General features: G+C 38.3%; 11 protein-coding genes and 7 pseudogenes across 13 annotated transcripts; 5 read left to right on the plus strand and 13 right to left on the minus strand.

Annotated features, from left to right (window-relative positions):
- Positions 1-1813: 1813 nt before the first annotated feature.
- On the minus strand, positions 1814-3936 carry LOC104732934 (phenolic glucoside malonyltransferase 1). Its single transcript, XM_010452538.3, has one exon. It carries the CDS (start codon positions 3538-3540, stop codon positions 2140-2142), a length of 1401 nt encoding a protein of 466 aa, XP_010450840.1. The 5' UTR covers positions 3541-3936; the 3' UTR covers positions 1814-2139.
- A 2273-nt stretch (positions 3937-6209) lies between these two features.
- LOC147933434 (uncharacterized) lies at positions 6210-10199 on the minus strand. The gene is made up of 5 exons (XM_087477453.1): positions 8997-10199; positions 8852-8943; positions 7139-7809; positions 6870-7039; positions 6210-6770 (listed from the first exon to the last, which is right to left on the minus strand). Exons 1-5 carry the CDS (start codon positions 10197-10199, stop codon positions 6210-6212), a joined length of 2697 nt encoding a protein of 898 aa, XP_087333579.1.
- A 5076-nt stretch (positions 10200-15275) lies between these two features.
- On the plus strand, positions 15276-18978 carry LOC147933435 (uncharacterized; annotated as a pseudogene).
- A 404-nt stretch (positions 18979-19382) lies between these two features.
- LOC147933436 (uncharacterized) lies at positions 19383-20962 on the plus strand. Its single transcript, XM_087477454.1, has one exon. The coding sequence runs from the start codon at positions 20012-20014 to the stop codon at positions 20960-20962; it is 951 nt and encodes a 316-aa protein (XP_087333580.1). The 5' UTR covers positions 19383-20011.
- A 14699-nt stretch (positions 20963-35661) lies between these two features.
- LOC104732935 (ABC transporter B family member 27) lies at positions 35662-40374 on the minus strand. Its single transcript, XM_010452539.3, has 17 exons — positions 40052-40374; positions 39577-39639; positions 39465-39500; positions 39306-39380; positions 39074-39198; positions 38870-38969; positions 38579-38750; positions 38369-38487; positions 38163-38273; positions 37928-38072; positions 37716-37848; positions 37554-37629; positions 37239-37304; positions 36871-36978; positions 36679-36786; positions 36366-36563; positions 35662-36273 (listed from the first exon to the last, which is right to left on the minus strand). Exons 1-17 carry the CDS (start codon positions 40124-40126, stop codon positions 36064-36066), a joined length of 1920 nt encoding a protein of 639 aa, XP_010450841.1. The 5' UTR covers positions 40127-40374; the 3' UTR covers positions 35662-36063.
- An 844-nt stretch (positions 40375-41218) lies between these two features.
- Positions 41219-43914, minus strand: LOC104734026 (putative receptor-like protein kinase At5g39030). Its single transcript, XM_019233703.2, has one exon. It carries the CDS (start codon positions 43631-43633, stop codon positions 41348-41350), a length of 2286 nt encoding a protein of 761 aa, XP_019089248.2. The 5' UTR covers positions 43634-43914; the 3' UTR covers positions 41219-41347.
- Positions 43915-45226: 1312 nt separating this feature from the next.
- On the minus strand, positions 45227-51397 carry LOC104734027 (putative receptor-like protein kinase At5g39030; annotated as a pseudogene).
- A 3917-nt stretch (positions 51398-55314) lies between these two features.
- On the plus strand, positions 55315-56943 carry LOC147933437 (uncharacterized; annotated as a pseudogene).
- An 84-nt stretch (positions 56944-57027) lies between these two features.
- On the plus strand, positions 57028-57574 carry LOC147933438 (uncharacterized). Its single transcript, XM_087477456.1, has 2 exons — positions 57028-57396; positions 57491-57574. Exons 1-2 carry the CDS (start codon positions 57028-57030, stop codon positions 57572-57574), a joined length of 453 nt encoding a protein of 150 aa, XP_087333582.1.
- A 4157-nt stretch (positions 57575-61731) lies between these two features.
- Positions 61732-62879, minus strand: LOC147933439 (uncharacterized; annotated as a pseudogene).
- A 7335-nt stretch (positions 62880-70214) lies between these two features.
- On the minus strand, positions 70215-71278 carry LOC147933440 (secreted RxLR effector protein 161-like). The gene is made up of 2 exons (XM_087478370.1): positions 70712-71278; positions 70215-70652 (listed from the first exon to the last, which is right to left on the minus strand). Exons 1-2 carry the CDS (start codon positions 71045-71047, stop codon positions 70215-70217), a joined length of 774 nt encoding a protein of 257 aa, XP_087334496.1. The 5' UTR covers positions 71048-71278.
- Positions 71279-87491: 16213 nt separating this feature from the next.
- On the minus strand, positions 87492-88472 carry LOC104732936 (uncharacterized). Its single transcript, XM_010452540.3, has one exon. The coding sequence runs from the start codon at positions 88201-88203 to the stop codon at positions 87709-87711; it is 495 nt and encodes a 164-aa protein (XP_010450842.1). The 5' UTR covers positions 88204-88472; the 3' UTR covers positions 87492-87708.
- Positions 88473-92353: 3881 nt separating this feature from the next.
- Positions 92354-95160, minus strand: LOC104732937 (putative receptor-like protein kinase At5g39000 pseudogene; annotated as a pseudogene). The gene has a single exon (XR_015574155.1). The product of XR_015574155.1 is annotated as a putative receptor-like protein kinase At5g39000 pseudogene (transcript).
- A 1146-nt stretch (positions 95161-96306) lies between these two features.
- LOC104732938 (putative receptor-like protein kinase At5g39000 pseudogene) lies at positions 96307-99259 on the minus strand (annotated as a pseudogene). Its single transcript, XR_015575116.1, has one exon. The product of XR_015575116.1 is annotated as a putative receptor-like protein kinase At5g39000 pseudogene (transcript).
- A 9593-nt stretch (positions 99260-108852) lies between these two features.
- On the plus strand, positions 108853-108953 carry LOC147933441 (small nucleolar RNA R71; annotated as a pseudogene).
- Positions 108954-118212: 9259 nt separating this feature from the next.
- Positions 118213-118830, minus strand: LOC147933442 (uncharacterized). The gene has a single exon (XM_087477457.1). The coding sequence runs from the start codon at positions 118828-118830 to the stop codon at positions 118213-118215; it is 618 nt and encodes a 205-aa protein (XP_087333583.1).
- A 2216-nt stretch (positions 118831-121046) lies between these two features.
- Positions 121047-122565, minus strand: LOC147933443 (uncharacterized). The gene is made up of 2 exons (XM_087477458.1): positions 122005-122565; positions 121047-121697 (listed from the first exon to the last, which is right to left on the minus strand). The coding sequence occupies exons 1-2, from the start codon at positions 122563-122565 to the stop codon at positions 121047-121049; spliced, it is 1212 nt and encodes a 403-aa protein (XP_087333584.1).
- Positions 122566-136142: 13577 nt separating this feature from the next.
- On the minus strand, positions 136143-136604 carry LOC147933444 (uncharacterized). Its single transcript, XM_087477460.1, has one exon. The coding sequence runs from the start codon at positions 136602-136604 to the stop codon at positions 136143-136145; it is 462 nt and encodes a 153-aa protein (XP_087333586.1).
- Between the last annotated feature and the right edge of the window lie 7575 nt (positions 136605-144179).

Genomic DNA, 144179 nt, shown 5'->3' on the forward strand with positions numbered 1-144179 from the left:
GGAGTATCTCTTTCGTTTTTAAGAGGTAAAATAATCATTTGGTAAGTTTTTTTTTCAAATTTACAGAGCCTTACTAATTAAACATATGTAACATATTCTACATGATTTGTTCAAATATTTTTAAATAATATGGAAATTATTAGTTCAAATCAATGCAAGAATTGTTAACTTCACATATATTCATTCAATATTATCAAATTGCAATTTTTAACTCTCGAGGAGACTCTTAGGGGATGCAAAGTAGTCGCTTTGGGGATGCAAAGTAGTCACAAGAGAGTAGCAACGTATTCATAACATTTTTCAGTTGCATTTTTGTCACAAATGGTGACTCTTTTGTGATCCACCAGTATGAGTCACAAATCAATATTCTAGATTTATTAACTTTGAGATGTAATAAGCATTTAGGAGCACTTATACTCTAACTATGGAGTATCTCTTTCGTTTTTAAGAGGTAAAATAATCATTTGGTAAGTTTTTTTTTTCAAATTTACAGAGCCTTACTAATTAAACATATGTAACATATTCTACATGATTTGTTTTTTTTCAAAGAGTTTAACTAAAACATGTAAAATTAAAATATTTATAAAGAATATATAAATATTTTAGTTCAAATAAATACAAAAATGGTTAAGTCAACATATTAGTAATTCTATATTTTCAAATTGCAATTTTAAATCTGGAGGAGTTGGTAAAATGAGCCAAAGTAGTCGCAAAATTAAGACTCTTCTGTGAAGATATATAAAATTCAGTAAAAATAATTAGTATTTCTCTTACGTTGCAAAATATTCGAAAAAGAGCCACTTATTTATGGCTATTTGCCGACTAAGTATATCCATCGTAAATGTGTGACTCTTTTGCATCTGTTGTTATGGTAGTCGTTAAGTAGTAACAAATGGCGTTACAAATATTTGCGACCACAAAAAGTCACAAATGTAATCCTAAAATGCATGTTTTTTTGTAGTATTGGAGATGATAACTGAGTCGAATAAAATCAATGATGCTTAATTTTGGAGTGAAAATATTTAGTAAACACGTATGAAACTACATCTTGCCTTTAGTTAATGATGCTTAATTTTTTTTAATATTCTTTTTAACATTTTTTTAAAAAATGGTATTAACAACTTATGGTATTTATTTTGTTTTTATTCTGAAGTGTGAAGTTGGAATTAATCTTTTTAAGTTTGTAAATTTTAAGCTTTCTATTAAGATTGCCTAGACACTAAATAGAAGATCATTGCCTACACTTAGCTCCTAACAATTTCTTGAACACTTTTGAATATTGAATAATCAACTTCACTCTTTACAATGTTTAATACTCCCTCTGTTTCACAAAGAGTGTCATTTTGACACATCTTCTTTGTTACAAAAAGAGTGTCATTTTATGTTTTCAATGTAGTTTTAAAGATTAAATTCTCTTTTTTATCCTATAATTTGAGCTAATTAATTAGAAAGAGAAAATCTTTAGTGTATTTATAAAGGGTAAAATAAAAATTTAGAAAATTTTCTTAATTTGTGTGCATTATGTCAAAATGACACTCTTTGTGAAACAGAGGGAGTATTATTTTAGGACTAAGATTAATATCAGGTATTCAATCCAAAAAATGAATAACTGGCTAAAAGGATGCGAATAATAAAATGACGGATATGACGATCATAAATCTATTTTTTTTACAACTGAATTTTTGGTATTTTAGACTGGAAATCCAATATTTAGGTACGAATATCTGGTATTTAGGTATGGATATCTGGTATTTTACCTGGTATTTTTGTTTCTTTTTATGTGCAAGTCTTCGAATATTCACGGACAATCAGATTTTTAATGGATATCCAAAATTTTTGGATACGGATATTAAAATCATAGATATTACTGATATGAATACATATATGGATATCCTGAAATCCCCAAATATCCGCTCGCCTAATACATATACCAAACTAATGACCTCCATGAATTTTTTCAGTATAATCAACGGATATTTTGGGTACTACTGGCTTTGTGAGCAATATAAAGGTGGTTCCGAAGCCGTTGGGCACAACCCGCCTTCTCGACTATATAAACACGGACCATTGGAAATAAAAACAACGATTGAAAAAGACATGTGATTGGATTACTTATTCTTGTAGAGGAAGAAAAATGATTTAATCTTTGAGGCCGTTATGAAGCAAATCAATGAGAACATCCATTTCATGTTTCTTGAGAGAGAAGCCAACCTCCACACCGCCATTTCCATCTCTACTCTCCGCCAAGGAAATCGCTTCGCCTTGATCAATCGATACAACCACCACTTTCTCCGGTCTTCCCCACCCGAAATCCAACCCGTATACTCCGAACCGGGTCGAACCCGCAACAGACAGAAGCTGTGCTCCTGGTGGAAGAGTCATAAATGCTCCCAAAATCTCTGGGATCTTCCATGCTGTACTCTCATCCAATGCCTCAACCAAATCACTAACCATACTCGCAGCAGCTAAAAACCCTTCTTTACTCATAAAAGTCTCTGCCTTAAACGGCATTTTAAAAGAAGCAGAGACACAATTGCCGAAATAACTCGATGGAACCGGTGGAACCATGAGACTTCGACAATCCACCGCGAACCCGAACCCGACTGGTCTATTCGGATCACCGCCTCTAGCTTTGATCATACACGTCAAAACGTACGAGTAAACAATCACAAACGTGGATAAGCGAAGCTCCTTTGGTGAAGATGAAACAGAGGATTCTCTCTTGAGTTGTTCTCTAAGATTTTGAATGTCTTCTTTGGTGAGATTGAGAGTGTACCGGACGACGTGGGGACCTATCTCCGGCGACCACAAGAGCTTTAAACTCTTGGGGTTTTCTGGTTCTTTACCGCCGGTGAACATTTTGGCTACTGAGTGCCAAGCGTTCAGGATCTCTGTATCCAAATCCGTCGGGCTTTTTATGACCGTGCGGTCGTAACTTGGGGTTAAATCCTCCGGTAGAGAAGAATCTTGATTTATACATGCGTGCGCCCAAGATTTGAGAAACATGGTTGTTGTTTTTCCATCTAAAACGGCATGGTGTGCGTTTATGCCGATGCAGAACCCTTGGTTTGGAAATAACGTGACTTGCAACGACACGGCAGAGGCGGAGTCGTCGGTGACACGTAACTCGGGGACGAACGGGTATAGCTCGGCGGTGGGGTATGGTTTGTTTCCGGTTAAACGTGAGAAGTCGGCGTTTGACTCGGCGACGGTGAATGAAACGGCATCGTTTGGGGAGTAGACGATGCTTGGTTTGGTGTCAAGTTGTTCCCAAACGAGTTTGCCGGCGAGTGGGAGATAGTGAGAGAGGGATGAGGACAGAGAGGTTTTGAGATTGGGGACGATGACTGAGTCGAAGAAAGGGCGAGTTGCGTCGGTGAGTCTGTAGAAGATGACTCGTTCGACGGGGTGGAGTTTGTACCAGAATAAGTCGAAGAAGGTGAGTGGGAGAGTTACTGACTCGGACGAGTCGGGGTTTGTAGGGGTGACTCGTGCCACCTCAATGATATTACGTGATGAAACCATTTCTTTGGTCACCATTATGTGTTGTGAGATTGATTACTCATCCGATGATGATAATATATATATACGGTGGATAGGAATTTGTTATCACAAAAACAAAAAAATGATAGGAGGAATTCAATTTTGTCTCAAACAAGAAGATAATAACAATTAATAAATATATTAACAAAACAATAAACAGAAAGGATAACAAAAAAGATCTAGAAGTACGTATTGAAGTATGAATTCAAGCTGGTCAAATGGTGCACAAAAAAGGAGAGACTTATATTAACCTGGTCAATGGTAAATGATTTTCAAAAAGAATATTAGATGTATTTCCTTTTATTTTTTGGTCAAAAATATCTTTAACTCTTTCTATAATACTCTATACATATCTTTAGTTCTCAAAAAGATTTAGTTTTTATAATATTTTTTATTTATGAATATAAAATTACATACATGAAAAAAACATTTGTAAATAAAATAGTTCATTTTTAAGTTATTTCATTATCATTTTCAAAATCATGTTATGGGAGTATAATATATTTTCTATTAATTTGTTATTATTTATGCTTCAAAGTTTTAATAAGTTTTACTGGTAATGTATATTTTTGGATATCTGAAATAAGTTTCAGATAACCTACAATAGCGCGACACAAAGAGCTCAAATAAGTTGAAAGATCATCCAAAACTGGTAAACATGATGTCTAAAGAAGCTTCCAGCGGACCAGCATTATCGGTCTATCAGGAGAAGTACACGACTAATTAATTTAGTTCATAGTTCATACCGAACTTACACACAAGTTTTATTAATTAGTTACGAGCGCCAAACTTATCCCGTAGATAGTTATTGCATAAAGCCAACATATGGACAATTTCAAATACCACACATTTCTTAACCACTCAAAGCGACGATACGATATACATTAGAGTCCTCTTATTTTGTTTTAAAGCTATATATGCCTAACATACATGACACTTTTCATTGAAGATAGCTTTGTTTTGTCGAATAGTTAAAGAATATATGCTCAATAAGCAACTATTTTGTCAAAAAAATATTTTGGCTTTGGTTGTACGGTATGGTGTAAACCAGACAATGCATACTAATATTTCGGTATACGAAACATTGGACTGTGGTATGGAACAGATTAGTATGGAGTTTGTTAAAGAGCGCAAAAATTGAATTGAGAAAATATGCGAATTATATTTAAAATAACGAAATCAGAAACGAATTACAACAGCATAATATAAAGCAGAAAATAAATCACGGAGGCAAGATATGATATCTCTTTCCTTAATTTAATAAATCGGACATAAGTGCTTTCCGACAATCACAATTAATGAATCCCAGTATACAACCGATCACAAACTATTACAGTAGCACACCAGTAATAGAACTCAAGCGAACAGATCTACGTTATACTCTCGATACTACTAAACTAAGAACTTACTTAGACTAAGCAAGGGAGAGGGAGAGAGAGAGATCTTGAGAGGAAGGAGGCTTTATGTTTTTTTAGTGTGAGAAATAATGAGAGGCTATGTCTCTATATATAGTGGAAGGAGGGAGGTCTCAAGAAAATATTCACTGAATATTCTCGGAGTACTGCCCAAGTTTGCTTGGAGTTCACACCAAGTCTTTCCAAAAAATTAAATGAGACTACAGCAGTCTCAAGAGCCCAAAAGCCCAAAAGTCCAAGAGGCCACGGCTCGTTTCTGATGTGAGACTTTTTCCCAAATATCCCAAGTAGCTCACTTCACACTCTTATTTCGCATTCAAATCAACTCTGTTTTGGACGTATGAGTAGACCACCTTGTAGTACTCGGTACCAGCTTTCCGTTGCACTATCGACCCGACAATTCCGAGCCGCCATTTTGCCGGAATTTGGCCGGAAAGTCGCCGGAAAGTCACTGTCTCAAAACCTGCAATTTTCCAGAAAATTGTAGTTCCAACAATCCCCCACATGAATAGAAATAAGTCTAAACATATGACGACAGAACTAACCCTATAGACTGACACTACTATCTAGACTAGACAGACTTTCGAGAGTATATGCATAAATTAACTGTATCTGAGTTGGTGGCGTTTTTCAACCTTGAACCGACTCATTGTTATACTTGTCGAGTTTACTCGGCCAGATGGTGAACTTGATGTCTTGAACCATCCGGATTTGTATGTAAACTTAGACAACAGGCAAAACACAGCTTCGTTTTCTCGTAGAACGAGGTTCTCTATTGTGTTCATTGTGGCTTTGAACATGCCTGGTTAATCATGAGTGAACTTGGAGAGTATAGCCTCATATAATCTCCTAGAAACGGCCCCATTTCACACTCACAAGGTGATTTTAATAGCTGCTTGTATTTAAAGAAATATCCTCTAATTATTTCAAATATTTTACAAAGCTACATTTCAAATCTTGAAAAGCATATGCTTAACCTCTAACATACATGATGCACCTTACATCATTTTAAGAAATGGGAAAAGACAAAAGTCTCTTAGTGCTTGTAGCAGATTTAGCTTGATTTAGTTGTTCCTTTGAACCTAGGTCATTGGGTTTCCAATCTGAGTAGGTGGGGTTACCATCAAACCTCCTCTTAAGTCGTAGGCTTTAAACCCATTCCTCTTGATGACTTTATAACTTGATCTCTCGCTAAACCTTTTGTAAATGGATCTGCTAGGTTTTCTTTTGTATGGATGTAATCAATCGTAACTACACCAGTTGAGATAAGTTGTCTAACAGTTTTATGTCTCCGTCTGATGTGACGAGATTTTTGACATTGTAATGGGTATTCCTTGCCATGCCCAATGCCGATTCGCAATCACAATGTACACGTATTGCAGGCACAGGATTCCCCCACATTGGGATGTCTTCCAAGAAATTACGAAGTGATTCTGCTTCCGACATAGCTATCTCCAAAGCTATGAATTCAGATTTCATAGTTGATTTAGCTACCAGAGTTTGTTTGGAAGACTTCCAGGACACTGCTGCACCTACAAGTGTAAAAACGTATCCACTCGTGGATTTTGAATTTCTCGAGTCTGCGATCCAGTTGGCATCACTGTAACCTTCCAAAACTTCGGGTTCTCTACCATAGTACAAGCCATGATCTTTGGTATAATGTAGATAGTCTAAAACTCTAGTTATAGCCATCCAATGCTTATGTCCTGGATTACTAGTGTAGTGACTAAGTACATTTACAGAGTGCACTAAATCTGGTCTTGTACAGTTTGTCAAGTACATTAGATTGGCAATTACCCTTGCATACTCCACCTATTGCACAGGTTCACCAGAATTTTTAGTCAAGTGAATTTGAGGATCCTCTGAAATTTTTGCAGTCTCATTTGAGTAATGCTTGAATTGATCAAACACCTTTTCAGCATAGTGGGGTTGAGACAAGATAATGCCCTCATCAGTTCTGATGATTTTTATCCCCAAAATTACATCTGCTAAACCCAAGTCCTTCATGTCAAAATTTCTTTTGAGCATGTTTTTCGTTTGAGTGATGATGTCTTTGTTGCTTCTAATGATGAACATATCATCTACATATAAGCATAACAAAATATATCTTGATGGAGTAGTTTTGTAGTATATGCATTTATCACATTCATTAATACGAAAACCATTAGACATCATCATACTGTCAAACTTCTCATGCCACTGCTTAGGAGCCTGTTTGAGTCCATATAAAGACTTCACAAGTTTACACACTTTGTGTTCTTGTCCTGGAATAACAAATCCCTCAGGTTGTTTCATGTAGATTTCCTCCTCTAAATCTCCATGGAGAAAAGCAGTTTTTACATCCATTTGATGGATTTCAAGATTTCTCAAGACTGCAATGCCTATGAGCATCATGATCGAAGATACTGTTGTTACCGGTGAATAGGTATCAAAAAAATCTAAGCCTTCTTTTTGCCGAAATCCTTGCACTACAAGCCTAGCCTTGTACTGCTCAATATCGCCATTGGGTTTTCGTTTTATCTTAAAAATCCATTTACACCCCAAAGGCTTAATTCTTTGTGGTAGATCTGTCATCTCGTAAGTATGATGTTGCATGATAGAGTCTATTTCAGTTTTGACTGCTTCCTTCCAATAAGGTGCATCAAGTGTGGACATAGCTTCTGCATATGTTCTTGGTAGATTTTCTACTAGAAATGACATCATCATAAAATCAGCACCAAACGATTTACTTTTGCGAGTTTGTTTGCTCCGTCTAGGTTCAAGTTCTGTTTCTACAGAAATAGTACTCAAAGTATTGCCAACTTCCAAAGTCGCTGCATCTCGTTGTTCACGAGTCCATTTTTGAGTTTTCCTACAGGGCAAAATGTCTTCAAAAAATGAAGCATTTCTTTATTCCATAACAGTATTCATATGAATATCTGGAATATCTGATTTATGAACCAGAAATCGATATGCACTAATGTTATGTGCATATCTGATGAAGATACAGTCTACGGTTTTAGGCCCAATTGTGACCTTTTTCGAAGGTGGTACAGCCACTTTTGCTAGGCACCCCCACACTTTGAGGTATTTGTACGAAGGTACTGTACCTTTCCAAAGCTCATATGGTGACTTGCCAGTCACCTTATGTGGTATCCTATTGAGGATGTAATTAGTGGTAAGCAAAGCTTCCCCCCCTCCCCCACATGTTCTGGGCTAGCCTAGATTCCTGCAACAACGCATTCATCATCTCTTTCAGAGTTTGATTCTTTCGTTCCGCTACTCTGTTAGATTCTAGCGAGTAGGGAGCGGTTGTCTGATGTATAATACCTTTTTCTCTACAAAATGCATTGAACGGCTCATTATATTCTCCTCCTCTATCACTTCGAACTACTTTTATAGTTTTCGGAAGCTGATTTTCAGCTTCGAGGGTGAACTCTTTGAATTTTTCCAGTGCTTCATCTTTGCTATGCAAGAGATATACATAGCAATATTTTGTGCAATCATCAATGAAGGTAACAAAGTATTTCTTACCGCCTCTAGATTGCACATACTTTAAATAACATAAGTATGTGTGAATTAAACCGAGAGGTTCGGTTGTTCTTTCAACGCGTGGTGTGGGAGTTTTAGTGAGTTTGGCCTGTACGCACACTTCACATTTTTCTTGGTTAGTTTTGAATTTCGGAGTCAAATTCAAGTTTTCCATTTTTTGCATTGTTTTGTAATTGACATGTCCTAAACGTTCATGCCAAGTAGTAAACGACTCAACCAAGTAAGCAATAGGGTTTTCTTTCATTTCAGCAACAGAAGCAAAAGCTACAATTTTCGGATGGAATGTCGTTACAGACATCTTGATCAGTCTACCCTTAACAAAACCTTTTCCCAAATACATCCCATTTTTCTTAAGAACTCACTTATCAGCCTCAAAATTAATGGAAAAACCATGCTTGCTTAGCACTGTTCCAGAGATGAGATTCTTCCGCATATCAGGTACATGCTTCACGTTCTGCAAGGTGAGCTCACAATCATAAGTTAGCTTCAGAACTACTTTGCCCTTACCTTCAATCTTGGACACCGCCTGTTGCCCATGAAAAGATGCTCATTTGACTTGTTGTGCACATAGGTGGTGAACATGGTCCTATAAGAGCATATGTGTGTGGTAGCACCTGTGTCGTAGTACCACTCCACTAGATTGTCTTCCACCATGTTACATTCAGTAACCACCGAAACCATGTCTTCTTCAGTTAGGTTTGCCTGCAACTTGAGATCTTTTACTTTGCTTTTGCAAACATCAGCCTTGTGTCCAATCTTACCACAATGATGACACTTTCCTTTGAACTTCCTCTCAAGGTTGCTCTTCTTGAAGTTTGGTCCAGATGACACCTTCAATGGTTTATAAGGAATAGAGATCCCTTTACCCTTGCCTTTATACATGGCCTTATGCTCAGCTACATGAACATCATGTCCCTGGTTTTGAGCATCCGAATGAGCTCCACGATTGTTGTCCTCAACTCTCAACCGACATATGAGATCATCAAGAGACATTGCCTTGCGTCTGAAGTTAAGGTAATGCTTGAAATTCGACCAGCCTTGTGGTAGCTTCTCGATCAAGCAATTCGTTTTGAAGACATTGTAGATCGACATCCCTTCCAAATCGATCTCCTGAAAGATGCGTTGAAGAGCCTCCACTTGTTCCATAATTGGTTTGGAATCCACCATCTTGAAGTTCAGGAACTTCGTAGTTGAAAATTTCTGCACCCCAGACTCATCAGTCTTGTACTTGGTCTCCAAAGCCAGCCACAATGCTTTTGAAGTCTTGTACATACTGTAGAGGTCATACAAATCATTGACCAAACGGTTCAGAATCTGACATTTGCAACAATAGTCTCCTTGAGCCCAGCTATCCATACTTCCAACCACATACACATCTGTGTCACCTTGTGGAAGCGTTGGTGGATCCTCTGTGAGATACCTTTCCATGTTCATGCTGGCCAAGTAGTAGCTCATCTTGTTTTGCCACGTTTTGAACCCAGCTTTGCCATCGAACTTATCTGGCATCATCCCTTGGGAAGCTGAAGGTGGTATCCCCATGTGAGTTGATCCATTACCGAACAGATTACGGCGCACGTTTTCCATACCCGAATCGGTAAGCTTCGTGTTTTCAAGTTCTTTAGCAAGGCGTAAAGCCAACTCCGCAGGAGTTTCAACAGGGGTTGCAGGAACCCTAGCACCGTCAACGTTGTTGGTGTTGCCTCCAGACATTTTTTTTCTGTTTCACAATAAACAGATCTGATTAATATATTAATCAATCAATTTAAGTAATTAAATTACACTGAATTAGTTTTGCAAACTTGCTTAACAAGCGTTCGCAGAAACTTGTTTCACAAACACACTCAATTAAGAGCGTTCGTGGAAACCAGAGAGAGTAGAGAAGAAAGAATTAAATTAAAAGCGTTCTTCAAAAATTTTCCCCGTAAGCACCGAAAGATGAAAGCAAAAACAGTTTTTCAGAAGATTTTGAAATCGTTTTAAAAATAAAAATTCGAAAAAATCTCAATCCGTTTAAAGCTATAAGCAGAAAGCGGATTTATTGAATTAAGCTGTAAGGAGAGCAAAAATCGAATTGAGAAAGTATGCGAATTATATTTAAAATAACGAAATCAGAAACGAATTACAACAGCATAATATAAAGCAGAAAATAAATCACAGAGGCAAGATATGATATCTCTTTCCTTAATTCAATAAATCGGCCGTAAGTACTTTCGGACAATCACGATTTATGAATCCTAGGATACAACCGATCACGAACTATTACAGTAGCACACCAGTAATAGAACTCAAGCAAACAGATCTACGTTATACTCTCGAGACTACTAAACTAAGAACTTACTTGGACTAAGCAAGGGAGAGGGAGAGAAAGATCTTCAGAGGAAAGAGGCTTTATGTTTTTTGAATGTGAGAAATAATGAGAGGCTATGTCTCTATATATAGTGGAAGGAGGGAGGTCTCAAGAAAATATTCACTGAATATTCTCGGAGTACTTAAAAAGTTTGCTTGGAGTTCACACTAAGTCTTTCCAAAAAATTAAATGAGACTACAACAGTCTCAAGAGCCCAAAAGCCTAAAAACCCAAGAGTCCAAGAGGCCATGGCCCGTTTCCGATGTGAGACTTTTTCCCAAACATCCCAATTAGCTCTCTTCACACTCTTATTTTGTATTCAAATCAACTCCGTTTTGGACGTATGAGTATACCATCTTGTAGTACTTGTTACCAACTTTCCGTTGCACTATCGACCCGACAATTTTGAGCAACCATTTGGCCGGAAAGTCGCCGGAAAGTCACTGTCTCAAAACCAGAAAATTGCAGTTCCAACAATCCCCCACATGAATAGAAATAAGTCTAAACATATGACAAGAAGAATGAAAAATGCAGACTAATAGTAAATTTACAATGCAGACCAATAGTGAATTTATAATGGTATGGAGTTATACGCTCAAATGCATACTAGTATGGATATTTTTAGTATGCAGCAATGCATACTGGTATGCAATGGTAAATAGTAAATTAAATGTAGACTAATCTAATTTTAATCTGCTCTCGAACGTACCGTACTACCATGCAATTTTGTTTTGTCAGGATCATATTGAGTTTTTTGTCTATTACTTGAAAAGTTTAGTAGTGGTACGTATCTCCAATTTGAGGCTTTTATTCTATCAATGTGGGATATCAAGAGGCGACTAATTAATAATATGATAAAATGATTTTGTTACTTTTCCTACCACATTAATGGATATTGAGTTTTGACTAAGAAAATAGTGATTTGTAGGCCTACTTAAAGCAGCTGCCCAACTTTTTGTCCTATGAAAAGAAGATTATCACATGCCGACTTATCAAAGTTTTTTGATATTGACTTATCAATGTTTCAGTAAATTTTAAACTATGAAAAGATAGATGTTAAACCACGTGAACTGACAAATCAATGTTCGTTATCATCATGGCTATAAATTTTAGTTAAGATCTATCTGCATTTGTGAATTTGTTTTTATCAGTTGTGTGGACGTTGGAAGAATTTGATATAGCTGTCACATTTGAAAATAAGGACATAAGAATTTGAAAATCAAAAATATAATTTAAAATCAAAAAGAGTATCTTAACAACAAAATGTTAATATGGTTTAAATAAATAATTAAACTTTAATTTCAAATACAAAATTAAACCGATTCTTATTCACTCTCTTTATTTTTAAATCTTTAATTTTTTTATTGGTTAAAATACTCTCTAAAAGCTTTACGATGGGGATGGTATAAATTAAGTTTCAACCAAATACATTTTTAATTTCGAATTACCAATAAGCCATGATGTGCATTTCTCTCTTACTAGTATGGGTGGTATAGTAAGTAACTAATATGGCACGGGGATGAGGAGATTCGTTATTTATAAATTAATACTGTCAACTCTTTGCTTTCATTTTCTTTCTGTATTTCTAAGAAATCAACATATACCAAACAAATTATAAAAAATTTCTTCTTATTTTAGAACTAGATAATAGACACCATTCCAGCTAATAAATCTAGGGATGTATGCTTTGGTAATTACCAAAAAGGTACATAAGTTTTGTGCCGAGTGCCCGAGTCGGCGAGTTTTGTACCCGCCTGCCAGTGGGCCACTAGGGATCGTTGTAGTTGTAGATCTGTCTCTCGCTCTCTATAATATATTTTTATATAATATATAGAATCTTAATATAATGTGTTAGAAAAGTAACAAATAAAAAAGGATCACATATATTTCGGACGTAAGATATGACGCAACTGACGAAATGGTAAGGGCATTTTTAAAGAGGTAACTATTTTTGGTGTTCTTAAAGTAAATATATTAGGAAAATAATGTAAGATCAGTAATTAAAATCTTTTATTAAAAAGTTAGTTATTGGGAGAACATGTTTAAGATCATAAGATTTAATAATATAATATTCTTAAATATATTATAATTATAAAATCTTATAAATTTGATATATAATATTACAATTAAACTTATTACAATTATATAATATTCTTAAACATATTCTTAAACTTATAAACTTATAAATTATAAAAATTATAAAAGAACATTTAAATTTCAAACTTATAAAACTTTTACAAAATTCAAAATACAATACCAAATTTTTATGAAACAACAAAATATTGTAAATAAAATTTAAAAAAACAAACAAACAAACATATTACTTAATTAATTAAAACACACAAATATTATATTTAATTAAACATAGTTTAAGGTCCAAATTTATTTCATATATTCTCAATCAAATCCTCCAATCACAATAGGCCATATCACACAAGAACAAACCCAACAATAGTTCTACAATAAGATCTGTTAAACTGATCTAAGATCACTTTTTCATTTTTTCCAATTTAAATAAGTTCAAGAACACCCTAAATGTTATACCAATAAAGATGACCTAAGAGGTGTCATCCACACGAAAGTACGTAGAGTTCATAACAAATTTGAATTTTATGACTGTCTTTTGCTATTATTGTCGGACACCTGACTGTGGAGCCGTTTCGAATCTGACGATATTTGCCATCATTGTCAGATACTGAAATTTTCTATTCCCGAGAAGATATACTAAAAACAAAAGAAGTGGGACGAAAGAAAAAACAAAAGACCAATTACGATTCTAAAAAACAGAGAAAAAGCATATACAAAATCAATAAATTTTTTGGTATCATGACCAAAAAATTACTTTCAACACATTCTTTCAATTTTATGATGTGAATATTTTTCCCACCACAAAGTTAATTATTAGTATAAGAATGTTTCATCTTCCACGAACTAAATCTTCTAGATTTATACTCATATTTTTGTTTTCTGAAAGAGTCACAAGCTGAACTAATAATCACTAGTAATTAAGAATACTGAGTGGCGGAGACAGAAAAATAATTTATAATAAGGATCAGAAAAATCATAATGTGCAATGTTTCTGTATAATGATTAATGAATATGAGGAAAGTTCAATGTTTCTGCTTTCGTTAAATCAAACGCATATTCTGTATAATGAAACATTCGTTGGACTTTGATAATTTTTCTCAATATAAAACAAATCCATTCCAATTCAAAAAATATAAGGTAACTTTTAAAAGTATTAAATTCTTTCATTACTCAATAATCTCTAAAATTATAACTTTTTCAGGAATTCATATTTTTCATTAAGTTTTTTTTTTCGTGTTGTAATTAACAAGAAATTCTTAACAAAGTTTCAAAACAAATAATTCTTAAACACGTAACAAAAAATAAAAGTAGTAAAAGAAAAAGAGAAGAGCAAATGGTGATACAAAGAAAAATGTAGAAACTGAGTTTCACACAATGAATTTGTTTGAAGGAGGAAACAAATTCAATAAAGGTATCTCTCTAAGAAATCGGATCAAAGTTAACAGGAAAAAGGAAATTTGAAATATCTTTGAAAACAAGTTAGGGTTTGCTCAAGAACAATGATGAATTTAGAGTTTTTGTATTAATTGCTCGATGATTACAATGAGGGGATTCCCTCTTTATTTATAGGCTTTTCTTATATTACAGAATATAGTTACTTTCCTAATTGATTTGGCCGATATTAGGAAAATTTCTTCTTCTTTGTTAGGTCAGCCGCCGGGCGACCTGAGAAGTCGGCTCCTTGCACCCGAACTGGGCTTCTGACTCCATTCACTAGTAGAATTTAGTCACATAGCCACGACTTTCCCACAGCACATCCGTGGCTAAAAAAAATAGTCACGGATTAACTACGAAATAGCTACGAAATGGTGGTCGTGGAAGGTTTGTGGCAACTTCGTGGCTAAAAGCTACAGAAAAGCCACGAAACATCTTGTGGTAATTTAGCTACGGGTTTGCCATGCAATATCTGTGGGTAATAGCTATGAAAAGCCACAAAATTAGGGATCATGCGTGGCTAATTCGTGACTATAGTTACCACGGAACATCTCCGTTGCAAATCTGTGGCAAAGTTTGAATTATTTGTGATTTGAAACTTGACATAAAGAAATGTCAATCGATGTTTTTTTTGGTTTATTGTGTTTTGACATAAAGTTTAGAGAATATATTTGTTTCGACACAAAATATGAATGATTGATTTTACTTTGTCTACAAGCCACGAGTTTGCCCTGAATTATTTGTGATATTTTGTATAGCCACGGAAACTGTTGTGGCTAAGCCGTGGGTTATTTGTATTATAAATAGACCGTGTCTTCTTCTTATCATTTCATACACAACAACGAAAAACAAAAGGTCTTATTTTTCGAAAACACTTACTTTTTTTAAGCGATTGTTCTCACTTATACAATCCAAACATGTCTAATTATTTTGCTTCGAGAGAGTGGATGGATCAACATATAGATCCAGAGAAGAATCGTGTAACAGAAGAGTTTATTGAAGGGGTTGACACATTTCTTCGATTTGCGTGTAATCAACATTCTTATATGGAGAGAGGAACTTTACCTTGTCCTTGTTCACGGTGTAGGAACATAAAACAGCGGGAGGTCCAAACTGTTCCAAGCATCTACGTCGGAATGGATTCAAAGGGAATTATTATGTCTGGACGAGCCATGGCGAAAATTGTTATGATGCGGGTGAAACATCGTCGAGGGCAAATTATTTTCCGGTTGAAGAAGAAACTTGGGATAATCATTCTACACATGATCAGCTGCCGGTCGAAAATTACGGTAACATTCCATACGAAGATGTTAACATGGGACAAGAAGCTGCGCCCAATTTTCAAGCGTATATGCCTGAAACGGTCAATGAAGAGCCATACCATGATAATTTTTTTCAAGCGTTTGAGGAAGCTAATCAACCTCTTTATGATGGGTGCATTGAAGGGATTTCTCAAATGTATGTGACATCACGTGTATTGAACATAAAGTCAAAGTGGAATTTGGTTGAGGCATGCGGCGATGAAATATCGCAAACAATTAAAGATGTTTGTCCCAAGCCAAATAAAGTTCCTGGTTCTTATTATGAAATGAAGAAATTGACTCGGGCGCTGGGATTGCCATTACAAAAGATTGATGTTTGTGAAGATAACTGCATGCTTTTTTGGAAAGGGGAAGACCGAGAGCTTATGCAGTGTTGGTTTTGTAAGAAAAGGAAAAAACATACCTAAGCAAATAATGTGTTACCTACCAATCACAGAACGGTTGAAGAGGTTATACAAATTGGAGGTGACAGCGTCTCATATGCGATGGCATGCTGAACATATCTCTCCAGAAGGAGAAATGATACACCCATCAGATGGAGCAGCGTGGAAGCATTTTCAAGAGGTATATCCTACATTTGCTAATGAGAGTCGTAATATTTATTTAGGCTTATCATCAGATGGATTTAATCCAATTGGTATGAATGGTGAGACACATTCGATTTGGCCTGTGATCGTGACTCCTTATAATCTTCCTCCTGGTATGTGTATGAAAAAAGAATATTTTTACTTAGCAATACTTGTACCAGGGCCAAAACATACAAAGAAAAGTCTGGATGTTTATTTGCAACCGCTGATTGAAGAACTAAAGAGTTTATGAAACGACGGAGTGGAAGCATTTGATGTATCACAAAATCAAAATTTCAAGATGCGAGCTGCATTAATGTGGACAATCAGCGATTTCCCGGCATACGGAATGCTTTCTGGGTGGATGACGCATGGTCGATTAGCGTGTCCATACTGTCTGGATGAGACGAAGTCGTATTGGTTGCCTCATGGAAGAAAACATAGTTGGTTCGATTGCCACAGAAGGTTTTTGCCGTCAGATCATCCTTACAGGCGGAATGTGAAATCATTTAGACGAGGAGCTATAGAGAAGGATCATCCTCCATCATGGCTTACCGGAGAAGAAATTTTACAGGAAAGAATCAATACCATTGAAGGATTGTACGAAACCGTTGACTGCGGAGGGAATGGCCACGACAATCCTGCTCGAACAATTGATGGGTATGGTGTGTATCACAACTGGGTGAAAAAGAGTATTTTTTTGGGAGTTACCGTTTTGGGAAGATTTACTTCTTAGACACAATCTTGATTTTATGCACATAGAAAAAAATTTCTTCGATAATCTCATCAAGACGGTGTTGAATGTTCCGGGAAAAACAAAAGATAACATTAGATCGAGGATGGATCTCCCAGCATTATGCAGAAGAAAGGATTTAGAGCTTACTCCAGACGGAAAAGCGCCAGTGCCAATCTTTAGATTAACGGTTGAAGGTAAAAAAAATTTCTAACGTGGCTAAAAAGAGATATCAAATTTCCAGATGGTTATGCTTCAAAATTTAGCCGTTGCGTTGATGTAAACTCTTGGACGCTGTCGGGACTAAAAAATCATGATTGTCATGTCATTATGCAATGACTTCTTCCATTTGCTTTCTTAGAACTTCTACCTAAAAATGTCCACACTGCAATTTCAGGTAATAATGCTTTTATTTTTTTAAATTATACTTAAAGTTGATATATATATATATAAATATAATCTGTCTAAGTTTTTTTGTTTTGTTTTTTTATAGATATTGCATTGTTTTTTCGGGATGTATCTTCGAAGACATTAAAAACAGAAGATATTGCGGTTTTGAAAGAAAATATTGCAGTGAAAATTTGCAATTTAGAGAAGATATTCCCTCCATCGTTCTTTGATGTTATGGAACATCTTCCTGTCCACCTGCCAGATGAAGCTGCTTTAGGTGGCCCCGTGCAGTATAGGTGGATGTATCCATTTGAAAGATATATGTACCATCTAAAAAAGAAGGCTAAAAACAAGGCCAAAATTGGAGGATCGATTGTTGCACAATCTTTGATTGAAGAGATTTCATATATCTCAAGAAATCATTTTGAATATGCAGATGTTTCACAATCTCCTGAAGCTCTTGAAGACGTCCAATTTAGTTACGCTTATCCAGATGTTCCGACTATATTCAAACCTGAAGGACATAATGGTGGAAAAATGACAAATGGGTGGTTAAATGATATCGACTACAACGTGCTCCAAACATATTTAATGCTCAATTGCGCTGAATTTCTCCGTATGAGAGGTATAATTATTGTTATTTTATCAGTGTATAAAATAATTATATAATCTCAAATATATATTTTTACATCAATTTAAAAATTTAAACAGAATGTTTGAAGAATATATGACGCGAAGCAATCCTGATATTACCTCGAACGCATTGGAGATTGCTAAAGAAAACCACTATGCCCAATGGGTTAAAGATTATGTAAGTTTATTTTCTTAATAATGTTATTCATTTATATATGTTAGATTAAATAATTTAATCTAGAAAATTGTCAAATAATATATTAATTAATTAATTATACATATTTTTTGTAGATCGATGATGCAAGTGGATCATATATTTTTCCATTGTGGATGTTGGAATTTGTACAAGGTCCGAGACACAATTTCACATCTTGGCCTATGTACTACACACGAGGATACCACTTCCACACTCATAGACATGGACAAGATAAAAGAACTCAAAATTATGGTGATATTGTACGTGGAACCACCGACAAAGATTATTATGGCCTTATTGAAGAGATTATCATGATCGATTACCATGGTGCTGTTGGTTTGAAGACAATGGTTTTCAAATGCACGTGGTTCGATACGACAGAAGGTTGTGGGATGCGCAGACATCCTTCTGGTATTGTTGATGTCGCACCACGTAAGATACCAGAAATATGATCCTTTTGTGTTACCAGAACAATGTGATCAAGTTTGTTTCATTCCTTATCCACGTTTGGGTGGAAGTACAACGGTAAATGATTGGTGGGCTTGTACTAAAGTCTTACCTCGAGGTATTCGCGAAACATTGGAAGTAGATGAAATAGCTTTACAAGATGATAGATACAACCAAGTGGTTGTACCAAGTGAATTGCTAAGGGTCCAAGTACATGCTGTGCAAGACATTTATAATTATGAAGATTTACCGTTGGATGATCCTGATGACAAGTATGTGTCAGACGATAATATAGAAGATATGTGTGATGATTCTGATTCGAACTCTGATTAAGTGTTAAATTTATCTAACTATGTATGCATCATGAGTTGTGTTAGATATCTTTCATATTATGAATAATAAACCTGTTACTTCAACAACTAATAATTACACTAAATAATTTATATGATATGTCATATTTTGTGAATAATAAAGTACTCATACAAAACTAATAATTTACATTAAATATTTTATAAGAGACATATGTCATATTTTATGAATAATAAATCTACTATTACAAAAAACTAATAATTACATAAAATAATATGCTGTATAAACCTAGATTAAATATATAATTTATTACAATTTGGAGGAAGTACAATTTGGGGGAAGGTGGGAAAATTTGGGACTTACCGCCTAAATAATTTTGGGTTTGTGGAGGGAGAATAAAATATTAAGCAGTGATTTATTTTTTTGCCTAAGTGTTTATGTTCGTCTTCCTCTTCTATTTTATTTCCTCAAGTGTAATTCTCTCCTCTTCAAGTAAGGCAGTAACCTAATTAAGCTCTCTCGTCTAAATCCAACACCACCACTACTTCTTCTATCCTCTTCCTCCGGTCTCGTCGGCTAAAACCCACACCACCGCTGCCTCTTCCTCCGGTCTCGTCCTCTGTTCTCCCGCCTCGGTCGACCCACACCACCGCTGCTTCTCGTCTCGTATAATCCGGCCACGTCCTCTGTCAACCATACCACCGCTGCTTCTATTTCTTGTCTCCTCCTGCTTTTTCAACTTCTCACGCTCCCAAAATTTCAGTTCTAGAAGACTATAACCATCAATGTCTAAGGTTGTTAGATAGGATATATGAGAATCTTATGTTTATGTATATCTCCTCATATTCGGCAAAGATATGATCTTATCACTTGTAACACTATAAATACATAATGAATATACAACTCTCCTCTCACGGAGATTCATACAATTTCATGGTATCAGAGCTAAAGCTATTCTCAACGCTTTAATCGATCCTCCTCCGCTCTCTTCTCTCTCCGTCTATCTCTTTTATTTTCCTTTCTTTCTTTCTTTTGTGTTATTTTCTCGTGATTGGTGATGATGACCGGCTCTTCCCAAACCGCTGTCACTCCCAACACTGATAAGCCCTTTGGAATCGCACAGATTCGAGGCTACATCCCCATCCAGCTTGATCTTAACAAGCTGAATTATGACGTATGGCGGGAGCTCTTCGAGACCCATTGCAGCAGCTTCGGTGTTTTAGGACATCTTGATGGCTCCTCTGTACCTACCACTGATGATGAGAAACAGTGGAAAGAACGTGATGGGCTTGTAAAAATGTGGATTTATGGCACGGTGTCGGAACAGCTCCTTGACACAATCCTCAAAGCCAAATCCAAAACACGTGACATTTGGCTCACGCTTGAAGGGTTATTTCGTGATAACAAGGAGGCTCGTTCACTCCAGTATGACAACGACCTCCGCACCCTTGAGATCGGTGATATGAGCATCACCGACTATAGTCACAAATTGAAGTCTCTCTCTGATTTGTTGGCTAACCTCGACTCCCCTGTTTCTGATCGGGCTCTAGTAATGCACATGTTGAACGGCCTGTCTGACAAGTTTGATAACATCATCAATGTTATCCAGCATCAGACTCCCTTTCCCTCGTTCAGCAAGGCTCGCTCGATGCTTTTGATGGAGGAGAAGCGCCTTGACAAACAAGTCAAACCTGTGGCTCAACACACCACCAACCCTTCGTCGTCAACGGTCCTTTTCACTGATCACAATCAACAACAACACTCTTCGCAGCAACACAACAATAACAACAACAACAACTCCGGCCGCGGATACAATCCTAACCATCGCAACAGAGGCAGAGGACGCAACAACCGTGGACGAGGTCGTAACAATTGGACCAACAACCAGATTGGGTTTCCTCCTCCAATCTCGCCAAGATCTGTCATAGCAAAAGCAGAGTGTAGTGCCGCAATCACGTCATTAAGGAGTTTGGTGGAGGAGGCGGTGAGAGCAATGTCGTCGACGTAAAGTAGCAAATACGCTATGTCTTTGCCACGAGGTAAGACAAACAGCGACGAGTCCATGGTGCTCTGTTCAAAACCAAACTGCTTGGCAAACGTAGAGAACCGAGTGTACCAGGCACGGGGAGCCTGTTTGAGCCCGTAAAGAGAACGTCGCAAGAGGCAGACATGATCCGGCTTGTTGGGGTCCTTGAAGCCCGGCGGTTGATGCATATAAACGGTTTCTTTGAGATCACCGTGGAGAAAAGCATTCTTAACGTCAAGCTGTCGGAGCGGCCAACCCTTCACCGTTGCCTCATGAAGAAATGCGCGAATAGTGGCCGGCTTAACAACCGGACTAAATGTCTCATCACAATCAATTCCCGGTTGTTGAGACTTCCCATTAGCGACCAGCCTAGCCTTGTAGCGTGCGAGCTTGCCCGAAGCATCATACTTATGCCTGTATAACCACATAGAGCGAATAATGTTAGCAACAGAGGCACCGCTTTAATCGATCCTCCTCCAGAGGCCCGTGGTATCACCTTCCTTCAGTGTGACAATGGCCGGGAATATGACAATCGCCTGTTTCGAGATCATTTTGCTGCCACTGGTACGAGTTTTCGGTTCTCTTGCCCTTATACCTCTCAGCAGAATGGCAAAGCAGAACGCATGTTGCGGACTCTCAACAATCTCCTTCGCACACTCCTTATCCAGGCTCACATGCCTCACACATATTGGGTGGAAGCTCTTCACACAGCCGCACACATCATCAATCTGTTGCCTTCGACTTCTATCAATAATGAGGTTCCCTTCACCCGTCTTTACAACAAACAACCACGATATGATCATCTTCGGGTCTTTGGCTCTCTCTGCTATCCGAATCTACTGCCTATGACACCTCACAAACTTGCTCCCCGGTCCACGGCATGTGTGTTTTTGGGTTATCCCTCTGACCATCGCGGGTTTCGCTGTCTCGACATTAACACACGCAAGATTATTTTTTCACGTCATGTGATCTTTGATGAGAATGTTTTCCCCTTTGCGGCTGTACCAGCTCCATCACCGCCTGAGGAGGTTATCGTACCGGTTCCACCTATACCTCGTCTTCCTCCTCTGTCTACTCAGCCCGTAGCTCCTCCGCCTATTGCTCATCCTGCACCTCCACCCGTTGCTGTTCCTTCGACAACAGTTTCCCATGCTACGTCCTCGCACCCTATGCAAACACGCAGCAAGGCGGGTATTATTAAACCAGTCAATCGCCTTTGCCTCCACACCACCGCTGTCTCTCCCTTACCCTCAAACCACATACAGGCGGCAAAGGATCCTAATTGGAATCCGGCCATGGGAACAGAATACAATGCTCTTATTAAAACGGGGACGTGGTTTCTTGTCCCACGGCCCAAGAATGCTAACATTATTCGCTCTATGTGGTTATACAGGCATAAGTATGATGCTTCGGGCAAGCTCGCACGCTACAAGGCTAGGCTGGTCGCTAATGGGAAGTCTCAACAACCGGGAATTGATTGTGATGAGACATTTAGTCCGGTTGTTAAGCCGGCCACTATTCGCGCATTTCTTCATGAGGCAACGGTGAAGGGTTGGCCGCTCCGACAGCTTGACGTTAAGAATGCTTTTCTCCACGGTGATCTCAAAGAAACCGTTTATATGCATCAACCGCTGGGCTTCAAGGACCCCAACAAGCCGGATCATGTCTGCCTCTTGCGACGTTCTCTTTACGGGCTCAAACAGGCTCCCCGTGCCTGGTACACTCGGTTCTCTACGTTTGCCAAGCAGTTTGGTTTTGAACAGAGCACCATGGACTCGTCGCTGTTTGTCTTACCTCGTGGCAAAGACATAGCGTATTTGCTACTTTACGTCGACGACATTGCTCTCACCGCCTCCTCCACCAAACTCCTTAATGACGTGATTGCGGCACTACACTCTGCTTTTGCTATGACAGATCTTGGCGAGCTTCATCATTTCCTTGGGATCTCCATCATTCGTAACAAACAGGGTACGTTTCTTCATCAACAGAACTATGCGGCTGACATTCTCCAGCGGGCCAACATGACCGGGTGCAATCCGTGCCTCACACCGGTTGACACGAATCCGAAGCTTGCTGAAGTCACTCTCGCGAGTCCACCGGTCAAGGATCTGACGCTGTATCGCAGTCTCGCTGGTGCTCTTCAGTATCTTACCTTTACTCGCCCAGACATTGCGTATGCCGTGCAGCAGGTGTGTTTGTTCATGCATGATCCTCGTGAAAACCACTTCAACACTCTCAAACGTATTCTGCGCTATGTCAAGGGAACTATTACACACGGTCTTCAGCTCTATCGGTCTTCTCCTACGGCTATGATTGCCTACTCTGACGCTGATTGGGCTGGCTGTCCGACCACACGCCGTTCGACGTCCGGCTATTGTGTCTTTCTTGGCAACAACCTTATCTCCTGGTCCGCTAAGAGGCAGCAGACGGTGTCTCGGTCAAGTGCGGAAGCTGAATATAGAGGTGTGGCCAACGCTGTGGCTGAGCTTACTTGGTTACGTAACCTTTTTGTCGAAATGCGAATCCCGGTCCCTCGCACCTCTCTTGTGTTCTGTGATAACGTTAGTGCCGTTTACTTGTCTACCAATCCTGTCCAGCATCAGCGTACAAAGCATATTGAAATTGATATTCACTTTGTGCGTGAGAAGGTTGCGTTAGGCTACATCAAGGTTCTCCATGTTCCTTCTCCCTACCAATACGCCGACATCTTCACTAAGGGTCTACCGACTACTCTCTTTCTTGCTTTTCGGTCCAGTCTGAGTGTTCGGCTGCCTCCCGCTCCGACTGCGGGGGGGTGTTAGATAGGATATATGAGAATCTTATGTTTATGTATATCTCCTCATATTCGGCAAAGATATGATCTTATCACTTGTAACACTATAAATACATAATGAATATACAACTCTCCTCTCACGGAGATTCATACAATTTCAAAGGTAAATCTCCCCTGCATCACCAATCTTCCAGTTCTAGAACCATCGCTGGTCCTAATTTTTCTTGGGTTCAAAATCATTCATGGCCTTTGTCTATCTTGGGATAATTAATCATTTGCTGATTCGTTTGGGGCTTTCAATTATGAAAGTTTAGAATACTTTGTCTATATATATTTGGCTCGTTCATATATACACTGAACTCAATACGGTTATTTTAATCACACAGCCAAATACGTTGTTCAACACTTGTGATGGAGAAGATATATATTAATGGACAGATCCTAGTATTACGTCTGTTGTTGATTTATTTGGAGTTTGCATTTGCTTCAACTAGTTATATTTTATCTTGATTTGAATAAGATCATATTAACTGCTACAGATGACATCAAAAACAAAGCGACAACGGGCAACCCAGTTTCAGGCCAACTACCATGCGACACAAGATTCATCTCACGAACAGCCCAACTACTATGCCGTCGAGAGCTACTGGTGTATCTTCTAATGGTGCTACTACCATGCCACCATGAGCTACTGGCTTTTCTTCTAATGGTGCTACCATGCCACCGAGACCTAACATGCCACCAGGAGCTACTGGTTTATCTTCTAATGGTGCTAGCAGTTCTAATAATGTTACCCTTGAGGCACTAATTAATGCACCAGCAAGGCAAGACCAGCCACACCTCCATCCTCAGAAGGTCAACGGAGCTTTATGGTATGATTTTGTACTTGTTAAAAGTTGACAGTTACATGTACACACATAGAAATCACTATTGTTACAATTCTTGGTACTTTCAAAATGTGGTTTTGTAAACATTTCAGGTTTAAAATTGACAAATCTGTCAATAAAGCCATCTGAACAACGTGGCAGAGCAATTTCATGGGACCTTGGTGGAATTGGTCCACAGTTCCTCAGAACAAAAAGGATGAGTGGTGGCAGGATTTTGTGGTCAGTGTTTGTTTTTATTACCGTTTTGTGACTGTTTAAATTATCTTTACATACATCCTCATCTAACTAACATATTTGTTTCTATTGTAGCAAAATTATTACTGGGATAAGGTGCACCACAATTTAGTATATAGCAAATGGAAGACTGAGGTTCTCGATTCAGTTTGTGATTGGATTAGCTCAAAAAAGAGAGACAACATAAAACCCAAATACATTAGCCAAGTAGATTGGGACTGGATGGTGGTGAATTGGGCAACGGAAGAGATGGTTGAAAAGTCCAAGACCAACACGAAAAATCGCCTTTCTAATCCTGATGGCAAAGGGATACATAAGCATTGTGCTGGCCCTGTTGCATTTGCCAACATTGAGTACAATTTGGTAAGAATGAAAAACTTTTGACTTTTTGTTTGATTTAGTGTTACATTATGAATGTTCCTTGCGTTTCTTTGATTACTTACTGTATTGTTGTTTTGATTATAATTAGCGTATGTTGGTTAAGTTTCCAGAAAACATGAATAACTGATTCTTTGATTTACTTTGATGTTTTTTTTTGGGTGAATTGTTGCATTTTCTTGTTTATAGAAGCTTAAGTCTGGGAAAGATGAACCGGTACCATACACAGACCTTCTACGTCAGACACACATGCGCAAAGATAGAACATATGTTGACTATCGTGCAAAGTCCATTGTAGAAGAAGTCGAGCTAACTGTATCCCAACTTGAAGCTGCTGATGGATCTCCACTTCCTTCTCACACTCATCTCATCAACCAAACATTTCTGGAGGTTAGTTCAATTGCTTTAATCTTTTGGAATTTGGCTTTCTTTGCAACTCAATAGTTCATATCATATATTTTTCAAACACTGAAACTTAATTATTTTGTCCAGATAAATAAACCAAAAAAAGGTTGTAATTATGGACTGGGCAGCGCTCAAGATAAAGATGTCAGCCCAAACGAGACTTCACATCTTACCCGCAATCTTGACGTGGATATGCGGTTATCTAGCTTGGAGACTAATGTAGAAGCAGTTAAAGCAGATTTGGCAATGCTGAAAGAAAATGTGATGATGCTGAAGGATGACATGAAGGTGGTAAAGGAATGTGCAGCATCAATGAAAGCTTCAACACATGTCATTCTAAGGGGTATTGGAATTGATCCCATAACTCACAAATGGATCACACCCTCAAGTTCTCGTCCCATGGTTAGTGAATCAGTCCCTGCCTCCACTTCTCTACAACCTCAGAACAATAATAATGAGGAATGATATGATTATGTGACACATGACTTGACTTATCTTTTGGTATTTTGGATTAAAATAATGTCTCTATGTTTTTTGTAAACCAAAAATATTTGGATTAAAATCATGTCTCTATGTTTTTTGTAAACCAAAAATATTTGGATTATATATATGTTCAGTCCTTATTATCGGTTAAGCTTTATAATTTTTATGTTGTTTTCATACAAAGCTATAATTTTTGACAATTTTGATTTGCTCATTATGAACAAAAAAAAAAAAATCTGCTCATTTAACAAATTTTCTACAGAAAACCCACAACACCAATTGTGGCTTACGTACCAGTACCCACGAAAAAGCTACGATTAAATCCATGGCTCCTTATCAAATTACCACGGACCAACCACGAAATACGTTGTGGCTAAGTCAACCACGGTAACCCACGATTATTATTGTGGCTACAGGAACCACGGAAAACCATGCCAACGTCCGTCACAAAGTTAACCACGGAAACCCATGATTCTTGTTGTGGCTACATCAACCAAAGAAAACCACGAAAATAATCGTCACTACTTACCCACGAACAACATTGTGACTTGTCTGTGGTTAAATAGCCACGAATGAGATCGTCGTAGATCGCCACTAATGTAGCCACGAAAAGCCACGGATTCTCACAGCCACGACGCTATAGCCACAAACTTTATCTGTCGCAATTTATGGCTAATAACTCTTATAGCTACGGATTATAGGTTCCAGCCACAAAATTTTCCGTGGCTATATGACTTTTTTTTAGTAGTGATTGGGCCTTCATTCGAAGGCTTTATCTAACAGTGAATCGAACTTCCGGTTTAGATAATTGGTTTGACTTATTGGTTTAGACCGGTATGATGGGGTACAAATTCCCGCACCAACAATTAGTTCCCCCAGTTCGGTATATTCGGAAATTAATTTGAATGTTCGGACTATAGGAAGGGAATATCTGATCTAAACTATAAGGAAAACAAATCTAATTTACTCGGATTCTCGCACCGCTTTGCCATCCTCTGGTCACGTGACACGTGTCGTATACGTCGCTTCTGTCAGATCGGAAGCTGAAACGTCGCGTATGTCATAATGACTCTGCGTAGGGTTGCCGCCCAGTCGTTCCTATAAATACTTGACCTACGCCTTCATTTCTCCACTTTCCGCCAAACGTCTCAAGGTATCTGCTCTGTTCTCTCTCTTCTTTATTTATTTGTTTGCAGTCGCATATTCTTTTTTTCCGACATCCTTCCACACTCTCCGACGACCCTGTTATGGCCAGTACATCGATCCGCGTTTATTCCTCTCATACCGAAAGTTATCAATTAGTTCGTCGCAATTTGAAGCGCAAGTCGCCCAAATTGGCGAATACAAACCAAAACAGAGGATCCATCATATCAGACAGTGAGGCGCAACTTCGTCAACCCTTCAGTTTGGACCAGATTGTTGCTGCTCACCTTCGCTTACCACAGACGAATCGAATCGAGATGGAGGTTCTGCAATTGTACCCAAATTGTTTTCTGGCGATCTGAATGTTGGCGAGTTCCGATCTCCGAATCCAGAAATTTTGTTTGAGGATATCCCTCTGAAGCTTGATCACCGGGGTCAAGTAGGAGGCAACAAAACTCAAAGTGACGTCAAATCTGTGCACGATATGTTGAACAACTGCAGTCTCAATAATCGCGACGTTTCCAATATAATCCCTGGAGATCACCATCGACCGTGGAATCCGCCAAAAGGATATATTTTTCTTTATGAAGATTTCTTCTATCAAAGTCGCCTCTGGTTTTCCCTTCCGTCTTTACTTACTTTGTACGCCCATCGACGAAAAGTGGCATATCAATTGATAACAAGATTTTCACCCAGGGTATCAATTCCCTATGCAGTTGCAGTACAAAGGGTTATCAATCCAAATGGTTGTTTATGCTAGCAGGAAGGATGCAATCAGAACAATGCAAGTCAAGCCAAGCAATAAAGGGTTTTGTCTAACAATCATAAAATAAAGAAAGAAAAGAATATAAACAGGGAACCACACAACCTAAGCACTTGATGCACATGATTGGGTGGGGTGATCGAGTTAACAAATGAAATATGAACAACTCGAGGGGTTACTCGAAGCAGGTGATCGTGTACCTGTTCGGGTAAGGGATCGAGTGATGAAATAAAATTCAAGCAATTAAAATACAAAAGCTTCTAAGGATGGGGTAATCGAATCCTAAGTGTTCCTGACCAATACAGACACTACAGGAAATAAGGGTATTTATAGCAATATTGTATAGCGGTTTTGAAGGTTCTGCTATAATTGAGTTTCTGAAAAAATATTATAGCGTTTCCGAAAAGGAAAACGCTATGATAGAATGACCGCAAAATTTTTTGATAGTGGTGCTTAATTTTTTATTCTACAATAGCATAGATGAAATGAAAATGTTATCTTAGGGATAACCGGGAAAATGTAAATTTCATTGCCTCCAAAAAATTCCTGAAATAATATTAACAAAATAAAATAAAAAATAGAGGAAAAGAAAGAACTAAAAGAGAAATAGATCGATTAGGTTGAATTTCTCGTTAAACAGCCACCTCTCCTCTCTTCTTTCGCTCTCCTTTCTTCTTCTTCTCCGACTTGAGTTGCTCGGCGATAGGAAACGAGAAGCCGGCGACTGTGATGGCCAATCGTGGAACAGATCGAGAGCTTTTGATTCTCGTTGTTGATACCGGTGACAAAGAGACTATGGTTCTCCTATCGAAGCCTTCTTCTTCTCTCTTCTGTCTCGCTGAAACTTGATCTGAAACCCATTTTGAAACTCGATTCGAAACTTGATCCCAATTTGTTTGTCACATCTTTCACTCTCGATCCCTCTCAGTTTACAGTCTCTTCTGAACTCGACAATGGCGGGTCCCCTTCTTCTCAATCACATTTTGCAAAGTAGTAGCTCGAACTCTCTCCGTCGGGTCGTCGCACGGTTTCAGGTCCAATTTGCTTTTGATTTTCAGACTTGATTATTTGCTTATCACTTATCAGACTTGCTATTGTAAGAACTCTTGTTGATTAGAAGTGATGACATGCCTTTTAGATTCTGTGTGGAGTTGTAAGATGATATATTTCATGAGTACAATATCTATAATCTGTTGAAAGTGACTTGTATCTTGTTGCTCATTGATTCTCTGATTTTGGTTTCTCATTGTGAAACAGGGTGATACATTCAACAATTCTCATTTCACAGACTCAAGGAACAAATCTCGGTGACTCTTCTTCTTTTCCAGTTGAGAAAATTAATCGACAAATTATATGAAGCTTTGTTATATTCTTGATGGTGAAAAACTGATAATGTAAGGCATGGCTTAAACCGTGAGTCTAGCTTTGCTGATTGGGAATTTTCTGGATTTTGTGGTTTCTCTATTCATTTTGTTTTCAATTTTAGTCAATCATTCCGAGTTACTATCCAAATTTGGCAACATAAATTTATTGAGGCAATGGATGGTAGTGGCTATGATATCTGTTTTAGTTTCTAAAATTTGTGAAAGTTGCTGTCTGCTGACTCTTGGATTTGAGAGTTCCAGTTCTAGATTAGATTGAGGTCTTGTGATTGTTAACTGCAGGACAAGAAGTCGAGTATATACTTGGGATCATTGCTACAGGTTATACGTTCCGATCTCTAGTTTTTCTAACAATTTATGTCTTTGTTTATGCCTTGTTGATTTAAGCTCTTTGTATAATATTTTGACTGGATGCTTTTCTTATTATATTGTCATTGGCACTCACTAGCCTTGTTCTCATCCGATGGATCTGTGATAGCATGGATTGAAATCTTGAAGCTTTGTTATGGTCTAGGACTAGGTTTTGAAACAAGAAAAAGGCTTCGGCATGGTGATAGCTCTATGCAACATCATTTGTCAACCTTCGTGAGTGTCTCTTAGAGTTTACGGAATTTCCAACTTAGCACATTTACTTTTGGATTTTAACGGCTTTTATCTACTGATTTTGAAACAGGAACACCAGAAAGAGAGTGAGTTCCTTTAGCAAAGAACAACTAAGTCTATTAGAGACTACTGTTAGGAGCTGGAAACGCTTATGATCAGGGTTGATCTAAGAGAAAGTGAAGACATGGTTATGTCTAGATTTCTTGGAGGTTTGAACAGAGAGATTCAAGACAAGATAGAGCTGCAGAACTATGAAGATGTGCAAGAAATGGTACATAAGGCAGAGCTAATTGAATCACAGATCAAGAGAAAGGGAGTGAGGTCAACGTTTACGTCTAAAATTCCCAAGCCAAGAGAGTTCAGCAAACCCGCCTTCACCAAGGACAGCAAACCCACGACAGCCACAGTCAAAGAGGAAGTTAAGATCGATTTCAAGCCCAAGAGTGGCATCTCTACAAGTCATATCAGGTGTTTCAAATGCCAAGGAATGTGGCATTATTCCAGAGACTGTCCTAACAAGAAGATGTTTCTTCTTCAAGAAGGAGGAGAGATTGTGTCTGTAGACAGTTCCGAGAGTGAACCAGAGTCTGATTTAGGTGAAGAAGGTGAACCAGCAGTCATGGGAGAGATGTTAGTAGCACGCAGAGCTTTAAGTGTTCAGACTCATCCAGATGATAGAGGGCAGCGTGAGAACCTCTTTCACACCAGGTGTATGGTTCAAGACAAGGTCTGCACCTTCATCGTTGATCGTGGCAGCTGTACTAATGCAGCTAGTGAAGAGATGGTACAGAAGCTTAATCTCAAGACCACTTCACATCCAAGACCTTATCAGCTACAGTGGTTGAAGAAAAAAGGAGATTTAACAGTTTCGCAGCAAGTGGTATGAAACTCACAATTGGGAAGTACAAAGATGAGCTGCTTTGTGATGTGATCCCGATGAAGTCAAGTCATATTCTTTTGGGAATACCATGGCAGTTCGACAGAAGAGTGTTTCATGATGGCTACACCAACAAGCAGTCATTTGAGTTCAAAGGACGCAAGGTCACTCTTCTACCACTTACACCCAGCAAGATCTACAAGGATCAGCTTCACATGAACCGCAAGGATACAGAGAAAGTGTCTCACAGCCTGTACATCAATCACAGCGAGTTCAATAAGCTATTTGATCCAGATATGACCACGTTCATGTTTGTCTACAAAGAGACACTCGCTAGTACCAAGCCAGCAGAAGAGCTTCCACGGGAGATGATAGAGATTATAGAGGAGTACAAGGATGCATTTCCAGAAGAGATACCTCCAGGCTTGCCTCCAATACGTGGGATAGAGCATCAGATCGATTTGGTACCAGGTTCAGCTCTACTGAACAGACCAGCTTACAGGACCAATCCTGTAGAGACTAAAGAGCTTCAGAAGCAAGTAGAAGAGTTGATGAACAAGGGACACATCAGAGAGAGTCTCAGTCCATGCGCAGTACCAATATTGCTCGTACCAAAGAAAGATGGTTCATGGAGGATGTGTGTTGACTTCAGAGCTATTAAGGAGTGGTACAAGGTACTGTGTGTGTGTTGACTGCAGAACATTTTTCTAAATGTTCATTCTGTACTACTGAGGTTGTCTTTCTAGGCTTTGTTGTCAGTGCAGAAGGAGTTAGAGTGGACGATGAGAAGGTCAAGGCTATTAAGGAGTGGCCAACACCCAAAAACGTGGCAGAAGTCAGGAGCTTTCATGGATTAGCAGGATTCTATAGGCGATTTGTCCAAGACTTCAGTACCATTGCAGTACCACTTACAGAAATTATCAAGAAGGATGTAGGATTCAGATGGGAGGAAGCACAAGAGAAGGCGTTTTCAACCTTAAAAGAGAAGCTTATCACTGCCCCTATTCTCTTACTTCCTGATTTTATGAAATTTTTTGAGATTGAATGTGATGCCTCCGGAGTGGGTATAGGTGCTGTTTTGATGCAGGAAAGAAAGCCAGTAGCTTACTTCAATGAGAAGCTAGGAGGATCGACGCTAAACTATCCTACATATGACAAGGAGCTGTACGCCTTGGTTCGGGCTCTTCAAACGTGGCAGCATTACCTGTGGCCCAAGGAGTTCGTTATTCATACTGATCACGAGTCCTTGAAGCATCTCAAAGGACAACAGAAGCTCAACAAGAGACATGCCAGATGGATGGAGTTCATAGAGACTTTCCCCTACACGGTTAAGTACAAGAAAGGTAAGGATAATGTAGTCGCAGATGCATTATCCAGGAGGTACACTCTCGTTTCTACCTTGTCTTCTAAGCTTGAAGGTTTTGATAAAATAGTAGAACTTTATGAGACTGACATCGATTTTGCTGAGAGCTATGGCAAATGCCATAAGTTTGCTTTTGAAAACTATTATAGGCAGGATGGATATCTATTTTGTAAGGATCGATTGTGTATACCAAGAGGATCCATAAGAGAACTGCTGATTAGAGAAGCTCGCGGAGGTGGACTAGCTGGACATTTCGGAGTGTCAAAGACTCTACTTGGACTGCAAGAACACTTCTATTGGCCTCAAATGAAGAAAGACGTTGAGAAAGTCTGTTCTAGGTGCCATATCTGCAAAATGGCAAAGGGTAAAGTATAGCCCAACGACTTGTATACTCCTCTACCTATCCCTTCTCAACCTTGGACTCATATTTCTATGGATTTTGTTCTTGGCTTACCTCGAACCAGAAATGGTAGAGATTCGATTTTCGTTGTGGTTGACAGGTTTAGCAAGATGGCCCACTTCATTGCCAGTCACAAGATGGACGATACTGTTATTGTAGCTAACTTGTTTTTCAGGGAAGTAGTACGTTTGCATGGAATGCCTCAAGTAATCGTTTCAGACCGAGATACAAAGTTTCTAGGACACTTCTGGAGAACGCTATGGGCTAAACTCGGGACCAAGCTATCATTCTCAACCACATGTCATCCGCAAACAGATGGGCAAACCGAAGTGGTGAACAGGACGCTATCTACACTCCTCAGGACCTTAGTGAAAAGCAATCTCAAGTCATGGGAAAAATGTATACCACACGTTGAGTTCGCATATAATCACGCTAAGCATTCTGCTACTCTATTCTCTCCTTTTGAAATTGTTTATGGTTTTAATCCACAATCACCTCTAGACTTGATTCCTTTACCTTTAAGTGTGAAGTGTAGCTTTGATGGCAAAGAAAAGGCTGAACAGGTCAGGAGGATACATGCTAAAGCTAAGGAGAACATAGAGAAAAGAACCAAGCAGTACGAGAAGCATGCAAACAAGGGCAGAAAGGAGCTCGTTTTCGAAGAAGGAGACTTAGTGTGGATTCATCTACGCAAGGATAGGTTCCCAGAAGAGAGGAAAAGCAAGCTTCTACCACGAGCTGATGGCCCATTTGAAGTCATCAAGAAGATCAACGACAACGCCTACCAGATTGATCTTCAGGGTAAGTACATTATATCTCCAGCATTCAATGTTTCTGACTTGCTCCCTTATTATACAGATTCCGATTTGAGGACAAATCCTTTTGAAGAGGGGGAGGATGATATGATCGTGGCCAGCAAGGAGTCAGAAGCTGCAGAGAAACCGGAGATTGTGGGAAGGATCACTCGTTCAAGAGCTAAGGAGATGGCCAAGGAAGCTCATTCACTCATAGCTGACGGGTCATTCAATCTACCGAGGATCCAAGTATTCAACATATCTACCTTGAAGACTTCACCCGGTAATGATAACTAGATAACTTAGGTGTGAAGTTTGCACTCTTTTTCTCATAGCCGAGTTTTGTCCCAATGGGTTTTCTCGGTATGGTTTTTAATGAGGCAAATGGATCACTACGTCGAGTTATCTAGAAGTCATTACCAATGGGGAATAATGTACAAGTCACCATGACTTCTGTACTAATACAAGTCACCATGACTTCTGTACTTAGTATCTTAGAGGCGCACCAATTAGGATCCTGTGGGATGGGACGTCTCGTTGTTTTCTTATTTCCTTTAAACTCTTGGTTGTTTTATTTTGAAGTTCCTGTTGTTTGGAGTGTCGAGCCTTAGGGTTGATTATAAAACCCAAAAGCGATGCCTCCTTGTTTGGTAGCGAAGAAGTTTTATGTAACAAGTATTGTTGATCCTTTCTTCTCTCAATCCGAACTCGTGAATGCGTTCATGATTCCGAGTTTCTAAACACTTTGTGATTAAGAAACTCTTCACTCTGTTTCGAATTCCATATAGCCATCTAAACACTTCTCACCGTTGAATCATTGCTTTCATTGTTCGATCATCGCACATAGCCACTCACAAATCACTCATGCATCATCACCACCAAATCACATCGCCTATCTCCTGTCATCAGCCTCCATCAGAGTTTCATCCTAGGGAGATCGTATTATGCTTCCTCTTCTTTTCTCATCAACATATCTGACCAAAGTTCTCCAGGCCTAGCCATGTTCCTTCCCATTAATCTTGAAATGTCCCGACATACTCGTGGTGTAAATACTACTCTCTATCTCTCATACCCTCCCTCTGAGAAATACTATCTTTCTGATACAAGCTAGTCTTCTATTCCTAACATCTACATACCTCAATTTTAGCTCTTCTGAAGTCGGACCATTACTTCTTCTGCAGGTAATTTAAGTGCCAATCAACCTTGTTGTCATGTTTTAAAGCATCAAACTCAGCCAAGTCATCTACACTCATCTCTGATCCATATCGCTTTGAAATCAAAGCAAACAACAACAAATGTTGCAGCTCCAAAATCGAAGTTCAATAAGGTTTCAGTTTAAAATTAAAACGCACAATACTTAGATAACTAAAGAAGCTAATCAGTCCCACCATTGGTTCCTGTAAAATGTTTACCTTCCTTCCCTTGGCCTTTGGGTATCAGTGTGACTTGCATTGGTGATTCATATATCCCAACGAGACTTCCTTCTTTGACATTTATAGGATCGGACTCTGTTTTCACGTCTCCTCCATCTGACATCCAAACAATCTCAGCCACCTCTCCACCTAATTGATCATTGAAGCTCACTCTCACTTTCTTTATCCTCTTGCTGCACCTGCTTTTGATCTAGTATTCCCTAAGCTAGCAACGATGTACATGATCAAACATTGCATTGGTAAATCTACGTCGATCAGTCACACCTCTGGTTCCTGTAAAAGATGTATCTCCCTTCGGGAAAATAGCCAAAATCAACCCCAACTATTTGCCAAACGTTTTTTTATACCTAAACTTCAATACCCTGCAAATAACAACCTGAACTGTATAAAATTCTAATTTGCTATCTAAACTATATAAAATGTTGTAAATTTAACCTTTGTTCGAACAGTGTTAAATCAGAGTTTAATGATATTGAGTCAGACGATCTGTGACATCCACATGGCACTGGAAATGACCAAAACTAAGTTGTTTTGGTCATTTTTAGGTGTGTTGTGGCAAGAAACAAAGTGTTTGACAAAAAATGGAGTATTGGAATCTATTTTCGGGTGCGTTGTGAGACTTCTTTTTTGATAATTTCTTGGTACAAAATATCCAAAAATGACGAAAACGACGTAGTTTTGGTAAGTCCCAGTGCTACGTTGAAGTCACGAACCGTCTGACTTAACATGATCAAACTCTAATTTAACACTGTTCAAACAGAGATTGGAATTAACAACATTTTATATAGTTTAGATAGCAAATTTGAATTTTAATACAGTTCAAATTGTTATTTGCAAGGTGTTAGAGTTTAGGTATAAAAAAACGTTTGGCAAATAGTTGGAGTTGATTTTAACTGTTTTTCTGGACGAAGATACATATCAATTTTTTTTGTCTTTTTCCTTAATAGGAAAATAGAGTTTTTTTGCAAGATAACTCCGGGAACGGTTGTGGAGTAGTTTTTACAATTTTATGTCAGAGAACCCTCTACCTCAAACTGAAGGTGTCAGTTTTCATAGAAAAGAACTCTGGAGCTGTAATAAGAGATCAAATTATACAAATGGCCTCTTAGAATTGAATCTATGGGTTCTTTCTTTTTGTTTCTGTTGTCAGATGACTGAACTTATCTCACAAGTTGGTGACAGAGGATGAACTTTGGAGCTGCCTCTTGACAAGATTGGTGTAAATTCCATTAAGGCTGAGAAGCTCATCATGAGTGCCTTTCTCAGCCACTTCACCATCTGATATAACCGCCACACAGTCTGCAGTCTTAACTGTTGATAACCTATGAGCTATCACCAACACTGTTCTTCCTGCCATCAACGAATCCATCGCATCCTGCAAACAGATACAGAACATTGGGATATGAGTAGGTTGTTTTTGTTTTTTTAGTCTTTTTGAGTTTTGATTTCAGTGTTCTGTTTGGTTACCTGAACAAGATATTCACTCTCTGCGTCGAGTGCACTTGTTGCTTCATCAAGAAGCAAAACACTTGGGTTTGTAAGAAGCGCCCTTGCGATTGCAATCCTTTGCTTCTGTCCACCTGAGAGCCGTAATCCACGTTCTCCAACAACGGTTTTATACTTATCCGGGAACGCTTCAATGAAATCGTGTGCATTCGCCATTTTCTGTCACAACATTTCATTTTGATCCCAATCAGAATGCATGCTCAGTTCGTAATTGGCTTATGTGCCAATGAGCACAACTAAAATGGAGAAAGAAAGAGACTTGTGATGAGCTTACCGCTGCATTTTCTACATCCGAAAGACTAGCTTCACCGTCAAATCCATATGCAATGTTCTCTTCCACTGAACAGTTGAAAAGAATTGGTTCCTGGCTAACAATGCTGATCTGAAATAAATACAATCCGGGATAAGAAAAGGTCTAAATTTGGGTTCTAACAAATATCCATAAACATGAAAAAGAATTGTTTACCTGTTTGTGAAGGTACTGATGAGATATTTCCATTAAAGAAACTCCATTAAGCAAGATCTTTCCCTTGAGAGGATCATAGAATCTCTCAATCAAGTTGGCTATTGTCGTCTGCACATATCAAATGAAAGAAATGAAAAACATTCAATGGGAACTGAGGGTGCCTAATCCGGCTCATCCGATCCAAACCAAATTGTAAATATATTGATAAAATAGATGCCATAACCGAAGTAAAGAGAAAATAGACTGATACAGTTCTGATTCCATAACCATACCTAAAACTGCAGTTTCATTCAAAATTCTAAGAAAACCGAACACAAATACTTCGTTTATATACTTCATATACCGAAAACTGTATGATCTGTACTTACTTTTCCTCCACCGCTTGGTCCTACAAGTGCAACTTTTGAACCTGGTGTCAACCTCAATGATATTCCCTGCAAAAGTTTAGGTGTTTTAAGCGATGGTAAAAATTGTAACAGTTCCACAAATCCAATTATCATCTTCAAAAATTGTAACGGTTCAGTAATCTGTTATATTGCAACTCTGGGGTCAAAAACTTAGGAAAACCAAACTTTCAGACATACTAATTGTTTATGAGTTGAGGGATACAAGTTTTGTTCTGAAAATATTATGATCTAACCCGTGATATATAAACAAAAGTACACACAACGATTTAGTGTTACCTTGAGTATCATGTGACTAGGCCGAGAAGGATAAGCAAACCAGACATCATTTAATTCCACATCACCATCAGGATTACTGCAACCATAATATCTCTCCGTATTATAAACCGTTCTTATGATATATATAAAATTTAATTAAGGAGCATGAGAGCAAAATCTTACCCGACCGGACACTTATCCCCTGAACTAGGCATGCTAGAAACACGGTCTAAGATCTGAAAAACACGTCTACTAGCACCTGCAGCTTTCATTGCAGTTGTGTACAAACTCGACAAAGAAGATACGGATGAACCAACTGCAGAAACAGCATCTTAGTTGAGTACAAACAATTCTTATAAAAATTCCAGATCAAGAAACACAAACGCAAATGAAACCTGTGAGGCTATAAAGAATGAAGGAAGTGAGTGCTCCAACGGTCATGGAACCATATATTGTCAAGTATGCTCCATAACTAACAACCGTAATAACAGATAATGTGAAAGCTGCGTTTAGTCCACCGAAGAACAACCCGACAAGTACCTAAATCACCCAAAATATATCTTCTCAAAAGACACATCAAACATCAAATAGTTAAATTTAATGAGATGGTTTAGTCCACAAAAAACTTACAGCTTGTTTGAGTCCTAGCTTCAGAGTCTCATCGACTTTCTCGGAATATTGTGATACCATATAGCTTTCTTTCGCAAAAGATCTAACAGTTCGGATTGCACCAAAAGATTCCTAAATAGTAAATATTGATCCAATCAATCTAAAATAATGAACTGAGAAAATAAACATTGATAAGCACTGAACGAAAATGGCAGAGTTAAAAAAACCTCAGCAATTGATGCAGCAACAGCAGCTGCAGCTTGAGTTGTGTGTGAAAGTTCACGGAGATAGCGGCCGAACTGTTTCACAGCAATTGAAATTACCGGAACTACTACTAGTGCCAACACTAAAAGCATGATTGATGAACAAGAAGATATGTCAGTATACTCCATCTCTTAGTACAAAATCTGAAAAAAAAGATATGAGAAGCTTCTTACATGTTAATTTCCAAGATGATGTAAACATGAAACCAACTCCAATAAGCGCAGTTGTTACATTACGAAGAGCTTCAGAAAGATTTGTAGTAGCAGCGTTTTTTATGATTTGTGTGTCTTCGGATAGTCTACTTAAGAGTTCTCCAGTTTTTGTGACATCATAAAACGCTATTTCCTGTTAAGAAGATGACAACAAAACATTTTCTCCAATCAAGTTCTTGCATGAACGACTAACTAAAAGAATAATGACAAAGGATAAAGCAAATCATTAAAAAAAACTTGAAAAATGTTTACCTGATGCATTAGGTGTTTAAACAAATCTTTTCTCAGTCGAGCCACAACTCTTTCGCTGGCAGAGTTAAACAGCCATGATCGCAAAGCCGTGCATAACGATCTAAAGAAACACAGTTATATAAAAAAGAAGTATGAGTTAGACAAAACCAAAACTCCAAAGATCAAGAGAGGACTAATTTGAAATGTTTTGAAGATGCAAATTACCCGATTACAACGATAAGCAAAATGATTACTACGGAGTTTCTAACAGCGATCAAGGATTCAGTTTGCTTCTCAGGCGTCTTGACATCTCTTGATACAATGTCTATAATCATCCCACCAAACTTTGGCTACATAACAGAAAAAAATTCAGCTTTCGTTGTTCAGACTATTCCAGTTCAGAGAGCAACCAAGATAAAATAGATATGAAGTTGGAGATCAAAGAGATGAGACATACAACAAGGAGATTAGTAGTTGAACCTATCAACAAAGCAATGGTACCAATCACTAGCTTTCCCGCATCAGGCTTTGCCTGCAACCAAAATATTTGAGTATTGATGTATCTTAACATAATAATGTTATACTATACACCTTTTTATAACAATGAATCACTCACCAAGGCAAAGACTCTACCAAATCCAACATTTGCTGCCTGAAAAAACCCAAAAATAAGATGTTATCACTTCTATAAATGAAAAGTTTCTGCAAAAAACAGCAAAAACAAATACCTCAACTGCACCATGCTCAAGATCATTTGTACCATTTTCGCTTCCATTCGCTTTCGTTTTATCCTGCATACGAGTGCCATGTAAACAAACTAACAATTAGAAAACTTTGTAAACCAGATTTTCACTGAAACATGAGAACTTTTTTGTTTGGCAAAATCTAAATCAAGAATCAAACTTTAAGAATATTTCTTCCGTTGTAACAATCCAATGATTGAAATCAAATGATCACTTGGTCAAGTGAGAACCATATACTTCAAATACTAACCACCCTCTCTTGGATTTCAACTTGTAATTTCAATTCACACGACACTAGAAACAGAACCCGTCACCACAATTTAGAACTTTCTAATAAATTGCCCAAAAACTTGGTGATGAAAGGTCCAAACTTTACATCGATCATGAAACTTTACCAAAGCAAGAATCATCAGACATGAGAGTATGAGAGTGAGAAACAAGAAAGGTTAATGGAACGAACCTGATTCAGCAACAGAGGATCTCTGTAGCTACTACCTTTACTTGACCCACCAGTCAAGAGTCTCTTGTTGCCCATCTCAAACGATAGAGAAAAAGGCTCAACCTTTTTGTTTTGGGTTTCGATAGAGAGAACTTATTAAAAGGATTCTTATATTTTTCTAAGCCATGAAAAAAATCGAATTGGTGTTTTTGTTCTCTCCACAATTTGGTTTCTTCTTCCTGGTAATTTTGGGAATACAGAATATTTATTGATATAATTTTTTTTATTAAATGAAATCTGTTTTAAAGTTATTGTCAAGAGTCAAGACTTTAGTTGGTACGCGCAAACATAATCCATTACTTTTTCAATATTTATATATATTTTTTTTTTCAGTGTAGGTGATTGTTTACAGGAAAATGACGTATTTCATAACGAAAAATGTTAAAAAAAAAATATTACGAAATTTTTAAATTAAAGTTATTTAAAACATAAATTTTATAGAACGTCACTTTTATCATCAACTATTGTTGATATATTTATGGATCAAGTTTCGTTGATTTGGCCAAACCAAACATATCGTTTAATCTTGCTAACAGAGTCACTAACAAACATTAATTTGGTGTTATGATTTTTTGTTAATGACATAAAAGTTGTTTTTTGGCCAAACTTTCAATTTTCAATTTATATAAATTCCTAAACCGAAACTCCGATCCTTAACTCGAATTATAAACTAAAAATTGATTATTTTGGTAATGAAAATGGCAATGATCAAAGAGAGTAAGAAACGGACCAAAACCATAACGGCTTGTCCCAATTTATTATCGTTGACCAAAAAACATACAATTGATAAAGTTTCGACTCGTTGGCAAAGGCGATACAACAAGAGAGCAAAGAGACGAAAGAGAGACAACAAGAGTTTTATTTCCCATTCATGGGCTTTACTTCTTCCACCTCGTGCTAATGAGCTAAATAGGCCTCATGCCATTCTTTCTTGGTTTTATTAACACCAAACATTTGTCTAAGAATCAAAAGTTGACTTGAATTTTGTGTCATCGAATGAACTCTTGCAATCAGGTATACTATGTTAGTTAAATCTAGGTTTTAGAGTCTTTAAAACTTACTATAAATGTTTTGTTTAGAAATTTGATTTTATGCACCTCTCTAGTTTATGAGAAATTAAGTACAATATTGTGTAAACTTTTTTTTTTCTTTTTTTTTTTCAATATTGTGTAAACTTTTTTTTTTTTTTACAATTTCTTTTATACGAACAAGAAAAACAAGTAAAATAAGGTTTTCATGCTTAATCAACAATATTTTTTATACAGTTTCCTCGCCATCAGAAAGTGAAGAAGATTCAGGAATAACCTCAGCGGACATATGCATGGAAGGCTTAGGGGGGATTTCAAGAGCATCTAAGCTTCCTTCCATCATTTCGACGACTTTGTTCATCGGTGGACGATCTGATGGGCATGGTTGGATACACCAGAGTCCTACCACAATCATCTTCTTTGCAGTGTCTTTTTCCTCTTTGGTTATTTCATCACCAAATACCCATGTTTGCTCTCCATCTTCAAGATCCTTATAGATCCAATCAGGAAAGTAAGTCGAACTAGCATCAGGGTCAATAGTTTCTACTATTTCTTTGTTCCTTGCTCCAATCATGTCCAGGACCAACATCCCATAGCTATATACATCTGACTTATGTGAGACTCTGCCATACATTCTTGAGAACACCTCCGGTGCAATGTAACCAATAGTTCCTCTTGCGTTTATAAGTGACACAATGCTTTCTCTTTTTTCACAAAGCTTAGCAAGGCCAAAGTCTGAGACTTTAGGACAGAGATTGCCATCTATCAGAATATTCTGAGGTTTAATGTCGAAATGTACAATTCTTGTTTTGCAGCCATAATGTAAGTATTCCAGACCTCGAGCAATGCCCAACGCAATTCGATATAATGTTCTAACATCTCGAGCCAGTGACTTATTTCTAATGATGAACTGATCGAGAGACCCATTCTCCAAAAACTCATACACAATCGCTCTTTTAGACCCTTCATAGCAGAAACCAAGAAGAGAAACGATGTTTACATGAGACGTTTGGCTCATGCTTGCGACTTCATTGATGAAATCCTCACCATTTCCCTTCAAATCTTTCAAGACCTTTACTGCAACCTTACGACCATTACAAAGGTTTCCTCCATAAACAGTTCCAAATCCCCCTTTCCCAAGTATGTAAGAAAATGACTTTGTAATCTTCTTTAATTCTGCATAAGTGTACATATTCAGTAGTTTCTTGAACATTACAACACTTTTTTCCTTTCTATTCTTCCTCTTCCTCTGACGCATTGACAACATGAGAACAACAGTGAAAGTCACCAGCCCAACTGCAGAACCAACGGCTATGAAGATTACCACCAGAACATGTGACGTACCTTTCATATGCTGCGGCTTTAGACGGTTTGGTGTTAAGTTTGATGATAATGGAGGATTTGGATTAGGTCCGGCTAGATTACCATCTGAGTTGTTAAGCTTGAGAATCTCTACACCATTCAGAATAACATCATAATACGATGCACCATAGTCCTTAAAAGGATACAAGTCAAGTCGTACATCAGGTCTGGGCCCACTTTCAGAACCAACATATACGCTGAAATCTAGATACATTGGAATCCGAGAACCACCGCTCAACTGAATCACGTCAATCTCGTGCTTAGCAATCTGATGTTCGATGAAGATGGAGAAGACGAGCTGGTTCCGTTGGGTTATTTCCGGTAAAGTCTCACAGAAATGAAGCCTCACGAGGTAATTAAACCCGGCATCGACCGTGAATAGCCATGTCATGTTGAAGTTCAGGTTTAGCTCAGGAGACCTGGCGTTACCCATTATGCGACTCGTGGCGTACACGTACGCTGGGGCAACATACGCTGGAGTTTTTACCGTGTAGTTGATCACTACATCTGCTATGTACGTAACGATGATTCCACCGCCTATGAAGGCATCATCATCAGAAAGCCAGCGCCTGAACATTCCCGAATCGCCGACCTCGCCCACCATTTGTCCACCTACGTTTAAACGATAAACGGTCTCCAAAGCCGTCGAGTTTTCTATCTCAAAGCCAACGTTACTACCGACTTCTGATACCATGTTGTCAAATCCTCCCTTTGAGTAAAACCGGTCAGGCATGGACACGATCTCGATACCGTTAACAAAAGCTAACGATTTCTTAGCCGGCCTGAACGTGAGATTCAACCCCTGGTGTACAGGAACGATAAACTCTTTGATTAGAGTTGGCTCTCCTTCGGAAGCTTTCACCGTTAAATCAGCGCTGAAGTTGGTCAAGAGAGTGAAACTGTTTACGCTGACGGAGAAGAAAGAACTGACCGCGTCGAAATCGGGCCCGTACCCGTATTGGCCCGGATAAAAATGTAACCGGATGAATTTCCAACCAGGAGAGAGTGGAAAACTGTACGTAAAATCTGATTGGAAAATCCTAGCGTTCATGTAGGGAACTTGAGGAATTCTTGATTCTTTGTCTGATGCGTCTGAAGTGAATGACGTGTTGTCCGAATTCAACGGCAGAATTTTCTTCTGCTCCTCCGGCATCCAAGTTCGGCCGCCGGTGTCGATGGTGACAGAGGGTTCACCGCAGTTGATGAGAATAACATCGTCTGGCTTGTATGGCGCCGTTGCTTCTTCTCCTCGCCCGGAGACGGCAGCTAATATATAAAAGCAAACAAAGCGTAACAAATCATCGGAATTGTTTTTGAAGGTGATGGAGGGAGAGGAAGATAAGAGATATGATATGAGAGTGTATAATTGAGGTTTAAGTTATAGATAGTGAGTGAGTCTATATGGGTCAACCGTTCACTAAACAAAGCAAAATTAAGAACACGTTTCGAAGAAGTTTCTAACAAATAAATTATTAACCAAAAACAAAAAAAATGTTTCTATCAAAGAAACAAAGATCAAAGTAAGCACAATGGAACCATAGATTTGGTATCTTGACGAGTTATTCATTCTTGTCTTTATGCATTCATTGCTGATTTTTAATAATATAGCCGTCACGTATACGTGATTGAAATTTCTATACAAAATTTTAGCTTATGTGATTGAACACCATATATCTTCCAGTGCCAACCAAACATCCTGTTTTTTTTTTTTTTTTTTAGTCAGTTATTATAGTTTTAAAGATGAGAAATACCCTAAAATAGCACTAAAACAAGTTTTATTGACAATTATAGCACACATTCCATAAATTTTAAAAAATAGCATTATTTAACACATTATAATATTTAAAATTAATTTAAATTTTTTTTTTTTTTTAGGTTTGGGTTCTCAATTTCACATTTACAATATAGTTTTGAGAGGTATGGTGTAATATTTTAAGTTTAAGATTTAATTTTGAGATGTTGTGATAAGTTTGGAAAAAAAACTTATTTTGGTGCTTAAGATTATATAATCAAAAATTATAAAATAATATATTTTCAAAACGTTCTTTGTAGTTTGGCACCTTTTTATCTAACCAGCAAAACACTTAAACACATGAAAAGGTTTTGCGCTAATATACAGAAAATCAACCGTCCATGATTTCTATCAAGTGTCTGCTTCATCATTTTGCTATAAGAGCCATGAAAATTCTTCTTATATCACATGTCACTCGAACTTATATCATATGGAAAATTTATGTTTTTTTATGTTGAAGACTTTTACAGAGAGCACAAGAAATATGTCGGTCTGGTTTTTTATTTGAATGATCATAATAGATTAATAGGCCTCTACTGCTGTGGAACTGTTAACAAAGAATTGAAATATATACAAATACAACGATTTGTGTCAAAGCATGTTTTTTTTTATTTCTCTGTGATATTATGGAACATATATTATCGAGTTGTCTTTCATATAAAATCTCAATGTACAAATATATATAGTGGTAGAATTAACTAACATATAATGTAAAACTATTCTAGTATAACTCTTTACATATAAAAGAAACAATGACACAATTAAGAAAATCTATAAATGATACACACATAAACAAATGTGAATTTCTTAGGCGCCCAGGAATTATTCATTTTTAGTTTTTGACAGCTTATTTTCAATACCTTGCTTGACAAGTCTCGTGTCTGCTGAAGTATGCTACACTAAAGTATTCCACAATACCAAAATTCCGTTCCACAAGCTCAACGGTTTCAGATTTTATTCAGCTTCTCCGCAATCAGAAAGCGAAGAAGATTCAGCAATAAGTCCACTAGAAATATGCATAGAAGGCTTAGGAGGGACTTCAAGAGCATCGACACTTCCTTCAATCATCTCGACGACTCTGTTCATCGGTGGACGATCTGTTGGGCATGGCTGAATACACCAGAGACCTACCAAAATCATCTTCCTTGCAATCTCTTTTTCCTCTATGGTTATTTCATCACCAAATACCCATGTTTGCTCTCCATCTTCGAGATCCTTATAGATCCAATCTGGAAAGTAAGTCGAACTGCAGAATCAATTGTTTCTACTACTTTTTTGTTCCTTGCTCCAATCATCTCGAGGACCAGCATTCCATAGCTATACACATCAGACTTATGCGAGACTCTGCCGTACATTCTTGAAAACACCTCAGGTGCAATGTAGCCGATAGTTCCTCTAGCGTTTATCAGTGACAAAATGCTTTCTCTCTTCTCACAAAGCTTAGCAAGGCCAAAGTCTGAGACTTTAGGACAAAGATTTTCATCTAAGAGGATATTCTGAGGTTTAATGTCGAAATGCACAATTCTTGTTTTGCAGCCATAGTGCAAGTATTCCAATCCCTGAGCTACGCCTAATGCGATTCCATATAGTGTTGTAACATCTAGAGTAAGTGACTCTTTTCTAGACATAAACTGATCGAGAGACCCATTCTCCAAAAACTCATACACAATCGCTCTTTTAGACCCTTCATAGTGTTGGAAATTGATCCTTTGCCTAACATGGTACTAATGATATCAGAGAAAGAAAGTTATGAAGTTGTGGAAGAGTTTGTAACAAAGAAGGAAGAAGAAATCAGAGAAAGATGAAGCGGCATAAGTGAAGAAGAAGAAGAAGTATTGTGGCAAATGTTTAACGAGACAAAGAAGGCCATGGGCCCATTTCACGTGTAAGGCCCAATGTTAAATGGGCAGCTTTTGTATTAGGTTAATCGTACAATTAGGAATCTAAGCTGGTAGTATAAATATGTAATGTGTGGTGTAAAACAAGATAAGGAGAATGAGGTTTAGCGTAGAGGCTGAGCAATTTCCTTCATGGTATCAGAGCTCCAAGGTCTTGGTGGCCTAGAAGTTTGAAGAATCTGCACAAAAGAAAACAAAAGTACAAGCTGAGTCAGTTGGGCACAGCAAGTGAAAAAGAAAAAAAAAAAATCAAGTGATTAAGGTAAATCCGAAACTCAGATCTGAAGTTAGAGATGTATAACCAACAAGTGATTTCAGTGTTTGATGGGAACAAATACAACCTATGGGTAATAAAGACTAGAGTGTTACTTAAATCTAGAGGGTTGTGGAATATAGTCATGGAAGGAATCCAAGATGAGAAGAGAGGAAATACAAATTGGAAGGAGTTGAAAGTGAAAGATCAGGCAGCCTTACAATTGTTGTTTAGTGCTGTCTCTCAAGAGATTTTTAGTAGCTATTTGTGTCTCAGTGAAACTTCAAAGGATGCGTGGGATGTATTGCAGCAGAGGTTCAGCAACGTTTGTAAGGCAACTGTTAACACAGAAGCAACATTCGTGTCAAAACCATCACAACAAAAGTGGTGTAATGTGTGCAAGACAGACTGTCATAGTGAGAAGGATTGTTATTTCAAGTACAAAGCTGAAGCACAAGTAGATGAACACGATCAAGAATTGGAAATTCCAAAGGAAGGGTTATTCACACTTACACATGATCAAGATGTAAGAGATGAAGATATCTGGGTGATAGATAGTGGAGCGGATAGGCACATGGTCAGAAAAAAGGGTTGGTTCACTCAACTAGACACTAGAACAAGGACTTGGTTAAGGCTGGGAAGTGGTGAGTTTGTTCAGGCACACGGCAAAGGCACTGTTTCCGTAATAACTGAATCAGGGAAGAGGAACATGAGAGATGTTCTTCTGGTACCGAGTCTAACACATAATTACCTAAGTGTACCACACATATGTCAAGTTATGTTCCAAGGGCTGAGTTGCATAATTATCAATCAAGAGGGAAAAAGATTAGTGGAAGCACCTATGACTGAGGAAGGTTATTGTATTAAGTTTGAGAAAGCAAGAGAAGAAGGTCACAGAGAAAAGAAGAAGGAAACAAAACCTGAAAGAGATGGTAAAGGGTGTCGAAATGATGAATCTGAGAACCTGCAAGAAGAGGAGGAAAAATCACAATCAAGTTATGAGAATGAGGGAGCAAGAGACCTCATTGTGAATGCTAGTGAGACAAAGAGTCAGGAAGACAAGAAACACTTACAAGAGTGTGAACTGAAGAAAGAGTCGAGCAATGAACAAAAGGAGAAATACAAGTTGCTGATAGTTGATTGTTATACTCTAAAGTCCAAAGTTAAGGCTGTTGAAAAAAGAGAAGAAAAGAAGGTCAGTGAACAGATGATTAAGAAGGTCAGTGAACAGATGATTGGTATCATGCTACATGAAAAGGAGAACGGTGTAACTCAAGAAGTCAAGGATGAGAGTGAACAAGTGAGTGATAAGTCTATGACAAAAGGAGAGATCCACGATGAAGCCAAAATGGAAAAGGAGAAAAGCTCAATCACTGCCAAGAGAAAAACTAAACTCACTGATCAGAAATTTGATGAGTTAAGTCGAAAACCTGAGAAGATCAAATATGATAGTGAAGTTGAGGACCAAAGAAGCACTACAAGTAAAGACAGAGAAATAAAGGTCAAAGAGACAGAGGCTATGGTTCAGAAAACTGAGAAGCACATGTCTGTCAAGTTCAACAAAGATACCAATCAGAGAGAGATAAGCTTACCTAAGAGAGAACAAGGTCTGGTTGGAGATACAACCGACATGGACGTGGAGAAAGTTCATGGGAAACTAGAAGCAGAAGGGAGAAATCACAGAACTGTTGGAACAAAGCAAGAGAACAATAATGGTTCTCAAAATTTAGCAAAACCAGTGAGCAGAAGGTTCTTAGAGAAGCAACAACAGACTGAGAATAGAGAGGTGGAGTTACCTTCGAAACTAGAGAGAAAGAGAGATTACAGCAAGAGGGAGTCTCAAGCATTTGATTCCAGAAAAAGCTCATTTCATATGCCAGTTCAAGGAGAAGAGATTCAAAGCCTTGTTGAAGGCAAGGAAGAGAGTACAATCTCAGAAGAAGAGAATAAAGAAAATCAAATCCTGAACTGGAAGACAATATACAAGGGAGTACCTACAACAAAACTGAAGCAGATGCATCAAAATCAAAGAGAAGAAGAAGAGAGGAAGTTACCATGGTGGTATGATCCGCACCTCACCAAGAATGAGATTAGAGACATGGGCTCCACGCAAAAGCACTTGCAGAAAACAAAATTCCATGAATCAATTGTGTTAGGAGAAAACCAGAGGAAACCCAAGAAAAAACTCACTCCAGAGAAAGTTAGAATGATAAACAAAGAGAGTACTCGATTGATGAAGATTAAGTGCAAGAGGAAAATTGAGATGAAGAAACTACCATGGTGGGATGAGCTGAAAATTGCAGAGAATGACAATGAAGACATGAACCTCACACAAAAGCACCTGCACAAAAGGGAGCAGGAAGTCTTAGTTGATATTGATATGAACCACAGAAAAGTGGTGGCGAGTATCAGACCGGAAAGAATCATGGAATCAATAGATATGCAAAAAGGAGAAATGGATCAGGGAAAAGCAAAATGTATGAGATTAGAGGAGAAATTTACCCAAAGAAGTGTGAGGGAGAAAGACAAAGAAGAAGCCCAACCCCTGAAGAACAAGTACGTAAGTGAGCCTAGGAGGTTGAGTTCACATGCATGGAATGAGCAGAGATTTGCCAAGGAGGAGATGGATGACCTGAATCACTCGCAAGAGTACCTACAGAACAAGGAAAATAATCAGTGTTCATTTAAGATTGTTGAGAATCAAAGAGAAATCAAGTCAAGAACCAGACCACAGAAAGAGAAGACTCAGATCAAATCTGAAGAGATTGTGAAGAATAAGATGATGAGGGAGAAAGAGAACCCACCTGCGAGCTACATTGATGCTCTGAAAGAAACACGGCCATGGCACAAAGGAGAAGTTCAAGGAGCAAAGGAGATCCAATCCCTAAACTGGAACTTGAAAATTTGGGGGTTAGGCAAAAGGATCAAGAGGAAGTGTTGGAAATTGATCCTTTGCCTAACATGGTACTAATGATATCAGAGAAAGAAAGTTATGAAGTTGTGGAAGAGTTTGTAACAAAGAAGGAAGAAGAAATCAGAGAAAGATGAAGCGGCATAAGTGAAGAAGAAGAAGAAGAAGAAGTATTGTGGCAAATGTTTAACGAGACAAAGAAGGCCATGGGCCCATTTCACGTGTAAGGCCCAATGTTAAATGGGCAGCTTTTGTATTAGGTTAATCGTACAATTAGGAATCTAAGCTGGTAGTATAAATATGTAATGTGTGGTGTAAAACAAGATAAGGAGAATGAGGTTTAGCGTAGAGGCTGAGCAATTTCCTTCACATAGCATAAACCAAGAAGAGAAACGATGTTTACATGAGATGTTTGGCTCATGCTTGCGACTTCGTTGATGAAATCTTCACCATCCCCATTAGAATCTTTCAAAACCTTAATTGCAACCTTACGACCGTTAAAAAGGTTTCCTCCGTAAACAATTCCAAATCCTCCTTTCCCAACTGTGTGTGAAAAAGACTTTGTAATTTTCTTCAATTCTGCATAACTGTAATGTTTCAGCAGTACCTTTATTGATCCTCTTCATCATCTGACACATGAGCACAACAATGAAAGTCGCAAACCCTATTGTGGAACCAACAACCATTATGATTATCACCAGAACGTGTGACGACGACTTCCCTTTTCTAATCGGGTTTGGGTTTAGATTAGGTATGGAAAAAACACCGCCAGAGTTATGCAGCTGAAGAATCTCCACACCATTGAGAATAGCGTCGTAATACTGTGGCCTATCATGTGTAAAAGGATGCAAGTCAAGTCGTAGATCAGGTCTTGGTCCTCTTTCGGAACCCACATACACAATGAAATCAAGATACATGGGAATCCCATAACCACCGCTCAACTGAATCACGTCCATCTCTAGCATGGCCATCTGATGTTCAAGGAAGATGGAGAAGACGAGTTGGTTCACTTTGTTGATTTCGGGTAAGGTCTCACAGAAATGAAGCCTGACGATATAGTTAAACCCGGCGTCGACTGTGAATAACCACGTCAGGTTCAGCTTCAGGTTTAGGTCAGCGTTGTTCCCCATTGATCGAAATGTTGTGTACACATCTTCGGGCGCAACATACGCCGGAGTTTTCTCCGTGTAGTTGATCTTTACACCTGGAATGTTCCGAGTGATTCCAGAAAAATCACCGAGTAGGAATTCACCGTCGGAAAGCCACTGCCGGAACATTCCCGCATCGCCGACGTCGTCCACCATTGCTCCGCCTACGTTTAACCTGTAAACTGTCTCGAAAACAATCAAGTTCTCTAATTGTGAGTCAACGTTGCTACCGACGTTTGTTATCATGTCGTTAAATCCTCCTTTTGAGTAAAACCGTTCAGGCAAGGAGACAATCTCGACACCGTTAACAAAAGCTAATGAATTTGGAGACGGCGTGAACGTGAGATTCACGGTAAGGTAAACCGGAACGATGAACTCTTTGATTAGATACGCTGACACCGGTTTGGAAGTCTTAACCGTTAAATCGGCGCTGAAGTTTTGTAAGAGAGTGAAACCGTTGACGTCAACGGAGAAGAAGGAATTAACAGCGTCGAAACCGGATGAATTTGTACCGGGTCGGGTAAAAGTATAACCGGATGAATTTCCAGCCGGGAGAGACTGGAAAACTGTACGTGAAATCAGATTTGATAATCCGAGCGGTCATGTACGGAACTTTAGGAATCCCAGCTGATTCTTGGTGCAACGCGTCTGAAGAGAACGACACATTGACAGTATTGGACGGAAAAAATTTCTCCTGTTCGGGCATCCAAGTTCGGCCGCCGTTGTCGATGGTGGAAAACGTTTCACCGCAGTTGATGAGAAAGACATCGTTTGGCTTGTATGACGCAGTAGTTGCTCCTTCTCCGCCGGAGACGGAAAGGAGGATAGAGTATAGAAACAAAACGTAACTAATCATCGTTTTTTTTTTTAAAATTTTTTTTTTTTTTTTTAAAGATAAGAGATGAGTGTAGAATTTTAAGTTTAAGACATGTGGTGTGAGTCTACGGTTCAATCGTTGACTGACAAATCTAAATACTATATTGGTTCGAAGAAATTTCGGACAAAGAGACAGAGATATTTCGAAGAAATCGTTCACTTACTAACGAAAAGTCTGTTAAGTCTTTACATTTGTGGCCTTCAAACCATATAGATATTTGCAATTGTCTATATTATAAAAATTTATGTAAACCATTGAGATAATCAACCCACCAAATTGATAAAATAATTCATGGGCGAATTTGCCTGCTGACCAATATGGGATAAGTTGTGAAGAATATAGCACACAAGGTTACAAGGTTACCATTTTAGGGCCAATTTGCTTCCACGCGCTAATTAGGTGGCAGAGCGAGAGATTAACGTGGCATGCTAGTAGGCTACAAGGTTTAGTGACCATGCGTAAATGGTAATATGTCAAATCAGTAACATAACACTGTTAAAAAATTACAGTTCAATTTTAATTCCCAAATTAAGGGCATCTCCAACCCATTTTCAAGGGCGGATCTATGTAGTGATGGGGTGGGGCACGTGCTCCATGCTACTTGTTAAAAATTATCCAATACATTTAGTTTGTTTAGTTACACAGCTTAATTGTTACCTAGGTGCCCCATGCATCTTCTTTGGTAAGGAGTTTGATTCCTGACTTTCATTTTGTTGTCTTTTTTTCCTACAACCAATGTTCTTTTTGTAATGTCTACTTACATGTTAATATTTTTTTCTACTCTAAATTATACTTACAATTAAATTTAAAAAGTATTGTAAAATTAGTTAATTAGTATAATATATATATATATATATGTATTTTTAATTTATCTTATATATATATATAGAGTTGAAATCTATTTAAATAAAGGATTTTGTACAAAAATTAATCACATGAAATCAAAAATAATACATAATATGACTCTTGTATGTAGCCCTGGGCAAATAATCCGAAACCGAACAAACCGATCCGAATAAACCGGTTTGGATCGGTTTCGGTTTATCTCTTAAAACCGATCGGTTTCTGTATTAATTGGAAATCGGATTTCGGTTTTAAACCGATCCAAACCGAAATCCGATCGGTTATCCGCTAAACCGAATACATATTTAATTTCAATACATTTGGGTTATGAATTGTTATTATTTTCGGGCTTTGATAGAAGCCCATTAACCATTAATGGATCTTTTATAAAAATATAAGCTTAAATCACCACCATGAGGATTCGAACCTCACACCTTGAAGGTAAAGGGACACGCTTTGGCCAACTGAGCTGTCCGAACTTTTTGATTTAACTCTCCAAATTATATATATAACGGATTCGCTTTAAGTTCGGATTTTTGAAAAAAATTAAAAACCGATCCGAATCCGAACGAATCCGAACCGATCCGAAAAACAGCCGGATTCTAAACGGATTCTATATACCTCAATCCGAAAAATCCGAAATCCGAAAAAACCGATCCGATCCGAACCGAAAATCCGAATGCCCAGGGCTACTTGTATGTAACTTCTAAACATTTCTATAATTCTATATATTAGTTTTAAATTTTTTCAATGTAGATTTGGATCTTCGATTTGATATACTATTTACCAATATTTTACAAATTTTACCATGATTAAGAAAGGTTATATTGTGTATTATTTCTGATTTCTCAATTTTTTTTTTACGTTTTTTAGAATTAGAGAATAAAGTTACAAATAAATGATGATTTAAAAGGTTAATATACTGCACAAAATCCTTATATAATAAATGTTTAGATATAAATTTCATTTAAATATATGTAATGTGCAACTGAATATGTTTTTAAACTAAATAAAATAATTTTAAATATACAAAAATATAGAAAGTTAAATTTATTTAACATTTTATAATATAAATTTAATATTAATTATTAAATAATTTGTGCCCCACGTCAAATTTCTTTCTGGATCCGCCCTTGCCCATTTCTCTATTTTTAACTCTATTTTGGAGTAACTCCATTTTGGAGATGGTTTTACTCCAACCTATTTCTCCATATTTGACTCCAAAAGAGAATATTCTTAAAATATTCTTCTTATATCTTATTACTAATTTATATAATGATTCTTTATTTATTAAAATTACAAATTTGACCTAATTATTATATTTTTAGCAAAAAGGAAAAATTTAAGCATGTTATTTATATTTGAAATTTATTATTGAATAACATTACATTACACAACATTCATCAATTATTAGTATTTGTTGTATTAAGTTGTTCTTAATCTTCAGTTGAAGTCATATTATGGGTTTTAAATTTTATTGGTAGTAATGTTATTTTGTACTTTTGTTTGTATTGTCTATTTTCTATGTTATATATGTTAATTGTTGAATTTTAAAATTATTATTTATAAGTTTAAATAGAAAATAATAATATTTAACTGTATTTATATATAAAATATAAATCTATATAAATTTAAAGGACTGATTTGCAAATAAAAAAGCTCAACTCCAAAATGGAGCAATGAATTAAAAGTCTCCAAATATAGAGACAAATATAGAGATCTCCATTTTGGAGATGGAAATGAAGTGAGGTTGGAGAAGGTTTTTCTCCAAAATGGAGTTTGGAGGTAGAAATGGAGATGGGTTGGAGTTGGTCTAATAGAGAGCACTTTCTCTGCCCATAAATAGTGTAGATAGGTCCTTTTCTATCTCCAGCAAATAATATAGACCTCCAAATGAGATGAGCGGTGATAATAGTAGGTGTGAAGTGGAAGCAGTAAGGCGAGGAATTAAGGTAAAAAGCATCTTTTTAACTGTATATAGTTATTGCATGTCTGTTGTATTTAAAGTAGATTTCTGTTTCTATGTCCAGATCAGACTTTGAGTACCTTTCCATTTAGATCTATCCTATTCTAAAAGCTTAACTATAATTGAAAATAATTTCTTTGACATCTGTCAAGATCTATATAGGAAAAAGTATAATAAAAGAGTTTGTTATAGTTAATAGCGGAATCCAACCGTAGGTGAAGCTTTGATTTGGTAATAGTATGTGTAACTATATTCGCTTGTTTCTTTTATTTCAGATGACCGCGAAAGACGAAAGTTCGTGTTGTTTTGGGGGACTGGATTAAGGTTGATACTGCGGTATGGAACTTTGAACCCGAAACCACCCCTGGTAACAACTTTTTGCGGCTCCGCGATGGCATGACTTACAAGCAATTGGTCGCGAAGGTGAAAGAGAAACTTGTTCTGCGTGCACACAAAGTTGTGATCAAGATGTCTTACCAGTTCCCGGGGTGGTTCGAGCTGGATGAGAACGAGGGTAACAGATCAGCGCCGCAATATATAACAGACGACGAAGAGGTTGGGGTTTTCATACGTATGTGGCATTTCATTGAAGATCTTTGCATCACCGTTGTCAAAAAAATGCAGCCGGAGGCGCCTACACCTCCGAGTCCCGCAAGGCATTGGATGCGATATGTATCTGCAAACGAAGATGATGATTCTGATTCTGACTCTGAAGACATATGTTGGCATGAGTTCGCACTAGACGCTTCACTGCGCCCGAACAAAACGAAGCCTCTCGAACCCGAAATGGTTAACAAGGAGAACATTGTTATGGCATCTGTTCCTGCAACTCGAGGGACATGAATATTCATCAATGAAAGGGGAGACACAATCCTACAAACCGGGCCAACTTGTAGTGCACGTGATAAAGGAAAAGCCGTTGCCGAGGCAAATGGACATGAAACAAGCAGCGATAGTGAGGATAACGACTTTCAAATTGTTCTGTTTACTCAACCAGACGACCCCATGCTAGTGGAATGTAGTCAAGCCAGGCCCCTTGCTAAAGATGTGTGCTCCCAAGAGGCGCAAACGAGATAACACAGTGCACCAACTTCAACTGGGAGCACCAACTGTGGAGGCGATGATGTGGAGGTTAACTCGCTTACAATGTGGGGCCGTGTTGAAGAAGCCCTGCACACAATGCTAACTGATATGAGTGACGACCCAGCTGTGTTTTGTCGAGATGCACCACTGGTATTCAATGATGAAAAAGGTGAAGGTAATTCCGCTCACCTGTACACATTAACACGCGTGTGCCAATGTTAATGTAGTTTTGATCTCAGGTAATCTTTGTATATCTTACAAACTATTTGGTATGTATATATTATAGGTGTTGATTCAGCCTTGGAAGATATCCAGTACGAGGGGGACAAACTATTTGTAGGATAGGTTTTCAAGAACAAAGCCGACTGCAAGATAAAGCTTACAATACATGCTATTAATAGAAAATTCCATTTCAGGACCAGTCGGTCAACACCCAAGTTCATGGTGCTAAAATGCATTTCGAAAACGTGTCCATGGCGTGTTTATGCAGTCAAAGTTGATACGGCTGACCATTTCCAGGTGCGACAGGCAAATCAAAACCATACGTGTACAATTGATGAGAGGAGAAGCTACCATCGCTTGGCAACCACTCAAGTTATTGGGGAGTTTATGCAACGACATTTTGTTGGCATCAAGAGAGGGCCCAATGCTGCTGCGATTCGAAAAATCCTACTTGATGAGTACCATATCATTATCTCCTACTGGAAAGCTTGGTGTGCACGGGAAGTGGCAATGGAGCTCTCTTTAGGTTCCATCGCGGGTAGCTATGCCCTACTTCAAGCATACATAGGCCTCCTCCAGCAAACAAACCCCGACTCTCTATGCTTCACGGATCATGTTGATGATCCCGATGGTGCGATGCGTTTTAAATATCAGTTCATAGCATATGGAGCTTCCGTCAAGGGTTACAAACATATGAGGAAAGTCATAGTTGTCGATGGTACTTCTATGAAGGCTCGCTATGGTGGGTGCATCCTAACAGCCAGTTGCCAAGATGGAAATTTCCAAATATTTCCACTTGCCTTTGCTATTGTCGACAGCGAAAATGATGATGCGTGGGAGTGGTTCTTTAGACACCTCTCTGCTTTTGTCCATGATACAACCGAGCTGGTCTTCATATCCGATCGGCATGCAAGCATTTATACGGGGTTGCGAATGGGAAAACTAGTTTCATTACATTTCCAAACCGGTTGAACATGCTCATATATGGACGGTTGCATATGTCTTCTACTTGCAGGTTTACACGGAAGCCCATCATGCAGCTTGCACTATGCTTTTGTGGCGCAATATACGACACTTGTACAACCACAAACATTAGCCGGGTTGATGTCTTCTGCAGCAAGGGCGTACCATGGAGATGAATTTAATAAAAAGTTCTTAGAAATCCAGCGGGTCAACCCTGGGTGTGCTGCATATCTTGTGGATATTGGCAAGACACAAAATGTTCACTGTGGTATAATAAGTTGCTTACCCGCCATTACTACGTGTTCCCGATTTAATTTCCTTTTTTATGATATTGCATCAGGTTTCTCGCACTGGACAAGAGTCCATTCACAGGGTAAGAGATACAATATCATGGACAGCAACATTGCCGAATCTTGGAACCAAGTTATAAAAGAAGCAAGGGAGTATCCACTCATCTGCATGCTAGAATACATTAGGACAACGGTGATGGAATGGTTTGCAGTCTGAAGGTCAAGAGCTGCCCGGTCTGTTTCAATTATTGCTCCAAAATGTCGTGCTATTGTATAAGAGAACTTTGAGAGTGCTATGTCCATGGCGGTGAGGCCGATAAGTGACTTTGAGTTTCAGGTGCAGATCAGTTCGGGTGAATGTTTCACCATCAACCTGGTTGAGGGTTATTGTTCGTGTAACAAGTTCCAGTTTTTAAACATCCCTTGTGCTCATGCAATCGCAGCAGCTACACGACTTGGGGTTTCCATTGATACGTTCATAGATGTTGCCTACTATGAGGAGACAATAAGGCATTCATATGCAGAGAGGGTTTATCCTATTCCTTCAGTTGGTGGCAACTCATCTGTAGGATCAACTTCTGGCACAAGGGGTGACCTCAATCCACCATTTGCCCGGCGACCACCTGGGAGACCCAAAAAAATTAGGATTTTGTCACGTGGGGAGTTCAAGGTAAGATACTAGTATAGTTCTATATTCTTACACGCATGAGTCCATTAGTTCCTTGTAACCATCTAATATGCGCCTTTTTTAAAAAATGTGTCAGTGGCCTCGGCGTAAATCGACAAGGAAATGCTATCGTTGCTGCCGTACATGGCACAACAAGGCATCTTGCAAAAACGCCATCTGAAGAAGCAAATATAGCCATGGGGTGTGGAGTATGTGTTCACCGGAAAGTTTTTTGGAGCGGGCTAAATAATGGAATGGTCCAGAGTCAGAAAACGCATTGTTGTACATATGAAATGCGTCTGGGAGAGTATTTTGGCACAAAATACAAACATATATAGCGAGACAGTTATATACATTTGTATTTTGGTGTATAGGTTCCCCAAGTAATGTTTATATTAGTACCTGGTATGAAGGAGGTGTATGTATTGATGTATCGCCCATGAACACCAAAGTTTGTTTTTTGTGAAATAGAAATGGAAACCCCATGGTCGTTTAATGTACTAACCATCGTTGAATCTTGTTCTTATCTACTTACATTACCTAAAACCCATTGTGAGTGTGACCAGCTTAATGGGTTCAACAATTGTACATGACTGTACCTCCAAAAAACCGCTTTTGGTGTTTGTAATAACATAATCGATCCTTAGTGGGTGGCACTAAACCCTAAAGGATTCTACTTTGTGAACCCATACAGCAAAGACATCAACCGATTCAGAATAGAACAAAACTCTACATCTTGGAATTTGTAAACAAATTGGTAGTCTTGTTAAAATTCGGTGACTGCTACGACCTTGTTTTGCTGTCTTCTCTGTATGGGTTGACAAAGTAGAATCCTGAAGGGTATAGTGCCTCACAGTAGGCAGCAGTTGGGATATCATTATTAACCAACGCATTTAAGCGTCTGTGTGTACCTGAGTGTACCTGAATGTACCTCCTAAACCGCATCAGTTTTTGTGACAGGTGAAGATCCTTATTGGGAGGCACTAAACCCTACAGGATTCTACTTTGTCAACCCATACAGAGAAGACACTACACATTTGTACGTGAATGTACCTCCTAAACCGCATCAGTTTTTGTGACAGGTAAAGATCCTTATTGGGACGCACTAAACCCTACAGGATTCTACTTTGTCAACCCATACAGAGAAGACACCAACCGATTATGACTAAACTCTACATCTTGGAATTTGTAAACCCAATGATAATTATTGTATATTCATAGTCGGTGTCGGTATAATGCCTCACAGTAGGCATCAGTTCTGGTATCATTATTAACCCACGCAGTTAACTGCGAGTGACAAACCTTAGGGAGTGGGAATATCCCAACGGGTTAAAAATCTGGACCTCACAGTACCAACATCCAGCTTCATGGTTATGTAATACCATAACTGATGCCTACATTGAGGCACTAAACCCTACACGATTCTACTATGCCAACCCACGCAGAGAAGACAACAAGACACTAGGTAAACACGATTGTGAACGGGAGAAGTATAGAAGCCGGGCAAAGATGCTCAGGCTAACGATATACATCGTTGTATAGTATATCATTTTAACTTTATAAATGGAATAGTAAATTGGCATATATAAATAGAATGGAAGTTGCTGTTTCAGTGTATTCTCATAAAAACAATCGTTGGTCAAACCCTACAAAGGCAAACACACCGTTTTCATCGCGAGAAGAAACCGTGAAATTGGCAACGTACTCTTATTCCACAATACATTGACTTAAATTTGTAAAATCGCTATGGTGGTGCAGCGAAGGTTTCATAAGCCCCGATAGCATACTGTTTCGCGGCCGTCTGAACCTGTTCCTCATCAAGAATCCTATAGTATGTCGCAAGACAAGAGACCGCATGTAGTTCAAGCATAATTAGTGATGCGATCCCAGCTAGAGCTGCAATTAAAGGACAACAATTCTGTCATATACCAAAAATTGCAGACTATGGGAGCAAATGAAACAAATAAATCAAACAGAAACTTACCAAGTGAAGAACAACTGAATGGTATGGTCGGCCTTAATATAGCCATCTGAACTAGTCCCACACTATTATCTGCGGCGGTCTCGACGTACTGGCGGATTATATAGGGGAGCATTACCGCAATGTGTTCCAGATATTTAGAGATCTGCTGGTCAGTCAAGCAAGATCGGTTGCAATCCAGTACCATGACTTGCCAAGATTTCAAGTCTATAACTAAACCAATCAAGTGCTTCCTTTCTATCTGCATTGGGCTGTAAAGGGTGTCCACTTTACTGAGCCATTTAGGGTGTGAGGTGAAAGGTATCGCCATTGCATTTGAGAAGACAAAACTCACTTTATCTGGTGCTCTAATGAATCGGTTATACTGGCGATACAACTCAGCCAAGAATGAGGCAGGTACAAAATCATAACGAACTGGCGGATCTTCATCACGACGTGCTTGGATGAACTTAACCAATAAATCTGCTACCTAATGAAATGTGAAACAAAGTTTGTTGTTAGATCCCATACATTGGTAGTTACAACTTAAATACACAACGTAGGGCGTATTTTATACCGACTCATCGAGAAACGCCGAGGATTCAAAAATTGCAAGGAAATCCACATTGTCCGCGACCATCCCACAAGACAGATCATATGATCTGCCGAGAAATAGAGTTGTAACATCAGTGTTGCCGTTTATTTCCTATTTCAGAATGGCACATCTATCATATATTGGTTACTACCATACCTTGCCCTTTCCATCTTCTGCAGAAAATTGGCTACCACCTTAGCATCTGGCATAGAAAACGCAGCAAAACCACCAACTAGCAGCGTCAGAGTAGGGTGCGTGGCTTCAGATGACGGCACGGCACTAAGTGCCGGTGGTGTATGGATTCTACGCTTCTTACGGCTCTTGTAAACGATATTAGGTTTGCCAGGGGATATAATTGAAGGAGCATCTGGCCTTTCGAGTTCAGTTAGGGATATTTCAGGAGTATTGCGGATGCGCAAGCTCTTGTGAGTAGGTGTTTGTTTTACTTGAAATGAAGCTTTAACCCTTCTTGCTGACCTCCTGCGAGAAACTCCAAATCCAGCTACACTTTCCTGCGTTAGATCAACAATCACCGATGGCTTTTGTATTTCAACTTCGGGCCTTGTTTGAACTTCATTTCTCACCTATCAAACGGTTCTATTAGTATATGCAACGAGAGGACATGGGAGAAAATCTTCTTTCATAACTGAACCAAACTTACTTGATATCTCTCGTGCGTACTTACTGCAGTTTCTAATTGGGTCAAGCCAATGGAAAACGTTGTCACTTGTTGGTTTGGACTGGTCAGATTTCGCTTTGACCTGCTACCGAGAGTAATGGGAACGTGAATGAAGCAAATGTATAAGTAATCATCAATGACGAGTACACTAGGTGTAATTTATCAACAACAGACAGACCTTGGTTAAGTGAACCGTTGGAGACGGCGATTTTAAGTCAACGTGTGAACATGGTTGAGCTGAGCTTGTTCCCTATAAGGAGTGGGAAAGCATGTTACCACTGGTCATGTAACAGGCAATGTGGTACATTGTGGAATAAAAGAAACGAATACTTACACTCCCAACATTCCAAGTTGGCGCATTCTCTTCTTGCGTCAAGCCAATAGAAAATGTTGGTGGTTCCACGTCGAATATATTTGGGAGATTGTCAATGGATTGTTTGGGGAGCCCTGACTGCTCTTGTAGTGGTTGTTTAGGGAGACCGGAAGTCTCTTTCAGTGGCTAGCATTTTCAAACAGATAGAATATGTGGTTAGATGGAGACAAGGGTTAGAGGATAATAATGTAACGGTATTTTTAGCATCACACATACCTCCACAAGTGCATCTTGACCTCCATTAGGCGGACTATCTCCGTAACCCCCATTAACAGTCCCCTACACTCAGAACGGTAGATAGAATAGGTGGTCAATATATAACTACGCAAAAGGGTTACCATATTAGTTGATGGGTAGTCCAATTTTGCAAAGTTAAGAAAAGTTGGAATCCTTACCGTCTCACTGACCTCCTCGGTGTTGGCAACGTTAGGTGGACTTTCACCAGCTCTTGCAGACATTGTTGTTGGCACCAGGGTCGCTATACTCTTCACCAAACTAGCAATGGCATTGTCAAAGTAAGCTTTCAGTTCCAAATTACTTTCACGCTGAAGACGCATAACTCGCTCCTCCATCGTGTCTGCTGCATCTTTTACTAGTTTGAGAACATCAATGTTTTTACATTGACTTAACCCATCGCCAACGTTCGTTGTTTGCTCTACTGCGAGGTTTGGAACATCATCAGTGACGCCATTATCCCCGTCTTTAACCTCTTCCGTCTGTTCTCCATTTTTCTATACTTCATGTATCGCATCAACATCTATCCCCCCACACCAGCTATTGTGTTCGAATGGATGACCATCGGACACCAGCATCAATAAGATTGTGATATCTTCATCATCTTCCTCGTCAGAGAAAGACATGTCGACATCAGAGTCACTAGTCCCCGTGTTCAGTATAGATCGAACCTGCGTCTAAAAGTAAAGGGCATTAATCAAAACCCTGAATGTTAATAACAAACATTTTAGATGCAGTGGAAAATAAAATATGATGTTACCTGTCCTGTTTGATCAACCACTCTTTCTGCTTGAACGTTGATAGCAAGGCTCCGCTCAATGACATTTTGCACTACATCTTCGACTGGGAGAGAAGGGTCATTCATGTCAATACCAATATAGGTCCCTGGATAATTTATGGATAACTTGCCGCGGTTACAAGAACCAACGCATGCGAAAACCCTTGAATGGCACATGTATCTTGCGCAAACTGCTTCACAGTTCTTGCTTTCGCACTATTCACAGTTTTCAAAAAGGATTCACGACCCCATGGATACTTCAAGAAAGCGTCATTATCACCGACCATCTCAACATGTTTTGGACTAATTTTCGTATTCCCACACGTGGGGCATAGGTATGCCATCAACTATCAGCAGCAACGCCAGTCTGAAACGCGTTTCAGCATCCTTGTATTTCTTTCCCAGCAGGAGCTTTTGGAAAATCCACGAGACAGTTGGTTTACGCTCCACTCCAAATAATGATTTCCATATTAGTGATGATGCATTGCATCCCTTCTTAACTGCCTTCCCTCTACGCGTGTCCAATTTGAATCCATCTCTTTGACAATTCAACCCAGTTACAAGGGCAAAGTCGTCGATTGTGTATCTAATGGGGTTTCCAGCAAATACCCACCAAAGCTCGTATTTCTTCTTTGTGACAAGCTGTCTTGTCAAGACGTAATGGACAAACATAACAGAGAAGGTGTGGTTGCCCATTAACATCAAATGGGCAAACTGAGAACTTGCCAGCTTTTGCAGATGCTCATCATCGAGGGCCTTCTTAATATTCTCTATCCAACACAAGTTGAAGTAGTTGTTGACTCTGTTTCTTCCTGACGGCTCACGGCCGGACATGAACAATCGCTGAGGCAAGCACCAATCGTCCATCAAATATAACGTCCTACAAACAAATAAATTCGATTCAGCAAATTCGTTTTCCACATGAACTTAAATTTTCTTGAGGGTACATCGCGATTCACTGACATCTATTTGCCTACTCACTTTCTCGATTAATCGCTTTTAGACATGTGTAACCTAATCTGATGAATGGGCAGATGGTGTACTTGGAAGAGGTACATACATGATGAAATTATCGACATATATCGATACCATGACTTACCTTGACACAGAATGGAAACTGTGGTTGACTATAGTTTGCACCGGAAGGCAGTCAATCAGACACACCTTCGCGTTAGGTGGAGATATCGACAACTATCAATGCAACCCAACCCGCCAGCAGTGTGAACAATACACGATGGGAATCGTTGGGCGATTCACTCGGATGAAATTGGCTTCAATACTGTATACAAAGGTTACCGGAAAAGGTTTTCGCAGTCAGCGGAGATGATTTTAGTTTTACAGAAACACATCAGCCCTTGCTTTAGTCAAAATGTGTCTCATACGTCTTTTCAGCTTCAATGTTGATGATAGAAGGAGAGTAGGCAACTGTTGATCATGCACCAGGGTTAGGAAAGTAAATATTATAGAAGATGTATTGTGTATAACCTTTTAATGGTTACTATAGTCACCGGGTTAATTATAATTCGTTTTATGGCTAACCAATGCAATTCCCCATAATTCATTAGGACTATTTTTTTTTCTTTTTCATTAGAACTATTATAGATGCAGCGCATCTGCTTTGATCACGCCTCCCATGAGTCTCGTCGTGATCAGTCTCTTTACTATTTCCCGTTTTGGATTTCATTCTTATGGGCCTTATATCTACGGTTGGACTTTATATGTTAGATTAGCTTCTTAATTATCCTAGGGTTTTGTTTTGTGATCTTCTTATTTAAGGAGCCGTGAGACTCTTTTGTATGTAATTATCGATTATTGAATAAACAAGTTTTACAAGAGCTTTGTGTAAAGCCTAGAAGGAGGACTCTCAACCCTAAGAGCTTGTGTTCAAGCCCTGTAAGGAGGACTTGCAATCTTATTGCTTCTTTGTCAAGTTACGACGTTCTAAGCAAGATCTGAATCCGAGTTCTCCCGGAGATTTAGCATTCTCGTCCGTTAATTAAGCTTCCACTCTCTATCAGTTGGTATCAGATTCATCACGTTCCTGGTGGTTTGATTTCCTTCCGACAATGTCTCCACAAAACATGACATGGGATGCGTTAGATATTCCTGATTTTCATGGTGGAATTTCTAGTGATTCGTTATTAGAGTGGCTCATGGAGGTTGAAGAATTTTTGCAGTTTTACAAATTTTCGGAGGATCAATTGGTTTCGTTTTTGGTGACAAAATTTTGAGGACAAACCGCATCATGGTGTCAACAGTTGAAGACTAGACGCAAGAGAGCTGGGAAAAATCCTATCAAATCATGGGATAAACTTAAGAAGAAACTTTGTGCAACCTATTTACCTCGTAATTATGACAATATGGTGTTTAATCATTTGAGAAACTTGAAACAAAGAGCACTATTTATGGATGAGTACTCAGAGGATTGTCATCTTCAGGGCCAACACTTCGTCGATGAGCTTAGACAAGATGTTGAGTTATCCACTAAGAAACAAGTTATCGACCTCTTTCAGCTCTTGTAGGCGGCCCAATCTTTTTTTCCCATTCTCAACCTCATTAAAGTAGTCATTGTACATCTTGTCTTCTGCCTCCATTCTATCAAATGCCACTCTAAAATCAATAGCTCTTGACAACATTAAGTAGGTCAAATTCCACCTTGTTTTGATGTCCAACGGTAAACTCCCTCTAGTCATCTTCCCTAAAACAACTTTTTGTTCAAACGAATCACATTACTAGTATTAGACCTCACATATTGAACTGCATTGCGTATGGCTGTCACATTCTCACTCAATCCATGCAACCCGTCCCTAACAATCAAATTGAGTATGTGCGCACAGCACCTCATATGCATACACTCTCCATTTAAAACAAATGCTTCACTGTTCCTTAAGCTGAATGCCTCCTACAATTTTTTCAAAGCAGAAGTATTTGCAGTTGCATTGTCAACTGTCACAGTTAAAATCTTCTCTATGCCCCACTCAGCCAAACAGTCAAGAAGAACCCGTGATATTGTTGCTCCTTTGTGATCTGTAATGTACTTGAACCCAATAATTAGCTTCCTCAATCGCCAAGAAACATCAATGAAGTGTGCAGTTATTACCATGTAACTAGCACCTGTTGCTTTAGCAACCCATATGTCAGTTGTCAAGGAGACTCTTGGCTTACTAGCAACGATCCAAGTTTTCAAAGATGCTTTCATCTCCACATACATTCTAACAATGTCCTTTGTAGCTGTTCTTCTGGAATGTGGTTTGTATAGGTTGACTTTGTTGCAGAAATGTTTCCAACCGATGCTTTCAATGAAAGCAAGTGGAAGCTCCGACAGCACAATCATCTCATTCGAAGCCTCCATGAACACTTCTTCAGTAACTTTTCCACTCTGAAGCTGTCCCTGACTACTGTTAATCACAGTCTGTGATTGTTTCTGCTTCCATGCTTGAAAATGCTTGCAGCTCTCCATATGAGCCTTCAAGTGAGAAGTCCCTGACTTTGAATCACAACCGTAAGACTTGTGGCAGTAATTGCACTTACATCGCTTAACATTGTCATCAAATCTTGTGAAATGTCCCCAGACAGTAGATCTTGTACTCGGCTTTCTCTTTGGTTGGTCCGGTTGTGTTGAGCCTCCACCATCTGCTGGACCATCTTTCCTTTTGTTTCCACTCTCAGGTATCAAATTTGGGTCATCTTTCTCCTTGTCAATGTTGTCTGGAAATGGTGAGGAATCCATCTAAAAATAAAAAGAATGCAAGTTAATAAACCAACTTATACGAAGCATATGAATTTTGTTTCTATCTAAACTTGAAAACCAACTTAAACGAAGCATGAACTTTGTTTCTAACTGGAGAAGAAAACAATAATACTCACTAGTCACTACTAAGAATCGGGATTGAGTACAAGACTTATACGGATCATACTTATCATTCACACTACTCAAAAAAAAAATTTATTTCTATCAGATCATAACTTGAAAACCAACTTAAACGAAGCATATATTTGTTTCTAACTGGAGAAGAAAACAATAATACTCACTTGTGACTTATATGAATCATACTTATCATTGACACTACTCAAAATTTTGTTTCTATCGGATCATAACTTGAAAAATAAACTTATATGGATCATAACTTTGTTTCTAACTGGAGCAGAGAACTATTATACTCAAAATTGGGATTGAGCAAACCATTAGCTAATCTAATTTAGGAGTTAAGAATCAAGCAAATTAAAACACAAAATCAAGCAACTAAAATACATATTTCACCAAAATCAAAATCACGCTCAACAACTTGAATTCCTCTCAAGGAAAAAGAAGAATAATAGAATAACTAAGACTTACTGATATCGATTTCTTGATGCCTTCGATAGAGAAGACTGGGGCGACGAGAACTGTATTAGGGATTCCATGGAAAGAATTTTGCCTTTATATGTAGAGAATCGTGAGAGATAAGGGAAGAAGATCATGTATACAATCATACCGGTGTATGGATCGCGAGAGATAAGGGAAGTGGATATCGATGTATCTCGGAGGATCAAGAGAGAAAATGGGGATAGGATGAGTTCGAGTGTTCTTCGGGTTTCGGTTTTTATCCGATCCGGTCCGATGTCTGACAGATTGATAAATCAATAACCGTTCGGTTATTGTCTTCGGTTCGGGGCATATCCGTATCCGAGTTTTTTGGATTGGTGAAACATATTCTTTTTGTGTTGTGAATGATGGTGGATGTATGCAATGATGATATATGAATGGAATGATGGGTGTTTCAATTCCCCTTATGCAGTTGCAGTATAAGGGGTGTCAATCCAGTCTGAGTGCTTGTGAACAATCAAGATATGCATATGAATCTAAGTTAAGACAAATATGAAAGGATGTTTGTCACTAACAATCCTATGATGATAATGATAAAATGCAGAAAATAAACTACAAGAGCTAAGAACTAGATGCAAATAAAACAGAATGATTATGAACTAAGAATAGAAACAGAAACTGTAAACTCTAGATATGAACTAATGCAAGACAAGTAATGAACTAGATGCTAAGTAAATGCAATGGAAATTAAACAGGAATGAAACAAGACAATCACAAATCATAAACAAGAGTTCTGGGGATGAACTCGAGCAGCACTCGACCGAGTGTAGGTCGAGTGAGTGGTCGAGCTAGACAAATCCGGGAAAACAGAGCAATGCAATAAAAACAGAGTAAAGCAGACACAGATCAAACAGCAAGCAAATAACAAGATTGAGACTTTAAGATCAATAAACAAAGTAGGTTCCTGAGGATGGATTCATGGGATAAACTAATCATTGTGGTAATCTAACTTGATCAACAAATCTCAAGCAATGCTATGAGCTAACCTCTAGACATATTAATCCAAGACAAGTCTCTCCCACTCTCATGGTCAAGAGACAATCAAACCCATGCAATCCTAGACTTGCTCTCACAATGAAAAGAATCTACACAAGTAGGCATTAAGCAATACATCTCAAACCAAACAAGACCTCTAATCTCTTAGCAAGCCTAATGGTAAGCTCTAGATCTAGCCTTATCTATGCTTCTTAAACATTGGTGTGATGCTAAAAAGCTTGAGATCAGATCCTACCCTCTCAGATATAGGATCAGCATTAAGAACATCTAGCCTAGAAGAGATCTACAACAATCAAGCTTGATCAAGTCAGATATACCCCAAGATCAATCCATCCTAACCCATCCTCAAGATCCTAAGAAGACTACTCACAACAAGACATGAAGAACAAAGTCAAAAACCCAGAAAATATTGAAACTTGCATGATTAGATAGATAAGATAAAGATCTACAACTTTAAAGAAGAAATCAAACTCAGATTCTCAATACTTAGAAAGTTATTCAACCAACAAGTATGAGGAAATTCTTCTTTTCTAAGTACAAAATCCAAAAGAAAATAAAAATAAGCAAAAGGAATAATATTCCTTAAAAGGTAAAAACTAGGTTTAGAATATCTGAAAAGCTGGACTAAAAATCTAGATTGTTTGGTGGCTGCAGGTACAAAGCCTTATATAGGAAGGGGAGTGGAAGCCCTAAAAATGGGAAAAGTCAAAGTGGTCCACGAATCGGTCAACTCGACCAGTGCTCGGTCGAGTGACAGGTCGAGCTGGCTTCTCCTGTGTAACTCCACTCGGTCGAGTCCATCTCCCACTCGGTCGAGTGCTTGGTCGAGCTGGACTCCGGATCTTGGTTCTTCAGCCTTAACTCCCTTGTTTCCTCCTCATGATTGCTTCACATCTCTTCTCCATTGCTTCCATGCCCCTTAAGCTCCAAAATCACCTGTTTATGCATGAAAAGATGCAAATGCAATGCAACTACACTCTAATGCATGATTAGTCCTAAAGCTACACAATAATGGTGAAAATGGATAGAAAAAGATGCAAAAGATGTGAATAAACTAAGGGAAAACATGGTAAAATATATGAACATCAATCGGATACGGTTTGGGTAATCGGATACGGGTAAAAGGCCTAGGTCTACCGCTACCTGTTTCAGTCCACCTTGTACCACCTGTGGCGAGAACAAAATGCTCGTCAGCATGGTGAGCCTTCCAATCCGCAAGCTCTTCTCATCAAACACATTGACAAGAATATCAGAAATTGTCTCAGTTCGATAGCATTAATGGGAGACCAACGCTATGCAGAAGGCCTTCAGCTTTGGTTCTCCACTCATCCACCACTTCGACGATAACTCCTATTAGATTTTTAATTTTTTCTGCAATCTCAAAGTATATCTCCAATAACATACACACAAACTGAAGCATTCATTGTAAAAATGGTTTTTGGGTTGATTAAAATTTTACATTCAATTCAAAAAAAAAAAAAAGTCTATGATGAAGTTTCAAGTTTTGTTGTTAAAGATAATGAAGATTTTGGATCAGAGGTCGTGCATAAATCATCTGAATTTGTGTTCAAAAAAAGCAGTGATTTTTGTCACGAATCAACTAGAAGAACACGTTGAAGATAATTTATATTCAGAAGAACAGAACGGTGTTGTCGACGATGAAGGAGATGCTGATCTTAACAACATCAAGGATTATGATCTTCTAAGCTTAGAAGAAAATAATTTGGCTGTCAACACAGGAAAAGGAGACGAAGTCGATGATGACAAAACCACGTCAAATAAGATCTACTATCTAAATTATTTTGTTGATGATAACGAGTGTGAGTCACATGGTGATTATAGTCGAGACAAAGACGTACTCTTTGAATTTGCAGCACAGCAGACTCTCATTGTTAATGTTCTTCCTACGACTGATACTTGTTGTGATGAAGACACCAAAAATGTAGATTTCATCGAGATTATAAGGGTATTACGCACAAACTTTTTGCCAATTGAATTTGTTGAAGTCATCGACCTATTTAGCAAGAAGGAAGACGATTCTCCTATGAATAAAAGAACCCATGTGGATTGCATAGATTCAACCGCTTTTCATTCGCAGCGTAACAGTGAGCCGCCTGTTATAACAGATGTGAGCAAGATAATAGAAACGTAAAGAACAAGACACAGATTTAACGTGGTTCACCAACACTTTCTGTTGGCTACGTCCACGGGCAAAGAGACAGATTTTATTACTGGAGAAAGTATAGAGATTACAGAATAACATGAAGGCTAGGTTAACAAGAGTATATATAGGAAGATAAAACTCTAGTTAACCCTAATCTGATTTGGGCCTAAATTCATGGGCCTAATCCAATTCAAGTCATATCCAACAAATCTCCACCTTGACTTGAATCCTCCAAAACAGACAGATGTACCGGATGCACTGATCACAGTGCCAGATGTACCAGACTTCTCCACCAGACAGATGTAATAGACAAACATACCAGAGTTCTCCTTTCTTCATCAGATGTCTGAGGCTTCATCAATTCAGAATGCTATATCAGATGTCCGATGCTTTGTCAAGCCAGAATGCTATATCAGATGTCCGATGCTTCCAGAATGCTATATCAGATGTCAGATGCTTCACCGAGCCAGACTGCCCCACTAGGACCAGATGCTCCATCAGGAGCCTGATGCATGTTTAGAGGCCTGATGTCCCTCCATGGACCTGATACCTTATCAGAGGTCTGATGTCCCTCTAGGGACCTGATGCCTTATCAGAGGTCTGATGTCCCTTCAGGGACTTGATGCCCATCAGGGGCCTAATGTCTCATTAGAGGCCTGATCGCCCACCTGGTCGATTAACAGCTTGAGATATTAAACAAGTCTAAACAATGTTTAAACTTGCTCTGAGGAACCAGTTTAGTGAACATATCAGCAGGGTTTTCAGATGTCCCTATTTTATTCACTTTAATCCTCTTTTCATTTCTCAAGAAATGATATCTCACATCAATATGCTTGGTCCTTTCATGATGGACCTGATCCTTGGCCGAACAGATCGCACTCAGACTGTCACTGTACACTGTAGCCTGATCATGATGCAAACCCAGATCGCTGATAAATCCTTTTAGCCATATACCTTCCTTAGCAGCTTTTGTCAAGGGCATGTACTCTGCCTCAGTAGTTGATAACGCCACAGTTGGCTGCAGAGTTGCTTTCCAGCTGATCACATAATTACCCAAGGTAAACACATAACCAGTCATCGATCTTCTACTATCTACATCTCCTGCATAATCCAGCTGATCACATAATTACCCAAGGTAAACACATAACCAGTCATCGATCTTCTGCTATCTACATCTCCTGCATAATCAGAATAAGAATAGCCTGCAACCAGGCTCGGAGCCTCACTTCTATATATGAGGCCAACATCAGATGTACCCTTCAAATATCTGAAAATCCTCTTCACAGCCAGCCAATGCTCTTTTCTTGGTTGTCCCATGAACCTGCTCACAACACTGACTGCATGTACAAGATCTAGCCTTGTACATACCATTGCATACATCAAACTTCCCACAACACTGGCATAAGGAACCCGAGACATATACTCCTTTTCCTCTTCAGACTGATGAGCAAACATGGTAAAATGAAGATTAACAGCACTCGGAGTGTCAACAGGCTTTGATGATGACATACCAAACCTATTCAACACTTTCTAGATGTAACTTTTCTGTGACAAGAAAAGCTTCTTCTGATTTCTGTCTCTAAGGATTTCCATTCCTAGAATCTTCTTTGCTTTGCCTAGATCCTTCATCTCAAACTCAGCACTTAGCAGATCTTTCAATTTCTGTATATCACTCATCTGTTTGGCAGCTATCAGCATGTCGTCTACATACAACACCAGATAAATGTAAGATTCATCTCCCACCTTGCTGATGTAGACATAACAGTCATATACCTTCAACAAAGAACATGTTGTTGTTTCAGAGAACCAGATGCTCCTACTAGAGCCAGATGTTCCTTCAACAAAGAACATACTACTGTTTCAGAAGCCAAATGCTCAAACGAGCAGAACACTCAAACGAGTCAGAAGCTTAAGCGAGCCAAAAGCTCCAACAAGCCAGATGCTCAAAAACGAGTCAGATGCTCAAAACGAGTCAGATGCTCAAAACGAGCCTGATGTTCCAAACGAGCCAGATGTTCCACTAGAAGCTAGAATTCCTCGCTGGAGTCAAACACTTCTTCAGAATCCATAATGCCTTACATAGGCCAGATGCTTCTTCAGAAAACCCAAAATGCCTTATGTAGGCCAACTACTCCACCATGAGCCTAATTTGCATTGAGTCGGTCTCTACAAAAGCCTAGTAAAAGCCTTGTACGCCTTACACATTCTTTTATAGAGGTCTTCAGAGATTTCAAGTCACAGAAGACGAACATACTCCACCTTGACGCCGAAATCTCATTGACTTCAACTTCAACTCCTTGTTGGCTTTTGGGGGGAACCTTTTGTCACCATATCAGCTGCATTCTCAGACGTGTGCACCTTCTGTAGTAAAATCACACCAAAAAATGATAACTATCTGATCTTGTGATATCTTACCTACATGTGCTTCATCCTACCATGATATACTTGATTCTTAGCCAGAAATAAAACACTCTAACTATCACAGTGTAGCTGAACTCCACCTTACTCAACACCCTAGGAGACTGCTCATTAGCTTCCGCTGTCGTCTCATCAGAGACCGTCTGCCCCACCAGGGGGCCTGTCTGATGCCACTTAAAAAAACAAGGCCGGATGTCCCTTCATGGACTGTCTTCCCTATAAAGGGCATGTTGCCTCTTCAGAGGCCTGATGCTTCATTAAGAGCCTGATGCCCCTTCAGAAGCTTGACGCTTACAATATCCTTAAAACCAAAACTCTGTGTGTGTCCAACTCATGTTCTTCTTATTTGGTGTAAAGCAATACTGTAATGTTTACTCTCAGATGGTGTATTACCTGTTTGGATAGGTTCTGCTGCACTAACGTCTGTCTGTAGCTCGTTGCTCTGTTTGTGTTGCTGTAAATCACCTTTCAGTTCCACCCTTTTACCAAAACTACCATTCGAGAGCATACACCCCGCTCTCTCTAACAATGTCTGATTCATCTGTTCAGCTACACCCTTCTGCAGTAGTGCACTCCTGACAATGTGATGCCGGGAAACCCCCTGATCCTTACACAGCTGATTGAACTCTGATGAACAAAACTCCAGACCATTTTCCGTCCGCAGCCAGAAGATCTTTTGACCACATAGAAGATCTTCCTCTGACAGAATTTGCGTTCCCTTTCACCCATATGACCAAGCCTCATTTGCCATAGCTTAGTCATATCCTCCTTGTGAATCTCTGGAGATGCAACATTTGCTGAACCTACAACTGTGGATCCTTATAAGATATACAAGGTACCACGTAAGACACCCTTCAGAATCACATCAGAACTCAGACAGACTCTCAGAACTCCGTTCCCACCAGAATACTTGAAACCCTTGCTGCTATTAAGCAAACTCACAGATATAAAATTCTTCTCTCTCGATGGAACATGTCTGACATCGTTCAATGTGCAGAATCTACCATCATGTGCCCTAATCTTGATCGAACCAATCCCAACAAACTGATTTGTAGAACTGTTGGCCATCTTGATGCGACCATTTTCTACCTGAGTATACGTTGAGAACCATTCTCTCCTTGGACACATATGATAGGATGCTCCAGTATCTAGAACCCACACATCAGAGTGATGGGTGTTTCCATCAGCAACGAGAGCAAAGTGTTGTTCGGACTTGGTTTCATCTTTTGTTACAGCTACAAACTCAGATTGTTTATTCCTATGACAATCTGACTTCCTGTGCTCTTTCTCCGTGCAGTACTTACATAAATCATATAACTTATGATCCTTTGAAAACAGATTACACCTTCTGTTCTTCTTTCTCTTCCCAAGTTCTTTACTGCCACTAGCTAAAAACTCAGAGGCTTGATTCTCTATAACTCTATCAACCGCTTGATACTTATTCAACCAGATGCCTACCACGGACCAGATGTCCAACAAGGACCAACTGTTCAACACGGACCATATGCTCAATATGGATATGTCTATCAAAACTTTGATGACCCACTAGACCAAATCACCCATAGAACAAAACTTCCACTGAAACAGATGCCCTATCTTGGACCTGAAACTAAAATAGTTTCTCCCAGAATTCTTGTCTTTCTTTATGTTCTTCACATACATCTTTTCACCAGATTATACTTGCGGAAATTCCCATAACCTACTTCTGAACAAATCTTCTTCTGCACGGTTCTTGCACGAACCTGGTTTTGCACGGACCTGCACAAACCTACTTCTGCACCGATCTGCACAAAGTTAACTCTGCCCGAAACCTGTACGAATCGGTTTCAGCCGAAAATCAGACAATACTGATTCAGCCCGAAAATCGCACAAACAACACAGAACGAAAAACCTTGTGCTCTGATACCAATTTGTTATAACAAATGTGAGCAAGATAATAGAAACGTAACGAACAAGACACAGATTTAACATGGTTCACCAACACTTTCTGTTGGCTATGTCTACGGGCAAAGAGACAGATTTTATTACTGGAGAAAGTACAAAGATTTCAGAATAACATGACGGCTAGGTTAACAAGAGTATATATAGGAAGATAAAACCCTAGTTAATCCTAATATGATCTGGGTCTAAATTCATGGGCTTAATCCGATTCATGTCATATCCAACACCGCGGGTCACAACAGATTTTTGTTTTTTTGCGGTGTTAAAGACATGACTGGTGAGATTCTTTTGACGAGGTATGTAACTGTATCCATCAATCTAGGTGCTTATTCATGGGGTGTTTCTGACTTCAGACTAGGACACAAGGTTCTACTTCCAATGGTCAAACATCATAGTTACATTGTTCCTTGGCCAATAGTATATCACAAGACTGGAGCAGTTCTAAACTTTGTGTGCTACAAGAAAAATCCAAAGGATGAAGAATCACGTGAGGGTGTTTCGCTGACGGAAGTTATGACGTGGACTTTTGGAAACAAAACTTCAATGAAAAATCTTTCTTGTTGTCAACATGACGTATATGGCGAAGACATGGATTATATTGATATTTTATTTTCCATCAGGGATTTAAATATATATCACTAAGAGGCAAATGGTGGATTCATGTGCTGTAAATAGCATAATTATGATGTTGTTTTTACGTGAGTTGATGAGAGTGACGTATACGGTCATTAATCCCATGTGCCTCCTTCTTTGGACTGAAGCAAAAATTACAGAAACTTGTGAACGAAAAACAAAGATTCAGCTGTTGTTTGCCGTGGAAGAGAGTGAAAAGAGTCAGAGGAGTACCAGTCAAATTGTTTGCACGTGTTCTAGTATTTTTGTGTTGCTCTGTTCTCGGTCGATCTTTCGCCTTGCGAGTGTTGTTTTCCCTCGTATCGATGCTATTGGTGCTCACCTGATCAATTCCCAAGGGGGAAAGTATGTGGAATGGTGAGTGGTAAAATTGATGGCCATACTCTGCTGCCGAGTAAGTCTCTGTTCGTCGTTAGCATACCCGTTGACATATCACTGGCAGCTACCATTGTCTCCTTGGAAATCTCTGATCATAGGGGTCATGGCCAATGAAGGGGTTGCTTATCAACGTACACACCATGAGCAGATTAAAAGATCTAAAGAAGGTTTTATGCTACTTCATCATGCTTTGCCTACAATGTTGTTCGTCCCTATCATATTTTTCACCATGGAGTTGCATTGTGGAGTTTTTCACGTAATAAGGAGAGCTGTTTTTACTCGCTTGGGTTCTTGTTACATGTCCACGACACTTTTTTCTTTGATTTTCGTTGCTTGTGATTCAAGTAAGTTGTTCACCACTGGAAAGTTCAGCTTCGTCGTAGATCGTTTCTCTCCCAAACCTCAATTCGTGTTGGAAAAAGAGATTGCGTATACAGTTGATGTTGTTGTGTTGCTATGGAAGTTACTTGACCTCTCGACTTAGAATTACATGGTCTTCATCAACATGCTCAAATGGTTTTGGCGAGTTCAGCCGCAAGGGAAAAAGCATCGAATGTAATATGGTTTTTAAAGGTGTTTGACCGAGGTCTTTTAGTACGGTGAGCACTTGGTCGTCATTCTCATGAATATCACCAAGCGTTGACATTTTCACCAAGAAAAGATAAAAGAAAGGACAAGGAGGATCTCGTGGTCACACATGTTCAAGGAAGCTTGGAAGGTACATTGGTTTTAACAGGGGCACTACATGGAGAAATTCTTCGCAAGCTGAATTTGAAACTGAAAAAGAAACTTCACGAAGTTCTTAAGCGAAAATATTATGAATTGGTGGACAAAGGGAAGCTTCAAAGTTTTAAGATTCGGGTCGAATCTTTCTAACCTGGCGGGACTGATGCAGCGCATCTGCTTTGATCACGCCTCCCATGAGTGTCGTCGTGATCAGGCCTCTTTACTATTTTCTGTTTTAGATTTCATTCTTATGGGTCTTATATCTACTATTGGATTTTATATGTTAGATTAGCTTCTTAATTATCCTAGGGTTTTTTTTGGTGATCTTCTTATTTAAGGAGCCGTGAGACTCTTTTGTATGTAATAATCGATTATTGAATAAACAAGTTTTACGAGAGCTTTGTGTAAAGGTTAGAGAAGAAGACTCTCAACCCTAAGAGCTTGTGTTCAAGCCCTGCAAGGAGGACTTGCAAAACCACGTCGATATCGCTCCCGGTCTCGACCCTATCCTTATTGCTTCTTCGTCAAGTTATAACATTTTAAGCAAAATCCATTCGTGAATCCTAGTTCTCCCGGAGATCTAGCGTTCTCGTCCGTTAATTAAGCTTCCGCTCTCTATCAATTATTCACTTTCTTGTTAAGCTTTGCGTGGTCATAAAATTTAGAGTGCCTGATTAGTACAACTAATGCATAGTACAGCGGTAGAAGTAAATAGTAGAAACTAGAAGAGTTATTTTGGAAAAATACCCTTTTTTATTTACATTTTTGATAAAGAGTATCATCATTTCAGCATTTTTTTCCTTGTTATAGAAAGAATGTTATTTTATGTTTTCAATATAGATTTTAAAATTAAATATTTTTTTATTCTTATTATTTGAGCTTATTAGTTAGAAAGATAATTTTTAAAGTATTTATAAAAGGTAAAATAAAATATTAATTATGTCAAAATCTTTGTGAAACAAAAAGAATATATTTTTTAAAATTATTTTAAAATATGTAAAAATACTAAGATAATCTTCCTTAAAAAAATATAATTGACGAATATAAAAAACTATATTTTAAATACCAAATCTATTTTTTTAGTACTTTAGCACCCTTTCTATCAAACAAACAAATATATGAAAAGGTTCTACTCTAATATACAGAAAATCAACGGTCCATGATTTCTATCAAGTGTCTGCTTCATCATTTTTCTTTAAGAGCCATGAAAGTATCCAGCCCCGGCTCACAGGGGGTGGGCAAGGGTGCGAGCGCCTAAGACTCTGTTTTTCTTTTCTTTTTTGAAAATTTTCATACAAAAAGAGCCCAAATATTTTTTTAAAAATTTTGCCCTAAGGCTCTTATTTTTTTTGAACCGTGGCTGCTTATATCATGTCACTCGAACTTATATCATATGGAAAATTTATGTTTGTCACGTTGAAGACATTTACACAGAGCACCAAGCAGGGGCGGATCTATGTAGTGATGGGATGGGGCACGTGCCCCATGCTACTTGTTAAAAATTATCCAATACATTTGGTTAGTTTAGTTACACAGCTTAATTGTTACCTAGGTGCCCCATGCATCCTCTTTGGTGAGGAGTTTGATTCCTGACTTTCATTTTGTTGCCTTTTTTTCCTACAACCAATATTTTTTTTGTAATGTCTACTTACATGTTAATATTTTTTTCTACTCTAAATTATACTTATAATTAAATTTAAAAAGTATTGTAAAATTAGTTAATTAGTATAATATATATATATGTATTTTTAATTTATCTTATATATATATATATATATATATATATATAGAGTTGAAATCTATTTAAATAAAGGATTTTGTACAAAAATTAATCATATGAAATCAAAAATAATACATAATATAACTCTTGTATGTAACTTCTAAACATTTCTACAATTCTATATATTAGTTTTAAATTTTTTCAATGTAGATTTGGATCTTCGATTTGATATACTATTTACCAATATTTTACAAATTTTACCATGATTAAGAAAGGTTATATTGTGTATTATTTCTGATTTCTCAATTTTTTTTTACGTTTTTTAGAATTAGAGAATAAAGTTACAAATAAATGATGATTTAAAAGGTTAATATACTGCACAAAATCCTTATATAATAAATGTTTAGATATAAATTTCATTTAAATATATGTAATGTGCAACTGAATATGTTTTTAAACTAAATAAAATAATTTTTAAATATACAAAAATATAGAAAGTTAATTTGTACCCCACGTCAAATTTCTTTCTGGATCCACCCCTGGCACCAAGAATATATCGGTCTGGTTTTTGAATAGAATAATGATAATAGGCGTCTACTGACTACTGGTGTGGATCTGTTATTAAAAAATTGAAATCTATACATATGCAACGATTTTGTGTCAAAGCATGTTCTTTTCTCTGTGAAAGAACTTATGGAACATATATTATCGAGTTGTCTTTCATATCAAATCTCAATGTACAAATATATAGGTATTAGATAATGACCCGCGTGAAGATGTGAGCACAGCAGCTCTTTCAGATAAAGACCACTACTTTCTTATTTTCCTTAACTTAGGATTGTTACATAGTTTGCCTTATATAGGCATTACATTATTAGGGTTTTTCCCTTGACAGCTCACTACTCATATTACATATCACATGAGTCCAAACATTTAAACCTATTGTTGAGAGGTATACGATCCGTGTAGTCCTTTGTTACTTTCACTTTATTGTCTCTTGTTTCGTCTCTTTGTGCTGGTGCAGATAGCCGTTGAGTGGATTCATCTTTAGTCTGCGTATTGGGCCTATCTGCACAACTGGACATATTGGGCCTGACTGTTTTATTCATCTTGGGCTTTTGCAATGGTGAACTGTTGATGGACCGAGATAATGTCTCCTCAGTGACTTCAGTCGTCGGTACCTCTTCGACTCCTTCATTCACTGTTTTACTCTTTTGAATCTGAGATTGAATCTGAGACAATCGCTTTCTGTTCTTACCAGAGGAGATCGGAGCAGTTGTTGATGCTCTGCTAAAATTAGTTAATTAGTATAATCCAGTGTGAGTGATAGGTAGAAAGCTTCCATCTCCCATCATGACTGACTCATTTCCTTCATAAACCTGAGCTTGTTGTAGGTGATGAGGAGAGTTAGTTACGTGAGTCGTAGCTCCAAAGTCTAACACCCACTCGTTTCCATTGTGATCAGTAACATCAGTAACCCGGAGAGCAGCTAAAACCTGTGGTACGTTGTCAAACTGGTAACTGTTATCAAATCGATGCCAGCATTTTGAAGCTGGATGTCCTGGTTTACCACAGATCTGACAGATTACTTTGTTGGTTCCACCAGGTTCTTGGGATATTTGCTGATGGAAGCCTCTTCCCTTTGTTGTGAAGTTATTCCTGCCACGGTTGTTGCCATAGCGAGAGTTGCCTCTGCCTCTATTGCTGCTGTAGTAGCCAGACGAAGCAGTAATGGTGTTAAACGCCATGTGAGGGGAAACTTCTGAGCCACTGTGGTAACTTGCAAGACGGTCAGAGTAACTGGTGAGCCTTGAAATCACAGCATCCAAGGTCAGAGAAGGCTGAGCGTCCATTGATCCTTCTACTGAGGTTTTCATAGGCTCATATTCCCTTCCAAGACCTTTGAGAGCAGCAAATATCTTCATCTGTTCACTGACCGGACTTCCTATAGAGGCAAGTTGCTCGCAAACCCTCTTTATTTCTTTGAGATACTCATCCATTGACTTATCTAACTTCTCGACAGTCTGAAGCTTGTGTTGTAGTTCAAATAGACGAGAAGCTGATACCTTGTTGAAGTGTTGAGCCAAGGCGGACTAGAGATCTCGAGATGTAATAGTATGAACAACATATCGCAGAATGTCTTCAGAAAGAGATCCAAGCAGCCAAGCACGAACCACCTGATCAGCACGATGCCAAGCTAGAAAGTCTGGATTTGTAACGTGGCTGACTTGCCCATCGATCGCAGGAACAGGAATGGAGGCGAGCGGTTGTGGAAAGGCTCCATTAACAAAGCCTAGAAGATTCTGACCAGAGAGAAACGACTCAAACTGTGTTTTCCAGAGTAAATAATTTTTCTCTGTTAGTTGCACAGTAACGCAATTAGAGATATGAAGAGTAGGAGGAGAATAGAGTTGGATTGCTTGATCCATAGCTCTGATACCATGAAGATGTGAGCACAGCGGCTCTTTCAGGTAAAGAACATTACTTTCTTATTTTCCTTAACTTAGGATTGTTACATAGTTTGCCTTATATAGGCATTACATTATTAGGGTTTTTCCCTTGACAGCTCACTACTCATATTACATATCACATGAGTCCAAACATTCAAACCTATTGTTGAGAGGTATACGATCCGTGTAGTCCTTTGTTACTTTCACTTTATTGTCTCTTGTTTCGTCTCTTTGTGCTGGTGCAGATAGCCGTTGAGTGGATTCATCTTTAGTCTGCGTATTGGGCCTATATGCACAACTGGACATATTGGGCCTGACTGTTTTATTCATCTTGGGCTTTTGCAATGGTGAACTGTTGATGGACCGAGATAATGTCTTCTCAGTGACTTCAGTTGTCGGTACCTCTTCGACTCCTTCATTCACTGTTTTACTCTTTTGAATCTGAGATTGAATCTGAGACAATCGCTTTGTGTTCTTACCAGAGGAGATCGGAGCAGTTGTTGATGCTCTGCTAATACTCCCCCGCAAACTCTATGTGGGAGGGAGGACCACACCGAGTTTGTATCGCAGAGAAGTGAACGGTCAAACAGGGAGAGTCTTCGTGAAGATGTTCGTGATCTGATCATGACCAGGTATGTGTCTAACAATTACCGTGCCAAGAGCTACTTTTTCACGAACATAGTGATAGTGATTAGCAAAGTGTTTGCTCTTCTTGTGAAAAGCAGGATTGGCGGTGAGATAAACGGCAGAAAGATTGTCGCAGTACAACTCCGGAGGCGATATTGAGGAATTCCAAGTTCCTTGAGGATATTGCAGATCCACGAGATCTCTGCTGCGGCATCTGACATAGCACGATATTCCGCTTCAGTGGAGCTCCATGAGACAGAGTCTTGTTTATGCGATGACCAGGAGATGAGATTGGTTCCAAGATAAGTGCAATATCCTCCTGTTGAACGACTTGTATCTGCACAACCACCATAGTCACTATCGCTGTAAGCACGTAGTGTATTACTTGTGTTCTTGCGAAAGCTAATTCCCATTGTTATTGTGCCTTTGATGTAGCGAAGTATCCTCTTGAGGAGATAAAAGTCACCAAAGGTTGGAGCATACATCTTCCGACACACAAAGTTAACCGCATACTGAATATCTGGTCTGGTAAGTGTCAGATACTGAAGTTTTCCTGCTAGACTTCTGAAGTATGTAGGGTTTGTAAATGGTTCCTTATGTTTTGCCCTTGCTATTTCAACTTGTTGTGGCAGGGGTGTTGGCTCAGAGGAGCACTCACTCATGGCAGCTGCAACTAGCAGATCTTCTGCATATTTCTGCTGAGAGAGGAACAACTCGGAGGAATGAAAATGTGCTTGAACCCCCAGAAAGTAGTGCATCTGACCAAGGTCTTTCATGCAGAATTGAGTGTTGAGAGCTTCCAGAAATGTAGTCATTGCAGAGGAACTGTTTCCCGTAATAAGCATATCATCGACATAGAGTAGAAGAATGATGATTGCTCCATCTCGTTTGTACACAAAGAGAGATGGATCTGGGATGCTGCAGGTAAATCCAAACTCAAGTAAATATGTGCTGAATTTATCAAACCAGGCTCGAGGAGCCTGTTTTAATCCGTATAGTGATTTGTGCAGGAGACACACATGATCCGGCTTGTCAGGATCAACAAAACCAGCGGGTTGCCTCATATACACCGTCTCAGTAAGATCTCCATGCAAGAAGGCATTTTCTACGTCCATTTGCTTGATGTCCCATTGCATTTTGGTGGCTAAGTCAAGCACAGCTCGCACGGTTGCTGTTCTGACAACGGGGCTATATGTTTCAAGGTAATCAATCCCCTCTTCCTGATTAAATCCTTGTGCCACTAAACGTGCTTTAAGCTTCTGCAATGACCCATCAACATTTAATTTTGTTCGAAAAACCCACTTACGTCCCAATACATTCATATCAGGTTCTTCAGGAACTAAAGACCAGGTGTTAGCTGCTTTGCAATTCCCCATTTCCACTGACATTGCTCCATTCCAACCGGGATGTTTGAGAGCAGCAGCAACAGTCTTAGGTTCCGGATAAGAAACTTTGTGAGTTAACAAAGCATACCGTGGATTGGGTTTTCGTATCCCATCCTTCAGTCTTGTTACCATACCTTGAGTTGGTTGAATCTGAACTACTGCTTGTGTTGTTGTCACAGGTTTTGGCGGAGGAGCTACCTGAGCAGTTGTTGATGATGAGGAGGCGACTGAGGATGTCCCAGTGTCTGATGTAGAAGCAACAGAAACTGAGGAGGAAGTAGATATATGTTCTTCCTGAGCCATAATATCTTGATCAGGAAGTGCAGGAGCGAGAGCTGCAGAGAGAGATCCATTGAGTGTAGGTGTAGAACAAGGAGTTGGAACAACAGAATTAGAGACTGGTGAAGGTAAGACCTGAGACGCGAGAGATGACTTAGTAGTATCCATCCTGACAGAAGAAGGAGAGCTGTTGCCTATAGAAGCAGGATCAGAGCCTGTTGTACACCCAGTACTCTCCTCCATTCTATCAGTGGACACGGCTGGAGTCTGACTTCTCGGAGCAGTTGATGAAGGTGGAAGCGGTGGAAAGTCTTCTGGTGTAAAAAGAGGTTGGTTCTGTTGTTTTACCTCACTTGATGGATCTGATGCTTGTGTTTTGTTGGATTGAGTTTCAGGAAGGCTTTTGTGCCAAGCATTCATGAGGGAGGTATACTGCTGATTGCTAGTGGTTGAAGTTGTTGAGAATGGAAAGACAGCTTCATCAAAGATGACATGTCTACTGATATAGACACGACCTGTTGAAGGAAGTAAGCACCGATATCCTTTATACTTTTCATTATACCCAAGAAAAATGCATTTTAATGATCACGGATCAAACTTTGTCGTGGCATAATCACGGAGTGTTGGGTAGCAAGCACAACCAAAAACCCTTAGAGCTGAGTAGATGGGAGCTTGACCTGTCAAAGCTTCATAAGGGCTGCGATTCTTATCCAAGACTGAGGAAGGTAGGAGATTGATCAAGAAGTTAGCAGTATAGAATGCTTCTACCCATTATTTTTGAGGTACTCTTCCTTGAAATAGCATAGATAATCCTAGTTCCACAATGTGTCTGTGCTTTCTTTCTGCTAATCCATTTTGTTGTGGTGTGTATGGACAGGAAATAAGCTGTTGAATCCCATGCTTCTGCAGGTGAGCTGTAAACTGGTTGCTTGTAAACTCACCACCACCATCACACTGGAAGGTACCAATCTTTTGTTGATACTGATTTTCCACAAGAGCTTGAAAGGTATAAAACGTTTGTAGAAAATCAGATTTAAGCTTGAGAGGATAGAAGCAACAGAACCGGGAATAGTTGTCAATAAAGATTACGTAGTATTTGAACCCTTGAACTGACATTATTGGTGAAGGACCCCATAGATCACAATGAATTCTCTCTAGGGGTCTAGAAGCTACAAAAGATGAAGGGGAAAAAGGTAATCTACTACTCTTCCCAAGTTGACAAGCTTCACAAATCGCCTTGGTACTTTTATTACTGATGCTAATTGCTTTTATTGCAGAAAGATGCTGAAGGGCTTGCAAATGAGGATGCCCCAGTGTCTTATGATATATCATGGTTTTTAGGTGTTTTTAGTCATGATATAAGTCTTAATTATAGAGTCTTTTTGGTGTTTTTAGAGTCTTTTGAGTCTTTATAGGATTTAACATGGATGGGAGCATAATGGAGCTAAATTGGAGGATTTGGAGCCTAATCAAGCATTGAGGCTGAGTTACAAAGTTGGGAGACGAAATTGAGAGAGTGCATCGATCGACACATTGATAGCATCGATCGATGCTAGGCCAAATACGAAATTGGAAGTTTTCCCACAAGTTTTGAAGATTTACAAATTTGCCCCAAAGTTTTCCATATTTGCATCATTGGTCCCTGGACGTGTTTAGGAGTATAAATAGGATTTTTATGGTCATTGTTTAGACCTAAGCTTTATTTTTCCCTGCAACTTTTGAGAGCAAAACCCTGTGAGATTTTTGAGAGCTTTTGGAGAGAAGAATCAAGACTCCTTCAGAGAAGATTCAGAACTCCTTTACTTCTTCTTTAATCTCTTTCTTAATGCAATTTATTCAGAAGATGTTTTGTGTTTCATTGATTATGTCTGAGCATATCATCTTATGCCACACTTCTTCACTCGCAGCTTGCTGTCCGGACGAGAAATAGACTTGATGAGCAGCTCCTCTCTGTAAGTTCCCCAGTGTATAGAGTCCATTACTGTAATTTCCCTTTGTTAACAACCCCCTTGTTGCCTTATCATAAATACGCACATCATCATCATCATCAAATTGAAAATGTACAGGGATAATCATTGGTAAGCTTGGACACAGACAATAAGGACTTTGCAATACCAGGACAAACAAGAACATCATTGAGAGGTAAATTACCAGAGGTTGAAGGGAGACTTGCTGATCCAGTGTGAGTGATAGGTAGAAAGCTTCCATCTCCCATCATGACTGACTCATTTCCTTCATAAACCTGAGCTTGTTGTAGGTGATGAGGAGAGTTAGTCACGTGAGTCGTAGCTCCAAAGTCTGACACCCACTCGTTTCCATTGTGATCAGTAACATCAGTAATCCGGAGAGCAGCTAAAACCTGTGGTACGTTGTCAAACTGGTAACTGTTATCAAATCGATGCCAGCATTTTGAAGCTGGATGTCCTGGTTTACCACAGATCTGACAGATTACTTTATTGGTTCCACCAGGTTCTTGGGATATTTGCTGATGGAAGCCTCTTCCCTTTGTTGTGAAGTTATTCCTTCCACGGTTGTTACCATAGCGAGAGTTGCCTCTGCCTCTATTGCTGCTGTAGTAGCCAGACAAAGCAGTAATGGTGTTAAACGCCATGTGAGGGGAAACTTCTGAGCCACTGTTGTAACTTGCAAGACGGTTAGAGTAACTGGTGAGCCTTGAAATCACAGCATCCAAGGTCAGAGAAGGCTGATCGTCCATTGATCCTTCTACTGAGGTTTTCATAGGCTCATATTCCCTTCCAAGACCTTTGAGAGCAGCAAATATCTTCATCTGTTCACTGACCGGACTTCCTATAGAGGCAAGTTGCTCGCAAACCCTCTTTATTTCTTTGAGATACTCATCCATTGACTTATCTAACTTCTCGACAGTCTGAAGCTTGTGTTGTAGTTCAAATAGACGAGAAGCTGATACCTTGTTGAAGTGTTGAGCCAAGGCGGACCAGAGATCTCGAGATGTAATAGTATGAACAACATCTCGCAGAATGTCTTCAGAAAGAGATCCAAGCAGCCAAGCACGGACCACCTGATCTGCACGATGCCAAGCTAGAAAGTCTGGATTTGTAACGTGGCTGACTTGACCATCGATCGCAGGAACATGAATGGAGGCGAGCGGTTGTGGAAAGGCTCCATTAACAAAGCCTAGAAGATTCTGACCAGAGAGAAACGACTCAAACTGTGTTTTCCAGAGTAAATAATTTTTCTCTGTTAGTTGCACAGTAACGCAATTAGAGATATGAAGAGTAGGAGGAGAATAGAGTTGGATTGCTTGATCCATAGCTCTGATACCATGAAGATGTGAGCACAGCGGCTCTTTCAGGTAAAGAACATTACTTTCTTATTTTCCTTAACTTAGGATTGTTACATAGTTTGCCTTATATAGGCATTACATTATTAGGGGTTTTCCCTTGACAGCTCACTACTCATATTACATATCACATGAGTCCAAAAATTCAAACCTATTGTTGAGAGGTATACGATCCGTGTAGTCCTTTGTTACTTTCACTTTATTGTCTCTTGTTTCGTCTCTTTGTGCTGGTGCAGATAGCCGTTGAGTGGATTCATCTTTAGTCTGCATATTGGGCCTATCTGCACAACTGGACATATTGGGCCTGACTGTTTTATTCATCTTGGGCTTTTGCAATGGTGAACTGTTGATGGACCGAGATAATGTCTCCTCAGTGACTTCAGTCGTCGGTACCTCTTCGACTCCTTCATTCACTGTTTTACTCTTTTGAATCTGAGATTGAATCTGAGACAATCGCTTTGTGTTCTTACCAGAGGAGATCGGAGCAGTTGTTGATGCTCTGCTAATACCGCACTGATAGTGTGGAGAATAATTTTATTTCGTTATTTGATTTTATTTGTTAAGATTATAATTATGTTGTATCATTTATTTACATGTTATATAATATAGTATTATATAGTGAGTTTTGAGTTATGTTAAACTACTAATAGGTAGGCCTGGACACTAATACTCGTTACCCATATTTTGGATACTAATACCCGTTACCCACAGCTTTAAGGTCGAGTGAAAAGTATTATAATTATATTACATGTGAGTAGTGATCGAGGATCGAATATTAATTTAATTTTTAATACCAGTCCCATTACCCTTTTTGTTACATGACCCGTAAATATCCGTTAATATTTTGTAATATTATTATTTATTAATAATATATATATATACCCGTTAATATATATATATATATATATATATATATATATATATATATATATTCTAGATTGTGAAGCTAAGTACCGTTCCATGGCTGATACTACTGATGAGCTTATTTGGCTTAAGGCGTTGCTTTTGGATCTTGGAGTCAAGATATCTCAACCTATCACCATGCATTGTGACAACCAAGCTGCTATTCACATTGCTTCGAATTCTGTGTTTCATGAATGCACCAAACATATAGATGTGGACTGTCACCATATTCCTGAGAAGGTTGAACTTGGGATCATCTCTCCCATCTATATTCAAAGTTCTGATCAACTTGCAGATATCTTCACCAAGGCAACAAATTCAAAGGAATGCAATTTCATTATAAGCAAGCTTGGCTTAGTTGATCTTCACAAACCTAAAATGTGATTGTTATGCTCTTTTTCCCTTGTCCATGGTTATTCCCATTGAGTTTTCCTGGTAAGGTTTTTAATGAGGCAACTCCATTTTAGGCATGATCTCCCTATGCCAAGCTTGAGGGGAAATGTTGGAATAAATAATTATAATATCCCTTTCTCTCTCCTTCATGTAAGATGTCTTGTCTCTCTCCTTCATGCAAGTCATCTTTGTAATAACTAGTTTTTTATTTTTTTCTTCTATATATTTGTATCTCTCTTGTATTCTCAGGACTAAGAGAAATAAGATACAGTTTCTCTCTATTCTCTCTATTCTCTTTTATTCTTCTACTTATATTTCTACACTTTCTTTGCGTAAAACCGGTCAGGCATGGAGACAATCTCGATTCCGTTAACGAATGCTAATGAATTCGGAGTCTGGTAAACTGGATTGATAAAGACATAAAGTCTATGATTAGATACTTTAACTCCCGTTTGGAAGCTTTTACCGCTAAATATATTTTTATGAGATAAGAGTGCATAATTGAAGTTCAAAGTCATGGGTGGTGATGAATGAGTCTTATGGGTCAACCGTTGACTGACAAAGCAAAAGAAATATTGTTTGGAAGAAAATTCTGATATCTTCACTTCTTTATATTTTCGAAGTTCATGTTGTAATTATAAACCAATAAGATAATCAGCACAGCTAACGCATATCAAATGGGGCCATTATTCACGTTTTGTTAAGCAGCTTGCATAGGCTATGACAATGACTACTCCATTCATGTCTGATGCAAATGAATCGTAAGTGGTTGAAATTGGTGGACAAAATGTGATGGAACAATATGTATCTTTCTCTTTTGGCACAATGCTTAAGATGAATATAAAAAAAAACCACAGCTATAGATGAGATACAAAGATAACTCATAAATCAAATCAATCACAAAGTTATAGAAACTCTTAATAATTAAGATCAATAATCTTTAGAATAAGACCCAAATTTTTTTTTTTTTTTTCTTAAACAAAACCCTAATTCTCCTAAAGAACAAGTCGATGATTGACAACTTTCTTATGAAGTGTCATTGAATATCTCACATATCCCTTTTTCTCGACACATCGATTACTGTTAAAACCGACGAGATCGATGGATGTTCGCACGCCCCGGCCATGGCTACTCCAAGGAGGCAACTGAATCTTCGCACGACCCATCACAACAGTTCCGTTGGATGTTCCAGGATCTCTAAAGGAGAATCCTCTAAGCAATTCTATGTAAAGATACGGTGCGGGAAAATCTAAAGGAATCACCATTCTTTGGTTAACCACAAAGGAATCCTTCACCACTTTTGTCCCGTATTGTTTGGTCTCGTCTATCCATGCCTTGATGAAATAGTAGTTAGGGCCATAGTATGGTTTCAAAACATCTCTTTCATCCATTGCGAATGCTTCAAAGATGTACACTTCTAACTCTGTTTTTACGTCATGATCACGAATCAGGATCTGTTTCGTTTCGGCTCCTTTCTCCAAGTTCATCATCAAGAAAAGTAATATATGATCTGGTGTCTTAGGGTTTGAAAGTAATATATTTATTATATATAAAGGCGTTAACCTTAAGAAAAAAATTATATAGAATTAGTACTTAACAAAAAATAATAAAAATTTCTTTTCGCGAGGCTATTAGCTTTTTTTTTTTGGTTGATTGTCCACAAATATTATTCTATATAGGAAAATTTTTGTGTTCACTTCCCTTATTTACCCCTTTAAATTAAGCAAAAAATATCAAGACAATCAATCTATAAACATATATTAATTAAGCAAAAAATGATATGGCTCATAGAAAGGATATCTATCTATATATATATATATATATATAAAGTTAATATTTCTCTCTTCTCATTCCTCCACATCAGCATCCACCTAAACAATCCTATATTTATTTTTTAATAAAAATTACTATTTTAAATATTCATTCATTACATATTTATTACTTATAATTAATATTAATAAAAATAAATTAAAAACAAATTAAGTAAAATTAACTAAATTTTAAAATAGTAAAAACAATAACAGAAATTTGTTTTATTAAATAATAAAAATAATAACTATCTAAAATGAATTAAGTAACATAAATAAAAAAATTCAAATAGTAAAAATAATACTATGAATTTGTTAGTAATAATGTTATTATTCAAATTTTAACCAAAAAATGATCATATTGCAAAATTTATAATGTGTCAATGAGTTTTAGAATGGAAGTAAGATTGTAATGTATGGTGGAGTAAAAAACCAATATATGTAATTGTATTTATAAAATTCTACACATATAAATAAAGTTGAAGTGGAACATTAGTTTCTACGAAACATATATATACTACAAAGATTTATTATTAAATTTCACTTAACAGAAAATAAAAGATTAATTACTCAACTCAACTTAAAAGTTTTGATAAAAAATAAAGACATTGTAAGGGTCACACTTTTTTTGGGAAAACTATAAAACAGACTTTTGAAAAAAAAAATCCATTAAAAAAAAAAACAAAATCAATGGTCACAAAATAGAGAAAAATTTATATGTAAGCCGTTACAAAAAGCGACATGTGATTTGTGTAGCATATCTCAAAAGACATATTATCAACTAGAACTACAATTGTATAACATGATAAAAAAGTAAAATGTAAAACAAACTTGAGATTTCATCAATTTCATCAAATGCTTTTAACCCAAAACATTGGGAGAAATAATATATTTTAAGTACACTATAATAATATGGAATGAACTCTTCTAGGGAAAAAAGGTCAGTAGATTGTCGACTCTTCTAGTGAGATTCTTAAGTCATTTTTTTTTGTTTACCATGTGATATACTATTGATTTGCCAAGAAAACATTATTGCGATACTATATAGATTAGTAAAATAAGTATGGTTTTTATATAGATTTATATTTTAAACTTCAAATGATTATATTTATATTCAACAATTTTTATTGATAAATAAAAAGTTAAACTAAAATCACTCGCAAATAGATATAACAAGTAAATATTATCTTCAACAATATATATGTTGTATATCACTAGTAAAGTAAGTTTAGTGTTTATATAGATTTATGAGAATTTGTTAAAAATACCCCTTTTGATATACCCCTTTTCAAAAATACCCTCTTTTCTAGCTATTTTTATTTTTGCCTTCTTTTAATTTTTAATGACCATTTTACCCTTACATGAAAATTATTTTATTCAATAAAAAGAAAAACAAAATTTTCCCGCCAAAAAATTTCCGACATATTTTCCCGCCAAAAAATTTTCGAAAAAATTTTCCCGCCAAAAAAATTTTTGTCAAAAAAATTTTGATAAAAAATTTCGACAAAAAAATTTTCCCGCCAAAATTTTTCCCGCCAAAAAAAATTTACAAGGTTTTTAAAAGGTTTTATAAGGTTTCTACCTTATAAAAGCCTTATAAACATCTTGTAAAGGCTTTTACAAGATATTTTAAAGAGTTTTAAAAGGTTTTTTAAACAACTTGTAAACGCTTTTACAAGATTTTTGAAAGGTTTTTAAAAGGTTTTAAAAGGTTTTTAAAAGGTTCTCAAATAGTTTTTAAAAAGATTTTTAAAAGGTTTTTAAACATCTTGTAAACGCTTTTATAATGTTTTTAAAAACCTTGTAAAAGTTTTTATCAGATTTTTAAAAAGACTTTAAAAGGTTTTAAACACCTTGTAAATGCTTTTAAAAAGTTTTTAAAAGCGTTTACAAGGTGTTTAAAAACCTTTTAAAAGCATTTACAAGCTTTTTAAAAGCATTTACAAGCTTTTTAAAAGCATTTACAAGGTTTTTAAAAGCGTTTACAATGTGTTTAAAAACCTTTTAAAAACCTTGTAAACGCTTTTAAAAGTTTTTTAAAAGCGTTTACAATGTTTTTAAAAGGTATAAATTTTAATATTTTTGGCGGGAAAAAATTTTCGATTTTGGCGGGAAATTTTTTTTTTTGACGGGAAAAAATATTTTTTTCGGAAAATTTTTTCGATTTTTGGCGGGAAAAAAAAAATTTGGCGGGAAACTTTTTTGGCGGAAAAATATTTTCGATTTTGATGACTGTACATTCTTGCTGTCACTCAAAAAGGGTAATTTGGTCATTTTGTATATAAAGAGGGGTAGTTTTAAAAATGGTCAACATAAAGGGGTATTTTTAAAAAGGGGTATGGAAAAAGGGGTATTTTTGAGAATGCCCCTAGATTTATACTCAAAAGTTTGAAGTAAAAATCCCGCGGGTACAAATTCTAGTAGTTACAAATTATAATAAAGTAGAGACATTTTTTAATAAATACCTCTTTTAGTGTACCCGTTTTCAAAACTAACTATGATTTAATCGTGATACACCATAATTTGTTTTCTTTTATTTATATATATATATATAAATATAACTTTTTATAATTTTATATTATACTTGTTGAAGTTTTTTTTGATTTTTAATATAGATGATGCAATGTTATATATATTTAGTGTATTGACAATAAAAGTTATGTTATTGAATTGGGATTTTGTATAGATATTTCCAGAACAATACTTAGGTTCACCCCTAAAGCTGAACCTCTTCATTCACCCTCTTATAAAATAAAGAAATAAAATATGTATACATTATTATAAAATTAAAAACTTAAACCGCTTTTTTATAAACCTAAACCGATATATAATTTTATTCTAATTGTAAAAATCTAAACCATAATTATCTCATTTGTAAACCCAAACCGACATATAATTTCATTCTAATTGTAAAATCTAAACCCTAACCATCTCATTTGTAAACCCAAACCGACATATAATTTCATTATAATTGTAAAATCTAAACCCTAACCATCTCATTTGTAAATTCAAACCGAGATATAGTTTTGTTATAATTAGAAAATCTAAACCCTAACCATCTCATTTGTAAATCCAAACTGACATATAATTTCGTTCTAATTGTAAAATCTAAACCCTAATCACCTTATTTGTAAACCCAAACCGACATATAAATTTGTTTTAATTGTAAAATCTAAATCCTAACCACTTTATTTGTAAACCCAAACTGATATATAATTTCATTTTAATAGTAAAATCTAAACTCTAATCACCTTATTTGTCAATCCAAACCGAAACATAATTATGTTCTAATTTTAAAAATCTAAACCAAGCCAATATTTAATTTTCCTTAATTAAAAGTATTCAAAATTTGTTTCCTTAATTTGTTTTGCTTTTTAATTTAATTTTAATTTATTTTTAAATGAAATATGAGATAGGAGATTCTGATTGGTTGAGAAGAGAGGAGGTGAACAAAAAGGTTCACCCCTAGGAGTGAACCTAACCTAAGTATTTTTCATATTTTTATTAAAAATTTGCATTTAAGGAAAGTAAGATATTGTGGTTAGATTTTAGTACAAATATTTTATTTAATATTTATTCAAATAACAAAAGATTAATTATGTAAATCTTACAAATAAAAAGTTAGAATATAAAATATAGTTCAAAAATGTTAATATAGATCTTAGCATGTCGGTACATGACATAAAGATATATAAATTTGAGTGAGCTACATCACAACTATTGAGAAGATACAAATAATGCAATGTATACAACAGAGACTCTGGAGGTTTTGTTTGAAGTAAAACTTTTTTTTTTTTAGTTAGAGCAATTATTATTTTAATTTAAACTGCTATTGTTTGTTTGCCAGCTAATTTAAACTGGCAATAACTGTATAAATATTGTAAGTACAATAACATTTTTATTTAACAATTATACATACACAAATATATAACCCTAACCAGAAATGTAATACTTGTTTATCAAGCCATCAAATCTACCGTGCTTTAGGTTCTTTAATCTCCGAAGATACTCCCCAACTTGAACCACTCCTCTCATTACCAACCTGAGGAACAGAGTCATTGGCCGCGGTCGATTTCGCTCCCTCTCCTCTAGTCCTACTAAACAAGTCATCTTCTCCGTCGGTAGTTGTACCAACCTCACCAAGAGGAATTAGATCTAGAGACTCCACATTGTCATTCTTCTTATCGGTCTCATGAAGCTGAAGCGCAAACTCAAGCGCCCAAACGACGTCGTTCATCGATGGCCGTTCAATACCACGATCTTGAACACATCTCACAGCTATCTCACAAAACTTCTCCAATGATACCGAAGTGATATCGACACTTAGATCTTGGTCAATGATCTCATCAACAGTTCCTTTCTCGTAGTTTTCCTTTACCCATCGGATCAAATCCGCTTGCTCCAGTGGATCACTTTGCATTTTGATCGGTCTACAGCACAAGACCTCGAACAGAACAACTCCAAAGGAGTACACGTCAGATTTTTCGGTCAAGACTTGACGGCGAAAGTACTCAGGGTCCAAATAACCAAGCGTTCCTCTGACGACGGTCGAGACATGCGTTTGAGAAGCACTTGTAGGACCAACTCTTGATAAACCAAAGTCAGATACTTTAGCGACGAAGTTCTCATCAAGAAGTATGTTTGTAGTTTTGATGTCTCGATGTATGATCGTGTGCTTCGCGCCAGTATGGAGATATTGTAGTCCACGAGCGGCTCCAATGCAGATCTCTAGTCTACGTTTCCACGACAATGGAGGATCAGAGAACTTATTTCTCTTATAGAGATGGTCCCTAACTGTGCCATGTTGCATATACTCATAAACAAGCACCATTTCGTTTTGGTCGTTGCAGTATCCAATTAGAGAGACTAGATGAACATGTCTGAGCTTTGTGAGCATCTCAACCTCTGTTTCAAACTCTTTGGCACCTTGGTTTGATGTAATATCCAGGCGTTTAACCGCAACAAGCGTGGCTCCACCATCTATTCGTCCTTTGTAGACAGTACCAAACCCGCCAACTCCAACAACTAGCTTGTCCTCAAAATCATTTGTGGCAGATTTGATTTCGGAGATGGAGAACCTACGACAAAGATCCGATGGGAGTGATGTGGCCAATTTTGTTTTCATGGTATGCACTCCAAACTCGTTGCTCCTCTTCTTCTTCTTCTTCCTCTTTATGATAACAACAACACCAACAACAAACATTGCTAGCACAATTGAAGAACCAACCACTGCAAGTATAATCACCAAAACATTTGACTTGTTATTATTACCTTTTGGGATCTGCGGCGTTACACTGTTTGGTGGTACCAGAGGATCTGGATTAGGTCCGGCGAGGTTACCATTAGGATCATTCAGCTTAAGAATCTCAACACCGTTTAGAATAGCATCATAATACTTAGGATTAACGCTTCTCAAAGGATGCAAGTCAAGCCTTAGATCATGTCTCAGACCACTTCCCGAACCCACAATCACATTATAATCAAGATACATCGGAATCCAAGAACCACCGCTCAACCTAAACACGTCCATCTCAAGAGTAGCAATCTGATTTTCCATAAAGATTGAGAAGACACGTTGACCCGCTTTGTTCACTTCAAGTAGAGTCTCACAAAAATGTAGCCTCACAAGGTAGTTAAACCCAACGTCAACGGTGAATAACCAAGTCAGGTTGAAGTTCAAGTTTAGCTCAGGGTGATCTGCGTTCCCCATTGAACGTGACGTGGCGTACACGTCTTCCGGCGCAACGTACGCAGGAGTTTTCACCGTGTAGTTAATCTTTATATCTCGTACCATTGGAGTGATTCCTGAGTTTTGATTGAGTACGAGCTCATCATCAGAGAGCCATCGTCGGAACATTCCCGAATCTCCGACGGTTTGCCCCCCTACGTTTAACCGATAAATCGTCTCGAAAGCGGTTGAGTTTTCTATATGGAAGTCAACGGAACTACCAACGTTTGTTATAACGTCGTCAAATCCACCCTTTGAGTAAAGCCGTTGAGGCATGGAGACGATCTCGATTCCGTTGACGAAAGCTAACGAATTCGTAGACGGCGTGAACGTGAGATGTAACGTTCGGTTAACCGGAATTATAAACTCTTTGATTATTATAAACTTTGTTTTGGTTTTAGAAGCTTTTACCGTTAGGTCAGCGCTGAAGTTGTTCAAGAGAGTGAAGCCGTTGACTTTGACGGAGAAGAAGGAATTGACGGCGTCGAAGTTGGATCCGTATCGAGTCGGGTAAAAGTATAACCGGAGAAATTTCGAACCGGGGGTAGTGACTTGGAAAGTGTAGGTGAACTGAGATCGGAATATTCTAGCTTTCATGTATGGGATCTGAGAAACACCTGATTCTTGGTATGATGCTTCTGAAGTGAACGAAGCGTTGACTAAATTTGACGACATGGTTTTGGGATATTCAACCGTCCAGTTCCGGCCAGTATCGTCGAAGTTGTTGGAAGTACCGCCGCAGTTGAAGAGAAAGACATCAGCTGGCTTGAATGGCGCCGTGGCTCCTTGTCCTCCTACGGTGGTGGTTGAAATGAGAATAGAGAATATTATCAAAACGTGACAGATCATTGGGATTGAAGTTTAAAAAACAAAAAGAGAAAGATTAACAAACAAAGAGAATATATGTTTGGTGTTTCATGGTTTGGAAGTCTTGGACCTATATATATAGTGTCGAGTATTTCCTTCTTCTTTCTTTAATAACTACGTACCTTATTACGAGCCCATAATATTGTTTTGCAAAAAAAAACATTTTTGATTGTATTTATATATCAAATAGATAATTAATTTTAAATATTTGAAATATTATGTCAATTATTTTTATTTTTTTTACAATGTATTTTAAATATTTTCTAAATTTTCTTTAAAACGTTTATAGGTAAAAAAACATATGAATTATGAATGTAAACAAGATATTGGAATTTTATTTTATTATGTTAGTTATACTTGTAAGTAAAAAATATATAATTAATTCTTACCCAAAAAAAAATATAATTAATAGTTATAATAAAGAAATGTGACTGTTCAAAAACTTTCATAGGAGCTGTATATATTTTGAAGAAAATTTGATAAGTATTTTGTTAAATCAGTAATTCTATTTAAAAAAACAACAATAGATGTTCATTGCTCTTTTTAATACTTGAAAGTTGTTGGTTGTTAAAATTTGGACTTATTGAACAATTAATATGTATAAATATGGAAATTGTATTTGTTTGTTAACTGATAAAATATATTTTAGAAATATAAAAATAAAGTTGGAGATGCATGAATGCTAAATAGACGCACATGGTGTGAAAAGCTACATGAAGAGTATTTAAAAGAAAAGAAAATAAAACAGTACAGAACGTGATCTTTTAAAATATTTCTAAGGATTGTTAAATGATTATAATTAAAAAGGTACATAATTAAGCATTACTTGTGATGAAGAAACGAAACATTCCGATTTATTTTCTAGAGAGTAGCAAAAGAGAGATCGCCAAGTAATACCAATTGGAACCTTGGTATGTGTACTGCCACAACCGCTTATAACTGACTCAATCGGTGTAGGAAGTACTCATGATCATGATCTATGCAAGTAAATCATTTTCTAAGACTCCAAAGAGTAGGATTTTGTGACTCCAAAATATTTGAATTATTCCACATAGAAATTCTCGCACAGTGATAGAAAAAGATAAATTTGAGTTAGCTGCAACGCAATTATTGGGAAAAAAAATTAAGCAGTCTATATAGACTCTTTTTGAAGTAAGATTTTTGAAAATTTTAATTAAGAATCTATTATCTTAACTTAAACTGCTAAATATAATTCATAATAATATAATAAATACAATACATTTTGTTTTCATTCAACAATTATACATAGACAAATAGTGTATAAGTGTATAACCCTAGAATGTAATACTTGTTTATCAAGCCATCAAATTTACCGTGCTTTAGGATCTTTGATCTCGGAAAATACTCCCCAACTCGAACCACTCCCCTCATCACCAACCAGAGGAGCAGAGTCATCGGTAGTGGACAAATTCGCCGCATGTCCTGAGGTCCTACTAAACATGTCATCTTCTTCCTCAGTCATCGTACCTACCTCACCGTGTGGCATTACATCCAGAGACTCCACATTGCCATTCTTTTTCATATCAGTCTCAAGAAGCTGAAGAGCAAACTCAAGCGCCCAAACGACGTCGTTCATGGATGGCCGTTCAATACCACGATCTTGAACACATCTAACGCCGATCTCACAAAACTTCTCCAATGATACCGAAGTAATATCATTAGCTAGGTCTTGGTCAATGATCTGATCAACGGTACCTCTTTTGTAATTTGACTTCACCCATCGGATCAAATCCATTTGTTCCCGTGGAACATTCTGCATTTGTATCGGTCTACAGCATAAAACCTCGAACAGAACAACTCCAAAAGAGTACACGTCAGATTTATCCGTCAAGATTTGACGGCGATAGTACTCAGGGTCCAAATAACCAAACGTTCCTTTAACGACAGTGGAGACGTGAGTTTGAGACGCACTAGTAGGACCGACTCTTGATAAACCAAAGTCAGATACTTTGGCTACGAAGTCTTCATCGAGAAGTATGTTTGTGGTTTTGATGTCTCGATGTATAATCGTGTGCTTCGCGCCAGTATGGAGATACTGTAGTCCACGAGCAGCTCCAATGCAGATCTCTAGCCTCCGTTTCCACGACAATGGAGGATCAGAGGCCTTGTCTCTCTTGTAAAGATGATCTTTAAGTGTACCATGTGGCATATATTCATAGACAAGTACCATCTCGTTATCCTCATCGCAGTATCCAATTAGAGAGACGAGATGTACGTGTCGGAGCTTTGAGAGCATCTCGAGCTCTGTTTCGAACTCTTTAGCACCTTGGTTAGATGTAATTTCCAACCGTTTAACAGCAACAAGCGTGGCTCCACCGTCTATTCGTCCTTTGTAGACAGAACCAAATCCCCCGACTCCAACAATTAGCTTGTCCTCGAAATTGTTTGTGGCGGTTTTGATTTCGTAAATGGAGAACCGACGGCAGAGATCTGATGGTAGAGATGTGGCAGATTTGGTATTTGTGGAACCTGTCCCGTGCGGAATAGAACCCCATGACGAGTTCGTAGAAGGCTTGCTCGTGGTGTGTACACTAAACTCGTTCCTCTTCTTCTTCCTCCTCTTCATAACCACGAGGACAACAACAACAACAACAACAAAAACCGCTAGAACAATTGCAGAACCAACCACTGCAAGTATGATCGGCAAAACATTTGACTTATTACCTTTACTAGTCGGCGGCCTCAGAAGGTTTGGTGTTGGTTCCCTTGATATTGGAGGATTTGGATTAGGTCCAGCGAGATTACCGTGAGAGTCACTGAGCTTGAGAATCTCTACACCATTCAGAAGAGCCTCATAATACGATGCACCAATGTCCATGTAAGGATGCAACTCAAGTCGTAGATCAGGTCTCGACCCGTTTTCGGAACCCACATAAACCCTGAAATCTAGATATATCGGAATACGAGAACCACCGCTCCGTTGAATCACGTCCATATCTAGCTTAGCAATCTGATGTCCGATGAAGATGGAGAAGACGACTTGGTTCAGTTTGATCACTTGCGGAATAGTCTCACAGAAATGTAGCCTCACGAGGTAGTTAAACCCGGCGTCGACTGTAAAGTACCACGTCAGGTTGAAATTTCTGTTGATTGAAGGGTCCTGTGGGTTCCCCATATGGCGAGACGTGGAATACACGCTTTCCGGGGCAACATACTCTGGAGTTTTCTCGGTGTAACGGATCTTTACACCTGGTATGTTCGTAATGAATCCAGAAGTATCGGAATAACCATCCTCGGAAAGCCATTGCCGGAACATTCCAGAACGGCCGACGTCAGTGACAGTTTGTCCGCCAACGTTTAACCGGTGAACAGTCTCTAAAGCCGTATAGTTGTCTATCACGAAGTCAGTAGAGCTAACGAGGTTTGTTATCATGTCGTCAAATCCTCCCTTTGAGTAAAACTGATCAGGCATGGTGACGATCTCGATTCCGTTAACGAAAGCTAACGAATTCGGAGACGGTGTGAAAGTGAGGTTCAGATAAGTCTGGTGGACCGGAACGACGAACTCTTTGATAAGAGACTTTGACACGGAAGCTTTTACCGTTAAATCTGCGCTGAAGTTTCGCAAGAGAGTGAAACCGTTGACGTTGACGTCGAAGAAGTAAGGAGCGGCGTCGAATCCGGATCCGTATCGGGACGGGTAAAAGTATAACCGGAGGAATTGCCAGCCGGGAGTACTGACCGGAAAAGTGTAGGTGAACTCTGATCGGAAAATACGAGCTTTCATGTACGGCACTTGACTAATCCCTGAGTCTTGGTATAACGCATCTGAAGAGAAGGACGCAGAGTCTGAATTCGACGGCAGTATTTTGCCTATCTCCGGCGTCCATGTACGGCCATTGGTATCACTGTTGTTGGAGGTAGAACCGCAGTTGATGAGAAAGACAACGGTGGGTTCGTACGTCGCCGTGGCTCCTTCTCCTACGACGGCAACGGTAACAAGGATAAAGAAAGTTAACATAGCGTGACAGATCATTGGAACTGAAGGAGAAAAAAAAAAACAAGAGGAAGAATTGAGAAGATAAGATATTAATGTGTGTAATAATACTATTACTAAACCAGGGGTGGTGAGTGAGTCTGTGGGTCAATTATTGACTTTTCAGGTCAAGCGAAGGAAAGAAAGGTTTCGATGAAAATTCGTACCCGATGTTAATTATCGGGGAAAAGGGCCATTTCATATCCGTACACATCTTAAAAGTGCGAATTACTGCCTGTACAAACAAAGAGTGCCAATTTAGATTAAAAATATAAATTAATCAATCTAAATTAATTAATCTAAATTTTTTTAGATTAATTATTTTTTTAGATTAATTTTTAATGAATTAAAGAAAAAAATAGGATATATTTTTTAATGTAAACGTCCTCAGATGTTCTCAATAGGACATATTTTTAGATCTAAATTTTAATTAATTAAAAATTAATTAATTAAATGTAATTTTAATTAATTAAAAATTAATTCATTTTTAATCTAAAATTTTTAGATTAATTAATATAAAAAAATTAATTCATTTTTTTCTTTAATTCATTAAAAATTAATCTAAAAAAATAATTAATCTAAAAAAATTTAGATTAATTAATTTGTATTTTTAATATAAAATTTTTAGATTACATCTACTTTAATACATCTGTTCATATTAAAAACTTTTGAGAAAATAAAATCAAATTATTTGGTTACACTAAAATTGATTTTGGTTTTTTAATTGTGACTTAGATTTCTTTTCGTTTTATAACGATAACATTGTGTGATATAACCGAGTGATGTTGTTGGATCAATTGGTTACGTCTTTGCTATTAAAATCTGAGGACGCGGGTTCGACCGACGAGAGTGTGGATATCCCACATTTTTCTTCGATTTAGATGCTACCTTAGGTTTATAAGAATATAATTGTATGATTTTACCGAGTGTTGTTGTGCGATCAATTGGTTAAGTCCAATGCTAGTAATGTTCAAGATTGAGGGTTCGAATCTCCCCGAGTGTGGAATGTCCACAAATTTTTTTGCAAGGAAAACGTATCAAAACGGCATCGTTTTGCATATACGTGGATTCTGAGTCAGCATCTCTAACGGTTGACTTAAATCCGTTAACGTGGACTTTGTAATTGGCTCGATTTTGTGAGTACAGGTATGAAATTAGAAATGTATTAGGGTACATGTCTAAATTGGCACTCTTTGTTTGTACAGGCAGCAATTCGCACTTTTGAGGTATGTACGGGTATGAAATGGCCCTTTTCCCTTAATTATTGAGTGTGCAACTTGTATCGTCTTCAACGGGGGCGGGAATGAATTATGTTAGAGCATTTGCAGTGGGAAGAGACTCCCACAGTCTATCAAATATATTATTTTATATCAATTGTTTAGTTTAGTTATTTATTTAAAATTAAAAAGAAACCAATTATATGTTGCCATATGTACATGTAGTCTCTCATGGGTTCTCAAAAATTCTCATTTGAGAATTGATTCTCAGTTCTCACTCCTATATATATATATATATATATATATATTTTTTTTTTTTTTTTGAGAACTCTTTTGAGAATCCACCCCTGCACATGCCCTTAGGGCATCTCTAATGGTCCTCTATTTTTGCCTCTATAATATAGGAACTCTATAATAGAAGTGGGTTTTACTCCAATGGTCTTCTATTTTCACATCTAAAATAGAGATTGCTATTTTTTCCTCTATTTATAGAGGAACCCTATTTTTTGTTTACAAAGGTTCCTCTATAAATAGAGAAAAAATAGCAATATCTATTTTATAGAAGACCATTGGAGTAAAACTCACCTCTATTATAGAGTTCCTGTATTATAGAGAAAAAAATAGAGAAAATCATTGGAGATGGTCTTAGAACACATGTCTTTGTTTGATTAAATACAGTATTGGTTAAAGAAGGGAAAAAAATTCTTTGCACTTTTTGATTTCTCTTCCTTCTCTTTCTCTCTAATTATCTCCGATATCGAAACCAAGAACACTGATCGAGTGTTTGATTTGAGAGGAGAAACAATCAAAAGAAAAAATCTTAGAGAAATCAGAAGCCTCTCTCTCGTATTCGAGTTTTGGTTCGGCGAAGTTTGTCAGGTCAAGGGTCAAGGAACTGGTAAATCTTTCGTCCTCTTTTTTTTTTGTCCAATCCTTGTAGTCATCTGGTCCGTGTTTCTATATCTGGATTTGTTTGGTGGTTGTTCGATCTCGTAAGGTTTTGCGTCGATTTGGTTGATTTATTTGGATCCAAGATTAGGTATTTCTCGTGATTTAAAACCTGTAGAAATTGGTTCGAATTTGGAGTTTTGGAGAAAACTATGCATAAATCTGTGGTATCTTTCGTAGCCTTCAAGACTGATTTTTAGTTCTTCCAGATGATGAGGAAGGGTTTGCACAATCAGTTTTGGCTCTTCCGGTGACGCCTTGTAAAGTTGTGGTGGCGCCTACTTCATGAATTTCTAGTAGGGAGGAATTAGAGCAAAAGCGTCTATTAAAGGCATTCAAAGCTCAATCTCACGAACCTGCTTATCAAGCGATGCCTTGTACTTCTCAACCATTTGCTTCTTAAATCTTCCTGGGAAAGGCAGTGGAGGTTTGTAAGGAGGAGGAATGAACCGGACTTTTTTTCTCTTTTGTAGCAGCTGGTTTGTTCTTCTCCTGAGGAGGTACTCGATTAGCTGCTCGTTCAGACACTCAATCATGTGCTCGATCGAGTGGCTCGTCAAGTTCAATCCTTTGCTCATTCTGAATTTCTTCTTGATGAAAACCCTCCCCATTTTGATCTTCACTGGCCTCAGTGATTGGTAAAACGCCCTCTCTGTCAGGTAATACACGTCTACTGCGAAGAGTGATGGCATTGGCAAACTCTGTAGGTTACAAAATAGCCTTGCCTGGAAGTTGACTAGGCTGAGGAGCAGAATTAGAAGCAGTATTGCTCTCCATATACTTGACCTTAGAACTCAGAGTCTCAAACTTGATATTGAGATCATTGTATGAGGAATCCAACCTCTGGTTTACTTCTGCAAACCTCTTAGCTGTCTCCATTTGACCATTAACTTGTCCAAGCAGTAAGCTGCATTAAAGTCCTCATGTCTGGTTCTTGAGCTTGATGAGTCTGAAATCCTGGAGGGGGGACACATGGGAGCTTGAAAACCATGTTGGGGCTGCTGCTTGGGAACAAATGTGTTGTGCTGCTGTTGTGGCTGTGGAGGATAGATCTGATCTTGTGGATTAGCTACATTGTTGCTCCTATAAGAGAGGTTGTTGTTTGGCTTCCACTGGTTGTAGCCCTTGAATTCACCTTGATTCTGGACATAACATATCTCTACAGAATGATCACTCTCCCCATCTTGAACTGGAACAACATCCTCTTCTCCAAGAAAAATGGAGGATTTTTCTACTGGCTTAGTAGTATCCTATCCAGCTTATCATTGATAACCTTAAGATCCTTTTTGTACTTCTCCTCATTCCCAGAATCAACTCTCACTGTTCGATCATAATCTTCATTATAGTTCCCATCAGATTGAGCAAAATTCTCAACAAGTTCCCAACCCTCTTTTACATTCTTATTCAGAAAGTTCCCATTAGAAGTTGTATTAAGTAGCATTCTAATCTTGGAGAGAACTCCTCTGTAGAGAGTGCTAAGCAATGATTCATTGCTGAAACCATGATAGGGACATTGGCTCTAATAGCCCTTGTGATAACTCTCTAATTTACATGTTTTTAGCATCCTTTTTTGTCCATATTTTGCATTGTTCATACCCTTAACTTAGCATTTTTAGGTCATTAATTGTAGGAATTCACTTTTAGGCCATTTAGGGTGTTGCATTTTTGCATTTGCATGTTTTGGATGAAAATAGGTGCTTAAGAGCCTAAAATGGGGGAAAACAAGGACAAACCCGAGCATGTACCCGAAGGAGCCATCGAGCTGGAAGAACAAGTCCGAACCCCAACATGATCGAGGAGGATCCAAGAGCCGGAAGAACAACCTGAAGATCTAACCGAGGAGTAACCCGACCTCATTCTCGTGTACCCCATCGAGTAGACCATCGGGAAGGTCTGGGAAGCTAGGTCAAAGGTGTTTCCATATATAAACCCCTCCTCTCCTTCCTCGCAAACGAGCATGCCGCAGACCCTCAAACCAGAGAGCGAGAGCTTCTGTGAGAGAACTGAGCGACTCAAACACTTTTCCCTTTTGTTTTAGATTTTATTTTCATAACTTTTTATCATTTCTTTAGATTTATATCTTGTACTCTTATCCCTCTACTTTATCGTTTAGTATAATGCAATTTTCATTCATAGTTATTGTTCTGTTTCTTGCTATGATTTCCGAGTAGTGTAGTAAAGTTTCTAGGGATGGGATAGATGATTTTGTGTTCTCGATCGGTTAGGATGTCTAAGTTGATTGTATGTGTTTAATAGATTTCCTTCTAGATTAGTGTTCTTAATTCTGTCAACAAACCGAGAGGGTGAGATTAGATCTAAGGCGTTTTACGACCGAGAGATGTAGATGAGATGCTTGAATCAACCAATGCTAGAGGTTTACTCACTTAGCCTAAGAGATTAGATGAGTAAGGGGTTTACTGACGATAATGAATCGGATCTTAATGCCTGCTTGGTCATGTTTCTCCAACGAGAGTTGGGTAGGGTAGTGATCAAGGTTGATTGTTTCTATCACAAGAGTGTTTTAACAAGATTTTAGAGATTCATTGTCTAGGAAATATTTGCTTGAGGCATGTAAGACATCTGTACTGGTCAGGAACACTTAGGATTCGATTACCCCATCCTTAGAAGCTTCTGTATCTTAATTGTTTTCATTTTCATTCCTTACTCGATCTCTTACCCGATCAGGTATACGATAACCTGCATCGAGTAACCCCTCGAGTTGTTCATATCATCTTTGCTTACTCAATCACCCCACCCGATCATGTACTCGAATGCTTGCATCGAGTGCTTAGGTCGTGTGGTTCTTTGTTTATATTTTTTTCTTCTATTATTTTAGGATTGTTAGATAAAACCCTATTATTGCTTGGCTTGACTTGCATTGTTCTGATTGCATCCTTCCTGCTAGCATAAATAACCATTTGGATTGATAACCCTTTGTACTACAATTGCATAGGGAATTGATACCCTGGTGAAAACCTGTTTATCACGTTACGCATTCCCAACCGCTGGCTGGATGTTTGCTTCACCCACCCGATGCTCAACCCGATCCGTCACCCGATCAGGTGCTCGAGCAACCGATCGAGTAGACCACCGAGTTTGCTCACCGTGAGACAATGTTAGACATTGCATTGTGTGGAGTTTTTGATAATGCTAGGGATGGTACACCACTAGTTGGAGATGTTGCGGATACTAGTATGGTGTTTGTGCTGCTCGATCAGTTCCTCTACCTCAAGTCATGGGCCATTAAGAGAAGAGAAGAAGGCGGAGAGATCTCCATTGGAGGACTGGTCACACCGATTTTGGTGGCGTGCGATGTACCCTTGAAGGGAGTGGTACACGATCCGAGATGGCTGGACGTCGACTACCTCGTGCTGGCGAGATTTTTGGCCTATGAGAAGCCTAATGACATGACGCTATTCAAGTTCGTCCATCCAACCGCCGGAGCCGCCCAAATGATCCTACCCAATGTAATTGCACCAAGGTTCGGCTGGGAGACAACATCGACTTTGCACCACCTTCGGAGGAGCTGTACAACCCGGAGGAGGAGTCCAAAGCTGAGAAGAGAGAGGCAACCGGGCAAAGATAGGGAGATAGCTCGGAAGATTCCGACTTTGAGGAGTATGTGTGCTCTCAAAAGCAACTGGTTGGAGTAAGGGAAGCCCACAAGAGGATCGGATGGCTGAAAAGGATGAACAAGTTTTTGGTGAAGAAGGTAAAAGATCTTACCGGTTCGGTGAAGACTATGGGAGGTCAGATCAAGGAGTGCAAGACAAGGCAAGCTGTACCTCAGCTCCTACCTCGGCACACGCACCAACTTGGATGGGGAGAAGCGGACCGCTAGGAGGAACTCGAGGACTGCCACCTCCAGAACCTTAAAGAGCATCATCATACAAACCCCAAGCTGAGGAGAACATCACAAGACCTGAAGTATCACGGAGAAGCCATTCAGACGCCTATCCGACGCCTAACCTGATGGGGTACATGATGCCCTATCCGATGCATCCATCGAGCACACAATCGGGTGATTACTCAGGAATCTTCCCTCCGCCTTACCAGATGCCATACACAATGCCGTTACGATGCATCCTACGAGTGGCTATACGGGTGATCATTCTGGACCTCTTCCTCCATACCCATCGTACTACCCAATGCCCTACCCGATACCCCCCTCCATCAACCCCTCGGATGCTGGTCCGAGTAAGTCATCCGTGCATATCACCGAGCTCTCTGACGAGCAAACACCGGCACCTGCTGAAGCCGGAGACAACCCTGGCTACACGTTGGCGAGTATGGAGGCTGCTGCAACCTCCTTCTTCACCAACCCATGAGGTAACACTTTCATCCGATCTTTGTAAATAACATTGCATTTAGTTTAATTCATTTTGTGTGATTTTTGGATTCTTTCTCCTATTTTTATTTACACAGTCTCTGTGTAATTAAAGTTTGGGGGAGGGTCCTAGAGTATTTTTAACATTGTGTTTTATTTTCTTAATTTTCTTATTTCAAATTTTTGCATGCTAGTTTTATTCATTTGAGTCTGCATCTATGTGCACTGAGAAACCCAAAAAAAAATTGAAAAATTAAAAAAAAAAAGTGTGTTCATGTAGTTGCATTTACATATTAGGATTGAGTCTAGTTTGTTTCATATAGGATTGTTGCATATGCATCTTAGGGGACAATGATTAAAACTACCTTGTTTAAAATCAAACTTTAGGATTGAAGCTATAGCCCTTAATCACAGTTCATTGTTGCTAGATCAATCTTTGGAAAAAAATGAAAAATCTTTGCTTAGAACCTTGTGTCTTTTGAATGCTTCCTCCACTTGTTTGAACATTGGAACATCTCTATATTATTGGATTTAATTTGAACTTTAATTGTCTTGCTTATGGAAATTGAATACTTGCTCATAGTAACTCTAAATTCGGGTTAGCACTCCATTTTTACCAATCTTTTTCGTTTAACCCGATTCATTTTTCCTACCCATGAACCCAAACCTTTCTTTCAAACCTTGTTGTGAATTGTTGAGTGAGGCCTTTTTCATTGTGCTATAGGTTGTGAAACCTTGAGAGTATTGAGAATGACAAAGAACTGCCTCTTGATTTAGCTAAGTTAGAATTTGAACTAGCTAATAGATTCGATTTTGAAAGATAGGTGGTTAGTATGTTTATTTGGGGTTGGGTTGAGGAATAAAAAAAAAGAAGTCCCTAAGGTTAGAATCAATTAGCTCTAAGTCTCTAAGTAAAAAAAAAGAGAAAAGATCTTGCTATAGTCTCCTAGAAAGAAAAAAAAAATATATATATACATATTAGGAGTTTAGCAAAGAAAGAAAAGAAAAAAAAAAGAGAAGAGAGCTAGAAGTTTAAAGTTTAAACCTTAGGGAGTAAAAAAAAAAGAGTTAAAATCAAGGATGTGGGTAGTGTAATTCTAGGGGGTTTGATATAAAAAAAGAAAGTGAATGAGAAAAGGGTAGATTATCAAGAGTTAAGCTTTATATGCCCAAACTGTTCTCAATCTTAGATAGTTTTCACAACTGTCTAGCATTCCTTCTTTTGAGAGAAAGCCACCCAAAGAATATGTTTTGAAACCACCTTACTAAAAAGCCTTGCCCTTGAAACCGATTGAGCTTGATTCACCTTCCATTTGCAAGAATTCGCCAAACACTTAATTGAATGTGAAAGAGATGTTCTTTACTTTTAGTTGGAGGTTAACTAGATCGATGCATGGTAATAAGCATAGAAAAATATTTGTAAGTATGTTGATTGATCTTAGCACCATTAAACTATCTTTAAGGACTATAGCTTAAATCCTTTGCTTAGCATATAAAGGTTATGAGTCTCCGTTTTCAAACCGCACCCTCCTACTTCCTTGCTAGAGGACTAGCAAGATTTAAGTTTGGGGGTCTGATAACTCTCTAATTTACATGAATTTAGCATCATTTTTTGTCCATATTTTGCATTGTTCATACCCTTAACTTAGCATTTTTAGGTCATTAATTGTAAGAATTCACTTTTAGGCCATTTAGGGTGTTGCATTTTTGCATTTGCATGTTTTGGATGAATACAGGTGCTTAAGAGCCTAAAATGGGGGAAAACAAGGACAAACCCGAGCATGTACCCGAAGGAGCCATCGAGCTGGAAGAACAAGTCTGAACCCCAACACGATCGAGGAGGATCCAAGAGCCGGAAGAACAACCCGAAGATCTACCTGAGGAGTAACCCGAACTCATCCTCGTGTACCCCATCGAGTAGACGATCGGGCAGGTCTGGGATGCCCGAGCATGTACCCGAAGGAGCCATCGAGCTGGAAGAACAAGTCTGAACCCCAATGGGGGAAAACAAGGACAAACCCGAGCATGTACCCGAAGGAGCCATCGAGCTGGAAGAACAAGTCTGAACCCCAACACGATCGAGGAGGATCCAAGAGCCGGAAGAACAACCCGAAGATCTACCTGAGGAGTAACCCGAACTCATCCTCGTGTACCCCATCGAGTAGACGATCGGGCAGGTCTGGGATGCTAGGTCAAAGGGGTTTCCATATATAAACCCCTCCTCTCCTTCCTCGCAAACGAGCACGCCGCAGACCCTCAAACCAGAGAGCGAGAGCATCTGTGAGAGAACTGAGCAACTCAAACACTTTTCCCTTTTGTTTTAGATTTTATTTTCATAACTTTTTATCATTTCTTTAGATTTCTATCTTGTACTCTTATCCCTCTACTTTATCGTTTAATATAATGCAATTTTCATTCATATTTGTTGTTATGTTTCTTGCTATGATTTCCGAGTAGTGTAGTAAAGTTTCTAGGGATGTGATAGATGATTTTGTGTTCTCGATCGGTTAGGATGTCTAAGTTGATTGTATGTGTTTAATAGATTTCCTTCTAGATTGGTGTTCTTAATGCTGTCAACAAACCGAGAGGGTGAGATTAGATCTAAGGCGTTTTACCACCGAGAGGTATAGATGAGATGCTTGAATCAACCAATGCTAGAGGTTTACTCACTTAGCCTAAGAGATTAGATGAGTAAGGGGTTTACTAACAATAATGAATCGGATCTTAATGCCTGCTTGGTCATGTTTCTCCAACGAGAGTTGGGTAGGGGAGTGATCAAGGTTAATTGTTTCTATCACGAGAGTGTTTTAACAAGATTTTAGAGATTCATTGTCTAGGAAATATTTGCTTGAGGCATGTAAGACATCTGTACTGGTCAGGAACACTTAGGATTCGATTACCCCATCCTTAGAAGTTTTCGTATCTTAATTGTTTTCATTTTAAATCCTTACTCGATCTCTTACCTGATCATGTACACGATAACCTGGTTTGAGTAACCCCTCGAGTTGTTCATATCATCTTTGCTTACTCGATCACCCCACCCGATCATGTACTCGAATGCTTGCATCTAGTGCTTAGGTCGTGTGGTTCTTTGTTTATATTCTTTTCTTCTATTATTTTAGGATTGTTAGCTAAAACCCCATTATTGTTTGGCTTAACTTGCATTGTTCTGATTGCATCCTTCCTGCTAGCATAAACAACCATTTGGATTGATAACCCTTTGTACTACTACTGCATAGATAATTGATACCCTGGTGAAAACCTATTTATCACCTTGAATCTCTCACAAGCCTCAAAGAAGGTCTCATTGTTCTTCTGGGCAAATCCTGAGATCTCATTGTGCAGGCAAGCTGTTCTTGCATTTGAGAAGAACTTGGCCAGAAAATCTTTTTTACAATCATCCCAAGTAGTGATCACACCAGTGGGAAGGTTCTTCTCCCAAAGATGAGCCTTGTCTCCCAATAAGAAAGGGAATAACCTCAGTTTGAAGCCAATTTCACTAAGTCCATTAATCTTGGTGAGACTGTAGAGTCTGTCAAATTCATAAAATTTGTTCCCTCGGATCATTGATATCATGCCGCTCTTGATTTCGAAGTTATTGTTTTGGAAAGCTGGTGGGACTATTCCTGCTGTCTGATTATGAGTGTTAGGAGCATCCCCAGCTCCTATTTTGTGAGGCTGCTGATTCTGAGCAGCAGGAGGATCCATGAGTAGTTGTTCCTCCTGTTCATGCAGAAAAGACGCCTTTGTAGACGGTTGATGTAGTCGATGTATCTTTGGAGGTTCTGGTTTCCCTTAGAACGAGTTTGCATGCAACTGCTCGATCAGGTGCTCGATGGGGCAAACGACCGAGTGCTTGGTCAAGCAGACAATAGAGTGACAGTACCTGAGAATCAAAACAAACAAGCAGAGAAACACAGTAGCCTGTAGTGATCTAAAAGTAACATAACTTAATCTTGAACTTATGTAAATCTTGAATGGAACAAATCAACACCCTAATGGCAACGGCGCCAATTGAAACTATTTCTATGATAACATATGAATGATGCAATCAAACAAACAGACATAACCATTGATGATCAGATGGGATGCAAGGTGTTTCAATACCCTTATGTAGTTGTAGTATAAATAATGCCAAACCATAAAGAGTGTGAAATGTAAGCAATCAAAATGTGAACTTGCATTCAAGTTAAGCCAAGTATCAGATATAGTTTTGTTACTAACAACCTAATGATCATAAATGTAAATGCAATGAACTATCAACTTGAAACAGTACTAATTGCAATAAGAATATAGACTAACAATATAGAAACTATACTAAACAGACTCAAGTGCTAAGCAAATGCAGGGAAATTAAACTAGAATGATGCAGAGCATGAACTAAACAAAACATAATGGAGGTCGAACAAGCACTCGACCGAGCTTAGTAAGAGTGTGGTCGAGTGACAGGGTCAAGTGATGCTAAACGAAGAACTGAAGCTATTCTTAACAACTTAAACAACTCAACAATGATCAAAAGCGATTAAACAGATGAACAATACAAACCATATGCAAAACAGGTCCTAGAGATGGGATCATTGGGTTGGTATCAAGGTACAATTACCTAGACTGTCTAACAAACTTCACAGAAGCTAACCCTAGACAATGATCTCATAAACTTGCTAATCCACTCTCATGACAATAACAATCAAGTTTAGTAACATCCTAACCTAAATCTCATTGGTGAAACTATACTAAACAGGCATAAAGATCCAGATCATTATTTGTCAAAAACCACCCTAGACAATTAATCTCTTAGGCTAGACACAGTAATCTCCAGTATTAGTTTATTCTAGCATCCTAAATATCTTTTGAATGATAAGATACCTGAGAGCTATCCTTAACTTCTCATAACAAATATAGCATAGAGTTCTCCTAACCCAGAAGGGATTTATAATCATACAAATTTAAACAGTCTAGATAATCATATCTCTTAACCAACCTATTTCATCTCTAAGATCCTACTTCACTATTCAGATCTACACATGATGATGAAGAACATAAACCCAGAAAATGATGAAATAGACGTGAATAGGTAGACGATGATGAGATCTACAACTTAATACAAAGAAGCAAAAGCAAATATTAAACAGATCCAAAGTTATGAAAGTTACAAAACTCTGAAAATCTGGGTAATGATAAGAAAAAGTAAAGGATGATGCAATAAAGTGAAAGTAGCCAAAAAGGAAAAAAACAAGGTTTTTTTTGTGACTCAATAAGACTCCTAAAGATATTTCTAACTGCCTGTGCGGCTGCAGGTACAAGGAGTTTGTATAGTAAGTGGGGAAAGCCCTAATTAGCTAGGAGACAAAAGACTAAGTCGGCTCACCAAATGCTCGACCATGTGCTTGGTCGAGTCATCTCCATGCTCGGTCGTGTGTCTGGTCAAGTGGTGGGGTCGAGTGACTTCGAAACTTTGTCTTTTCTCCATATTAACCTTGATCCACTCCACTGGATATCTTCTCTTCTTTCACAGCTCACTTCCATGCTCCAAAGGACCTAAATCACCTGTTTATGCAAACAAATATGTGAATGCTATGCAAATTCTATCCTAATGCACAAACATAGGCTAAACTGCATAAAAATGATAACTAGCTAATAAGCAGTGCAAAAGAGGAGGATAAAGTAAGCTTCAACATGGTAAAATATATGTACATCAACAAACAACAAAGCCTCAAGATCATCCTCTTCTTCATCCACTTGATTACACGATTACACTTTTTTTTTACCTGCACCACAAACACAAATTGAGATGCATAAGTATTGTCATTAACACTCAGTGAGGTAATCCTCCCATCTACTGGGCTATACACACAAACAATTGAGAAACTCCACCATCACACAATAATCAACATACAAACCAGGAAGAGCAGACATGGCCACTAGACAAAGGTTGCATCGGCCAACACACACCCTGTGTCGACCTTACAATTGCATCGACTGACACACATCCTGTGTCGATTGATGCAGGCACTTTGCGTCGGCCGACATACTCCTTGTGTCGATCGACACATGCCCGACATTTCACAAAATCCCTAATTGCATCGGTCGACACCTCCACATGACATTAACCGATGCTCGTAGGTTTCTCACGCCGTCCTCGCACTTGCATCGATCGACACACGCCTTGCGTCGATCGACGTAGATGTCGAGCATCGTCTTCCTCGAAGCTCCACGCCAGATTTTCGTTCCAAACTCGACCCAAAGACACAAAGGATTCTCACAAGCCCTCAAGTACCAAGAAAAACACTTCAACAAACCAAGAAATCAACCACATAACACATAAACACGAAAATCAGAGAATCTCAAGCTTAGATCAGCCATGGTCATGCACTCACCTTTCTAAATGAAGATTCTGACTCTAAAACTGACGAATACACTCTCCTAGCAATCTTCCCACACGATCCTAGCTTCATATCTCTTAATAACAGCTACAAATCTCCAAAAACTCACAAGAACGCTAAAGAAAACTTTCTCTCTTATTCTTTCTCTGAAAAACAAACGAGGCTACTTTTCACGACCTAGGTTGAGTTCCCCCATTAAATATCCCGGTTTAGGTCTTATTTAAACCAAACCCGCATCAAAACAACTCGATGCACCTTTTGTGTCGATCGACACACAACCTTAAACCAACCACAGTTCGCATATGTTACAATGCCCCCCCACCAGTATAGATTCGTCCTCGAATCTCGATCAACCATAAGAAAAGGACTCCCAACAACCGTCTCCACGGCCCGCACCTCTTCTGACCGATCTACGAAAGTTACCTCCAGGTGATAAACTCACGTTCCAGGCATTATTTGCTCTCGCGTTTTGGACTTTCCTTTACTCATAAGTCTTAAATTTGAGTTTTTATTGGCTCCTCATCAGGCCTTAGCCTGCATGCCATAATATTGGCTCCTCATCGAGCCTAAGCCCGCATGCCATAATGTATAAGGAAATCCACCTTACCGCACGTGACACCCCTCAACAGAATGGTGTGGTAGAACGGCGGAACAGAACCTTAATGGAAATGACTAGAAGTATAATGAAACATATGCGTGTGCCAAACCACTTGTGGGGAGAAGCATTGTGGCATTCTACGCATCTCCTGAATAGGATAACAACAAGATCTCTTAAAGATAAAACCCCATATGAAGCGTTTCGAGGAAGGAAACCGAGGATTGATCTCCTTCAGATCTTTGGTTGTATTGGCTATGCAAAGGTAGCTGCTCCTCATTTGAATAAACAAGATGATAGATCACGAATGCTTGTACATATAGGGACAAAACCGAGATCCAAAGCATATCAACTTCTTGACCCGTAGACACGAAAGGTAGTGATTAGTAGAGATGTTGTCTTCGACAAAACAAAAGGCTGGAATTGGAAATATAACAAGCCGCAACAAGAAACTAATGGAAGTTTTAGTTTGTCCTTTAGTGATTTTTGAAATCATGGCCTACAAGGAGAAGAGGAGGAGGATGCACATGAAACAGAGCAACTTGTTGATGAGATGGAGGACCAGAATGATGACAAAGAAAACAGTAATGGTGATACAGTGGTTGCACAAGAAGATGAAGATGAACATAAAGAGTAGAATGTTCCATCTCCACCTGTCCTGAGAAGATCCGAATGATAGATCGTCAAGCCTAAGTATCTTGAAGATTATGAGTTAGTGGTGGAAGAAGAAGGAGAAAAGTTGTTATTTTGTTTAAATAATGAACCAAGGAGTTTTCAGGAAGCAAACGAGATTAGAGATTGGACACTCGCTTATGAAGATGAGATTTACTCCATAGAAAAAACCAAACATGGGATCTCGTGGACCTACCGGTAGGAGTGAAACCAATTGGCCCAAAGTGGGTTTTCAGACTCAAGCGTAACTCGGATGGAAGTAACAACAAGTACAAAGCTCGACTTATTGCTAAGGGATACATACAATGTTATGGAGTTGATTCCAATGAGATTTTTGCTCCGGTGGTTTGCATTAAAACAATACGGCTTCTTATCAATATAGCAGCAACAAATAGACGGGAGATGCATCACCTGGATGTTAAAACAGCTTTCTTACATGGTGGGTTAAAAGAAACCATCTATGTTACACAACCAGAGGGCTTTGAAGTGCAGGAAATGAAATAAAGTTTACAAGCTGAACAAGGCGCTGTATAGATTAAGACAAGCACCGAGAGCATGAATCACCAATTAAACGCTATTCTTGTGGAGCTGCAGTTCAGAAAATGTTCAAAAGAGCCATCTGTCTATCAAATGGAGGTAAGAGAGGAGATCTTAGTGTTGGCTGTGTATGTCGATGATCTCTTTAGGACATGATCAAACGTGAATGTTGTCGACGAGTTCAAAAGGGAGATGGCTTCAAAGTTTGATATGAGTGATCTCGAGAAGCTGACATATTATCTTGGAATTAAGGTAGTGCAACATAGTGAAGGGATAATGTTGAGTCGCAAACGTTACGCTATTAAAGTTTAAGCTTAAGGGGGAGAATGTTCAAGCTTAAGCCATAAGCAAAATAGTAGTTCTAGAGAGATATGGAAATAGGACTAAAATGAATAAGTTATATTTCCTATTAGAATTAGAAAATTATTTAAGTTATTTTATATATATATATATATAAGGGATGTCGAGGAATGACATAACTCTAAAAGATTATTTTGTAAGAACCTAAAAGCTTTAGTTTTTGAGAAATTTTTCTAAAGCTAATAAAAGAGAGTTATTTTATTCTTGTGAATTATTATATTGATTTATGGTTCTAGAACTCAATGGGTTCTAACCAAATTTTAACATCTCTATGCAGTATTGTAGTGGTTAGATGACACAGGTGCATCCCATGTTTGAAAAATCACTAGGCGTTAGCCGGGCGGTGAGGGAGAGCCTAGCGATTAATTGTATAATCGGATATGGATTAATTGGGGACTACTTATAGGGTTTTTATTATTATTTATAATTAATAATACAATATATAGCTTCTATGGTTATATAGATTATTTATATAATCAAAATATTAGACAGCTCAATTGGTTTAGAACTCTTTACAAGTGGCCGAGGTAACGGGTTCAAGATCATAATTTTGTCTATTTTTCCTTTTTTCTTAATAAGGGGCATAACGGTAATTTGATATTCATCTTCTCCACACACGACCAGATGCTGTAAAATCCTAATCGACTATGGCTGCCAAACTTTTTTTTACTCAATTTATACTTATCTTATAATATTTTCAGTTGGACATGACATAGAAATAGTAGATCCCCACATTTAACATCATACTTTAGTGAAAAATCAGTCAAAATCGAGTGTTTTTTGTTTCTTCCCGAATTTCCTTCCAATTTGGGTTTAATCGCAGCGCTCCTCACTGCCTAGCGACTCCACGTCGTGTAATTGGCCAAATCGGCCGATTTTAAAACAGGGGGTGTATCTACTTTCTGTTGTTCGAATCCCACTAATTACCTTTTTAAAACAACTTTTTCTATTTTATTAATGAGAAAAAAGCAAAACATCTACTTTTTTGTGGCTAAGAAAACAATGTTACCTTCTTTTTTGGTGGAAAATATTTTTTCCTTTTTTTCAATTCGTGTTAACAAATACATGTTTTTCTTTAAAACACATTATCGTTTTGTTATATGCCAAAAAAAAGAAGTTAGAGTACTACTTTTTGTTTTGCTTTTTGACATCAGACTTTATTGGACCGGTTCTGACTATTGATGTAAATCATGTATTTCTACAAGTAAAAATTTGCATTTCTGAAATTACACTGATCGAAACAATTATTTTCTTAATTACCCTCTACTTAACTATTGGTCACTATCTGCCTCTGACACTGACGCGTATTGGGAGATTGAGAACCAGAGATCAACCGAGATCGATGGTAGAGATGACAAACCCAAAAATGGGAATTGCGAAGATATTATTCTAAAAGAATCTAGAAGCTATTGTATATAAATGTTAATATTGGCTTAGGAAGTTTTGTATATCTACAATATATATATATATATAGTTTATGTTTATCCTTATCTTAGTTTAGAAAACTCTTCTCTATATAAGAGAATGTATCTTATACAATTACAATCATGAGAGTCTAATATAATTCTTCCTTTAATACATTGTTTGTTCTTACTCTCGTCAATTTATCATGGTATCAAAACCACCAAATTGTTGGGCCATCCCGTAGAAGTTGTTCCCATATATGCCCACATTACAGATGGTGATGGCTGAGCTTGAGGGGATGTTAGTGTAATATATCCTACATCAGTAGTTAGATAAATTATCAAGTGATATATAAAAGGTTAGGTCCTCTCCATTCATTGCCAATTGGAAACCCACAATAAAACTCGAATTTAACATAGTATCAGAGCTTACACATGCTGACCCATTAATTAATTCAGTCCAGAAAGAGGCCCGATCACCCCATTAGTTGAATGTCTAGAACAAGGTCGAATTCTGTTGAGATAGCTAAAAAAAGAGCATTATTTCGAGGGGGCATGATGGATTCTGTCGAAGGGGCGTGTAAAGAGCATTATAATAGCTAGAAGAGCTATTATCTCAAGGGGGCGTGTAAAGAAAAATCACATATTGGAAGATGTGATGGAATTTAAGTAATATATAAAGAGTTAGGACCAATGCATTCATTGTCAATTAATTTTGAGTTGGAAACTCATATTGAATCCTAATTTAACAATGTGTGACCTACGATTTATTGACCGATCAGCAAATCATCCGTACTATTGCTAGCAATATGTGAGATTTGGCGCGGACCGCAGTTAATTATCATCATTATTCTTATTATTATTATTATTATTATTATTATTATTATTATTATTATTATTATTATTATTTGAATTATTAAGAGGTTCCGGATCTAGATCCGTACATCCTCTAATACCAAAACCAGAACATTTTATAAGGTTTCCTTCCAAGCGCCGTCCCTTGAACTGGCGATCTCTAAACTTTACCAATGAGTATTTACGAGTTGAGCTATCAACGCTTGGTTTAAATAAGAGATGAATTTAACAAATGTGCTACAACAGACTTTTTTACCGCAGTTAGTTATCACAAATCTATCTATATTAAGTAACAATTTTTAATTGGTAATTGGTAACAGGTAATTGGTATGCTAACAGAAGAAAAAAAAGAACAACACATGATAGGTAATTCGTCTCACGCTTAATTAGAACGACACAAACAGATGATACATAGAGAATATATCACTATATTCTTTTTCATTTCGTTTTTGACGACGGATAACGTTTGCATCTGTTGTAGAAAGCACAAGGCTTGGAGTTCTGTTTCAGAAATTGTCTGATACACTCGTCATTCTTGGGAGTGTTACATACCCCCTGATGTTGGAAGGTCCTCGGGGAAAAGAACGATGACTGGCCCGCAAGAGAATCCCAAAACTCATCACCTCTCCCATGTCCATGAACAATAGTGAGATTTCCCCAACCATCTATCACCTGCCCTGAGGTTTCAACAGCAAGGAGCAAGACGAGGAAGAAGACTATTGACTTCATTTCTTCAACTATTTTGTCTTCTTTTTTCTTTTTTTTTTTTTCTGTGGTGTGAGGAGTGATTTGGTGTTTGTTGGATGGATAAGGAAGATATATATAGAGGTCGACTGATTACTTTGGTTGGTCCATATTTAATATGAACTAAACAAATAATTTATCCCCGAGGGCAAAAGATTATTTGAAAACAATAAATATATTTATAACATAACATTTATAAAAGGTTTATTTTATAAAAAAACAATTAGAAAAGGTTAATTATAAACATAAATTTAAAAGGTTTATTTTATATATTAATTATTATAGAAAAAAGTTTGGATATCAAAGCTGTGTGTTTTGTAGTTGGATTTTGATTTATATATGTGTTGTAAATTGATAAAAAAAAATTGTTCTATATTAGATTATTTTAAAATTTTATTTATGGCTTAAAAAAAAAGCTTTAAAAAAAATTATTCTAGATTTCCAAATAACATTAACTCGTACTTTTGCCTCTAGTTTGTTGTTTACCAGTAAAGTTTCCACCGAATATATTATTACATAATGAAATATACTTTTGTACAATTTTTTTTTTTTGTTAAAAGGCTTTCAATTAAAATTGCAGGATAAAAAGAGTTTACAAGGCTAAAGCCCAATCCGGAAGTCCGTTAAGAAAAATAAGAGAAAAAAAACCCATAGTTATGAAAGAACCAGAAGTTGAACCATCAGTTAGAATTGAACCAGGAATATGGTTGGGAGATAACCACCTCTAACCAGCTCCATTATTGCACTTGTATCGACCAAACACTGGCATAATGGAGAGTCGAGATCTTTTAGAGTTTAGGTTATGGTTGTTGAAGTCGTCGCCGCCGCTGCTTCTCCAGAGAACCAGAGGTGCAGAAGTGATAGAGAAAGTTCTGGCTGAGTGTCACGCAGACTAGAAGCTTTGTTCCTTATGAGTACATCAATTTGTCGAAGAAGGAGATCAACCGACTTGTAGCTGTTTCTGTGAAGCCGGTGATTCCTTTCCAACCAGATTGTGTAAATCACGGCTTGCCAAGCTAGCAGTGCAAGCTTTCTTGAGTCCCGCGTGCCCCGGAAGTTCAAAAGTCGTTGGATAGTCGTGCTCCATGATCGAGAGGGTTGATGGTTACAACGGGCTCAATAGTAGACCAGATCGACCAGCTAAAAGAGCAGTCAAAAAGCAGGTGATCAGGTGTTTCTTGCTCGATCCCGCAAAGTAGACACAAAGGATCTACTTGGAGACCCCAGCTGAGTAACCGGTCTTTGGTGGGCGATCGATTCAACATAAACAGCCAGGTTAGAAACTTATGTTTAGGGATACCTCCTGGGGCCCAAACTATAGTATGCCATGGAACAGATGGGTGATCTGTCTTTATCGCAGAGCAGATGACTCCTGTGGTATGACCATCTTTGAGTGAGTCGTCAATCCACCAGAGGTAAGTATCTGGTTCTTCGGTTAGATGAATAGTAGAGAATTCTATGTGAAAATTGACTTGTGAATCCGATCTTGCAGGTGGGAGATTCCAAGCATCATGACGCCACAGATCCGATAAACGAGCTCCTCGACAAATGCCTACTTGATAGATCCCATCACCTTCAAGGTAAGTTGTCATTTTTCCAAACCTACTCCAGTTGTCAGTCCAAAACAAACATGATTCACCATTCCCTAGCTTCAGTTTAATCCAAGGGTAAGCCATTTTTCTAATTTTTAGCAGCTTGTTAGTTAACCAATAGTGTTTATTGTTTGTTTTCCTTGTCCAGAAGCTGCTCAGACTGCTAGAGAGGACTACTCGCCTGAACCAAGCTACCCAAACTGACCCCACACGAAAGAAGATTAACCAGATGAGCTTTAGCATGCATGCCGTGTTCCAAGCCTGTAAGTTTCGAATCCCTAAGCCCCCTTCCTTCTTTTCTAGTGTGACAGTCTCCCAAGCAACCCTTGCTGAGTGATGACCCTCTGTCGTGCCCTTTCAGAGAAATGCACTCAAAAGAGAATTGATGATCCTTACGCATTTTTTGGACAGGACAAAGCCGGAGCACCAGAAGTTGGAGATCCCTGCTATCACCGTGTTTAGTAGTTGGAGCCTGCTTGCAAACGATAGAGTTTTAGTGGACCAAGCATTGAGTCAAACTTTTACCTTCTGAATCAATGGGGCACAGTCCAGCAAGGTGAGTTTCTTTGTACACAGGGGAATGCCTAAGTATCTTATGGGCAATTGTCCGTGGCTAATCCCAGTTGAAGCAGTGATTTGGTCTATTTCAGGTTGAGATAACCCAGAGGTGAAGAAACTGGTCTTAGGAAGACTAATGGCTAGACCCGAGACTTCTTCAAATTCTTTGGGGACTTGTAACACATTGCGCAGTGAGGAGGTAGTCCCGTCTATGAAGATAAGCAGATCATCAGCAAAACAAAGGTGAGTTAGCTTCATTTCTCTACATTTATGATGGTAATGGATTCTTCCTTCTTCCGCAGATTTGTCTAAACAATCTGATAAACAGTTCATTGCCATCACAAATAGATATGGTGATAGGGGGGTCCCCTTGACGAAGCCCTCTGCTTCCTTTGAAGTAGCCATGCACGTGTCCATTAAAGCCAACAGAGAAGGATGGGGTGCAAATGCAAGCTTTAAGCCATCTTAAGTAAGTCTCCGAAACTTCAATACCTCTAAGACAACTAAAGATAAATTACCATCTTACCGTATCAAAAGCCTTAGCTATATCTACTTTGATGGTTATTCTTTTTGGTCCATTTGCCTTATGATAGCCATTAACCAGCTCAGCTGCTAACAAGGTATTTTCCACTAACAACCGACCTTTAATGAAAGCTGTCTGATTTCGTTGTACTACGTCTGGAAGGATTGGCTTTAACCTCGCAGCCAACAGCTTCGAGACGACCTTGTACAGTGTGTTAAGGCATGATATGGGACGGAAGTCAGAGACAAGTGAGGCTCCCGGGATTTTTGGAATCAGTGCAAGGATGGTTGCATTGGTCGATGAAGGAAGGTAAGAGGTGTGGAAGAACTTGAGGATGCTGGATGTCACTTCTTCACCAAGAATTCCCCAAGAGGCTTTGTAAAAAGCCGAGGTAAAGCCATCCGGGCCTAGAGCTTTATTAGCATTCATCTTGAACATTACTTGTTTAATCTCTTGAGCTGAAGGAAGTTTGATCATTGAGTGTTTCAGGTCAGAGGTGCAGCGGTACGACAAAATACTCTGGATCCAGGCAAGTAGTGCATTTACAGGGTGCATTACTGATGGAGCAAGTAGAGATTGAAAATGGGATATCGCCATAGAACTCATCTCTAAAGGATCATCAATCACTGTACCAGAGAGAGAGGTGAAAGAACGGATTGCATTGAAAGCGTTTCTCATCTGCATGATTCTGTGAAAGTAAGTCGTATTCAAGTCACCCTCCTTTAACGAGTTTATTATCGACCTTTGCCTGAAGAAAGCTTCTTCTATTGTTCTGAGAAACGCCCACTTTGATTGAATATCCTTTTCTTGTTGATAAAGTTCAGGTGAAGGAGTCGCCATAGCCTGAACCTGCACAGCTTGAAGCAAAAGGTTAGTCTCTCGAACTCTGTTTTGGATATCTGAGAAGTTTTCTCTCGATAGAGTTTTCAACTCTCTTTTAAGTGTTTTTTGTTTTGCACTTAATGAGGACAAACAGGGCTCTGAGGGAGATGTACTTCCAACTAGATTCCATGCAGTTTCAATCGTAGGGTAGAATTTTGGGTGTTTGGTTAAGAAATTGAAGAACTTGAAGGGTTTAGTGCCTGCTGAAGGGAGGGATGCAAAAAGGTGGATAAGGCTTGGAGAGTGGTCAGATATTTAAGGTGCCAGGAAGGAGACAACACTGTCGGATACAGGGTAAGCCAGTGGTTATTCACAAGAACTCTCTCTAGCTTTTTTGCTATTGGGTTTGTAACGTTTTTATTGGTCCAGGTAAAAGAGGGCCTTGGAAACGCAAGTCAAACAGTTCAAGTTGCATGAGACAATCTCGCAGTTCCAGCATTCGAGAGGTGTAGTGGTTGATACTCGGGTTTGAGTGCTCTGCTGGGTGGATTATCTGATTGAAATCTCCACATAGGGCCCAAGGGATGGTATCTAGCATCAATCTCTTGTGTAGACTCAGAATTTCGCACCACAGGTCAGTTCTTTCATCACTTAGATTAGGGGCGTAAACAGCTGTACTGTAAAAGCGATGACCTCCTTGTATTGATATCTCACAGGTGAGAAGGTGTTTGGACTGGTGGAGAACAGTTACTGCTGCAGGAGCTTTCCAAATGAGAACAATACGACCATCCTCATCCGAGTTGTGGTTCGAAGTGTAGCTCCAGCCAGGAAAAGCTTGGTTCATAACTCGGTTCAAATTTGGTTTCTTAATATGGGTTTCTAAAAAAGCACCAAAAGTAGGCTTATTAATAGCTAGCCAGGAGGCCATAGGCCGATGCTTATCCGTGTCATTTATACCTCGAATGTTCCAACAAAAAGGTTTTATATACATAGGAACAGGTAGGAGGTTAGGAACTATGAAGAGCCCCTCCTTGACTAGGAAGAGCATCTTTAGTAACAACATAAATAGGGTTGGATTGGTCAATCACCATATCAGTTGGTTGGACTTCAGTAGGGGGGAAGTTTTCAGAGGGGTTAGTGCGGTGAACAGGTTAGGGTTTGGGCTGTGAGGAGGAGGCAAGGATAGAATAAGGGTTGGAGGTTGTTATTTCTGGGACTGTTTTAGTGGGGGGGGGGGGGACTATTTGTGAGGGCTTTGGTTTCTTGGCTGATTTGAAGTTTTGCTGGTTTAAAGAAAGATTTTCAGGTAAGGTGGATGAGGCAGGAGGAGGGGTAGCTTGACTCTTAGCACTTACAGACTCTGCAGGAAGAGAAGAGGAGCCTGATTTGTCCATTGCCGGATCTGATGAGGTAGTGATGGGAATTTGCTCCTTAGTGACTGGCAATCCTTTGTCTTTTTGAGTAGTAGAGTCTGTTTCTTTAACTTTACTAATCTCTGCTACTTTTTCTTTTTGTTTCTGTGTCCAGGATGGCGTCACTAGAGGGCAATATCTGATTACATGGCCAATCTCTTTGCAGTGAGAGCAAGTAGGAGGAACCCACGGATATTCAACATCAATAGTTATTACTTCTCCATTCTCTCGAACCACTTCAACCGAAGGAGGCAGCGGTTCATTGAGGTTTCTTTCCACCTTGACATGCGCCACATATAAGCTCACTAAATTCTTTGTAAATTCATCCATTTCTTTTGGTTCTCCTACAAGACCATCTACGAAACTAATACCTTTATGGTGCATTAGGTCAAATGGCATGCCTTTAAGGTGAGCCCAAATTGGAATGGCATCAAGGTTCGTGCTTTCTCCTCCTGAGGCATCCCATTGTGCTGATAGAAACATGCATTCTCCAATGTACCACATTTTTTTTCTCTATAATCTTTGTCCTCAAATGTTCGTTTGAAATCCTTACCAGCATTGAGTTGTTTTCATGATTAAGGTGGATTTCAAGACGCTGTCCTCGACCCCAGATGTGGCTGAGAACACTCTGAATATGCTTGTAGGTTGGAAGTCGACCCTTAAATCTGCAGATTAAGAAATCCTTGTGAATATCAGCTCCCTCTTGAAACACATAGTCTGGAATTTGAACTCTAGGTTTGCCTTCAAGAGATATTTGAACACTTTTTAGTTTCTGTGCTAGAGTGTTTTGTTGGTTGCTAGTCTGGATAACCTCAGGAATTTGCTTTCTGGTTCCTCAACAGGTTGCGAGCTAGAACTAAGATTTGTGGGAATGGTTATTGGGATAGTAGTAGGGGCAGAAGGTGCAAGAACAATGGGTGGGAGGGGATGAGGGTTGGGGATTGGAGGCTGGGAGGTGGATGGAGGAAGGGGAACAGAGGTTTGAGAAGCTGCAGCTGGATTCTTGTGAACAGAGGCAACACCTTGACTTGCAGAGTCTGCTACTTGGACAAGGAAGTTACTCAAAGATACATCCTTAATATAGCGACGAATCACCTTAGGAGGAGGCGTTCGTAGTAGTCCGTCAGTTTGGGCAACAGTCTTGCCTTCTGCTGGAGTTGTGCCTTCGGTTACTGTAGCCGCAGCTTCAGATCTAGGGATTTGACCCATGGTTTTGTAGTAAGAGTTGAGAATGGCTTGAGCTTGGGGGTTAACTACCACCGGAGTAGATTTATGGTGAACTGGCAAAGCAAGGACCACTCGCTCAGGCTCAAAGTAAGCAGTGTGAGCGGAGTCTGGGGAAACAGAAGAGACAGGGGAGAGGGGGGGGGGAAGTCAGAGAGAGAGGGGAGGGGGCTTCGGTCAGGAGGGTCGGGGGGGAAGGGTGGTGGACGATTGGGACTGCCTTCAACCGAGGTTGAAGTTGGAATCAAGCTGGAAGTACGGTCCGCAGGGAACCAGCAGTTCGCCATTGTACGGAACTCTCAACTTAAAATTTTTATTAAAAATTAAATGTTGGAAACACTAACGACAACATTTTACTTTTGTACAATTTCGTGATTACAACTTTTGTCGTAGCAATTAACAAACTTATTTTTGTTGTCGTAACTTTATTTATTACTAGATAAGGGCCCGTACGATGTGCGGGTTTAAAAATTGTTGAAGAAAATAAATTCTAAACCTTAAAATTTTTTTTAAAAATATATAAAGAAATTTTATTTCCTAAAGAGTTTAATATATATATTTTTAATATATTATAACAATTATTACAATAATTTAAAGCTAAATTATATCCCACTAAAAATTTTGCCAAATACTCATCATTACAAATATTATTATTGTCAAATTTCAAAAACGTTTCACAACTTATTCACAAAATATTTTACATGCAACAAATTTATCAAAGCAACATCTAATAAATAATCATGTATAATTTTACTCTATGTTTTACCATTAAAAACATGTTCTTACACCCAAAATTATTTTATTGTTAAAGTATGGTCTTTATCACCACCTATAAAATGTCTTCTAAACAAATTAAACAAATTCTATGTTGCTTTACTTTCATTTGGGCATAATTATAGTGCTTATAATTACTAAAATTGTTTTGTGACATAAGTTCTTTAACCATGAAGTTTTTTTTTACTCCAAATATATTGGATGAACAACTGGTGAAAATTATCTACTCGATTACAATGATTTTATGACTAACCCAATAAAAGTTGAAAACCTGAAAAAAGTTAATATAATATAATAAAAATAAAAATTTGAAAATTATAATCATGATGGTATAAATGTCTTAGATAATTCAGATATACAAAATAGAAACTTTATATACAATCCAAAACATGACATATGTCATAATCACGTTAAAGATCAATGACCTATTTACTCTTTAGAAGTATCCAATGTACCAAAACAACTTAAAGCTATGACCTCGTCTCAAATATTCTCGAATCATAAATTCTCAACTTATTTTTACCCGAATCAAAATTTCTCATATATTTCTCCATATACCTGGTTTAATCGGTTTATGAACCTAATTTGATAGAAAACCACATAAATCCGGTTTGAAACCAATTTTAAAATGGTATACCGTTCCAACTTCCCAAATTTGAAACCGCTTCTCAATTACTCGATCAAGCAGCTTTTGTTTCAGTACCGGAATCATCAACATTATTCAGAAAAGAAAACTCTAAATTTTGATCAGAAACCACCAACTTATCTTCCAAACTTATAATGCTACTAACTGTAGAATCACTTTGGAACCTCCATTAGTGTCTCCATCCTCGATTAAATTAGCGGACATTATATACTTCGATTTCATTTCATTGCATCTGATAGCTTCCATTGAAAAACCCGTACGAATCAAAGACCCACGCAATATATCGGTAAAACTATATTAGAAAAAAAAAATCAAAGATCAAAATTTTTGATATAAACATGTAATGTTATGTAGATATAACGTTATTTTCTTAATTAGATGTCCTATTATGTTTCAAAAACAATATTTCTTTTGACATAACTTATGTTATTCTTTTTAAATTTGTTATTCACTATTTATTTATTAATAATAATATACATGCTTAGTGACTTTTTTGTTTATACATGTCAAAATCTTATTAAGAAAGCATGTATAATATAAGTAGTATACAATGGAAAATATATTAGTTTTGTTAATTTTTCTTTTTGATTTAGAAATTTTTTTAGATATAAACATGTAAATTTTGTTTAGATTTAATGTTATTTTCTTAATTAGCTGTTTTGAAAAATAATTATTTTTTGACATGTGTCAACGTCTCATCGGTATACTTTTTTTTCGTCTACAGTGAAACTTTGATTTGGATGGTACATAGTATATTTATTTTAGTTGTTTTTTAATATAATAAGATTACAATTATCTAATGATTTGTTTTACCAAACTTGAAAACTGTAATTAATGATCGTTAAATTTGACATGTATCACGATCTGGTGAGTTTTTAATTTTGATCCCTGATCGTTAAAACTAACACGTGTCACGATCTGGTGAGTTACTAACTTTGAGAACCAAGGTTTATATAATAAGATTACACTACAAGAAAACACGTCTTTTGCGATGGAAGAATATATCGCGAATCCCTCGCAAATCGACAAAGGCGAGAAATTTGCGAGGAAAGTCCATTCCTCGCAAATCGCTTCTCGTAAATCGGTCAACGTTGCAATTCCCTCACAACTTTTGCGAGGAAAAATAGTCTCTCGCAAATCCCACGCATTTTGCGATGAACTATTTTTCTAGCAATATCCTAGCAATTCTGTATCTAGTAAATCCCTCGCAAATTTGCGATGCTTTTGCAATTAATATTTCCGTCGCAAATTATAACAACAATATAAAAAAAAATAAGAATTTTCATTTTGGTAAGCTTAATTAAATTAAACATGTAATTAAAATTAAACCTGTAATTATAATTAAACCATAAACTTATGCAAATTAAAGCTGTCATTAGTAGTACTAAGTTTACAAAATAAGTTAACAAAACATAATAACCGATTTTGTTCTACACAAAACAATACATATGAGAGGATAAAGAGAGTTCATCAGTGTTTACTGTCCGGTGGTTCCATCTCCGGTCGCAGGTCTGGCCGATGAATCTTCTCGGCGAAATCTAGCAGCAAACTCTGGATCTTTCGATGCAAGATAATCAAAGTATGCATCATAACTATGCATCTTCTCTGAATTTTCTTGCATCTTCAGATCATTTTCTTGCATCCTCACTGCATTATCTTGCTTCTTCTGTACATTGGCCTGTAGTTGAGTTGCCTGAGTTACAAGAACAGCTTCGGCAGCAGCAAGCTTCGCAGCTAGAACAAGTGGATCTTCAGAAGGAGGAGGCGGTTGAACAATCTGAGCTGAAGATGCTTCTGCTTGCATGTTACCAACCCCATATATCCGGTTCTTTTTCTTCGGAGCAACCTGCCAACAAAACATATACACACCATAAGTGTTTACACAAACATAAACATAAACATATACACACATAGTTTACAAAAACACAAACATTAACATAAACAATGAAGCATGTTTTACCTCGGCATAAATTTGGTTCTTCACAGTTAGTGATAACCCACCAGAAGCACTACTCTCCATGTTATCCGCTGATAATAGCTCAGACTCAGCTTCAGCTATCTTTGACGACACTTCATTGAACACCTTCTCAGACAGTCCATCAACAAACGACCCATCAGGTTTCCTATGAGTGTCTTTTAGTACTCTCAGGAAATCAGGTAGTGGCTCACCAGTACTCTCAGACTAAAAACAGAGAAATGAAACAACTATATTACTATATTGTAGATATGATATGATTAATGAACTTGTGTTAAACAGAGATACTTACAAGCTTTCGTGCTCGGGCTTTAAAAGAGGTCTGACTAGAACGGTGCTTATGTATTCCGGTGCCATCAGGATCACTATAGCGAGCATTACGGCTATTGATACTCTTTTCTTCTGATTTTGGTTCACACCAAAAGTTGACCAAGCCATCCCATACGGTAGGATCAAGCCACCGCGGCATTGCGTCATTACCTTTCTTCCTCCACTTACCCTTCCACCGAGACACTTGATCACACATCCAGGACTTCAACTTCTTCCATTGATGGACGCATCCCAGTTATATGTTTGCTTGTGAAGACATAACATGAATCAGAATCAGAATCAGAACCAGAATCAAGTGATAAACACACAAAATCTGTAATTTAAACACATCAACAAATCTGTAACTTACCACAAAAGTTTCAAACCACCGGTTTACAACCGGACCTAGTGTTTGCGTCTAATTGGCATGAGCTGATTTGAAATCTCTTTCAAAAATGGCCCGGACAGTAGCAGCAACCGTAGAATCCTGGTCAAACCTACAAAACATAAGATAAAAGGAATGAGGATCATTGAAAATACAAAACATAAAGATTGATCGGAGAGGTTAGATAAGGATACATTCTCACCAGAGAGTACTCGAAGGTTGCTTAGGATCTAGTTTTGTTAAGCTTGCACGCCCAGGACTTGCAAGTAACTCTTCCAAAGTAAAAAATGTTTGAGAGGCAGAGATACTGTTGACAGGCGATGCTGATTGCTGAGAAGGAAGATCATTTTCCACCGCCGGAGAGGTTGCATTACGGTTTCCTTCTGTCGCCGGTGAGGTACCTTGAGAAGAGGTGGGAGAAGGTAGCCTTTGAGCAGAGGCTGTAGAATGTATCCCTCGAGCAGGGATGGGAGGAGATAACCCTTGAGAAGATATGAACCTTGTGTAAACATTTTAGTTTACAGAACCGTTATTGTCTCGAGAAGACATCTGAAACAATTCAAAATAACTAAATTAAAACCCTCAACCTGTAAAAAATAAAACTAAACAGAGCTAATAAGAATCCTGAACCTGAAATTGAACGATAGAAGAAGAGAGAGGAGGAGGAGATTAGTCGGAGAAAAGAGAGAAGGAGCAGACTTACGGAGGACGAGAAGTTTCTAGGGTCGGGGAAGAGAGGATGAGGAGGAGTAGACTAACTTGATAAGGGAGAGGCGGAGGAGACGAAAACCGGAGAAGAAAACAACTGGAGAAGAAAGAAATCGGAAGAAGAAGAAGAAGACTTAGGGTTTGTCGGCTGCGGAGTGTTGGGTTTGAGCTTCACTCAAACTAGGTTTTCTATTTATATAGAAAAACGCTGCGTCGCAAGTCCCTCACAAATTTTGCTAGGCATTAGCTAGGGTCCCTCGCAAATCCCTAGCAAACATATTAAAAATATGTAATTTATATTTTCAGACTTTGCGAGAGAATTGCGAGAGACACTAGAAAAAATATTTCTAGAATTTCCAAACATATAAAAAATATGTAATTTATATATGAATTATATGAGAATATTGAGAATTGCAAACATATAATGTCATTAGTTCAAGGGTTTAAAGTTGCCATTTGCGAGGAAATTGCTATGGACTGAGATATTTGCAATGGATTTGCGATGGATTTGCGAGTAATTTAGGTTTTAGGTTTTGAAATTGTCATTTGTGCCCTATCTTTGATTATAAATCTTGGATTCATCTTTTTAATCATTAATAGTAATGTAATTAGTCTTAAGGGTTTAGGTTCAAGGGTTTAAATTGCGAGAGAATTGCTATGACTTGAGAAATTTGCGATGGATTTGCGAGGAATTTGCTATGCAACTAGCAAATCCCTCGCAAATTTGTCGCAAACCTTGAATAACTAATTTATAAAACCATCAAAAATGATTTAAAAAAAATTAGTCAATTAAACTTTCAAGTATATTATAAGGTCCAATAGGCTCATCATACTCTTTTCTATCATCAAACATTTTAAAATTGTCCAAATTTGCATCTTCCTCTAATCATTAACTATCTTCTAACTATCTTCCTATATGTTCATTACATTGAGACATATATTTGACAAATATTCCAAAAATTGTCCAATTCTCCAAATATTTTGTGTTGCACTGCCCTATCTTTGATTATAAGTTTTGGATTCATCTTTTTTAATCATTAATATTAATGTAATTAGCCTTTAGGGTTTAGGGTTTAGGGTTTAGGGTTTGAAGTTGTAATTTGCGAGGGAATTGCTATGATTTTCTAAATTTGCGATGGAATTGCGACTAATTTGCTATTTATCTAGCAAATCAGTCCCAAATTTGTCGCAACCATGTATATTTAATTTATAAAAACCAACAAAACAATTTGAAAAGTTTGTAAAATTAACATTCAAGTATATTATAAGGTTTAATGTCTCATCATACTCTTTGCTATGGATTCTGTTTTCGCAAATGCGTCGCAATTTTGCGAGTGATTTGCGAGGAATGTGACATTTCCTGCGAATTTGTCGTAAATGCCTCGCAATTTGAGCAGCGGATTTGCGACGACTGGCTTCCTCGTAATTTTGCGAGGGATTTGCTAGGTATTTTTTATTTCTCGTACTTTCATCGCAAATCTACCGAAAATTTGTGAGAGCTATTCTCCGTCGCAACTCGACCTCGCAAAAGGCGTGTTTTCTTGTAGTGTTATTACTATTTCATTTTTGATAAAAAAGGTTACTGAGAAATTAAAACACGTAAGCAAGATTTAGTGTTTATCAAACTAGAATAACATATGTTTTCCAAATATACCACAAAATCTAAAGATATGATAAAAGATTTGGTAATATGGATGTCAATCCACTTGTTGTTCTCCAAGTCGCGGAGAATGAAGCCAAGGTTTGGTTTGAGGCTCAGATGGAGGACTTGGTTGAGTCACCCACTCCAACTTTAGGTTTTAACCAAGGTCGCGGGGGTGGTTTTATGATCGTCAGGAGTACAACAAGTTATGTTTGTTTTGTTGATAGTTCTTGGAAGGCTACTGATAATTTTGCAGGTACATTATGATATTTTTCATCGCATTCTGGAGAGACGCCTACTATGGAAGCGTCGAATGTAAGGCTTAGTCTCACACCGCTGCATGCGGAGGTTGAAGCTCTTATCTAGGCAATGAGGTATATGATTGGGGTAGAGTCCTTGAAATAAAAATATCCAACTTAGTCTAGTACTAATGATGTTAAAGTTAGGCCCTACCATCAATATTTCCACATGTATATGTTTTGAGATATTACAAAACGTATGGTGAAATAAGACAGATTAAAATCAGTCTTGATTGGGCTTCACAAGTTCCACTTGGCATCATAAAACATTGTAGTTCTTTTTTTTTTGACAGCAAAAAAAACATTGTAGTTCTTCCGGTGAAAATTATTCATCTCTCGAAAACATGTTAACTTTCAAGTTTCAAACCAGAGATTCCAAGATAGTCTACTGATTCTACAAGAAAATATTTATAATATTTTACACACATATAAAAGTAATTGGTGTATCCTTTCTAAGGTTACAAACGCATTTAGGTAGATATGCATTTTTGATAAGGTTTAGGGGATATTACTGAAAAATGTCATTAGAAAATGGGTATCTTAATTCTACTCCTAATTTTTATAGCTTGTAAAATTGTTAATTTATGACATAGATAGAACCAGGTGCACAAAAAAGAAAAAATGATATAGATAGAACGATAAATTTATATAAGGTGTTCTTTTAGAATTGATTATCCTATTGTTTTATTAAATTGTATTATTTTTTTTTGGTTGTAGTGTTAAATTAAATTCAAACAAAATATCGTATGTACTTACAACAAGTGCGACTTTAACATGAAAGTTATTTGAACAGCCATGGTTTTGATCTTAAACTCTCTATACAAACCAAAGTTGGAGGCCTCTATTAACGTCTATCACCAATGGATCGTATCAATGATAGCCAGTCCCAAACCTGTTTATCAATCCATTTTATTTGACGAAATGCTGGAGTCAGATTCTCTCCATGCTTTTTTTCCATTTCATTCACGCCAAACTGTGTACACCGTCGTTTAGTAGACACGAAGTGTTGGTGAGGTACTTGATCAGTGAGTGGTCGAGTATGAAGTTGATTCGGATAAGGTAATCCAAGAAAAGATTTTCGAGAAGTTAGGTTGGAAACAAGTTAATGCGAATGTCATTATTCGTGGGATTTTTGAGTTTAGGCAATGGTTGCCGGATAATTTTTGGATGAAACGTCTAGATGGATATCTAGCATTTCTAGACATGATGACTAAGAGTTGATTCTAAATGTTTGTGGCAATTGAATGTGATGGATGTGATTTTTTGCTTCAAAATCTTTTATCTTAAAAGACCACACGAAGGCTACAAGTGCACATCTAATTGGCAGTAGTATTTAAGGATCGATCTTACAGAGAGAGTTGTTGTTTATATAATCCGTCGGAAGAGATGTAAAGCTAGGACTCAATAAAAATGAGGTTTTGGTTGTCACGGTTGTAAGTACGCAAATAAACAAAAATAAAGCAAATGAAACAAGCGTTGGACATCATGGGAAATCGCTTGGGATCAATGATCTATCTATCTAGGAAAGTTTCCGATTAGTTTGTTTATCTATGACTCGGACTACGAAACATGAATGAACCGTTAACTTATAGATCACAAGCTAACCGTCTAAGATCCCTATACTCCAGACTCAACTTTTGCAGGCAACGACGCATAGATCAAAACATTTAAAACATGTTCGATTCTAATCCATGAAGTTCCATAGGTAAGTGGTATGTGCTTCCTATGACACGACACACATCTAAGCTAGGTCAAGCACCTATGCAAGTTTTTGGCGACGCACACACACTTTAGATCATAGTTAGTTCATGAGACTAACTTAAAACATTAAGCAAAGACTTAGAATTAAAGTATAGAATAAACAGAATATAAATCTAACAAACTCTAAAAATTGCCACCTAAACTAAGATCATCTCCACCCTTTGATTATCTCTTTAAACCCACCTAGATAACTACTCTAACATGTTTAAAGGAATCATCAAAGCAAGGTTTAAACAATTCATAAACATAAAAGAATAAGTAGAGAAAAGGGTTTTAGATATTACTTCAATGATTGTAAAATAAAGTGTAGGATCTTCTTCCTTATGAAAACTAGAACAAAACAAATAAAATAGAAAGAGTTGGTGGATCTGCAAAGCGGAGAGGGACGAGGGAGGGCTCTGGTCGTGGCAGCTTCTCTGGTCGTGTTTATTGGCTGCTCCAATGATTGCACACTCTAAACCCTAGGTTTAGATGAGTATTTATAGGGTTTTGAAGGATTAGAGTTTTGTAAGGGTAAAAACGTCTTTTTTGTTGAGTGCAGGACAAGGGGTGGCTGAGGAAGTTTCTGGACCGTCGTGACTCCTCCGGGCCAGGCCGCCGTGATGGTTGCTAATCGGGCCGTCATTAAAGTCCACTTGGCTTCAAACTTATCTTCTCGTCGGTTTATAAACTGTTTCAGTAAATCGGGCATAGCATCAAAATGGGTGAACATATTTACATGATTCCACTTCGAGGAGAAAAATGACTCTTCCAGCTTTCCACAGACACCAAGCATGTCAAAATGTGAGTTCTGAAAGTTCTTTAAAAGTATCTCGTCCTATAAAGCTCTGAATCTGTCCCTAAACGTATTTTTCTTGTCTTTTGGTCCTTTTTGCTATAAAACCTTCTTAAAACCTAAAATACTTGATAATAAACATTAAAGCCTTAAAAATATGTTAAAATCTTCCTAAATGCATACTAAAACTATAGCTAAAATGGGTAAAATAATGATGTTATCAACTCCCCTAGACTTAGACTTTGCTTGTCCTCAAGCAAACAATCAAAGTAAATCATGGAAAAAAGGTTTTGAAAATAATGGGAATTCACTTATCTTTGGGCATATTGTCTTTGCATTCTTCTTCGCCTTGACATTAGGAACTTACATTTGTAATCACCCATGAGAATCATAAACCCTCCTTGATCCCACAATTCTTTGGAGTTTCCTGAATCTCCATTGTCATCTCTTTACATAAATTAAAGCCATAATAAAAAATGAAATCTTACCAAGGGAAAATTGATCAAAAGCTTGTCAACTGTCTTTAAGCCAAGACTTTATTCGTATGATTCCTTTCCTCTCCCTTTTCTCACTTCCAAGGAATCTATTTTTCCCTAATTTTCTAGGGTATCATTTTTTTTTTTATAGATCCATTGCTCTTTTTCTTCTCCTTTTTTTAATATTGGACAGGCTTCAATGAAATCCAAAGTATGCACGGGTTTACGCGACATCCCTTGGCTTACCTCTTTGCTACCTAGATCCTTACATACTTTTGAAGAATTGCAATGTCTTGTGTGGCTTGAATATAGAGATCTAGTCCAATGTATACCAATTCCTAGGACTTGATAATTAAGTCCGGTTTAGGTCCTATAAAATTTAGAGACAACGTTAGATCATCTGAATATCCATCGAATAGGGACTTTGGGGATTGTTGAGTCGGCTCACAGTCTTTTCAAACTCTTGTTCTGTTGTCAACATTAATCAAGAGTCATAAGAGTGTTAATCCAAATCAAATAAACGTTAGAATAAGATCATAATCTCCTACTAGTTTTTACTCAATAAAAAAAATGTGACTCGATAAAAACGTCAAAATTATTGATGTAAAATGTGGAAAAAGGTCTCAAGTCAACAAAATAGAAAGTAGCATTAGTATAGGATGGAACATCCTTCCCCCAGACTTAAATCACACCGTCCTCGGTGGAAAAAAAGAAAGAGTTGAGGATTAAAAATCATAAGGAAAAGTGTAGGGTTAAGAACAATGTCACCTTAATAGAATGATGTTGTGTCGACTCTTAGACGTTTAATTGTTGCCCAAAAATTGTCTAGAGGTCGGCTGTGGAATGAAAATATGGTGACTAACCGTTTGTACTTCCTTTGGCTGCTTGACATCGAATTTGAACTAGGCTAAGTTCATTCGAATTGTGTTTGATATATCTCTAAATGCATCCTCCTTGAAACAAAAACCTAAAACCATCAATAATAATGTTAAAATAAAAATAACAAAAACATACCTAAATGATAGAATGGTGATGGTTGGTGGTAGGATGGTGGTGGGTTGGAGTTGTCTCGCGGTACACGTATGAACGGTCGCTGTGACACACCAATTTGCGGAGACTTGCGGAGTGGTTTAAAAGAATTAATTTGGCCACCTATGTCACCAAAGTACACTTATCTTTTCGGTCAAGGAGCCTGAGAGAATTCCAAAGTTAAGCATGCTTGAGCTGGAGTAGTCTCAGGATGGGTGACCTTCCGGGAAGTGACTGTCGAAACTGTGTGAATGAGGACAAAACATAAGGAAAGATCATGTGGTGATTTGTAGGGACGGTAACAAGTCTTTAAAGCTTCCCGGACGTAACAAACCGACCGTCGGATATGGATGGGCTTACAGGCCTAGTGAGAGGACGTGAGGCCCATTAAGAAAATTGGGCCCATGGACTGGGATTGGACATAGGCCCCACTAAGAGGTGGCATTAGGGGTGTTACAGTCGCGGACATTGGCAACTGGTACGGTGGTATGCGGTATGTGGTACATGGGGCATGGTACGCAGGACATGGCATTGACTACGGTTGGTATGGCTGGTGGGGACTCTCGACATCGATCACATGATGATTGTGATTGATCCGTTGGCTTTGGCGTACGTCGGTCAAGTTGAACATGGTGGGTCAGTAGGTGGTACTTGCCACTAGACATAGTGTGCATTGCCAATCCATGGGGACTTCTTCCTTCTCTTTTTTTTTTTTTTTTTTTTTTTTTTTGCTTTTCTATTTTCTATTTTTTGTGTTATTTTTATTTGTTATTTTATTTTATTTTTTTTTCTATTAAAACCTGAAACTAAAATGTAAAAATATTAAAAGTAAAAGAAAACAAATGCTAAAAATAAAACTTACTAGACATGGGTGCCTCTTAAGAAGCACGCTTGTTTAACGTCGTTGGCTCGACGTTAGCTTGCTTTCTCCAGCAGGGTGAGGAGAGTCAGTTATCCTTAGAGAATCTCTCTTGGATCTTTCTCCAATTTAGGCTTCAGGTGGCTCTCTTGCATAATCTTCTTCTATACATCGTCGAGTTGGCGGGTTGAATGGTTTAGCTTCATAAAAAATGTCTCCATTGATGTTGGTGAGAGTCATCCTTTGGTTAGGCCAGTCCATGACGGCTCCAGCTATGGCTAGGAATGCTCCTCCAAGGATAAGTGGTGTAAACCTTCCTTTCTCAGCATTGATAATCTGAAACTCGGTTGGAACATTGCAAATTCCGACTCTTACATGAATGTCTCGGACCATTCCTTCGGGAACTGTGAATTATGTGTTGGCGAGTACTATGCGTATGTCCGAACATTGTAAGTGTCTCAAGCCAATCTTCTTAGCAGCATCGGTTGACATGATGTTGATACATGAACCAAAATCACATAATGGATTCTTCGAATTTAACACCATTGATAAAACAAGTGATGAAGAATCGGCCAGGGCTCTCCACTTTGTGAAGTGTGTTATACGGCCATGGGTAGTGTAAGGCTTGGTCATAGAGCTCTTTCATCTCTTTCCTTGACTCACAACTCTCAAGAAAGAAACGGTCAATGTGATAAATAGAACATGCTTTTTCGAAAGTGGTACCTTGGGGAAGTCTCCCAACTGCTCGGTTGAAATTACCTAGATCTCTTAGGCTTATCATGCGTGGGTACCAACGATTGTTCATGCGGGTGAAACCACGTGGAACATGTTGAAACTGTGCTCCCTTGAATAGCTCATCTTCTTCTTCATAAATCTCCCCTTCTTCAAGTTCTTGCAAAGGTAAGGCTCCTTTGAAGGTTGTGACGGTGTTACAAGCGACATGGGGTATTAATTCTTTTTCTCCTTGTTGAGAGGTCTCGTGTGACATGGGTTGAAGGTTTCGGCCTCCATGGAACCTTGTAACTTGTTCCCCACGAAATTCTATTGTGTTCTTATAAAAGAAAATTTTCCTTTTTGGAAAAGGGTTTCCTTTTCTTCTTCTTCTTCCTCGTCAGGTCGAACTTCTTTTTCTGGTTTGTGTTCAGCAACACATGAGGTGAGATCCTCAATCTTAGCAGCAAGATCTTGGCCCTTCTCCTTTATTTCCGATTCAATCTTCTTAAGTAGCTTGTGGCTCTCCTTTGTGAATGCAAACTTCGGATAAGACTTCTCCAAATCGTTTTTGTTCAAAGTTGAGACCAAACATCTTCCTCTCAGCTTCATAGGCTCGTTTCTCAAGCTTTTCCACATGCCTTCTTGTGTCAAAATCCTTGTCGAATAAAACTCCACACTTGGACTCATGGTCCTTTGTTAAGTCAGAAACTTCATTCGCCAAGTCTCTAATGTTGATAGCATTATCTTGGGCACTCTTGAGATGTCTCTCTTGTTCTTCTTCAAGCTGATGGAACCTTCTCTCCATGGTTTCAGCATCTTTAAAAATTTGTTCCTCTAATCTTTGAACTCGAACAGAAATCTCATCGATCTTTCCCAAAAGAATAGAATCGATTTTGTCAATCTTTTGATGTAGTGTCTTCCTACTCTCATTTTGCAGATCTGCTAACTGTTCTATTAAGTTCTCCATTATTTCTTCATGATCTTTTTGCTTGATAGAAACATGAGAGTTATCTTGAAAAACTTGGTGGGGAGGTTGAATAAAATCAGGTTCTCGATATGAGCGGTTTAGATCAGATTCGGCTCTCCTTGGGTAAGGTCTTTGAAAACGACTTGGACGGTGACTTGGGACAGGTTACTTGAGACTCCCTAGATACTGTAGTTTTGGGCTGTGAACTAGCATTGAGCCGGTATGATTCCAAGGTTGCGACCTGAGAGCGGGGGGAGCGTGTGTTACTTCCTGGATGTCGTAGCTGAAGGCAGTGGGTCTCACAGCAAGCCGACATGTCTCTTGGGTTGCGACCCTCGGGCGGGGGAAGTGATGAGTTGAGAGCAAATAATGTTGAAACGACCGCACCCGGATTCCCAATTCTTGCACATGATCCATGTGAAACGATCTCATACTTTCACTCAAAATATACCAACCGTCTACCACAGACGTGTCTTTGGCGAATTCCCTAAGTTCGCGCAGACAACAACCACAACTCAACGAACTCTCTGAGTTCCCGTAGCCGACACAACAAAAACATCACGGCAAGCTCTCCTAGTTCCCGTCGATGTAATCCCGTCAAGCATGATTTTCCAAGATTATGAGCAGTTCTTCCAACTTCCAGAAAACCTTGGCGGTACCCGACCCCCATACATGTTGACTAGTCATCATAGTCATAAGTAGTTTTGAGAAGTCTCTTGATCATCAAACAAGTCTTTGGCGAGAACATCTCACTCCCAATCTCTTGATCTCTTTAATATCAACTCTCCAACCATACTTATACTACCTGTTCCAATTAAACTATTCGCATTCTCTGACTAGTCCCCTAGTCCATATATGAATTACTCATTCTGGCTACTTTGTCCAGATGATCCGGCGATGTAAGATCAAAAAATATACATCTCCGTCCACACATCTCCCCCACTTCACTTTCTAACAACTCAGTTGCCTTTACCATTTCACCATAAAATTCTCAGTCTCAGATTCCATAACAACTTGTCCTCCGTAGATTCTAGAATCACTAGACAAACGTCTAGAATTTTTTGTCAATACTCCATTGAGTTTACGGTTTCTTTATCCGGACTCACTTGTCCATTCTGATTCTAGAATGTTTGTGTTTTGACTAAACATTCTCTCCATATCTTTGCCGATAATGCAAATTCCTCAAACTTCAAAAATCATTTGTCAGAATGTTAGATCTCCATCTAAACATTCACGAAATTTCACCACAAATCAACTCTCATCCTGGCATTCCATTGCCACCCCCATTACAACCAACTTGTACACACCATTTACTTGAAAATACTAGATATCCATCTAGAAGCTTCATAACATCACTTTCCAAAAAATTCTCATTCGCATTAAATCGCCCCCAACAAAGTGAGTCTCCAACTTATCTCCTTGGAACTCCATCCTTGGATTACTCCATAAAACAATATCCTACTTGATCACTCATGGATCAATCACCTCAACAACATGCTTGTGCTTTTCCTTAACACTTACTCCATCTCCACGACATAGACAAGTCTATTTACATTCAAGAACATGTCCTAAGACCGTATAGGCTCTGATACCAAACTGAAACGACCGCACCCGGATTCCCAATTCTTGCACATGATCCATGGGAAACGATCTCACCGGAACCCCATAATTCCAAAGAGACAACCGACGTAAAAATCGTTCCTTACAAAATCTTCCATAATTACAGGCTACTAACTCATACTCCACGTCCAGATACCATAGTCATATGAACGTACTTCAACTCCACAAGCACCTTACATTTGTAGACTTCGACATCCGACCGGACAAGCCACTTGTCTCCACTTCCCATAATAAGCTTCACTTAATCACATATCCCAGACACCACCTCATCTTGAAACTTAGTCGCATAACCACCCATCCCTAAGCGACCAAATAACAAGAGAAATGGGCTGGAATACTCTTTTCCGCTCCAGCCACGGATTTTGCCTCACAACCAATCCACTTTGGCCCACACTAGCCATTCCGCAGTCCATTAACCCCAACTACGGTTCCACCCTTGGGTTTCCAACACCCGTTCAAGTCTTCCCAACAACTCTTGCCAGAAACAAGCTGATCCCCATTTAGTGTCGCTCGACACTCAAACCGTAACAAAAAGATTACGGGGCCAATATTAATTCAAACAAAATACACAAAACAATCTCCATGATTTAATCCATAAAATTAACCCAAAAACTAAAGTCTCCATTCAAATTGATTTGGCATCCCACCAATTAAATTATTTATATTTAGCTTAATAATTAAATCAAACCATAATTACATAAATTAATATTAACTACCACAAGCCTTAATAATACGCTACACACAAATCAATTCACGTGACTATGGTTCGGTTCAACATTAATCCTAACCAGCCAAAGAAACTAACACCACTACACGTATGCAACAACTCACATACTCACGTGACGCCAATACAAGTTAACGCACCTTCACCACAATTAAGTTCGGTTCTGTACTTTAATTACACTACTTAAGATTCTCGGTCTAGTTTGGTTATGGTCTTTGGTTCAATAATCAAGCGACACAACCAAAACAGACACAATAAAGATTTGCCGTTTACCTTTCTCGGCAGACCCTCGTGATGAGTCGACCAGCTTATTCAACTAACCGTGGTTACTTACTCACACCGTTAATGTTCTCGACGATGGCTACGGCTTCTCCGGTGACAATGGCTGCCTACTCCGGTAACACATGGTGGCAGACCAACCAATGGTGGCGATCGACGGAAGCCAACGGAACCGACGGGTCCATACTGTACGCTACTCCTCCGAGAGACTCATCACAACAACTACCTCAACAACAATAATGATAGTTAAACCCCGACAACATAACAATATATCAATCCCACGATATCATCATCAACGACGACAACCCCCTTCCTCATTAACGGGATAGGGTTTCTCTCCCCACAACCCAGCTCGCCTCTCCCTTTCGTCCTCACCCTAAAATCATCTCCCTCTCTCTCCCATCACCACCAAACCCTCTCATGGCTCACGATGGAGGCCACCACCCCCCACTACCGCGTGACCCCTCCTCATTTAGGGTTTTCTCCTCTTTATCCCCCTAACGTGACCGGTCCTCATAAATAAGAAAACCCTTGCGTAAATAATTAACCTTGGTTTAATAACACACTTACCAAACCAAACGGTCTAACCGTAATACACCACCATCAACATACGTGACCACCCACACAAATCAAATCACAATCACAACACTTACGCTTCTGGTTTAATTAAATCAACACATAATAACTAAACCAATAATTAATTAAACTACTATTTGGTTTAATTAATAAATTGACCAACTTAATAACCCAAGTGAAATTAACCGCTTTTCACTACAATTCACGACATAATTCAAATCTTCTATTATCACGGGACACGGGCGTTACAAATGTCTTGAGCGAGACTATATTGACTAGAGGGAAACCTCACAGGATCAGTCGGAGGATGTGCGGACCATGGTGATGGTTACACAGGTGTTCTATGCTGATGGTGGCAAGTTCTGTTTGAGGATGTGTGGCTCGTAGTGAAGGTTGCACTGAGGTCCTTGGATGATAGTTGGTCGGTTTGGTCAGGAGATGTTCGAGTTTTGGTGATGGTAGCACTAGTTTCCTTGACCAAAGGATGGTGGTGCGAGATTTAAGGAGTTGGTAGACTTGCCTAGGGGAGATGAGTCAAGTGAAACAGCCCGTCCGTTTTTTTTTTAATATCTTAATACCTAGTGATCCCATACTCACTAGCAATCTACCCCCAATCAATAACAACAGCGGATAACAATAATAAATCCATTAACCAATAACCATTAATGAATAACATAATATCAATCCAACAACAATCCAGAGCATAAATCAAATCATAAAATCAGCAATCCTAACATCCGTTCTAGACCACTAAGCTTCACTCTAGCATCCTAACAAAGACACAGAACAAAAAAACCGAGCCTCTTGAACATCCTCCTCTTCATAACCTTGATTCCACGATCACACTTTGCCATTACCTGCGCGACAACACAAAAGAAAGGCATAAGTATTACCAGAAATACTTAATGAGGCAATCCTTCCATCTACTGGGCTATACACACAAGCAATAAGATCTCTCATACCACAAACGACAACAATAAACAGACCAGGTATATGCACAAAGCAACACGACATAAACCGGTCATTGCAAAAGCATGTCGACCGACACCAGGTGGTGTCGAGCAACACTGGTCATCTGGTGCCGACCGACACCTGTTCAACATTCCCTAATCCCTAACGGTGTCGGCCGACACCTCCATATGGTGTCGACCAACACTCGCCAAGTCCCCGAGTTGTCCTCACGTTAGTGTCGACCGACACCCCAACTGGTGTTGACCGATACCGATGCCGAGCTTCGATTCCCTTTGAACAGAACCTCTGAAACTCGCCTCCAAGCTTCTCCTTTTCATTCCACACGATCCCATGAACAATCCAAGCCAGAGGAGCTACGAAAAACTCACAAACAACCAAAAGAAACAACCACACAACACACAAAATCACAGAAACAGAGATCTCACCTTAGATAAGCCATGGTCATGCACTCACCATTGCCAAAACAATGACATCTCACCAACAAACGACGAAAACACACCACCACAAGCTTCCCACCACGTTCCCAGCCTTGGATCCACACTCTCCAGTAAGAAACTCACCCCACAATGACAAAGAACTCACCAAAACCTCAATAACTCTCACAAAAACTTTTCTTCTCTTCTCTCTTCTTTCTGAGATGTGAAAAAGTGGCTAAAGGACTTGGGAAGTCGAGTTCCACAACTTAAACTCGAGTCTAGGGATTTTCCTAAACCAAACCACGCAAACCGGACGATTAAACTTGAACCGATCAACCGTTCGCAAACAGTGACGATCAAAATTCCAATTTTTGGTTTGCAGATGTTACAATTCTCCCCCATTAACATAGATTTGTCCTCGAATCTAGCACCAAGACAAACAGCCAAGGATCTCCCGTGCAACCAACACCATGGTCCGCAAATCCTCCGGCTAACTATGAGGACTCAATCTGGCCAATAACCCGAGTCTTTGATATTATTGGCTCTCAACTCATGCATCTCCCTCGCTCTCAAGTCTCAACCTTCGAGTCTTACCGGCTCGCTATCGGGCCTCAGCCCTCAAGCTACACTATCAGGAAGTCTAATCTCGCTCTCGGGCTATCTGTAAGACCCCGACCCTAAAAACCCATACTCGGACATATTGGCCGATAAAATTTTTTCTTAGGGCCTATATTATTCTACTCAATTACTTAACAAGACATAACAGCGGATATGTATAACAAGTGCGATAACTTAAAAATACGGATTCATTAATAATAAGAGGTTCGGTTCAACCTTAAAAATAACAATTGTCTCATGCATGAAAATAACGAAAACTAATAAAAATAACACCATGAATAATTCTACCCAAACCCACCATCCTCCTCCTCCCTTACCTTCGTCACACGAGCTGGTCAGCCACTAAAGTCCCGATCATCGGATCTATCTTTTCCTGCGTCCATTAATAGGAGGCGTAAGTAAACAAAGTTTACTTAGTGGAGCGGTCATCCCGTCTCACTAGGCTCAGTTCAACGATCTCAATCTAACACAAGGTATATTCCAACCAAGTCACGCAAGTCAAACAATTTCCATAAGTTAGTTGTCTAAATTGCTTAGACCAACCACCGATTCATATTGCAATAGAAACACAAAACCATAACAAGACAAGCAATCAACAAGATTAAACAAACCACGGGTCAAGAGAATCAACCATGGAACTCGGCCACAGTCACGCACTCACCTTCGGTATCGACCTAAGGTGTTGAACTCACGGTTCCTATGCTCGGATCTGATCCCCGCTTCTACACGGACAGATCGATACCATTAATATCCGAGATATATCCATAACCATCGACGGATCAAGGTGGAAGAACACTTACCATTCTTCTCTCCACTTGGACTTAGGATCTTTCGGTTTTAGCTTCGATGGAATTCTCTCTTCCTCTCTTGCGGCGGCTCTCGGATGCTTATGCGAAACTAGAGAAATTCTAAGGGTTTTCGTCCCTTATATAGGATCCATGAACCGCCCTAAGTTGCCTTAGAACGATAAGTCTAACCGCCCCTAACTTCTCTTATTTCTCGCATCTATCCTTATCCGATCACCTTTCCATTTACCGCGAGTTTCCATTTCTCTCGGGTTTCCTTACCCGTGAGTCGGCTTAAATCTCTGCAAGATTTCCGAGTCCTTTAGGCCATCCATCGGCCCATCGTCCAGTCGATCCATGCTTGTCCATCGGCCCGGTCCATCAATCACCGATGCAACCATTTCTGGATAGTCTACTTCACTATCACTATCACTTCACTATCACTATCACTTCACTATCACTATCACTATCACTTCACTAGGATTTCCATTCCTATTCTACTCGGACTGTCCCTCGGACTAAGTACCGAAACCTCCCATCTCATTTCTTGACAATTTACAAACTTGTTCGTTCGAACCAATTTTCATCCAGAAACTTGCATGCCTGAATGATCTGATCACTGTAAACTTGGGATTCCACTTCTTCAGTTCAAACGTCTGTTCACTACTTCAGTAGTCTCGAACTCTCCATTCCCATACCCAATTCCCATAACTCATCGGATTCTATCATCGGACTATACCGTCGCTGCCTTCTGCATTCTATCGGCAATTCTCGATACTAAGTATCGGCAACTTTCGGCAATCCTCGATACCAAGTATCGGCAACTCTCGACAATCCTCGATATCAAGTATCGGCAACTCTCGGCAATCCTCGATACCAAGTATCGGCATTCCTCGGCACTGGTTACCGGTATTCCTCGGCTATAGTTCTCGGTAACTCTCGATACTGACTCTCGGTCTTTCTCGGCATTGCTTCTCGGTAACTCTCGATACTGACTCTCGGTCTTTCTCGTTACCATTTCTCGGTCACTCTCGACACTGACTCTCGGTCTTTCTCAGCACTGATTCTTCGGCAACTCTCGGTAATTCTGTTACCGAGTTTCTGGGTCGTTATATTCCTCCCCTACTTAGGATTTGATATGCTCAAATTTAACCTTGAGCTACTCTCTCAAATTAAGAGATCACTGTAATACTTAGGGGTCGAATTCCACAAGGACTCAAGTCTACACAATAATTATAGAGTTTTTCAATTATGCTTAACAGATTAAATTGAATTAAAATAAATAATGTAAACTATTAAATAAAAGCTGTTGTAAATTCAGAAAATCAAAAAGCTAGGCCTAGGGAATTTCTCAGGAAATTATGAATATTAAATCAATAAATTAGGATTCAAACAATTAAGAACAGATTTGGAACTCTATACACTTTTGTAAATTAAATCAATTTTCACTGCAAATAATATCTAAATTTAAAACCAGAAAATCCAAATCTCTTTGTAAAATTCTAGGTTAAAAATCAGCAATAAAATCAGGTTTAGATTGTTCATAAAATTATTAAATCAAATCTCTTTGCAAGAAATAATTTTG

Source organism: Camelina sativa, chromosome 12 (genome assembly GCF_030686135.1).
Source record: "Camelina sativa cultivar CO46 ecotype springtype chromosome 12, ASM3068613v1".
NCBI classification, from domain to species: domain Eukaryota; kingdom Viridiplantae; phylum Streptophyta; class Magnoliopsida; order Brassicales; family Brassicaceae; genus Camelina; species Camelina sativa.

Coding starts and splice junctions, on each gene's coding strand:
- LOC147933442 (XM_087477457.1), bottom strand. CDS start 118,830: ATGGCTTACCCTTGGATTAAACTGAAGCTAGGGAATGGTGAATCATGT.
- LOC147933434 (XM_087477453.1), bottom strand. CDS start 10,199: ATGTCTGGAGGCAACACCAACAACGTTGACGGTGCTAGGGTTCCTGCA. Junction 8,944..8,996: donor GGCGGTGTCCAAGATTGAAG/GTAAGGGCAAAG, acceptor CTCACCTTGCAG/AACGTGAAGCATGTACCTGA. Junction 7,040..7,138: donor GTGGCATGAGAAGTTTGACA/GTATGATGATGT, acceptor GCTTATATGTAG/ATGATATGTTCATCATTAGA.
- LOC147933443 (XM_087477458.1), bottom strand. CDS start 122,565: ATGTGGTACATTGGAGAATGCATGTTTCTATCAGCACAATGGGATGCC. Junction 121,698..122,004: donor CTTCTCTTCCTGCAGAGTCT/GTAAGTGCTAAG, acceptor TTGTTACTAAAG/ATGCTCTTCCTAGTCAAGGA.
- LOC104732935 (XM_010452539.3), bottom strand. CDS start 40,126: ATGGGCAACAAGAGACTCTTGACTGGTGGGTCAAGTAAAGGTAGTAGC. Junction 39,501..39,576: donor TTGAGCATGGTGCAGTTGAG/GTATTTGTTTTT, acceptor GGGTTTTTTCAG/GCAGCAAATGTTGGATTTGG. Junction 36,787..36,870: donor ATCAGTACCTTCACAAACAG/GTAAACAATTCT, acceptor TATTTATTTCAG/ATCAGCATTGTTAGCCAGGA.
- LOC147933440 (XM_087478370.1), bottom strand. CDS start 71,047: ATGTCATCATCAAAGCCTGTTGACACTCCGAGTGCTGTTAATCTTCAT. Junction 70,653..70,711: donor ATTCTGATTATGCAGGAGAT/GTAGATAGCAGA, acceptor TTATGTGATCAG/CTGGATTATGCAGGAGATGT.
- LOC104732934 (XM_010452538.3), bottom strand. CDS start 3,540: ATGGTGACCAAAGAAATGGTTTCATCACGTAATATCATTGAGGTGGCA.
- LOC147933444 (XM_087477460.1), bottom strand. CDS start 136,604: ATGGAGAACTTAATAGAACAGTTAGCAGATCTGCAAAATGAGAGTAGG.
- LOC104732936 (XM_010452540.3), bottom strand. CDS start 88,203: ATGATGAACTTGGAGAAAGGAGCCGAAACGAAACAGATCCTGATTCGT.
- LOC147933436 (XM_087477454.1), top strand. CDS start 20,012: ATGATGACCGGCTCTTCCCAAACCGCTGTCACTCCCAACACTGATAAG.
- LOC104734026 (XM_019233703.2), bottom strand. CDS start 43,633: ATGCCGGAGGAGCAGAAGAAAATTCTGCCGTTGAATTCGGACAACACG.
- LOC147933438 (XM_087477456.1), top strand. CDS start 57,028: ATGGCGGTGAGGCCGATAAGTGACTTTGAGTTTCAGGTGCAGATCAGT. Junction 57,397..57,490: donor TGTCACGTGGGGAGTTCAAG/GTAAGATACTAG, acceptor AAAATGTGTCAG/TGGCCTCGGCGTAAATCGAC.